Source organism: Triticum aestivum, chromosome 3A (genome assembly GCF_018294505.1).
Source record: "Triticum aestivum cultivar Chinese Spring chromosome 3A, IWGSC CS RefSeq v2.1, whole genome shotgun sequence".
Classification (NCBI taxonomy): domain Eukaryota; kingdom Viridiplantae; phylum Streptophyta; class Magnoliopsida; order Poales; family Poaceae; genus Triticum; species Triticum aestivum.
In genome coordinates, this window is record NC_057800.1 from 332,562,854 (window position 1) to 332,707,032 (window position 144,179).

The window sequence follows — 144,179 nt, forward strand, 5'->3', positions numbered from 1 at the left end:
AAGCTGAAATGAATAATCCTGAATTGATGGCCTCCAGATAAACAAACTGAAATGACTCCTGAATTACTCCGGATGGGTGAAACTAATTCTGACAATCGAAAATGATTATGAGAGGATGGCAACAATCTCGAATGACGAATCATGAAGAGAATGGAGCAAGGTTGAAAGAAGAATGTTCTTTGGTCTTCAAAATATGAGAATGACAATGAGAAACACCATCAAGAATGGTTTAGGCACTCCGGAAGAATCAAAACGAAGAGGTTGAACCAACGATGAAAAGAATTTGAAAGATCTTGGAGAAAACATTTGACTGATGATAAATCATTCTTACGTCAAACTTCGAAAGGAATTTGAGAATACCTCCGGGAAAATAAGAAGAGTCAGGTAAGATCCTGGGAAAAGACCTGTGGGTTAGGGCCCACTCAAAAGAAAACACCGTTGAACGATTACTTGAAAAGAGAGATTGCACCGGTTGAATTAAATGACTTGAGTGAGATAACAACCTCGAAGATCTTGAATGAATGCAGAGTGGAAAACACGAATCTTCGAGATATCTTGGGCACTCCGGAACAATTAAATAGCGAGAAGTGAATGAATATGAGGTGCGTCGGCATGAGAAGGTATTTGAAACAAGATAAAAAAGGATATGATCAACACCAAAGCTTGATTTGAATTCATCAGATAAAAGAGAATGAAGAATGATGAACTAGAAGCTCCGTTAGCATCTTCCTGAGAATCACCGGATAAGAACATTGCCAGAAAAGAATGGAGAGACTTCATATGAATAAAAGGATACTTGATTAAGAATTCTGAGTCCTCGAAGAAAAACAAGGGTGGGAGGGCGGGAAAAACAAAGGCAACTTGCGATGGATGAAACGAACACCGTTGAGAAAGCTGAGATTGAATCTTGCGGATATTGAAAAGATCGGATCCACTTGAAGAGAGAAAAAAACACACCGGGTGAAAATGATTGACATGACACTCTTGATGATCAAGAAGGATTGGTATTCACATCGGAGTATGAGAACACCATTTGGGGAAGGTATGGGATCAACATTTGACTTTGAAGCAACTCGAATACCACAACTCAAAACCAAAAACAAAGGGTTGGCTTGCAGAATAAGCCAGAACAAACATATGATAGAGATTTCGTCCGAAGTTTTTATGGTGGGGCCTACACGGGAACGATCGTACAACACCATCATGTACATGGCAGTTCACATGACATACGAAGCATCCCCGAGTCGGCATAGCCAAGGAATCTTTAAGACACAATGAGACCACTGTAAAACCAACCGTGAATAGGCGGACCACTAGACGTCGAACCCCAATTTCAAATCATACATCTGTCGGAAAGAAATCCTAAGAGCTACTTGAATTCCCACCTATGAAACTCCCGAACCTTTCCGGTTATGCAATCAGGTGTTGGGGATACAGGGGAAGCATAATATCTCACCCAAATCTAGCAATTCCTACATCCAGCTGTATCCATCCTTCAACACATAACCGAGAAAAACTTCGGAAACCATCTACCTCAACCTTCGAAAAACATCCGTTATACAAGTTATGGCGATACTCCCGAACTCCCGCCCCAGTACTGGGTGGCGTCGAGGTTATCTCACCAACAATTGCATAAAAGAGATTTTCGATGTCGGCGAAACTAAACTCACGTATTCCAGAACTGCAATGATAAAATTGTGACGACAACACCTCGGAGCTCAACTCCTCGGGAGATTGCCACAAAACCCCTGACAGGAGGCACCAAGACAATGTTCTCGTCACAAAACCATCGAAACGATTCCAAGATACCCGCGTGATCCTAAAATTTTTTTAGTGAAATTTGAGAAGAGAAGAGTCAAAACTCTACGTCAGGATGCCTTAACAGAGCGATGAGGAGACTGGGGAGTAAAAAGAATTCCTAAACTCTCCGATATATAATTCCTAAATGACTCAAAACATTTTTCTAGACACAACTCGGCCGCTAAAAACGATCAAGCAATGGGGGCTCCTAAGGTCGGGGAAGGCTCTGATTACCAACTTGTAACGCCCTTGATGCAGCTATATCTCCCACATGTCGAAGCACGACTTAGAGGCATAACTGCATTGAAAGCAATGTCGCAAGTGAGGTAATCTTCACAACAACCCATGTAATGCAATAAGGGGAAAAGGATACATAGTTGGCTTACAATCGCAACTTCACACAATTACATGAATAAAGCATTACATCAACCAGATACAATCAGGGCCCGTCTACGGAGCCAAAATAAAAGAAGACTACCCCAAATGCTACACAGATCCCCGATCGACCCCAACTGGGCTCCACTACTGAACAACTAGAACGAAACAACACAAAGGGTAAGATCTTCATCGAGCTCCTCATTGAGCTTGGTTGCGTCATCTGCACGGTTCAACGGCACCTGCAAGCTGGTTTTGGAAGTATGTGTGAGTCACGGAGACTCAACAATCTCGCACCCTCGCGATCAAGACTATTTAAGCTTATAGGTAAGGTAAAAGGTATGAGGTGGAGCTGCAGCAAGCGACTAGCATATCTGGTGGCTAACCTGTTCGCAAAAGAGAGCGAGAAGAGGAGGCAAAGCACGGTCGTGAAACTATGATCAAGAAGTGATCCTAGAATAACCTACGTCAAGCATAACTCCAACACCGTGTTCACTTCCCGGACTCCGCCGAAAAGAGACCATCACGGTTACACACGCGGTTGATGCATTTCAATTAAGGTCAACTTCAGGTTTTCTACAACCGGACATTAAGAAATTCCCATCTGCCCATAACCACGGGCACGGCTTTCGAAAGTTCAAAACCCTGCAGGGGTGTCCCAACTTAGCCCATGACAAGCTCTCACGGTCAACGAAGGAATAGACCTTCTCCCGAGACATTCCGATCAGACTCGGTATCTCGGTTCTACAAGACATCCTCGACAATGGTAAAACAAGTCCAGCAAGACCGCCCGATGCGCCGACATCCTGATGGGAGCTGCACATATCTCGTTCTCAGGGCAACACCGGTGAACACTACGTACAGCTAAAACCAGCCCTCAAGTTTCCTCGAGGTGGCGCCGCAAGTGGCTCTATTTCGGACCAACACTTAGACAAGCACTGGCCCGGGGGGGTTAAAATAAAGATGACCCTTGGGCTGGCCTAACCCAAGGGAAAAAAGGCTAGGTGGCAAATGGTAAAACCAATGTTGGGCCTTGCTGGTGGAGTTTTATTCAAAGCGAATTGTCAAGGGGTTCCCATTATAACCCAACCGCGTAAGGAACGCAAAAATCCGGGAACATAACACCGATATGACGGAAACTAGGGCGGCAAGAGTGGAACAAAACACCAGGCATAAGGCCGAGCCTTCCACCCTTTACCAAGTATATAGATGCATTAATTAGATAAGAGGTATTGTGATATCCCAACAAGTAAACATGTTCCAACAAGGAACAACATCTCCATGTTCCAACAAGGAACAAACTTCAATCTTCACCGGCAACTAACAACGCTATAAGAGGGGCTGAGCAAAGCGGTAACATAGCCAAATAACGGTTTGCTAGGACAAGGTGGGTTAGAGGCTTGGTTCAACAATATGGGAGGCATGATAAGCAAGTGTTAGGTATCGCAGCATAGGCATAGCAAAAGAGCAAGCTGTTGGGGAACGTAGTAATTTCAAAATTTTCCTACGCACACGCAAGATCATGGTGATGCATAGCAAGGAGAGGGGAGAGTGTGATCTACGTACCCTTGTAGACCGACAGCGGAAGTGTTAGCACAACGCGGTTGATGTAGTTGTACGTCATCACGGCCCGACCGATCAAGCACCGAAACGGCGCCTCCGAGTTCTAGCACACGTTCAGCTCGATGATGATCCCCGGACTCTGATCCAGCAAAGTGTCGGGGAAAAGTTCCGTCAGCATGACGGCGTGGTGACGATCTTGATGTACTACCGTCGCAGGGCTTCGCCTAAGCACCGCTACAATATTATCGAGGATTATGGTGGAAGGGGGCACCGCACACGGCTAAGAATATGATCACGTGGATCAACTTGTGTCTAGAGGTGCCCCCCTGCCCCCGTATATAAAGGAGCAAGGGAGGAGGAGGCCGGCCCTAGGAGGGGGCGCGCCAAGTGTGGAGTCCTATTAGGACTCCCTAGTCCTAGTAGGATTCCACCTCCCATATGGAATAGGAAAAGAGGAAGGGAAAAGGAGAAGGAAGGAAGGGGGCGCCCCCCTTCCCTAGTCCAATTTTGACCAGACCAAGGGAGGGGTGCGGCCACCCTTGAGGCCCTTTTTCTTCTTTCCCGTATGGCCCAATAAGGCCCAATACGTATTCCCGTAACTCTCCGGTACTTCGAAAAATACCCGAATCACTCGGAACCTTTCCGATGTCCGAATATAGTCGTCCAATATATCGATCTTTATGTCTCGACCATTTCGAGACTCCTCGTCATGTCCCTGATCTCATCCGGGACTACGAACTCCTTCGGTACATCAAAACTCATAAACTCATAATATAACTTCCATCGAAACCTTAAGCGTGCGGACCCTACGGGTTCGACAACAATGTAGACATGACCGAGACACATCTCCAGTCAATAACCAATAGCGGAACCTGGATGCTCATATTGGCTCCCACATATTCTACGAAGATCTTTATCGGTCAGACCGCATAACAACATACGTTGTTCCCTTTGTCATCGGTATGTTACTTGCCCGAGATTTGATCGTCGGTATCTTAATACCTAGTTCAATCTCGTTACCGGCAAGTCTCTTTACTCGTTCCGTAATACATCATCTCACAACTAACTCATTAGTTGCAATGCTTGCAAGGCTTATGTGATGTGCATTATCGAGAGGGCCCAGAGATACCTCTCCAACAATCGGAGTGACAAATCCTAATCTCGAAATACGCCAACCCAACATGTACCTTTGGAGACACCTGTAGAGCTCCTTTATAATCACCCAGTTACATTGTGACGTAGCACAAAAAGTGTTCCTCCGGCAAATGGGAGTTGCATAATCTCATAGTCATAGGAACATGTATAAGTCATGAAGAAAGCAATAACAACATACTAAACGATCGGGTGCTAAGCTAATGGAATGGGTCATGTCAATCACATCATTCTCCTAATGATGTGATCCCGTTAATCAAATAACAACTCTTTTGTTTATGGTTAGGAAACATAACCATCTTCGATTAACGAGCTAGTCAAGTAGAGGCATACTAGTGACACTCTGTTTGTCTATGTATTCACACATGTATTATGTTTCCGGTTAATACAATTCTAGCATGAATAATAAACATTTATCATGATATCAGGAAATAAATAATAACTTTATTATTCCCTCTAGGGCATATTTCCTTCAGTATCCCACTTGCACTAGAGTCAATAATCTAGTTCACATCGCTATGTGATTCAACACTAAGAGTTCACATCACCATGTGATTAACACCCATAGTTCACATCGTCATGTGACCTATACCCAAAGGGTTTACTAGATTCAATAATCTAGTTCACATTATTTATGTGATTAACACCTAAGAGTACTAAGGTGTGATCATGTTTTGCTTGTGAGATAATTTTAGTCAACGGGTCTGTCACATACAGATCCGTAAGTATTTTGCGAATTCTATGTCTACAATGCTCTGCACGGAGCTACTCTAGCTAATTGCTCCCACTTTCAATATGTATCTAGATCGAGACTTAGAGTCATCCAGATCTGTGTCAAAACATGCATCGACGTAACTTTTTACGACGAACCTTTTGTCACCTCCATAATCGAGAAATATTTCCTTATTCCACTAAGGATAATTTTGACCAATGTCCAGTGATCTACTCTTAGATCACTATTGTACTCCCTTGCTTAACACAGTGTAGGGTATACAATAGATCTGCTACACATCATGGCATACTTTATAGAACCTATGGCTGAGGTGTAGCGACCAGACCTCAAACAGTCTGATCTTTGTGCTCCGGTGTCATCCCTGGATCAGTAATGCTGACACCACACAGTACTCGGAGGATTTATAGCAGAGTAGCAATCACACACTTATTACATCGAGTGTCTCAAAAGAGAACTTATTACAATAAATATGGCTTAAGGCCATCTAATAATAATAACAGTGGAAGGCTTGGAAGATAAGTGAGTCCATCAACTCCAACGGCATCACTGAGTATAGAACCATGACCTAAAACTCCTTAATCGTCGTCTGAAAAGTCTGCAACATTAACGTTGCAACCCGAAAACGGGTCAGCACATGGAATATGCTGGCAAGGTAACACATAGAGAGTAATGGAATGCAATAGCTATACTATATGCTTATTTGGCTGGTGGAAAGCTCTATGGTTACAGTTTTGCATAAAGCCAAATTTTCCCTACTTCAAAAGGAATAAGTTTAATTACTATCATGGTGGTTGTTAAACATTGAGAATGGTTGACAGCATTCTCAATCCCAATTAAGCATCATCATTAACCCAACAACATTAATTTTAGAGTAACATGTTGAGATTCACATGATAATCCAGATACTAGATACTCAAGATGTCCATAACCGGGGACACGGCTAATCATGATTAGTTTGTTACACTCTGCAGAGGTTTGTGCACTTTTCCCCACAAGACTCGATCGCCTCCGTTGGATTTCTCGCACTACATGGTGTTTGAGAAACGGATGACCAAGACACAGTCTTTCAGAAGCGCTAGCACCTTACGATGGATAGACCGGTACACCTACTTTCCCCTACATCTGCTAGTCTACCCTGTAAGAGTTCGCACGACTTAATCAACTATGCCAGAGCCCATAATGGCTTGTGGCTGCACACGGAAGTTTCTAGTTTGAAAAATCTCATGATCCCTTTGAGTCTGGGTGGCGGTCCAAAAGAAAACAGGCATGTCCTGGAATACCCAGGTGCCTCAATCCACCCAGATGTGTATTTAAGTTGCCACCTTAGATAAACCATTAATTATCAATCTCACATCTGTCATGGATTTCACTCACCCAATCCACGTCTACTAGCATAGCATGGCATAATAAGCAAACGTAGAAGTAACTCCCAAAGGTTTGATAATAAACAAGTAATAGGTAATACCGGTGATAGAGGCAAAGGTGTCCCGTCTTTCGATGAGATGATGGATATCGCTTTGTTGGAAGTCGACTTTGACGATCCGACTACGAACGTGCGAGGACGTCGCGCCTTAGCAATCGCTAAACCAACTCCGAGAGGTTATTGACCACGCCGGAGCACGATCAACCTGACCACGAGGGTCTGTTTCCTGCGAGCAAACGAAGAACAAGCAAGAAACTGAGATTGCAATCTGGATATTGCGAATATAAGATGAAAGCTTTATTGATCAAGGTGGGGTTCTGTGACGCCTTTGTCTGGTCGTTGAACACAAACGAAGTACGCGAAGTTGCAGCTATGGCGAACTTTTAATCTAAACAAAACCCAAAGTCTAATCGATGCCCTAAGGGCTGTATATATGGAGGAAGAGGGGGGAATTTCGTGGCCCTTGGTGGAGGGGTCCGAAATCAACCCTATCTCTTGTTTCCCCACACATACGGACTCTAAAAATAGCCTATACTTATGTATTTCGAAATTACATGGGCCTGGCCCAATAATAAGGTGACGCAGCACCTAAAATAGCCTCGGGACGAAATTTAGGAAGTGGCATCTTGTATATTTCGTCCAAGGCTTCATGCACCCATTATGGTGGCTTCAAAGTCCTGAAATCATCACTTATAACTCCGTTCTTGTTCCCCTTGCGCATGCCATCATCTCCATGCTTGTTCTTGCTCCAATGTTCATCCTTCTCCAAGCTAGGCCCTTCATTTGTAAGCAAAACAAATGTATCCAATTTAGGCAGCATCATATTCTCATGAACATTAGAATCATTACCAAGAAACGAAAGTACCTGGTAATTTAGTTGGCGTGCACGAGCTCTAGTAATTGGTCCAGTATGTATAGCAGCAGGGGCTGTGGGTGTAACAATTGTATTGATGTCCTCATCATCCTCCCCTTCTTGAAATGAAGTCGTCCTCGACGGAAGTTCATCTTCCTCACCCAAATAAGGCTTCAAATCTGCAATGTTAAAAGTGGGACTAACCCCAAAATCTGCAGGCAGCTCAAGTTTATATGCATTATCATTTATTTTCTCTAACACCTTAAAGGGACCATCAGCACGTGGCATTAGCTTTGATTTGCGCAAATCAGGAAATCTATCCTTACGCAAATGTAACCAAACAAGATCTCCAGGTGCAAACACAACATGTTTTCTACCCTTATCTCCAGCAAGTTTATATTTAGCATTCATACGCTCAATGTTTTCCTTAGTTAACTCATGCATTTTTAAATTAATTCAGCATGTTGTTTAGCATCAAAATTAACCTTCTCCGAAGATGGAAGAGGCAACAAATCAATAGGTGCACGAGGTAGGAAACCATACACAACTTCAAAAGGGCACATCTTAGTAGTAGAATGCAATGAACGATTATAAGCAAATTCAATATGAGGCAAGCATTCCTCCCACATTTTCTTATTATTCTTCAAAACAGCCCTAAGCATAGTAGACAATGTTCTATTGACTACTTCAGTTTGTCCATCAGTTTGGGGGTGACAAGTAGTACTAAAAAGCAGTTTAGTCCCCAACTTAGCCCATAAACATCTCCAAAAGTGGCTAAGAAATTTAGTATCACGATCTGAAACAATAGTATTTGGCACACCATGCAAGCGAATAATTTCACGAAAGAACAAATCAGCAACATTAACAGCATCATCGCTTTTATGACATGGTATAAAGTGTGCCATTTTCGAGAATCTATCCATGACAACAAATATGCTATCCCTCCCCTTCTTTGTTCGAGGTAAACCTAAAACAAAGTCCATAGATATATCCTCCCAAGGAACACTAGGTACAGGCAAAGGCATATATAAACCATGAGGATTGAGTCGTGACTTAGCTTTTTGACATGTAGTGCATCGAGCAATAAAACGCTCAACATCCCGTCTCATCTTTGGCCAAAAGAAATGTGTAGCAAGTACGTCCTCCGTCTTCTTCACGCCAAAATGTCCCATTAATCCTCCTCCATGCGCTTCCTGCAACAACAAAAGACGAACGGAGCTAGCTGGAATGCATAGCTTGTTAGCACGAAACACAAATCCATCATTAACGACAAACTTGTTCCACATTCTTCCTTCTTTACAATTCTGCATTACATCTTTAAAATCAGCATCATGCACATATTGATCTTTGATGGTCTCCAAACCAAATATTTTGAAGTCAAGTTGTGAAAGCATAGTATAGCGACGAGACAATGCATCAGCAATAACATTTTCTTTTCCCTTCTTGTGTTTAATGACATAAGGGAAAGTCTCAATGAATTCAACCCATTTAGCATGTCTACGATTCAGTTTAGCTTGACTTTTAATATGTTTCAAAGATTCATGATCAGAATGTATAACAAATTCTTTGGGCCATAAATAATGTTGCCATGTTTCTAAAGTCCGAACAAGAGCATATAATTCTTTATCATAAGTAGAATAATTCAGACTAGGCCCACTCAATTTTTCAGAAAAGTATGCAACAGGTTTGCCATCTTGTAATAACACACCTCCTAATCCAATTCCACTAGCATCACATTCAAGCTCAAAAGTCTTATTAAAATCAGGAAGTTGGAGTAAAGGAGCATGTGTCAACTTATCTTTCAATACCGTGAAGGCTTCTTCCTGTGCGGTACCCCAAACAAAAGGCACATCCTTCTTTGTAAGCTCGTTGAGAGGTGCAGCAATGGTGCTGAAATCTCTCACAAAACGCCTATAGAATCCAGCGAGGCCAAGAAAACTCCTCACTTGTGTGACCGTTTTGGGCTCCGGCCAACTCTCAATAGCTTCAATCTTGTCTTTGTCAACTTCAATTCCCTGTGGAGTAACAACATAGCCAAGAAAAGATACTCGGTCGGTGCAAAAGGTGCACTTCCCAAGGTTACCAAACAAACGTGCATCACGTAGAGCAATAAAAACAGCACGTAAATGTTCCAAATGTTCTTCCAAAGATCTGCTATAAATCAGTATATCATCAAAATAGACTACCACAAATCGTCCAATGAAAACACGTAAAACTTCGTTCATTAGTCTCATGAAAGTACTAGGCGCATTAGTTAACCCAAAAGGCATGACTAACCACTCATATAATCCAAACTTAGTTTTAAATGCTGTTTTCCATTCATCTCCCAATTTCATACGAATTTGATGGTATCCACTACGCAAATCAACTTTGGAGAATATTGTAGAGCCACTCAATTCATCAAGCATATCATCTAGCCTAGGAATAGGATGACGATAACGAATAGTAATATTATTAATGCCTCTACAATCAACACACATACGTGATGTACCATCCTTTTTCGGCACTAGAATAATAGGAACAGCACAAGGACTAAGGGATTCGCGTATATAACCTTTGTCGAGAAGCTCTTGTACTTGACGCATAATCTCCTTCGTCTCCTCTGGATTGGTACGGTATGGTGCACGGTTTGGCAGTGAAGCACCGGGAATTAAGTCAATCTGATGCTCAATCCCTCGAATAGGCGGTAATCCCGGTGGCACGTCTTGTGGAAAGACGTCAGCGAACTCCTGCAAAATGTTAGTGACAGCAGGAGGCAAAGAGGAAGGCACGTCCTCGAATGAAAATAATGCCTCTTTGCACACAAAAGCATAGCAAACAGATTTGCTGAAATCTAGCTCATCAATATCAGATTTGGTGGCAAATAAACATGCACTTTTCAATTTAATTTCAGAAGCAACACTAGATGGTTTATTATTAGGCTTCATTTGTTGCTCAAATTCTTTTGCCACAATCTGATTTTCACTCTTATTCGTCTCCTGTTTTGCTTTATTAGCTCTATTAATATCATCTTTCAAAATGGAATCAGGAGTCATAGGAAGCAAAGTAATATTTTTATCCTTATGAACAAGAGTATAGTGATTGTTTCTACCATGGTGTACAGAATTTTTATCAAATTGCCAAGGTCTACCAAGTAATAAGGAACATGCTTGCATAGGTACCACATCACAATCAACATAATCAGCATATGTAGAGATACTAAAATGCACACGAACAGTACGTGTTACCTTAACCTTGCCGCTGTTGTTGAACCATTGGATGTAGTAAGGATGTGGATGTGGTCTTGTGGTGAGAGAAAGCTTCTCCACCATCTCCATGCTAGCCAAGTTGTTGCAGCTCCCTCCGTCTATTATGACGCGCACAGAACGTTCCTTCACAACTCCCTTGGTATGGAACAAATTGTGCCTCTGATTTTGCTCAGCTTGTGTGACCTGCACACTCAAAACACGTTGAGCAACTAAACATTCATACCTGTCAGCGTCTTCAGGAGCCATGTATTGCGTCTCATGATCAGAATCATCTCCACCATGTTCTTCACGTGTAATAAATGCCAATGTCTCCTCATCATAGTCACTAGCGGACTCATATCCACCATCCGCGGTAGCAATCATCACACGCGGAGATTTGCATTCCCTCGCATAATGACCTCCTCCCTTACAACGACGACAAATAATATCACTTGTGTGCCCTGTTGATGCCATGGAAGAAGAAGAACGCTGTGCAGGCCCCGCAGGTGCGCTCTTGGCAGATAATGGTGGTTGTGCCTGTTTTCTTGTATCACGGCTGGAGGTGGCACCGGATGGAGGTGCTGGTGCAGTTGAAGTAGAAGATGCACGTGGTGTCCATGATGAAGGTCGGCCTGCAGAAAAGTTAGTTCGCCCCAATGCTTGTCGATCCTGCACTTCACGTTCAGCTTTACAAGCAAGATGGAATAAACGAGTGATATTAGTATACTCCTTATAGTCTAGAATGGTCTGAATCTCTCTATTTAATCCACCCAGAAAACGTGCAAGCATAGCTTCATTCTCCTCAACAATACCACATCTAATCATGCCAGTTTGTAATTCCTGATAATATTCTTCTACAGAATTTTTTCCTTGTCTTAAACGCTGCAATTTTTTAAGCAATTCACGTTGATAATATGGTGGAACCCAACGCGTACGCATAGCAGTTTTCAAAGCAGCCCAAGTAGTTGGAATAGGATATAATCTACAATGTTCAGACCACCATACACATGCAAAACTAGTGAAAGCACAAACAGCAGCAGCAACTCGTCTCTCCTCAGGATATTGTAAACATGTAAATCGTTGTTCAGTTTCTAACTCCCGAGTAAGATATATATCAGGAACATATCTACCCTCAAATGGTGGAATATTCAATTTCAGTTTAGGAATATGGACATCATCGCGTACCTGAGGTGGTGGTGCAGGCCTACCATTACGAATATATACCTGAGGTCGACCTGCTGGTGGTGGTACAGGTGGCTGCACGTAGTGTTGATTTTGATCAACCTCATCCTCATAATCTCCCACATAATCATCCTCCTCCACATCAGCAGCAGGAGCCACAGAAGTATCAACAGCAGCACCAACAGTTTGGCCAAACGCAAGAGGAACACGGCTTGCTCGGCGGAGGTCTGCTTCGCGACGTGGAGGTAGTTGTTGTTGTTGTTGTTGGAGAGGTGCGTTAGGTACAGCGGGTGGTGGTGGTGGAAGACGCGCGAGCAATTCATTAAACTTGTTACCGAGCTTTGTTTCGAACGTCTTCTCAAGGCCAGTGATCTTCTCCATGGCCTCTTCAAAATTGTTCAGCACATCTTGCACCTGTTCAGTCATCATTTGCTGAAACTTATCATGAAGCACCTTGTTCGATAAATTCTCCCAGTCAATCTCGTCGGCTTGTGATCCTGGCATGGTTAGCAGCAATAGAAACACACAAGAATATGATCCTACAGACTACGAACAAGTGGTGGTGGTGGGTGTCACAAATCCGTCAAGCAAATCACAAATTCTTACCAGTTCTTACCCAGCAGCAGGCGGTGATCGGCAACCGTTGTAGTCAAAAACTCTCAAAGCTTGGATAGAGCGATTACCAGGGAGAGTCAAACGCACGACGTAGATGTATGTGGAGCTGGGAAGGCTTATAATATGGTAGCAAAAAGGGTCAGCAATAATCAATTCAGAGATGCAAAGTTGAATAAACGCTCAACGACGGTACTGTGCTGGTCCTAGGCTAGACTGTGCTAGAGATGCGAGCCTAGAACACTAACAAAATCACGGCGCGGCACGTAAACAAGGGAAAAGCACACTCTGGATTTTTTTTTCGCTCTTTTTTTTTTGCGAAAAATCACTATAATGGCGAGTGTCTCAAAACTCTTCTTAGCTCAAACTGACAGGATGGGCACGAAATTTTTTCGACCAATTTTTTTTTTTTGACTGCCCGGACCCAAAAACTGGAAACGGGTCAAAAAAAACTTCCTATAATGGCACCTGTCTCAAAACACTCAGAAACACCTAAAAATAGGATAGCCAGAAATTTTTTCGAAAAATGCGTTTTCGAAAAATTTTGGGCCTAAACGGAGCGTGGCTACCCGACTCTTTTTTTTTTCCGAAACCTACTCCTGCAAGGAAACACGAATCGGAAACTAGATGGATCTCGAAAACAACCCTAATAAGCAAGGAACTCGGATTGGTGGTGGATATATGGTGGTGGTATATGGCAGCGGTGGTGGTAGCGGTGGTAGTATATGGATATGGATCGGTGGTGGTATATGGACACAGATTGGTGGTGGTATATGGATACGGATTCGGAGCGGTGGCGGATAAGCGGTGGTGGTAGATGGCAGGGGCGTTGATGATGGTGCGGCGGCGGCGTGACAACTTATGACCAGAACTCGAAACTCTAAAAGACTAGACTCTAAGACCAGCAACTAGACACGACGATGCAACCGCAAATTCAACAAAGCAAAACCCTAAAAAGATTATGCAAAGGCTCAGATTGGTTCGGATATGATGAACTAACCCTGATTTTTTGTTTTGTGGCTTTTTCGTGGACTATAGGTATGAAGAACAGACTCGATCTAAACTACGAAAAACTGTAAAATCTCACCGAGCAACCTGGAAATCTGATACCACTTGATAGAGGCAAAGGTGTCCCATCTTTCGATGAGATGATGGATATCGCTTTGTTGGAAGTCGACTTTGACGATCCGACTACGAACGTGCGAGGACGTCGCGCCTTAGCAATCGCTAAACCAACTCCGAGAGGTTATTGACCACGCCGGAGCACGATCAACCTGACCACGAGGGTCTGTTTCCTGCGAGCAAACGAAGAACAAGCAAGAAACTGAGATTGCAATCTGGATATTGCGAATATAAGATGAAAGCTTTATTGATCAAGGTGGGGTTCTGTGACGCCTTTGTCTGGTCGTTGAACACAAACGAAGTACGCGAAGTTGCAGCTATGGCGAACTTTTAATCTAAACAAAACCCAAAGTCTAAACGATGCCCTAAGGGCTGTATATATGGAGGAAGAGGGGGGAATTTCGTGGCCCTTGGTGGAGGGGTCCGAAATCAACCCTATCTCTTGTTTCCCCACACATACGGACTCTAAAAATAGCCTATACTTATGTATTTCGAAATTACATGGGCCTGGCCCAATAATAAGGTGACGCAGCACCTAAAATAGCCTCGAGACGAAATTTAGGAAGTGGCATCTTGTATATTTCGTCCAAGGCTTCATGCACCCATTATGGTGGCTTCAAAGTCCTGAAATCATCACTTATAACTCCGTTCTTGTTCCCCTTGCGCATGCCATCATCTCCATGCTTGTTCTTGCTCCAATGTTCATCCTTCTCCAAGCTAGGCCCTTCATTTGTAAGCAAAACAAATGTATCCAATTTAGCCAGCATCATATTCTCATGAACATTAGAATCATTACCAAGAAACGAAAGTACCTGGTAATTTAGTTGGCGTGCACGAGCTCTAGTAATTGGTCCAGTATGTATAGCAGCAGGGGCTGTGGGTGTAACAATTGTATTGATGTCCTCATCAACCGGGATACATACTTGATCCTTCTCCCTTCTGGGGTGGTAAGCAAAATTGACTTACTAGCACAACCGATGTTTCCTCCATACATCGATAGCCAATCCATACCAAGAATCACATCCAGACCTTGGGATTCCAGAATAATTAAATCTGTTGGGAAAACATGCCATCCTATACTTAATGGCACTTGAAAGCATCCTTGACTGGCCATGTACTCAGCTCCTGGTGAGCTTACTAGCATAGGTGTTTTGAGAACCCTAGTGGGTAGGCTATACTTTTCCACAAATCCCCTTGATATGTATGAATGCGATGCACTAGTATAAAAAAGAACGAGTGCAGTAAATGACTTAACCAAAAACTTACCTATTACTGCATCGGGCTAAGCTTCAACCTCCTCCACATTAACGTGGTTCACCCGTCCCCTGTTGAAAGGGTTCGGCTTCTTTCTAGAGCTTCCATTGCCGTTTTGGCCTTCAGGACATTCATTGGCATAATGTCCGGTCTTGGAACACTTGAAACAGGTGACTTGACTCAGATCTCTCTTGGCAGGGGTTGATGGGGTGCTGCAGTTCTGGCCATTGCTTCCTCCATTCCCATTACCATTCTTGGTGCCATTGTGATTGTGCGAGCTACCTACTCCATGGGTATGCTGAAAATGTCCTCCCGGTCTAGGGGTAAAACATGGCTTCTGCTGAGCTCCTAAATTATACTTTCCTTGTCCATACTTCCTCTTGCGGTTCTCAATTTGCTGCTGCTTCCCTTCAATCATAAGAGCACGGTCTACCAACTCCTGGTAGTTGTTAAAGGTGGCTACCATCACTGCATACTCAACTCATCATTCAGTCCTTCCAGGAACTTCTCCTGCTTAGCTACATCCGTAGCAACGTCATCTGGGGCATAACGTGCTAGCTTACTAAACTCCTCCACATACTGGCCAACTGTCCATCCTCCTTGGCGCAAGTTACGAAACTCACGCTTCTTCATGGCCATAGCTCTTGCTGAAACATGGGTAGTACGGAAAGCCTACTGAAACTGGTCCCATGTGACAGTGTCGACTGGAAAGGTGGCTGTAAAATTCTCCCACCATGATGCCGCGGGTCCTTCTAACTGATGTGCGGCAAACTTAACCTTCTTCGCATCTGTGCATCCTACTGTGGTCAACTCCCTAGCTGTCTTGCGGAGCCAATCATCTGCTACTATCGGCTCGGTGCTACTAGAAAACACCGGCGGATTCAGCCTAAGAAAACAGGCTAAGTGGTCAACAGGTGGTGGTGGTGGTGATGGTGGTGGGTTGTTGTTGTTGTTCCCCTGATTCTGATTTTGGACTAGCAACTGCATCAAGTTGTTCTGCTGCTGGATCAACTGGGTGAGCTCCAGCGGAAAGGCAAATCCGGGGTCACGTCTTGGAGGCATCTGAGGGTTTAGAAAAGATGAGATATAAGAATAGAGGGGGTCTAAAGAGAAAACACTACCCATATGCACATGAGGAAAAAGCAAACAATTCACTTCATTCAAGCAAGCAAAGGCATACAATCGATCTAACTATCGCTAGGTGCTCGGACTACTATATTTACATGGTGGACTACTACTACTGATGAGGTGGTCTACTAGAAATATTCTACAGTTGTAGACTCCATGATATCTGCTCCTGCTTCATCAACATAGTCATCATCGCTACTATCTGCTTCCGAGTCGGTGTCGTCGATGATGATGTAGTCTTCCGGGCTAATCTCCTTGGGTTCTTCGTCTTCATCTACTGGTGTCGGGCCTCCCATAAATACTGCTAGCTTCATAGTTAGGTCGGCATTCTTCTCCACCAATACTTCAATTTCTTCTTCATAATCTTCGCGTGTAGCCTTGAGTTCTTCCTTCAGTTCCTTGATTCTAGTCTTAGTCTTCTTCAGGTCTATCATGTCGGCACACATCTGATTCTCCTGTCGTCGAATGTGCTGGTTTAACTCCTGGATAAAAGCTGCGATTGATCTATCCTTCCTGGTGTTAATCATCTCCCAGTGTTCATCTCGGCGCCCGCAGATCTGGTAGATAGTATCCTTGAGATCCTTGTGGTAGACTTCTCCAATGCGTCCCATGGCGATGTGAGCTGCCATACTCTTTCCTAGACTCCAAGTTGGTGCATCAAAAGAAAACTCTATGGGCTCAGTGACTGGCATGAACGTCCTTCCTGGAACTTGAACTTGAATCATCCAGCGCTCTTCTTCAGGTAAAGTGGCGTTGTAGGTTCCCGTGAAGCTTGGTACTCCTATGTTCAGGTATCTAGTGACTTCCTTCAAGTGGCGTCCAAAGGGTGTATCTTCATCCGGTTGGGTGAACTTGTTCCTTACATCCGCCATCCTAAAGAGTAGAAAAGATGAGAGGTCAGAAGAGAAGAGAGTGAGTAGTGATCTAGGTCTTTAGCTTAGTGGTCGTGTCCTACAGTCAGCGTGTGCTCTGATACCATCTCTGTAGCGACCAGACCTCAAACAGTCTGATCTCTGTGCTCCGGTGTCATCCCTGGATCAGTAATGCTGACACCACACAGTACTCGGAGGATTTATAGCAGAGTAGCAATCACACACTTATTACATCGAGTGTCTCAAAAGAGAACTTATTACAATAAATATGGCTTAAGGCCATCTAATAATAATAACAGCGGAAGGCTTGGAAGATAAGTGAGTCCATCAACTCCAACGGCATCACTGAGTATAGAACCACGACCTAAAACTCCTTAATCGTCGTCTGAAAAGTCTGCAACATTAACGTTGCAGCCCGAAAACGGGTCAGCACATGGAATATGCTGGCAAGGTAACACATAGAGAGTAATGGAATGCAACAGCTATACTATATGCATATTTGGCTGGTGGAAAGCTCTATGGTTACAGTTTTGCATAAAGCCAATTTTTCCCTACTTCAAAAGGAATAAATTTAATTACTATCATGGTGGTTGTTAAACATTGAGAATGGTTGACAGCATTCTCAATCCCAATTAAGCATCATCATTAACCCAACAACATTAATTTTAGAGTAACATGTTGAGATTCACATGATAATCCAGATACTAGATACTCAAGATGTCCATAACCGGGGACACGGCTAATCATGATTAGTTTGTTACACTCTGCAGAGGTTTGCGCACTTTTCCCCACAAGACTCGATCGCCTCCGTTGGATTTCTCGCACTACATGGTGTTTGAGAAACGGATGACCGAGACACAGTCTTTCAGAAGCGCTAGCACCTTACGATGGATAGACCGGTACACCTACTTTCCCCTACATCTGCTAGTCTACCCTGTAAGAGTTCGCACGACTTAATCAACTATGCCAGAGCCCATAATGGCTTGTGGCTGCACACGGAAGTTTCTAGTTTGAAAAATCTCATGATCCCTTTGAGCCTGGGTGGCGGTCCAAAAGAAAACAGGCATGTCCTGGAATACCCAGGTGCCTCAATCCACCCAGATGTGTATTTAAGTTGCCACCTTAGATAAACCATTAATTATCAATCTCACATCTGTCATGGATTTCACTCACCCAATCCACGTCTACTAGCATAGCATGGCATAATAAGCAAACGTAGAAGTAACTCCCAAAGGTTTGATAATAAACAGGTAATAGGTACTACCTCATCTACTTCCCATCCCACAGTTTAATTAGATCCTAATCATGCAATGTGTGAAGATTGATCTAATGCAAAAAAACTGGGTTGTAGAAAAGGTATGATCAAAGTGTTACTTGCCTTGCTGATGATCCGTGAAACCTAACGATTCGAAGTAACAGGCGGCACACTCAGGGTATTCTATCGCAGGCAAACAAACAAGCATACAATAAGTACTCATCTAATGCACAGGTAAAACTCAAATAAGAGATCTAACCAGAAGGTTCAACTTAAGAACTCCGGTTGGCAAAAGGAATCAAATCGAACGAAGCAAAGAAAGTCAAACGGCGAAAGAAAACAACTTCGTTCTAGTAATTTGAACCTAAGTCAAATTTTACAGTAGCAAAAACTTGTTTAAGTTGATTATTCGGATAGAGGGTTTCGAGACGAAACTCCAGGCGCTTGAATCGCCTAATTCCGATAAACGAGCAAAAAGAAAAACTAAAATGAAAATCGGATCAGAAATCACGATCAGAAAATAACCGCGGAAAATCCGACGAAAAAGAAAAACGACGAACGGATTTTTTTTTTAAAAAAACAGCACGGAATTCGAGGTGCGGCGAACCTCGGGCGACGTGCGGCTCCGGCGGATCGGCGGCGGGGCAGCGGCGGCAGCGGGGCTGGGGCTGGGCGCGGCTAGGGTTTCAAGGCGGCTGGGCCTTCAGGCTGGCTTGCCCCGGCTTATAAAGGCCCCGGCCAGGCGGAGTCCTGGCCGAGTACGGCCCATAGTCGGTTCCGTTTTTTTTCGCTCGGAAGAAAAATAAAAAGAAATACTAAACGGACTCCAAAAATCCCAAAATAAATTTTCCCGGGCTTCTAAAACCAGGCCGGACAAAGTGAACATTTATTTGGGCCCTAAATGCAATTTTGAAAAACGCGCATTTTTCCTAATTTAAATAAAAACAACAAAAAAACTCCGAAATAAAACTATTTGATTTTTTTTATTAAATCCTCAATATTTCTATATTTTGGGAAAGTCATTTTATTCCCTCTCTCATATTTTTGTAATAGAAATAATTGATGGTAAAATAAATAAAATCAAATGATCCTATTCTCAAAATTTGAGAAAAACTCAAATATGAAAATAACGAAATCCCCAACTCTGTCCGTGGGTCCTTGAGTTGCTTAGAATTTTCTAGGATCAAAACCCAAAGCAAATAAAATATGATATGCATGATGAATCTAATGTATAACATTCCAAATTGAAAATTTGGGATGTTACATGAGGCATAGGGAACGACTTTCATTCTCTTTCTATCTTCTGCCGTGGTCGGGCTTTGAGTCTTACTCAATTTCATACCTTGTAACACAGCCAAGAACTCTTTCTTTGACTGTTCCATTTTTGAACTACTTCAAAATATTGTCAAGGTATGTACTCATTGAAAAAACTTATCAAGCGTCTTGATCTATCTCTATAGATTTTGATGCTTAATATGTAAGCAGCTTCACCGAGGTCTTTCTTTGAAAAACTTCTTTAAAACACTCCTTTATGCTTTGCAGAATAATTCTACATTATTTCCGATCAACAATATGTCATTCACATATACTTATCAGAAATGCTGTAGTGCTCCCACTCACTTCCTTGTAAATACAGGCTTCACCGCAAGTCTGTATAAAACTATATGCTTTGATCATACTATCAAAGCGTTTATTCCAACTCCAAGAGGCTTGCACCAGTCCATAAATGGATCGCTCGAGCTTGCACACTTTGTTAGCTCCTTTTGGATCGACAAAATCTTCCGGCTGCATCATATACAACTCTTCTTCCAGAAATCCATTCAGGAATGCAATTTTGACATCCATTTGCTGGATTTCATAAAATGCGGCAATTGCTAACATGATTCGGACAGACTTAAGCATAGATACGAGTGAGAAACTCTCATCATAGTCAACACCTTGAACTTGTTGAAAACCTTTTTGCGACAATTCTAGCTTTGTAGATAGTAACACTACTATCAGCGTCCGTCTTCCTCTTGAAGATCCATTTAATCTCAATGGCTCGCCGATCATTGGGAAAGTCAATCAAAGTCCATACTTTGTTCTCATACATGGATCTCATCTCAGATTTCATGGCCTCAAGCCATTTCGCGGAATCTAGGCTCATCATCGCTTCCTCATAGTTCACAAGTTCGTCATGGTCTAGTAACATGACTTTCAGAACAGGATTACCATACCACTTTGGTGCGGATCTCACTCTGGTTTACCTACGAGATTCGGTATTAACTTGATCTGAAGTTACATGATCATCATCATTATTCTTCCTCACTAATTGGTGTAGTAGTCATGGGAACAGATTTCTTGTGATGAACTACTTTTCAATAAGGGAGAAGGTACAATTACCTTATCAAGTTTTCTACTTTCCTCCTACTCACTTCTTTCGATAGAAACTCCTTCTCTAGAAAGTTTCCGAATTTAGCAACAAAAAGTCTTGCCTTCGGATCTATGATAGAAGGTGTATCCAATAGTTTCCTTTGGATATCCTATGAAGACATATTTCTTCGATTTGGGTTTGAGCTTATCAGGATGAAACTTTTTCATATAAGCATCACAATCCCAAACTTTAAGAAATGACAACTTTGGTTTCTTGCCAAACCATAGTTCAGATTGTGTCGTCTCAACGGACTTAGATGGTGCCCTTTTAAACGTGAATGCAGTTGTCTTTAATGCATGACCCCAAAACGATAGTGGTAGATCGGTAAGAGACATCATAGATCGCACCATATCTAATAAAGTACGGTTATGATGTTCGGACACACCATTATGCTGTGGTATTCCAGGTAGCGTGAGTAGTGAAACTATTTCACATTGTTTTAACTGAAGGCCAGACTCATAACTCAAATATTTTACCTCTGTGATCATATCGTAGAAACTTTTATTTTCTTGTTACGATGATTCTCCACTTCACTCTGAAATTCTTTGAATTTTTCAAATATTTCAGACTTGTGTTTCATTAAGTAGATATACCCATATCTGCTCAAATCATCTGTGAAGGTCAGAAAATAATGATACCCGCCACGAGCCTTAACACTCATCGGATCTCATACATCAGTATGTATTATTTCCAATAAGTCAGTTGCTCGCTCCATAGTTCCGGAGGACGGCGTTTTAGTCATCTTGCCCATGAGGCATGGTTCGCAAGCATCAACTGATTCATAATCAAGTGATTCCAAAAACCCATTAGCATGGAGTTTCTTCATGCGCTTTACACCAATATGACCTAAACGGCAGTGCCACAAATAAGTTGCACTATCATTATTAACTTTGCATCTTTTGGTTTCAATATTATTATTATGTGTATCACTACGATCAAGATCCAACGAACTATTTTCATTGGGTGTGTAACCATATAAGGTTTTATTCATGTAAACAGAACAACAATTTATTCTCTTACTTAAATGAATAACCGTATTACAATAAACATGATTAAATCATATTCATGCTCAACGCAAACACCAAATAACACTTATTCAGGTTCAACACTAATCCCGAAAGTATAGGGAGTGTGCGATGATGATCATATCAATCTTGGAACCACTTCCAACACACATCGTCACTTCACCCTTAACTAGTCTCTGTTTATTCTGCAACTCCCGTTTCGAGTTACTAATCTTAGCAACTGAACTAGTATCAAATACTGAGGGATTGCTATAAACACTAGTAAAGTACACATCAATAACATGTATATCAAATATACTTATGTTCACTTTGCCATCCTTCTTATCTGCCAATCACTTGGGGTAGTTCCGCTTCCAGTGACCAGTCCCTTTGCAGTAGAAACACTTAGTCTCAGGCTTAGGACCAGACTTGGGCTTCTTCACTTGAGCAGCAACTTGCTTGCTGTTCTTCTTGAAGTTCCCCTTCTTCCCTCTGCCCTTTTCTTGAAACTAGTGGTCTTGTCTACCATCAACACTTGATGTTTTTCTCGATTTCTACCTTCGTCAATTTCCGCATTACGAAGAGCTTGGGAATCGTTTTCGTTATCCCTTGCATATCATAGTTCATCACGAAGTTCTAGTAACTTGGTGATGGTGACTAGAGAATTCTGTCAATCACTATCTTATCTAGAAGATTAACTCCCACTTGCTTCAAGCGATTGTAGTACACAGACAATCTGAGCACATGCTCACTAGTTGAGCGATTCTCCTCCATCTTTTAGCTATAGAACTTGTTGGAGACTTCATATCTCTCAACTCGGGTATTTGCTTGAAATATTAACTTCAACTCCTGGAACATCTCATATGCTCCATGACGTTCAAAACGTCTTTGAAGTCCCGATTCTAAGCCATTAAGCATGGTGCACTAAACTATCAAGTAGTCATCATATTGAGCTAGCCAAACGTTCATAACATCTGCATCTGCTCCTGCAATAGGTCCATCACCTAGCGGTGCATCAAGGACATAATTCTTCTGTGCAGCAATGAGGATAAACCTCAGATCACGGATCCAATCCGCATCATTGCTACTAACATCTTTCAACACAATTTTCTCTAGGACCATATCAAAATAAATACAGGGAAGCAACAACGCGAGCTATTGATCTACAACATAATTTGCAAAATACTACCAGGACTAAGTTCATGATAAATTTAAGTTCAATTAATCATATTACTTAAGAACTCCCACTTAGATAGACATCCCTCTAATCCTCTAAGTGATTACGTGATCCAAATCAACTAAACCATGTCCGATCATCACGTGAGATGGAGTAGTTTCATTGGTGAACATCGCTATGTTGATCATATCTGCTATATGATTCACGCTCGACCTTTCGGTCTCCGTGTTCCGAGGCCATATCTGTATATGCTTGGCTCGTCAAGTATAACCTGAGTATTCTGCGTGTGCAACTGTTTTGCACCCGTTGTATTTGAATGTAGAGCCTATCACACCCGATCATCACGTGGTGTCTCAGCATGAAGAACTTTCGCAACGGTGCATACTCAGGGAGAACACTTCTTGATAATTAGTGAGAGATCATCTTATAATGCTACTGTCAATCAAAGCAAGATAAGATGCATAAAAGATAAACATCACATGCAATCAATATAAGTGATATGATATGGCCACCATCATCTTGTGCTTGTGATCTCCATCTTCGAAGCACCGTCATGATCACCATCGTCACCGGCGCGACACCTTGATCTCCATCGTAGCATCGTTGTCGTCTCGTCAATCTTATGCTTCCATGACTATCGCTATCGCTTAGTGATAAAGTAAAGCATTACAGCGTGATTGCATTGCATACAATAAAGCGACAACCATATGGCTCCTGCCAGTTGCCGATCACTCGGTTACAAAACATGATCATCTCATACAATAAAATTTAGCATCATGTCTTAACCATATCACATCACAACATGCCCTGCAAAAACAAGTTAGACGTCCTCTACTTTGTTGTTGCAAGTTTTACGTGGCTGCTACGGGCTTAAGCAAGAACCAATCTTACCTACGCATCAAAACCACAACGATAGTTTGTCAAGTTGGTGCTGTTTTAACCTTCGCAAGGACCGGGCGTAGCCACACTCGGTTCAACTAAAGTTGGAGAAAATGTCACCCACTAGCCACCTTTGTGCAAAGCACGTCGGGAGAACCGGTCTCGCATAAGCGTACGCGTAATGTCGGTCCGGGCCGCTTCGTCCAACAATACCGCCGAACCAAAGTATGACATGCTGGTAAGCAGTATGACTTATATCGCCCACAACTCACTTGTGTTCTACTCGTGCATATAACATCAACACATAAAACCTAGGCTCGGATGCCACTATTGGGGAACGTAGTAATTTCAAAAAATTTCCTACGCACATGCAAGATCATGGTGATGCATAGCAACGAGAGGGGAGAGTGTGATCTACGTACCCTTGTAGACCGACAACGGAAGCGTTAGCACAACACGGTTGATGTAGTCGTACGTCTTCACGGCCCGACCGATCAAGCACCGAAACTACGGCGCCTCCGAGTTCTAGCACACGTTCAGCTCGATGACGATCCCCGGACTCCAATCCAGCAAAGTGTCGGGGAAGAGTTCCGTCAGCACGACGGCGTCGTGATGATCTTGATGTACTACCGTCGCAGGGCTTCGCCTAAGCACCGCTACAATATTATCGAGGATTATGGTGAAAGGGGGCACTGCACACGGCTAAGAATATGATCACGTGGATCAACTTGTGTCTAGAGGTGCCCCCCTGCCCCCGTATATAAAGGAGCTAGGGAGGAGGAGGTCGGCCCTAGGAGGGGGCGCGCCAAGTGTGGAGTCCTACTAGGACTCCCTAGTCCTAGTAGGATTCCACCTCCCATATGGAGTAGGAAAAGAGGAAGGGAAAAGGAGAAGGAAGGAAGGGGGCGCCCCCCTTCCCTAGTCCAATTCGGACCAGACCAAGGGGAGGGGTGCGGCCACCCTTGAGGCCCTTTTTCTTCTTTCCCGTATGGCCCAATAAGGCCCAATACATATTCCCGTAACTCTCCGGTACTCCGAAAAATACCCGAATCACTCGGAACCTTTCTGATGTCCGAATATAGTCGTCCGATATATCGATCTTTACATCTCGACCATTTCGAGACTCCTCGTCATGTCCCCGATCTCATCCGGGACTCCGAACTCCTTTGGTACATCAAAACTCATAAACTCATAATATAACTGTCATCGAAACCGTAAGCGTGCGGACCCTACGGGTTCGAGAACAATGTAGACATGACCGAGACACATCTCTAGTCAATAACCAATAGCGGAACCTGGATGCTCATATTGGCTCCCACATATTCTACGAAGATCTTTATCGGTCAGACCGCATAACAACATACGTTGTTCCCTTTGTCATCGGTATGTTACTTGCCCGAGATTCGATCGTCGGTATCTTAATACCTAGTTCAATCTCGTTACTGGCAAGTCTCTTTACTCGTTCCGTAATACATCATCTCACAACTAACTCATTAGTTGCAATGCTTGCAAGGCTTATGTGATGTGCATTACCGAGAGGGCCCAAAGATACCTCTCCGACAATCGGAGTGACAAATCGTAATCTCGAAATATGCCAACCCAACATGTACCTTTGGAGACACCTGTAGAGCTCCTTTATAATCACCCAGTTATGTTGTGACGTTTGGTAGCACACAAAGTGTTCCTCCGACAAACGGGAGTTGCATAATCTCATAGTCATAGGAACATGTATAAGTCATGAAGAAAGCAATAGCAACATACTAAACGATCGGGTGCTAAGCTAATGGAATGGGTCATGTCAATCACATCATTCTCCTAATGATGTGATCCCGTTAATCAAATAACAACTCTTTTGTTTATGGTTAGGAAACATAACCATCTTCGATTAACGAGCTAGTCAAGTAGAGGCATACTAGTGACACTTTGTTTGTCTATGTATTCACACATGTATTATGTTTCCAGTTAATACAATTCTAGCATGAACAAACATTTGTCATGATATAAGGAAATAAATAATAACTTTATTATTGCCTCTAGGGCATATTTCCTTCACGAGCAACTAGCAAGCAAAGATAGAAGTGATTTCGAGGGTATGGTCATCTTGCCTGAGATCCCGCAAGGAAGAAGAACGAGTCCATGAAGAAGACAAACGGACGTAGCCAACGTATCCTCACAACGCGACGTTACCGGATCTAACCCAAAGAAGCAACACCGGAAAGAAGCAAACAACATAGTAAACAACCACGACATGAACATGGCAGGATGCACAATCAAGTATGATGCATGTCCGGTTTAATGATACATGGCATGGCATGGCAAAGAGCAACAAACCACACTACAAATTAAGTGGAGCTGAATATGCAACGGAGTTGCATATTGAAGAAAACACCACATGACTTATTTAGTTCTCTCTCGTTTATTTACCCAACAAGATTAAATGTTGATTAACATGGCAAGAGGGTGAAGCATAATAAAACTACCTATCTAGTCAAGTTTAAATGAGGCCAGAAGCAACGAACAACAATTTCGATAAATCCCCAAATGCATTAGTAATTTAGCAACAACAATTTAACATTTTAATTGTTGTTATCATGATGCGGATGACATGAGCAAGTTTTATGCAATTTTTATTAAAAGTTTACAAGAGCATTTTGAAGCATTTGTCACCATGGTGGAAAGAAAAGGGGTGCCATGGCGGCAAAACGGGAATGGTGCCATGGTAACGAATCCGAAAATGATGCCACGGCAACAAGTCGGTACCAGTGGCTCACGGCGATGTCGGTGCAAAAGAAGCAAGTGTGCGGATGTGTATAAAGATGGTGGGGCGCTCCCGGATTACCGGGTGTCCCATGTGTCGGCGGCATGGCAACCAAGGGTCGTGCACGTAACAAATGGGCACGCTGCAAACACGGGGTTCATCTCGTATCACATAACATGCATTCGGTCCACGAACGGTCGTGTTGATGGTTATACCTTTCGAAGCGTGCCTTATCGGAACGGATCAAGTTCATAGAGGGAAGTAGGCATTCTCGCGACAGCGGTAGTTGTTCTTGACGTCGGGCGTCGGGGTACTTGGCGTTCTTTGGTCGTAGGTGCTTGACGTTTTGCTATCCGGGTCTTTGGCGACGGTCGTTGTTCACGTTCTTAGTCGCACAAGTTTTCTGTAGATGTTCGGGATCGCGGCGAGGAACTTGAGATCCACGGGGTCTTGGAGGGTCGACGGTAGTGATACACACGTCGTCGTGGGAGTAGTGGTTCACGCCACGGTAGTCGAACTTGACGAACCTGAACTCTTCGAGGGTCGTCGTGGTAGTTGACGATATCCAGGACGATTTTGTGATCTGCCGGTCTCGATGAACTGTAGGGGTACTTCATCTCGGGTTTTGCAACGATAGTGGAACTTGATGCATCCAATGCCTTCGGGCATAGAGGTACTTGCGAAAACCGAGATGGTCTTGATGATCCGGCGAGACGACGTGGTTCGGGGCGGTCTTGGACTTGCGGCATTGGAAAGAAACATGACGAGGTGCAACCGCTTGTACAAGGGGAAGGGCACAGCCCATGCGTCGGGCAAGCGATCCATCGAGGCGCTTCAGGTGCGCCAGGCTCGCTCGCTCGTTCTCGAGCAGAACGGCAAAAGCAGGCGGTGCTAGGTACTCACGGTGGCAGCGCTGGGACTCCGGTGGCATGGATAGATGGCGGGGAAGGGCGGATCCTGTCTGTGGGCGTCAGGGCTGGCCGGAGATGGGTGAGGACGGCGACGAACTTGGGGCGGAGGAGGCAAGAAGGCGCGGCGGCCTGGACTCGGGCAGGAGGCCGAGCGTTGCAGGCGCGTGATGAACAAGCGAGAACGGTGGAAACGAGGTCAGGCTCGGGAGGAGGGAGGCCATGTCCGAGGGTGGCGGTGCGGAGCAGAGGTACGGTATGGAGGAGGAAGGGCCGGCATGGTCCTGGTGGAGCTCGGCGGCGGTGGCGTAGGCTTGCCGACGCTGGGAACAAGGTGCGGGAGAGGAGAGGCCAGCGAGGAAGCCCGAGAGCAGGGGCATGGCGATGCGTGAGCTCTTCTCTGGTGCGTGAGGTGGGAGACGAGGGAGAAAAACGAGCGGAGGAGATGGGAAGAGAGGTCGAGGGGACCGGGCTCCTGGCACTGGCTGCGTGCGCGAGCGGCGGCCTGGAGGGAGACAAGGGCTATGGACGAGGAAGATCCCAGGGGTCTGAGAGAGGCTAGGGTTAGAGGGGTGCGGGCCAAGAAGGGGCAAAAGAGGCCGGCTGGCCTAGGTGGGCCGCGGGGGAGGGCCTATTGCCCGACTTGGATGGGGAAGGTTGGGCCGATGAGAGGCCCAGTTGGGCTGGACTCCCTTCTCCCTCTCCCTAATTAATTTCTTTAACCGAAAAGAATTAGAGAGAAAGGAAAAAGAAGGGGTTTTAGGGAAAAGAATTTGAGCATGAGGACAATTTTCCTGGACTCATAAAAATAAGCATGATCACAGAAAAATAGAAGTGGCAAGATGGGATGAATTAAATTCAAACGCATTTGGATTTAATTCAAATGGTTTGGATAGGAAGTGAGGGTTGGGAAAGTCCAAAAATGTTGAGATTTTTGATGGGGCTCCGATAAACAAAGAAAGAAATATTGACAAGGTTTGGAGGTCAACTCGAAGCAGAAAAGGCATGGGATTTGTTTGCGCGTGTGTTATGTTTAAAACCAAATTAATGAAATATTTAATATAGCTCCCTAATGTATTGGGAGGATATGTTATATAGAGAAATCACCAGGTGAGTTCCCTCAATTTAAATAGATCAAAGATCTATGCATTTTATTTAGTTGAGTTTTTTTTAAAAATGAAATGGCATGATGACATGATGCAATGCTCAAGATGCAAAGATGAATGCAACAGACAAAAGAAATCACCTGACGAAACTCGAAAAACATGGAAGGCATCTGAAGCTCCGGTCTTGAGGCGTCACAGCTTTTAAGCAAGAACCATAGCATCATACAACATTAAGATTGTCATACTAGATCATCTTGGATCATTTCATCGAAACACCTTGCATAGAGCATACTCGGGATAGAAGTCGTTGCATTTTTTGCTTAGTAGGTGGTGCACAAGTCTTGTATCCGCCTATTGTGCAGTCGTGCTAGCATCCCTCTAGTGTTGTGCAACATGAGCATTTTTGTGGATTCCACATTTTGGCTCACCCTTGGTTGCACAACCCCACTTATCTTTTTGCGTGTGTGTTTCCGTGTACCTTATATTGCTTGGTCTACTTGTTGCATTGCAATCTTCCGAGTCTATTCCAACATTATTGAAGCCACTTACAATTGCATCAAATTTTGTGCCACCATCCTAACCAAGCTCCACCATAAGCTTTTACTTGTGTAGGTGTGAGCAACCGACAAGAGTTAGTACCAATTGTGCTATTTCCTTGTTCCACATTGGAGTGATCATTGATCCACCTTCAACTTCGGTCAATGTACATTTGGTATACGTTCTTCTCTTTCTACCACTCACATTTTTCTCTTGGAATGTTGGATGGGCCAAGTACCTCTACCAACCCACTCTTCATTGAGCACGACAACGACATGAACTCCTACGTCACCAAGAGCCACCTCTTTGGTGCACAACGTGCTTTGCATCAAGAGCAACAAGCAATGAGTGAACCCATCGACAACCTCGTAGACGACTTGCGACTCTTCGAGAAATGCACAAGGGACTACTTCGACCACAAGCTCGACGGTCAGAAAGCAAGAGAACAACCTAAGAATGGCTGAGATTCACGCTTTGATGCTCAACCGCTCTTCTTCCACTTCGTCCTCATCAAGATGGAGCCGCTCAAGTCTACAATCCGACTTCACCCTCTCCGGCTCAAGTACACCGACATCGAACACTCTTCAACGTGCCGCGTGCAATGATCGTCAAGCAAGCCTCAATCCTCTACGCGACACCAACTCTCAAGAGCACCGACAACCTCAAACCCAAGCGGCTTTCGCGCTAGCACGAGATCGGCAACGACAATGCCAACATGAAGAGGAAGAGCGAGCGCGTCTACACCAAGTTGCACAAGATTCCGAGGCACAACGTGAAGACCAACAACTCCGTGAAGCTCAAGCACTTGAGGCGCAACAAGCCCCCCAGGATTCAAGTCGAGCCGTAGCCAACCGAGGCCGACAAGCTCGTGAACATGAAGAAGCACTTCGTGAAGAAGCTCACGAACGAAGATTTCAACCTCGCGTGCATTGTAAAGTTCCTCAAGTTCCTCCTTGAGCTCGACAAGCCCCTCCACAAGCTCCTCAAGGACATCAAGCTCACCAAGAGCATGAAGACAATGGAAATCCTCCACGATAAGAGCAACATGAGGTCGACAACCCTCCTCGCCAAGAGCAAAACGAGTTTGACAATCATCAACAACATGGGCGTCATCATCACCGACCCCAACATAATGAAGAGCAACGCTATGGCAAGCTAAAGTTCACCATGCCCAAGTTCAATGGAAGCAACTATCCCGAAGAACATCTTTCATGGGCATCGAAGGTCGACAAAATCTTCCGTTTGCACAACTATGAAGAAGAGAAGAAGATCGCGATGGCATCCCTTGAGTTCCAAGACTATGTCCTCATTTGGTGGGAACAAGTCATCGAGCGCCGCGAGGCAAGAGGTGAACCACCCATCACTACTTGGTCGCAAATGAAGGATGTCATTAGAGCACGCTTTGTGCCTACCTACTACAACCGCGACCTCTTCAAGAAACTCCAACTACTTAAGCAAGGAACCAAGAGCGTTAAAGAGTACTACAAGGAGATGGAGATTTCCATGATGAGAGCCAACTTCACGGAAGATGATGAGCAAACAATGGCACATTTCTTGAATGGACTCAACCATCCTATCAAGAAGATCGCCGACTTCCAACCATACTCGAACCTCATCGAGCTAGTGCATCAAGCTACCAAAGCGGAACGTCAAGTGCAAGACGATTACAAGTATGCCAAGTTCTCATCCAAGCCATAGAGTTTCTCCAACAGCCAAGCCTCAACGACTCCAAGACCATCTACCAAGCCTTCTACAAGCAACGTCGACAAGTTGAATTCCAAGAAAGCTTCATCAACTCCAAGTCATTCTTCTACACCGAGCAACTTCAAGCCGAGAGCTTCATCATCATCAACCCCAACCGATGAGGCCGTCAAGACAAGTTCCTTCAAATGCTTCACATGCGGAGGCCGATGCCACATGTCCTATGAGTGCACCAACAAGCGGACCATGATCCTCAACGACGACGGCGCCTATGACTCAATGAGTGAAGGAGAAATGGAATCCCTTGAGCAAGTGGCCATACACCGGCAAGTGAACAATGAAGAGGAACAAGTCTTTTGCGATGAAGATTCATGTCCTGCTCTTGTTGTCTCCAAGGTCTTGACTCTTCAACATCACCAAGAAGAAGACCAAAGATGCCATATCTTTCATACCAAGGCCGACATCAATGGAAGATCTGTCAAGGTCATCATCGATGGAGGGAGTTGTCATAACCTCGCATGTGAAGAACTTTGCTCCGTGCTCCAATTGCCCAAGACGAAGCACCCACATCCCTACAAAGTTCAATGGCTTAGCGACTCCGGCACTATCCAAGTCGAGCATCGAGTACAAGTCTCCTTCAAAATTGGCGCCTACGAAGACACTTTGGAGTGTGACATCATTCCAATGACCATTTGCCACCTTCTTCTTGGACGCCCATGGCAATTTGATCGAGGTGTCATCCACAATGGCCGAACGAACCAATACATCTTCAAGATGAAAGGAAAGGAGTACGTACATCGCCCAATGTCTCCAAGCCAAGTGATCGCCAACAAGCAAGCCACCCGTCGTGGAGAGAATAGCAAGAGAGAGAACCACAAAAAAGAGAGTGAGCACCACAAGCCCAAATCGAGTGCCTCCATGATGAGCAAAAAGAAAAACTTAGTCCTATTTGCCACCAAAAGTGAGATAAGAGGAGTGTGTGAGAACCCATCTAGTGTCCTACACTATGTCCTTTTGTGCAAGGACAATGCAACACAAGCTAACACCTCTCACGCTCTACCTTTAGTGTTGTCTTCTCTTTTGCAGGAATTTCAAGATGTTTTCCCTGACGAGCTACCTCCGGGAGTACCTCTAGTATGAGGCATTGAGCAGCGCATCGACCTCATCCCCAGAGCACCTCTTTCGAACAAAGCTCCCTACTGTGTCAACCCTGAAGAAACCAAAGAAATACAAAGGCAAGTAAAGCATCAAATAGACCATGGACATGTGCGTGAAAGTTTGAGTCCTTGTGTCATTCTGGTCATTCTTGTGCTAAAACGAGATGGTAGCTTTTGCATGTGCTACGATTGTAGACCTATCAATGCTATCACCGTTCGTTATATGTATCCCATTCCACGCCTTGATGATATGCTTGATGAACTTAATGGTGCCACTATATTCTCCAAGATTGATCATAAAGTGGTTACTATCAAATCCGCATACAAGAGGGTGATGAATGGAAAACCGCTTTCAAAACCAAGTGTGGGTTATATGAGTGGTTAGTTGTAACACCCCGGATATAACTTTCCCTATTTGTACTCCAACTCTTGCCGTTTCTGGCGTTAAGTTATATTTATTTCCTCGGGTTTGGGTTTTGTCTCTGTGTGTTGTTATCGTTGTCATGTATCTCATATCATGTCATCATGTGCATTGCATTTGCATACGTGCTCGTCTCAGGCATTCGAGCATTTTTCCCGTTGTCCATTTTGCATTCCGGCGCTTCGTTCTCCTCGGGTGTTCATTTCTAGCCTTCTTTCGTGTGTGGGGATTAAACATTTCCGGATTGGACCGAGACTTGCCAAGCGGCCTTGGTTTACTACCGGTAGACCGCCTGTCAAGTTTCGTATCATTTGGACTTCGTTTGATACTCCAACGGTTAACCGAGGGACCGAAAAGGCCTCGTGTGTGTTGCAGCCCAACACCCCTCCAATTTGGCCCAAAACCCACCTAACTCTGCTACATCATCTAGAGCATTCGATCATGATCGCTTGGCCGAAAACCGCACCTCATTTGGACTATCCTAGCTCCCTCTATGCCTATATATACACCCCCTCCAAATCCGGATCTTTCTCCCCCCCGAAACCCTAAAAAAATCATCATCGTCGCCGCCGGACAGCTTCCCCCACCGACGGACGTGTCCGTTGCACCTCGCTGCCGCCATGTGGCGCCTCCCTATTGGCCGCCGCCCGTGCCCACTTCGCCGCACCGCGCGGGCCCGCTCGGCCCGTGGCCGGCCCCCGCGGCCCAGCGCGCCGCCGCCCGCCTCCTCTCCCGTCCGCCGCCTCGCGCCGCCTCCCTCACCTGCCGCGCCGCCCCGCTCCGCCCGAGCCGCCGGCCGCCGCCTCACCCGCCGCGCCGCCTCGCCGACGCCGGCCGCCACCTCCTCCGCCTCGCCCGCCGCCTCCCCGACGCCGGCCGCCGCCTCCGCCGCCTCGCCGCGTCCACGCCACCTCGCCGCCCTCCGCCGTCCTTCTCCGTCGACCCCGTCCACCATCGCCTCGCCGGAGTGCGTGCCCCGGTCAACCTCGATCCGTGCGCCGATCTGGATCCGGATCCGTGAGCAGTAAACCCTAGGGGTAAAAATTTCGTCTAAGTCCCAGAACTGCAGATCCAAGTGCCTCTGTTCGTAGCTCCGTAACTTTGCATCTGTAGCTCCGATTCATGCATATAGCATATCAAAATGTTCACCTCAGAGAGTACATCATTTCATTCCATTGCATCATTTTCATTTGAGCTCATCTTGATGCCCGAAATGCTGTTAGAAGAGGGCTACTTGAGTTAATTGCCAGATCTGTTACTCCGTTTAGCACTTTTGTCTTTTTTGCCATGATTAATGTGTGCATGATATGCCCGTGAGTTCTATTTATGTTTTGTTAAGGGTTTTGTCATCTTTCCAGAGGTGCAACCCATGTATTTTTAGGATGTGTGTGGTGACTTGTGCAAGCTTGCAAAGTGGTGCACTTGCTAATTCTGTTTTCAGGGACTTAGTGATTTCACTGTCCTGGAGCTGTTTATCTCATGTTGCCATATGTTCATGTTGTTTCCTAGTGATCCGTGCCTCTTTTGAGGATGATCAATAAGGGAGTTTTGTTAATATTGTAGTGCTCTATCTATCCATGTCTTTGTTTGCATTTATGGAGTATCCTAGCTTGAGTCAATCGAGCTCTACTTTTGCTACTTTGTGAATCTGGGCAGATTGTCAACTTGTTTGCAATTTTGCCCGTGATGTTGTAGTTGATCCATGCATGCTATGCTATTGTTCTTGCCATGTCTAGCTTGAATTTTCTGCCTTCTTGATGGGTGTATGCTTGTCTTGCCATGACTTGCTCTGTAGTGAGTGCATCGAGCTCGTATACATGCCTACTTGAGTTATATTTCAGCATGTGCCAGTTTTTCACGAAGTCTGAAACTGATTATGCTTTTGCTATGTTCACATGCTTGCAATTGTATTTTCTGATCCCTTTTAGCTCAAGGTCACTAAGGGACTTTTGTTAAGCTCTTTGAGTAGCTCCATGTCATGCTTTACTTTGCCATGTTCAGGTCCTATAGCATGTAGTTTTGTTGCTCCGAAGAGGGCTACCTGATCTGAAATTCCAGACAAGTATTGATTTCACTAAGTCTGAGATCTGTTTGCCATTTGCATTTTTGCCATGCTTGTTTGAACATGTTAATGGATGATTTGGCCGTAGCTCAGTGCTAGACTTTTGTTAAGCATCTTGTGTGCATCCCTGCGATGTATTTTTTTGTCATGTTTGAGTGCTGTAGCATGTTCATTTCTTTGCATTTAGATGCCTACTTGCTGTAAATCGCAGACCAGTGTCATTTTTGAATCGCTTGCCATTTCCAAACCGTAACTCCGATTCCGGCGTTCTTTATATCGTTTTCAAGCGATTTCATCTCATCTTTCCAGTGGCACACTTGGATTTCCAAGTTGAGGCCAGGTTCACGCATTTCCTGTCATATCTTGCATTTTGCATCCCGCATCGCATCCCGCATAGCATATCATCTTTGCATTGTGTTGTTTGAGTTTGCACGTGGTTGATTGTGTCCTTTTTGCTTGTTTGTCCTGTTTGGGTAGAGCCGGGAGACGAGTTTGCTAACGAGGAGCCTGTTGAGTTTGCTTTCGAGGATCCAGTCAACTCTGACAACTGTGCAGGCAAGATGATCATACCCTCGAAATCACTACTATCTTTACTATGCTAGTTTGCTCGCTCTTTTGCTATGCCATTGCTACGATGCCTACCACTTGCTTGCAAGCCTCCCAAATTGCCATGTCAAACCTCTAACCCACCAATGTCCTAGCAAACTGTTGATTGGCTACGTTACCGCTTTGCTTAGCCCCTCTTATAGCGTTGCTAGTTGCAGGTGAAGATTGGAGGCCGTTCCTTGTTGGAACATATATTTTACTTGTTGGGGATATCATTATATTGCTATGTTATCTTAATGCATCTATATACTTGGTAAAGGGTGGAAGGCTCGGCCTCTCGCCTAGTGTTTTGTTCCACTCTTGCCGCCCTAGTTTCCGTCATATCGGTGTTATGTTCCCGGATTTTGCGTTCCTTACGCGGTTGGGTTATAATGGGAACCCCTTGATAGTTCGCCTTGATTAAAGCTTTTCCAGCAATGCCCAACATTGGTCTTACCATTCTCCACCTAGCCTTTTCTTTCCCTTGGGTTCTGTAGACTCAAGGGTCATCTTATTTTAACCCCCCCGGGCCAGTGCTCCTTTGAGTGTTGGTCCCACCGAGCGATGTCCGGGGCTATCAGGGGAAACTCTGGGCTGGCCTACCCGACGTCTGGCTCATCTGAGTGTGCCCTGAGAAAGAGATATGTGCAGCTCCTATCGGGATTTGTTGGCACATTCGGGCGGTGTTGCTGGACTTGTTTTAACCTGTCGAAGTGTCTTGAATTACCGAGATACCGAGTCTGATCGAAACGTCTTGGGAGGAGGTCTATTCCTTCGTTGACCGTGAGAGCTTGTCATGGGCTAAGTTGGGACTCCCCTGCAGGGATTTGAACTTTCAAAAACCGTGCCCGCGGTTATGGGCAGATGGGAATTTGTTAATGTCCGGTTGTAGATAACTTGAACCTTAACTTAATTAAAATGAATCAACTGAGTGTGTTACCGTGTGATGAGGACATGACTACCTTGGATATGACCAAAAATATTGCATATATGCATATTTGTCAGGTGATTTCTAGTGTAAACTATTCAATAATCTATTTATGTTATCCAGAACAAAAATACTTCACACACTTTTGTGTTTTGTCTAATTGCAGGTGTATGGGACATTTGTACAATCCACATATGAAGATAAGGAAGAAAGAGATGTTTATTTGCTGTCCAAAAAGTTCTCTCACGTCACTTTTGGCCCAAGAGAAGATAGAGTCCAAGTCTCTCACGTTCTGGATTCAGATTCGGACTGCACAGACATACCTGACTCAAAACGCACACAAGTTTTTCATACGGACTCCGAATTGGGTGATTCTTTTTTTGTTGGAAACTAGATTTCGTGCACTTTCCAACCCAATTGGAATCACCTTCAAATTCGTCCCGAGCGTTGAGTTGTGGACGAAACAATCTGATGCTGCAGCAGAATCCGAGTCAAACTACAAGTCCAAAGGTGTTACATCACCTCCACTTGGGCCCATTGGCCTTGTACGACCTAGATTTAGTTTTAGGCTGCCTTGGGACGTCCTCCCACCTCCTTGGCCGCCACCCCTTGCTCCTATATAAGTAGATCCATCTAGTAGCTTTTCCTTAGGATTTGTTTAGTTAAAAGTTAGCCATTGCAACTTCGTGTACTTCGTTTGTGTCCAACGACCAGACCAAGACCGCTTACGGATCCTCACCTTTATCAAAACTTCATATATACTCGCAATATTCAGATTGCTTTTATCATATTCTTGCTTGTTCTTCGATTGCTTGCAGGAATAGACCTTCGTGGTCAGGTTGATTGTGCTCCAGCGTGGTCAATAACCTTTCGGAGTTGGTTTAGCGATTGCTAAGGCGCAACGTCGTGCACGTTTGTAGTCGGATCGTCAAAGTCATCTTCACCAAATCGATAGTTATCATCTCATCGAAAGATCGGGACACCCCCGCCTCTATCAAGTGGTATCAGTTTTCAGGTTGCTCGGTGAGAATTTCCAGTTTTCCTAGATTAGATTTATTTTCTTACCTATTGTCCAAGAAAAAGCCACACAAAAAAAGTTAGATCTGTTCATCCTTTATTCAAGCCAGTCTGAGCCTTTGCAATTTTCTATTCATTGCTGCATAGTTGAATTATCGGTTGCATCGTCGTGTCAGTTGCTGGTTTTAGCGTCTAGTTCCTTTAGAGTTTCGAGTTCTATTCACATTAGTCACGCCGCCGCTGCATCATTATCCCTTCCGCTGTCCACCATTCCATCTATTAATTTCCACCATATGCTACGCACTGTTCATTGTCATAATCATAGTTGAGGTCATTCACATCTTCGCCTGATCCAATCTGCATCTTATCTAGTTTGTCTTGGAAAGAAAAAAAAGAAGATAGAGAAAAAAAGAGAAAAAAGGAAAAAAAAGAAAAAGAGAGAGAAGAAAAAGAAAAAAAAAGGGTGAGAAAAAAAAGAGAGAAGAAAAAAAAAATTGGATCTATCTAGAATCAATCTCGTACCTGAATTCGGATTGGAATCTGTTTTGTGCACTGTTCAGTAAAACAGGTGTATCTTCCTCATACGAAGTCCGTTTTGGCTCCGTGAGTACTCAAATTGAAGCTAACGACGAGCCGCATCTAAATAATTGCAGAAGCTAGTTCAATATTTGACACCTCAAAATCGGCTTCTAAATAGGTTTTTTTGCCCTCCGAAGTTCATGAACACAGCTTGTTCCAATTTTTCAGGCCAGTTTTAGAATTCTTTGACTCCTCATATCAACTCGGAATTGAGTGATTCTTTTTGCATTGGAAAGCTTGAGTTAGTAGCATTCTTTGAAAGAATTTATCAGAAAATTGTCTCAAACTTTTCAAGAGGAAAGTTGGAGAGAGAGTTGTTGTATATCCTGCTTGGCAGTTGTTTTTCATCATTATCTTCACTGCCGTTGTGATCTTCACTTATATCTTGCTATCAAGAGCTACTTAGTATCCTTCATTGATGCTAGTTGTGCTACGTCGTGACCTCATTAGTGTTCTAGGCTCGCGTCTCTAGTCCGGTCTAGCCTAGGACCAGCACAGTACCGTCGTTGAGCGTTTATTCAACATTGCATCTTTGAATTGATTATTGCTAATCTTTTGCTACCATATATAGCCCACCCAGCTCCACATATTTCTACACCGTGTATACGTACGCTCCCCTGGCAATCGCTTTACTCAATATTCGGAGTTACTTGACACCGCTGGTTGCCGATCACCGCCTGCTGCATGGTAAGAACTTGTAAGACATTGATATTTGCTTTACTGTGAGCGTTTTACCACCACATCCTAGTAGTTATAGGAACATTATTTTTGGGTTTTGTTTCCTGTTCTACTAATCATGATAGGATCCAGTGTCAATTCATGGGCTTTGTCGATCGCGGGAGACGTGCCACCACCTTTGCAAATACCACAACCGTCACGAGAGGTGCACAAACATCCAAATGCACATGATCAGGTTAATGTATCTATACCACCATTTAATGGCCGTTTTAAACCTGCTTTATATATTGAATGGGAGTTCGACATAAAAAATATATTTGCTTCCCATAATTTCAATGAACATAAAAAGGTTAAGGTTGCGGTTGGTTCTTTCACTGGTTATGCTTTGGTTTGGTGGAGTGAATATTGTCGGTTACACCCTGATTATATACCTACTACTTGGGATGATTTGAAACTTGCCATGCGACATACTTTCGTCCCTGCTTATTATACTCGTGACATGATTAAGAAGTTGCAACACTTAAAACAAGGTAGTGAAACTGTAACAAAATATTATGATGATTTACAAACTACCTTGTTGCATTCCTCTTTAGAAGAAAGTGAAGATGATTTTATGGTTAGATTTTGGGGAGGATTAAACCGTGATATTCAAGAGATACTAATTCATGAAGAGTGTTATCCTATGGACCATTTGTTTCATCTTGCTTGCAAAGCTGAACAGGAAATAAAACGACGTGTTGGCCACGAGGAGAACAAGCGCACGGTGCACATTCCAAGAGTTGATATGATTGTTCCTTCAACTACTAGGCATACTATGACAACCACATCCGTTGTTGTCAGGACTACATCACCTCCACCATGTGACACATCGCCCCCGAGAGTGGCTACATCATCTGAGTTGATCATAAGAGGTAATGACAAAGGTACTGATCTTCCATCTCTACATGAGAATGATGAATGCCTTGTCAATTTGAATGCACCATCTGATGAGCTACCCACTACTTTGATCACACCACCTATTTTAGAGGACTACGTTGATAATTTGACTTTGCCTTGTGATCAAACAACTGAAATACCAACAATTTTGAGTGCACCCATTGAATTAACTATTGATGCAAAAGAACCAATGTTTAATCATTTTGATATGACCTCTAATCTTGGTGATGATTCTGTGTTGAATGACTTATTGCATGTTTTGATATGACCTCTAATCATTTTGATATTGGAGGTCATATCAAAATGATTAAACATTGGTTCTTTTGCATCAATAGTTAATTCAATGGGTGCACTCAAAATTGTTGGTATTTCAGTTGTTTGATCACATGGCAAAGTCAAATTATCAACGTAGTCCTCTAAAATAGGTGGTGTGATCAAAGTAGTGGGTAGCTCATCAGATGGTGCATTCAAATTGACAAGGCATTCATCATTCTCATGTAGAGATGGAAGATCAGTACCTTTGTCATTACCTCTTATGATCAACTCAGATGATGTAGCCACTCTCGGGGGCGATGTGTCACATGGTGGAGGTGATGTAGTCCTGACAACAACGGATGTGGTTGTCATAGTATGCCTAGTAGTTGAAGGAACAATCATATCAACTCTTGGAATGTGCACCGTGCGCTTGTTCTCCTCGTGGCCAACACGTCGTTTTATTTCCTGTTCAGCTTTGCAAGCAAGATGAAACAAATGGTCCATAGGATAACACTCTTCATGAATTAGTATCTCTTGAATATCACGGTTTAATCCTCCCCAAAATCTATCCATAAAATCATCTTCACTTTCTTCTAAAGAGGAATGCAACAAGGTAGTTTGTAAATCATCATAATATTTTGTTACAGTTTCACTACCTTGTTTTAAGTGTTGCAACTTCTTAATCATGTCACGAGTATAATAAGCAGGGACGAAAGTATGTCGCATGGCAAGTTTCAAATCATCCCAAGTAGTAGGTATATAATCAGGGTGTAACCGACAATATTCACTCCACCAAACCAAAGCATAACCAGTGAAAGAACCAACCGCAACCTTAACCTTTTTATGTTCATTGAAATTATGGGAAGCAAATATATTTTTTATGTCGAACTCCCATTCAATATATAAAGCAGGTTTAAAACGGCCATTAAATGGTGGTATAGATACATTAACCTGATCATGTGCATTTGGATGTTTGTGCACCTCTCGTGACGGTTGTGGTATTTGCAAAGGTGGTGGCACGTCTCCCGCGATCGACAAAGCCCATGAATTGACTCTGGATCCTGTCATGATTAGTAGAACAAGAAACAAAACCCAAAAATAATGTTCCTATAACTACTAGGATGTGGTGGTAAAACGCTCACAGTAAAGCAAATATCAATGTCTTACAAGTTCTTACCATGCAGCAGGCGGTGATCGGCAACCAGCGGTGTCAAGTAACTCCGAATATTGAGTAAAGCGATTGCCAGGGGAGCGTACGTATACACGGTGTAGAAATATGTGGAGCTGGGTTGGCTATATATGGTAGCAAAAGATTAGCAATAATCAATTCAAAGATGCAATGTTGAATAAACGCTCAACGACGGTACTATGCTGGTCCTAGGCTAGACCGGACTAGAGACGCGAGCCTAGAACACTAATAAGGTCACGGCGTAGCACAACTAGCACCAATGAAGGATACTAAGTAGCTCTTGACAGCAAGATATAAGTGAAGATCACAACGGCAGTGAAGATAATGATGAAAAACAACTGCCAAGCAGGATATACAACAACTCTCTCTCCAACTTTCCTCTTGAAAAGTTTGAGACAATTTTCTGATAAATTCTTTCAAAGAATGCTACTAACTCAAGCTTTCCAATGCAAAAAGAATCACTCAATTCCGAGTTGATATGAGGAGTCAAAGAATTCTAAAACTGGCCTGAAAAATTGGAACAAGCTGTGTTCACGAACTTCGGAGGGCAAAAAGACCTATTTAGAAGCCGATTTTGAGGTGTCAAATATTGAATAAGCTTCTGCAACTATTTAGATGCGGCTCGTCGCTATCTTCAATTTGAGTACTCACGGAGCCAAAACGGACTTCGTATGAGGAAGATACACCTGTTTTACTGAACAGTGCGCAAAACAGATTCCAATCCGAATTCAGGTACGAGATTGATTCTAGATAGATCCAATTTTTTTTCTTCTCTCTCCTTTTTTTTTCTCTGACTTTTTTTTCCTTTTTTTCTCTCTTTTTTTTCTCTCTTTTTTTCTCCCTCTTTCCAAAACAAACTAGATAAGATGTAGATTGGATCAAGTGAAGATGTGAACGATCTCAACTATTATTATGACAATGAATGGTGGGTAGCACGTGGTGAAAATTGATGGATGGGTGGTGGACAGCGGAAGAGATAATGATGCAGCGGTGGCGTGACTAATGTGAACAGAACTCAAAACTCTAAACGAACTAGACACTAAGACCAGCAACTCGACACGACGATGCAATCGATAATTCAACTATGCAATCAATGAAAAGAAAATTGCAAAGGCTCAGACTGGCTTGGACCAAGGATGAATAGATCTAACTCTTTTTTGTGGCTTTTTCTTGGACAATAGGTAAGAAAGTAAATCTAATCTAGGAAAACTGGAAATTCTCACCGAGCAACCTGAAAACTGATACCACTTGATAGAGTCAGGGTGTCCCGATCTTTCAATGAGATGATAACTATCGATTTGGTGGAGACGACTTTGACGATCCGACTACAAACGTGCACGACGTTGCGCCTTAGCAATCGCTAAACCAACTCCGAGAGGTTATTGACCACGCCGGAGCACAATCAACCTGACCACGAAGGTCTATTCCTGCAAGCAATCGAAGAACAAGCAAGAATATGATAAAAGCAATCTGAATATTGCGAGTATATATGAAGTATTGATAAAGGTGGGGATCCGTAAGCGGTCTTGGTCTGGTCGTTGGACACAAACGAAGTACACGAAGTTGCAATGGCTAACTTTTAACTAAACAAATCCCAAGGAAAAGCTACTAGATGGATCTACTTATATAGGAGCAAGGGGTGGCGGCCAAGGAGGTGGGAGGACGTCCCAAGGCAGCCTAAAACTAAATCTAGGTCGTACAAGGCCAATGGGCCCAAGTGGAGGTGATGTAACACCTTTGGACTTGTAGTTTGACTCGGATTCTGCTGCAGCATCAGATTGTTTCATCCACAACTCAACGCTCCGGATGAATTTGAAGGTGATTCCAATTGGGTTGGAAAGAGGACGAAATCTAGTTTCCAACAAAAAAAGAATCACCCAATTCGGAGTCCGTATGAAAAACTTATGTGCGTTTTGAGTCAGGTATGTCTGTGCAGTCCGAATCTGAATCCAGAACGTGAGAGACTTGGACTCTATCTTCTCTTGGGCCAAAAGTGACGTGAGAGAACTTTTTGGACAGCAAATAAACATCTCTTTCTTCCTTATCTTCATATGTGGATTGTACAAATGTCCCATACACCTGCAATTAGACAAAACACAAAAGTGTGTGAAGTATTTTTGTTCTGGATAACATAAATAGATTATTGAATACTTTGCACTAGAAATCACCTGACAAATATGCATATATGCAATATTTTTGGTCATATCCAAGGTAGTCACGTCCTCATCAGATGGAAGAGGCAACAAATCAATAGGTGCCCGAGGTAGGAAACCATAGACAATTTCAAAAGGGCACATCTTAGTAGTAGAATGCAATGAACGATTATAAGCAAATTCAATATGAGGCAAGCATTTTCCCACATTTTCTTGTTATTCTTCAAAACAGCCCTAAGCATAGTAGACAATGTTCTATTGACTACTTCAGTTTGTCCATCAGTTTGGGGGTGACAAGTAGTACTAAAAAGCAGCTTAGTCCCCAACTTAGCCCATAAACATCTCCAAAAGTGGCTAAGAAATTTAGTATCACGATCTGAAACAATAGTATTTGGCACACCATGTAAGCGAATAATTTCACGAAAGAACAAATCAGCAACATTAACAACATCATCGCTTTTATGACATGGTATAAAGTGTGCCATTTTCGAGAACCTATCCACAACAACAAATATGCTATCCCTCCCCTTCTTTGTTCGAGGTAAACCTAAAACAAAGTCCATAGATATATCCTCCCAAGGAACACTAGGTACAGGCAAAGGCATATATAAACCATGAGAATTGAGTCGTGACTCAGCTCTTTGACATGTAGTGCAGCGAGCAACAAAACGCTCAACATCCCGTCTCATCTTTGGCCAAAAGAAATGTGTAGCAAGTATATCCTCCGTCTTCTTGACGCCAAAGTGTCCCATTAATCCTCCTCCATGCGCCTCCTGCAACAACAAAAGACGAACGGAGCTAGCTGGAATGCATAGCTTGTTAGCACGAAACACAAATCCATCGTTAAGAACGAACTTGTTCCAAGTTCTCCCTTCCTTACAATTCTGCAATACATCTTTAAATTCAGCATCATGAACATATTGATCTTTGATGGTCTCCAAACCAAATATTTTAAAGTCAAGTTGTGAAAGCATAGTATAACGACGAGACAAGGCATCAACAATAACATTTTCTTTACCCTTCTTGTGTTTAATGACATAAGGGAAAGTCTCAATGAATTCAACCCATTTAGCATGTCTACGGTTCAGTTTTGCTTGACTTTTAATGTGTTTCAAAGATTCATGATCAGAATGTATAACAAATTCCTTGGGCCATAAATAATGTTGCCATGTTTCTAAGGTCCGAACAAGAGCATATAATTCTTTATCATAAGTAGAATAGTTCAGACTAGGCCCACTCAATTTTTCAGAAAAGTATGCAACATGTTTTCCATCTTGTAATAACACACCTCCTAATCCAATTCCACTAGCATCACATTCAAGCTCAAAAGTCTTATTGAAATTAGGAAGTTGGAGTAAAGGAGCATGTGTCAACTTATCTTTCAATACCGTGAAGGCTTCTTCCTGTGCGATACCCCAAACAAAAGGCACATCCTTCTTTGTAAGCTCGTTGAGAGGTGCAGCAATGGTGCTGAAATCTCTCACAAAATGCCTATAAAAACCAGCGGGGCCAAGGAAACTCCTCACTTGTGTGACCGTTTTGGGCTGCGGCCAACTCTCAATAGCTTCAATCTTGGCTTTATCAACTTCAATTCCCTGTGGAGTAACAACATAGCCAAGAAAAGATACTCGGTCGGTGCAAAAGGTGCACTTTCCAAGGTTTCCAAACAAACGTGCATCACGTAGAGCAATAAAAACAGCACGTAAATGTTCCAAGTGTTCCTCCAAAGATTTGCTATAAATCAATATGTCATCAAAGTAAACTACCACAAATCGTCCAATGAAAGCACGTAAAACTTCGTTCATTAACCTCATGAAAGTACTAGGTGCATTAGTTAACCCAAAAGGCATGACTAACCACTCATATAATCCAAACTTAGTTTTAAATGCTGTTTTCCATTCATCCCCCAATTTCATACGAATTTGATGGTATCCACTACGCAAATCAACTTTGGAGAATATTGTAGAGCCACTCAATTCATCAAGCATATCATCTAGCCTAGGAATAGGATGACGATAACGAATAGTAATATTATTTATGCCTCTACAATCAACGCACATACGCGACGTACCATCCTTTTTCGGCACTAAAATGATAGGAATAGCACAAGGACTAAGGGATTCGCATATATAACCTTTGTCGAGCAATTCTTGTACTTGACGCATAATCTCCTTCGTCTCCTCTAGATTGGTACGGTATGGTGCACGGTTGGGTAGCGAAGCACCGGGAATTAAGTCAATTTGATGCTCAATCCCTCGAATAGGTGGTAATCCCGGTGGCACGTCTTGTGGAAAGACGTCAACGAACTCCTGCAAAATGTTAGTGACAGCAGGGGGCAAAGAGGAAGGCACGTCCTTGAATGAAAATAATGCCTCTTTGCACACAAAGGCATAGCAAACAGATTTGCTGAAATCTAGCTCATCAATATCAGATTTGGTGGCAAGTAAACATGCACTTTTCAATTTAATTTCAGAAACAACAGTAGATGGTTTATTATTAGACTTCATTTGGTGCTCAAATTATTTTGCCACAATCTGATTTTCACTCTTATTTGTCTCCTGTTTTGCTTTATTAGCTCTATTAATATCATCTTTCAAAATGGAATCAGGAGTCATAGGAAGCAAAGTAATATTTTTATCGTTATGAACAAGAGTATACTTCTCCACCATCTCCATGCTAGCCAAGTTATTGCAGCTCCCTCCATCTATGATCACGCGAACAGAACGTTCCTTCACAACTCCCTTTGTATGGAACAAATTATGCCTCTGATTTTGCTCAGCTTGTGTAACCTGCACACTCAAAACACGTTGAGCAACTAAACATTCATACCTGTCAGCATCTTCAGGAGCCATGTATTGCGTCTCATGATCAGAATCGTCTCCACCGTGTTCGTCACGTGTAATAAGAGCCAAAGTCTCCTCATCATAGTCACTAGCAGACTCATACCCACCATCCTCAGTAACAATCATCACACGCTTAGATGGGCATTCTCTCGCATAATGACCTCCACCCTTGCAACATCGACAAATAATATCATGTGTTTGCCCTGTTGATGCCATGGATGAAGAAGAGCTCTTTGCAGGCCCAGAAGGTATGCTCTTGGCAGATAGTGGTGATTGTGCCTGCTTTATTGTATCACGGTTGGAGGTGGCAGCCGACGGAGGCGCCGGTGTAGCAGAACGTGTGGAAGTAGATGATGCACGTGCTGTCCATGATGAAGGTCGACCTGCAGAAAAGTTAGTCCGCGCCAATGCCTGTCGATTCTGCACTTCACGTTCAGCTTTACAAGCAAGATGGAATAAACGAGTGATATTAGTATACTCCTTATACTCTAGAATCGTCTGAATATCTCTATTTAATCCACCCATAAAACGTGCAAGCATAGCTTCATTCTCCTCAACAATACCACATCTAATCATGCCAGTTTGTAATTCCTGATAATATTCTTCTACATAATTTTTTCCCTGTCTTAAGCGCTGCAATTTTTGAAGTAATTCACGTTGATAATATGGTGGAACCCAACGAGTACGCATAGCAGTTTTCAAAGCAGCCCAAGCAGCCGGAATAGGAAATAATCTACAATGCTCAGACCACCAAACACATGCAAAACTAGTGAATGCACAAACACCAGCAGGAACACGTCTCTCCTCGGGATATTGTAAACATGTAAATCGTTGTTCAGTTTCTAACTCCCAAGTAAGATATATATCAGGAACATATCTACCCTCAGATGGTGGAATATTCAATTTTAGTTTAGGGAGATGGTCATGATCTCGTACCTGAGGGTGAGCCCTACCATTGCCATTATTTGCATGTGGACGACCTGGTGGTTGCTGTGCTGGTGGTGGCACGTAGTTCTGATTTTGATCAACCTCATCCCCATAATCTCCCACATAATCATCCTCCTCCACATCAGCAGTAGGAGCCACAGAAGTATCAACAGCAGCACCAGCAGTTTGGCCCGACTGAAGAGGGACACGGCTCGCTCGGCGGAGGGCTGTTTCCCAACGTGGAGGTAGTCGGTGTTGTTGTTGTTGTTGCAGAGGTGCGGCAGGAGCAGCCAATGGTGGTGGTGGAAAATGCGAAAGCAATTCAGCAAACTTGTTATCAAGCTTTGTTTCAAACGTCTTCTCCATGCCATCTATCTTCTCCATGGCCTCTTCAAATCTGTTTATCACATCTTGCACCTGTACACTCATCATTTGCTGAAACGTATCATGAAGCTCCTTGTTCGTCAAGTTCTCCCAGTCAGTCTCGTCGGATTGTGATCCTGGCATGGTTAGCAGCAATAGAGACACACAAGAATATGATCCTACAGACTACTAACAAGTGGTGGTGGTGGCGGGTGTCACAAATCCGTCAAGCAAATCTCAAATTCTTACCAGTTCTTACCCAGCAGCAGGCGGTGATCGGCAACCGTTATAGTCAAAACTCTCAAAAGCTTGGATAGAGCGATTGCCAGGGAGAGTTAAACGCACGACGTAGATGTATGTGGAGCTGGGAAGGCTTATAGTATGGTAGCAAAAAGGGTCAGCAATAATCAATTCAGAGATGCAAAGTTGAATAAACGCTCAACGACGGTACTGTGCTGGTCCTAGGCTAGACCGTGCTAGAGACGCGAGCCTAGAACACTAACAAAATCACGGTGCTGCACGTAAATAAGGGAAAAGCACACTCTGGAACTATTTTTTTTCGCTCTTTTTTTTGCGCTCCTCTTTTTTTTGCGAAAAATCACTATAATGGCGACTGTCTCAAAACTCTTCCCTCGTCAAACTGATAGGATGGGCACGAATATTTTTTTTCACTTTTTTTTCGGAAATCAGGGCAGCGACGACGAAAAAGTGCGACAAAAAATCACTATGATGGCACGTGGCTCAAAAGACTCAGAAAAGCCTAACAATAGGATAGGGGAAAAAATTTGCCCGTGAAAATTTTGGCCTAAAAACTACCCGGGGGTCTCCAGACTCTTTTTTTTTCCGAGACCTACGCAGGCAAGGAAACACGAATCGGAATTTAGATTGATCTCAAGAACAAACCGAATATGAGAAGAACTCGGATTGGTGGTGGATATATGGTTGTGGTATATGGCAGCGGTGGTGGTATATGGTAGCGGTGGTGGTATATGGATACAGATTGGTGGTGGTATATGGATACGGATTGGTGGTGGTATATGGATATGGATTCAGAGCGGTGGCGGATAAGCAAAAGTGGTAGATGGGCGATGATGATGGTGCGGCGGCGGCGTGACAACTTATGACCAGAACTCGAAACTCTAAAAGACTAGACTCTAAGACCAGCAACTTGACACGACGATGCAACCGCAAATTCAACAAAGCAAAAACTCTAAAAAGATTATGCAAAGGCTCAGATTGGTTCGGATATGATGAACTAACCCTAAAATTTTTTTGTGGCTTTTTCGTGGACTGTAGGTATGAAGAACAGACTCGATCTAATCTATGAAAAACTGTAAAATCTCACCGAGCAACCTGGAAATCTGATACCACTTGATAAAGGCAAGGGTCCCGATCTTTTGATGAGATGATAACTATTGTTTTCTGTGGGAGTCGACTTTGACGATCCGACTACGAACGTGCGAGACGTCGCGCCTTAGCAATCGCTAAACCAACTTCCGAGGGTTATTGACCACGCCGGAGCACGATCAACCTGACCACGAGGGTCTGTTTCCTGTGAGCAAACGAAGAACAAGCAAGAAACTGAGATTGCAATCTGGATATTGCGAATATAAGATGAAAGCTTTATTGATCAAGGTGGGGTTCTGTGATGTCTTGGTCTGGTCGTTGGACACAAACGAAGTACGCGAAGTTGCAGCTATGGCGAACTTTTGATCTAAACAAGACCCAAAGTCTAAACGACGCCCTAAGGGCTGTATATATGGAGGAAGAGGGGGGAATTTCGTGGCCCTTGACGGTGGGGTCCGAAACCAACCCTAACTCTTGTTTCCCCACACATACGAACTCTAAAAATAGCCTATACTTAAGTATTTCGAAATTACATGGGCCTGGCCCATTAATAAGGTGACGCAGCACCTAGAATAGCCTATGGACGAATATTATGAAGTGGCATCTTGTATATTTCGTCCAAAGCTTCATGCACTCCTTATGGTGGCTTTAAAGTCCTAAAATCATCACTTGTAACTCCGTTCTTGATCCCCTTGCGCATGCCATCAACTCCATGTGTGTTCTTGCTCCAATGTTCATCCTTCTCCAAGCTAGGCCCTTCATTTGTAAGCAAAACAAACGTATCCAATTTAGGCAGCATCATAATCTCATGAACATTAGAATCATTACCAAGAAACGAAAGTACCTGGTAATTTAATTGGCGTGCGCGAGCTCTAGTAATTGGTCCAGTATATGTAACAGTAGGGGCTGTGGGTGTAAGAATGGTATTGATGTCCTCATCATGTTTCCTCTCGTGCTTCCCCTCATGTTTTTCCCTCGTGTTCTTCGTGTTCTTCGTGGGATCCGCTCCTTTCATGAAAGATCGGCCATATAGGGTTCCACCCTACATCATTAGTCCTCCTCCATGAGATTCCTGCAGAAGCAACAAACGAAGAGAAGACTCGGGGATGCAAAGCTTGTTAGCTCTCATAAGATATCCATCTTTGATGTAATAGCGTTCCCAAGAGGTATGCGTCGAACATTTGGTATAAGGAGTAGCAAAATTAGGATCGTGCTCAAAAGAGTCTTTTATGTTCTCAAAGCCAATGACATCCAATTCAACTTGAGTAACAAGCATGCATATGCGGGAAAGGGCATCCGCCACAATATTTTCCTTACCTTTATTATACTTGATGACATAAGGAAAAGACTCTATAAATTCACTCCATTTAGCGTGATGCTTGTTCAACTTGGTTTGGCCCTTAAGGTACTTGAGCGTTTCATGATCGGTATGAATGACGAATTCATGAGGGCGAAGATAGTGTTCCCATTCATGCAAAACTCGCACTAAAGCATATAGCTATTTGTCATAGATGGAGTAATTGAGTTGCGCTCCGGAGAGTTTCTCACTAAAGTAAGCTATGGGGTGCTTCTCTTGCGTTAGCATACCTCCTATTCCATTACCACTGGCATTGCAATGAATATCAAAGGGTTTGTCAAAGTTGGGTAAAGCAAGCACGGGAGCATGAGTAAGAAAATTATTAAGCTCATTGAAAGCGGTATCTTGGGATGGTTCCTAAACAAAAGGCGCATTTTTCTTGCTCAAAGCATGCAAAGGAGAAGCGATGGTGTTAAAGTCTTTCACGAATATATGGTAGAAACTGGCTAAACCAAGGAAACTACGCACTTGTTGCAAGTTGGTTGGTTGGTGCCAAGTTTTAATAGCATTGATCTTGGACTCATCTACATGAACACCCTTAGAAGGTACAACCAAACCCAAGAAAACACCCTTAGAAGATACAACGCTGAAAAGGCACTTTTCCATGTTAGCAAAGAGATGCTCGTTTCGAAGAGTTTGCAAAATGGTTCGAACATGGGTGACATGATCTTGAAGATATTTTCTATAAACAAGGATATCATCGAAGTAGACCACAACAAACACACCATTGTAAGGGCGAAAGACATGATTCATAAGACGCATAAAGGTACCCAGTGCTTCCGATAGACCCATAGGGATGACTAACCACTCATACAACCCAAACTTGGTTTTGAAAGCGGTTTTCCATTCATCACCCTCTTGTATGCGGATTTTATAGTAACCACTCTTAAGATCAATTTTTGAAAATATAGTGGCACCACTAAGTTCATCAAGCATATCATCAAGGCATGGAATGGGATACCTATAGCAGACGGTGATAGAATTGATAGGTCTACAATCCGAGCATGTGCGAAAGATACTGTCTCATTTTGGCACAAGAATGACCGGGATGGCACAAGGGCTCAAACTTTCACGCACATGTCCATGGTCTATGAGATGTTTTACTTGCCTTTGGATTTCTTTGGTTTCTTTGGGGTTGACGCGGTAGGGAGCTTTGTTCGGAAGAGGTGCTCCGGGTATGAGGTCGATGCGGTGCTCGATGCCTCGTAGTGGAGGTAGTCCTGGAGGTAGCTCGTTGGGGAAAACATCTTGCAATTCCTGCAAAAGAGAAGATAACACTAAAGGTAGAGCGTGAGAGGTGTTAGCTTGTGTTGCATTGTCCTTGCACAAAAGGACATAGTGTAGGACACTAGATGGGTTCTCACACACTCCTCTTATCTCACTTTTGGTGGCAAATAGGACTAAGTTCTTCTTGTCACTCATCATGGAAGCACTCGATTTGGGCTTGTGGCGCTCACTCTCTTTTTGGTGGCTCGCTCTCTCACTATTCTCTCCACGATGGGTGGCTTGCTTGTCGGCGATCACTTGGCTTGGAGACATGGGGCGAAGTATGTACTCCTTTCCTTTCATCTTGAAGCTGTAGTGGTTCGTTCGGCCGTTGTGGATGACACCTCTATCAAATTGCCATGGGCGTCCAAGAAGAAGGTGGCAAACGGTCATTGGAATGACGTTGCACTCCAAAGTGTCTTCATAGGCACCAATTCTGAAGGAGACTTGTACTCGATGATCGACTTGGATAGTGCCGGAGTCACTAAGACATTGAACTTTGTAGGGATGTGGGTTCTTCGTCTTGGGAAATTGGAGCTTGGAGCAAAGTTCTTCACTTGCGAGGTTATGACAACTCCCTCCATCGATGATGACCTTGACGGATCGTCCATTGATGCCGGCCTTGGTATGAAATATATGGCATCTTTGGCTTCTTCTTGGTGATGTTGAAGTGTCAAGACATTGGAGACAATGAGAGCGGGAGTTGAGTCTTCATCACAAAAGACTTGTTTCGTGTCTTCTTTGTTCACTTGCCGGTGTATGGCCACTTGCTCAAGGGCTTCCATTTCTCCTTCACTCAATGAGTCATAAGTGTCGTTGTCGTTGAGGATCATGGTTCGCTTGTTGGTACACTCATAGGACTTGTGGCCTCGGCCTCCGCATGTGAAGAATTTTAAGGAACTTGTCTCGATGGTCTCATCGGTCGGGGTAGATGATGATGAAGCTCTCGGCTTGAAGTTGCTCGTTGTAGGAGGATGACTTGTGGTTGAAGAAGATTTCTTGTGGCCCGACTTGTCGACGTTCGTTGTAGAAGGCTTGGTAGACGGTGTTGGAGTCGTTGAAGCTTGGGTGTTGGAGAAGCCGTATGACTTCGATGAGAATTTGGCATACTTGTAATCATCTTGCACTTGATGTTCCGCTTTGGTAGCTTGATGCATTAGCTCGATGAGGTTCGAGTATGGTTGGAAGTCGGCGATCTTCTTGATGGGATGATTGAGTCCATTCAAGAAACGTGCCATAGTTTGCTAATCATCTTCCGTGACATTGGCTCTTATCATGGCAGTCTCCATCTCCTTGTAGTACTCTTCAACGCTCTTGGTGAAGGAAATATGCCCTAGAGGCAATAATAAAGTTATTATTTATTTCCTTATATCATGATAAATGTTTATTGTTCATTCTAGAATTGTATTAACCGGAAACATAATACATGCGTGAATACATAGACAAACAGGTTGTCACTAGTATGCCTCTAGTTGACTAGCTCGTTGATCAAAGATGGTTATGTTTCCTAACCATGGACATAAGTTGTCATTTGATTAACGGGGTCACATCATTAGGAGAATGATGTGATTGACATGACCCATTCCGTTAGCTTAGCACCCGATCGTTTAGTATGTTGCTATTGCTTTCTTCATGACTTATACATGTTCCTTTGACTATGAGATTATGCAACTCCCGTTTACTAGAGGAACACTTTGTGTGCTACCAAACGTCACAACGTAACTAGGTGATTATAAAGGTGCCCTACAGGTGTCTCCAAAGGTATTTCGAGATTAGGATTTGTCACTCCGATTGTCGGAGAGGTATCTCTGGGCCCTCTCGGTAATGCACATCACTTAAGCCTTGCAAGCCTTGCAACTAATGAGTTAGTTGCGGAATTATGTATTATGGAACGAGTAAAGAGACTTGCCGGTAACGAGATTGAACTAGGTATTGAGATACCAACGATCGAATCTCGGGCAAGTAACATGCCGATGACAAAGGGAACAACGTATGTTGTTATGCGGTTTAACTGATAAAAATCTTCGTAGAATATGTAGGAGCCAATACGAGCATCCAGGTTCCGCTATTGGTTATTGACCGGAGACATTTCTCGGTCATGTCTACATAGGTCTCGAACCCGTAGGGTCCGCACGCTTAACGTTACGATGACAGTTACATTATGAGTTTATATGTTTTGATGTACCAAAGGTTGTTCAGAGTCCCGGATGTCATCACGAACATGACGAGGAGTCTCTAAATGGTCGAGACATGAAGATTGATATATTGGAAGCCTATGTTTGGATATCGGAAGTGTTCCGGGTGAAATTGGGATTTTACCGGAGTATCGGGAGGTTACCGGAACCCCCCAGGAGGTAAATGGGCCTTAGTGGGCCTTTACGGAGAAGAGGAGAGGTGGCCAGGGCTGGGCCGCGTGCCCCTCCCTCCTAGTCCGAATAGGACAAGGAGAGGGGGGCGGTGCCCCCCCCCTTTCCTTCTCTCCCTCCTCTTTCCCCCTCCCGAATCCTGTTTCAACTAGGAAAAGGGGGGAGTCCTACTCCCGGTGGGAGTAGGGCTCCTCCTGGTGCGCCCTCTCCCTGGCCGGCCGTACCCCCCTTGCTCCTTTATATATGGGGGCAAGGGGGCACCCCATAGACACAACAATTGATCAAGTTGATCTTTTAGCCGTGTGCGGTGCCCGCCTCCACCATAGTCCACCTCGATAATACTGTAGCGGTGCTTAGGCGAAGCCCTGCGTTGGTAGAACATCAACGTCGTCACCACGCCGTCGTGCTGATGAAACTTGCCCTCAACACTCGGCTGGATCGGAGTTCGAGGGACGTATTCAGGCTGAACGTGTGCTGAACTTGGAGGTGCCGTGCATTCGGTACTTGATCGGTCGGATCGTGAAGACGTACGACTACATCAACCGCGTTGTGCTAACGCTTCCGCTTTCGGTCTACGAGGGTACGTGGACAACACTCTCCCCTCTCATTGCTGTGCATCACCATGATCTTGCGTGTGCGTAGGAAATTTTATGAAATTACTACGTTCCCCAACACTTGGTTCCTTGCTTGAGTAGTTGGAGTTTCCTGAAGAGGTCACGGTTGTAGTAGGTAGGCACAAAGCGTACTCGCATGACATCCTACATTTGCGTCCAAGTAGTGATGGGTGGTTCACCTCTTGCCTCACGGCGCTCGATGACTTGTTCCCACCAAATGAGGACATAGTCTTGGAACTCAAGGGATGCCATCGCAATCTTCTTCTCTTCTTCATAGTTGTGCAAGCGGAAGATTTTGTCGACCTTCAATGCCCATGAAAGGTGCTCTTTGGGGTCGTTGCTTCCATTGAAATTCGGCATAGTGAACTTTAGCTTGCTGTAACGTTGCTCTACATTGTGTTGGGGTCGGGGATGATGACGCCCATGTTGTTGGTGATTATCAAGCTCGTGTTGCTCTTGGCGAGGAGGGTTGTTAACCTCGTGTTGCTCTTGTCGTGGAGGATTCCCATTGCCTTCATGCTCTTGGCGAGCTTGTGGAGGTACTTGTCGAGCTTGACGTTGCACACGAGCTTGAAATCTTCGTTCGTGAGCTTCTTCGCGAAGTGCTTCTTCATGTTCACGAGCTTGTCGCCCTTGGTTGGCACGGCTCGACTTGAATCTCGGAGGGAACGTTGCGACTCAAGTGCTTGAGCTTCACCAAGTTGTTGTTCTTGGCGTTGTGCCTCGGCATCTTGTGCATCTTGGTGTAGACGCGCTTGCTCTTCCTCTTCATGTTGGCGTTGTCATTGCCGTTCTCGTGCTAGCGCAAAAGCTGCTTAGGTTTGACGTTGTCGGTGCTCTTGAGAGTCGGTGTCGCGTAGAGGATTGAGGCTTGCTTGATGATCGTTGCGCGCGGCACGTCGAAGAGTGTTCGATGTCGGTGTACTTGAGCCGGAGAGGGTGAAGTCGGAGTATCGACTTGAGCAGCTCCGTCTTGATGAGGACGAAGTGGAAGAAGAGAGGTTGAGCAACAAAGCACGAATCTCGTCCATTCTTGCGTCGTTCTCTTGCTTGTGATCATCGAGCTTGTGGTTGAAGTAGTCCCTTGTACATTGCTCGAAGAGTTGCAAGTCGGCGGCGAGCTTGTCGATGTGTTCACTCACGTGCACCAAAGAGGTGGCTCTTGGTTACATAGGAGTTCATGTCGTCATCATGCTCAATGACGAGTGGGTTGGTAGATGTACTTGGCCTATCCATCATTCCAAGAGAAAAATTTGAGTGGTAGAAAGAGAAGAACGTATACCAAATGTACCTTGACTGAAGTTGAAAGTGGATCAATGACCACTCCAATGTGGACAAGGAAATAGCACAATTGGTACCAATTCTTGTCGGTTTCTCACACCTTGATAGAGGCAAAGGTGTCCCGTCTTTCGATGAGATGATGAATATCGCTTTGGTGGAAGTCGACTTTGACGATCCGACTACGAACGTGTGAGGACGTCGCGCCTTAGCAATCGCTAAACCAACTCCAAGAGGTTATTGACCACGCCGGAGCACGATCAACCTGACCACGAGGGTCTGTTTCCTGCGAGCAAACGAAGAACAAGCAAGAAACTAAGAGTGCAATCTGGATATTGCGAATATAAGATGAAAGCTTTATTGATCAAGGTGGGGTTCTGTGACGCCTTTGTCTGGTTGTTGAACACAAACGAAGTACGCGAAGTTGCAGCTATGGCGAACTTTTAATCTAAACAAAACCCCAAAGTCTAAACGATGCCCTAAGGGCTGTATATATGGAGGAAGAGGGGGGAATTTCGTGGCCCTTGGTGGAGGGGTCCGAAATCAACCCTATCTCTTGTTTCCCCACACATACGGACTCTAAAAATAGCCTATACTTATGTATTTCGAAATTACATGGGCCTGGCCCAATAATAAGGTGACGCAGCACCTAAAATAGCCTCGGGACGAAATTTATGAAGTGGCATCTTGTATATTTCGTCCAAGGCTTCATGCACCCATTATGGTGGCTTCAAAGTCCTGAAATCATCACTTGTAACTCCGTTCTTGTTCCCCTTGCGCATGCCATCATCTCCATGCTTGTTCTTGCTCCAATGTTCATCCTTCTCCAAGCTAGGCCCTTCATTTGTAAGCAAAACAAATGTATCCAATTTAGGCAGCATCATATTCTCATGAACATTAGAATCATTACCAAGAAACGAAAGTACCTGGTAATTTAGTTGGCGTGCACGAGCTCTAGTAATTGGTCCAGTATGTATAGCAGCAGGGGCTGTGGGTGTAACAATTGTATTGATGTCCTCATCATCCTCCCCTTCTTGAAATGAAGTCGTCCTCGACGGAAGTTCATCTTCCTCACCCAAATAAGGCTTCAAATCTGCAATGTTAAAAGTGGGACTAACCCCAAAATCTGCAGGCAGCTCAAGTTTATATGCATTATCATTTATTTTCTCTAACACCTTAAAGGGACCATCAGCACGTGGCATTAACTTTGATTTGCGCAAATCAGGAAATCTATCCTTACGCAAATGTAACCAAACAAGATCTCCAGGTGCAAAAACAACATGTTTTCTACCCTTATCTCCATCAAGTTTATATTTAGCATTCATGTGCTCAATGTTTTCCTTAGTTAACTCATGCATTTTTAAAATCAATTCAGCACGTTGTTTAGCATCAAAATTAACCTTCTCCGAAGATGGAAGAGGCAACAAATAAATAGGTGCATGAGGTAGGAAACCATACATAATTTCAAAAGGGCACATCTTAGTAGTAGAATGCAATGAACGATTATAAGCAAATTGAATATGAGGCACGCATTCTTCCCACATTTTCTTGTTATTCTTCAAAACAGCCCTAAGGATAGTAGACAATGTTCTATTGACTACTTCAGTTTGTCCATCAGTTTGGGGGTGACAAGTAGTACTAAAAAGCAGTTTAGTCCCCAACTTAGCCCATAAACATCTCCAAAAGTGGCTAAGAAATTTAGTATCACGATCTGAGACAATAGTATTTGGCACACCATGCAAGTGAATAATTTCACGAAAGAACAAATTAGCAACATTAATAGCATCATCGCTTTTATGACATGGTATAAAGTGTGCCATTTTCGAGAACCTATCCACGACAACAAATATGCTATCCCTCCCCTTCTTTGTTCGAGGTAAACCTAAAACAAAGTCCATAGATATATCCTCCCAATGAACACTAGGTAGAGGCAAAGGCATATATAAACCATGAGGATTGATTCGTGACTTAGCTTTTTGACATGTAGTGCAGCGAGCAACAAAACACTCAACATCTTGTCTCATCTTTGGCCAAAAGAAATGTGTAGCAAGTACGTCCTCCGTCTTCTTGACACCAAAGTGTCCCATTAATCCTCATCCATGCGCCAATTGCAACAACAAAAGACGAACGGAGCTAGCTGGAATGCATAGCTTGTTAGCACGAAACAAAAATCCATCGTTAAGAACAAACTTGTTCCATGTTCTCCCTTCCTTACAATTCTGCAATACATCTTTAAATTTAGCATCATGCACATATTGATCTTTGATGGTCTCCAAACCAAATATTTTAAAGTCAAGTTGTAAAAGCATAGTATAACGACGAGACAATGCATCAGCAATAACATTTTCTTTACCCTTCTTGTGTTTAATGACATAAGGGAAAGTCTTAATGAATTCAACCCATTTAGCATGTCTACGGTTCAGTTTTTCTTGACTTTTAATGTGTTTCAAAGATTCATGATCAGAATGTATAACAAATTTCTTTGGCCATAAATAATATTTCCATGTTTCTAAGGTCCGAACAAGAGCATATAAATCTTTATAATAAGTAGAATAGTTCAGACTAGGCCCACTAGATTTTTCAGAAAAATATGCAACAGGTTTGCCATCTTGTAATAACACACCTCCTAATCCAATTCCACTAGCATCACATTCAAGCTCAAAAGTCTTATTAAAATCAGGAAGTTGGAGTGAAGGAGCATGTGTCAACTTATCTTTCAATACCGTGAAGGCTTCTTCCTGTGCGGTACCCCAAACAAAAGCCACATCCTTCTTTGTAAGCTCGTTGAGAGGTGCAGCAATGGTGCTGAAATCTCTCACAAAACGCCTATAAAAACCAGCGAGGCCAACGAAGCTCGTCACTTGTGTGACCGTTTTGGGCTGCGGCCAACTCTCAATAGCTTCAATCTTGGCTTTATATACTTCAATTCCGTGTGGCGTAACAACAGAGCCAAGAAAATATACTCGGTCGATGCAAAAGGTGCATTTTCCAAGGTTACCAAACAAACATGCATCACGTAGAGCAATAAAAAAGCACGTAAATGTTCCAAATGTTCCTCCAAAGATTTGCTATAAATCAATATGTCATCAAAGTAAACTACCACAAAACGTCTGATGAAAGCACGTAAAACTTCGTTCATTAACCTCATGAAAGTACTCGGTGCATTAGTTAACCCAAACGGCATGACTAACCACTCATATAATCCAAACTTAGTTTTAAATGCTGTTTTCCATTCATCTCCCAATTTCATACAAATTTGATGGTATCCACTACGCAAATCAACTTTGGAGAATATTGTAGAGCCACTCAATTCATCAAGCATATCATCTAGCCTAGGAATAGGATGACGATAACGAATAGTAATATTATTAATGCCTCTACAATCAACGCACATACACGACGTACCATCCTTTATCGGCACTAAAATGATAGGAACAGCACAAGGACTATGGGATTCGCGTATATAACCTTTGTCGAGCAGTTTTTGTACATGACGCATAATCTCCTTCGCCTCGACTGGATTGGTACGGTATGGTGCACGATTGGGTAATGATGCACCGGGAATTAAGTAAATTTGATGCTCAATCCCTCGAATAGGTGGTAATCCTGGTGGCACGTCTTGTGGAAAGACATCAGCGAACTCCTACAAAATGTTAGTGATAGCAGGAGGCAAAGAGGAAGGCACATCCTCGAATGAAAATAATGCCTCTTTGCACAAAAAAGCATAGCAAACAGATTTGCTAAAATCTAGATCATGAATATCAGATTTGGTGGCAAGTAAACATGCACTTTTCAATTTAATTTCAGAAGCAACAGTAGATGGTATATTATTAGGCTTCATTCGTTTCTCAAATTCTTTTGCCACAATCTGATTTTCACTCTTATTTTTCTCCTGTTTTGCTTTATTAGCTCTATTAATATCATCTTCCAAAATGGAATCAGGAGTCATAGGAAGCAAAGTAATATTTTCATCCTTATGAACAAGAGTATATTGATTGTTTCTACCATGGTGTATGGATTTTTTATCAAATTGCCATGGTCTACCAAGTAATAAGGAACATGCTTGCATAGGTAACACATCACAATCAACATAATCAGCATATGTAGAGATACTAAAATGCACACGAACTGTATGTGTTACCTTAACCTTGCCACTGTTGTTGAACCATTCGATGTAGTAAGGATATGGATGTGGTCTTGTGGTGAGAGATAGCTTCTCCACCATCTCCAAGCTAGCCAAGTTATTGCAGCTCCCAACATCTATCATGACACGAACAGAACGTTCCTTCACAACTCCCTTTGTATGGAACAAATTATGCCTCTGATTTTGCTCAGCTTGTGTAACCTACACACTCAAAACACGTTGAGCAACTAAACATTCATACCTGTCAGCATCTTCAGCAGCCATGTATTCCGTCTCATGATCAGAATCCTCTCCTCCGTGTTCTTCATGTGTAATAAGAGCCAAAGTCTCCTCATCATAGTCACTAGCGGACTCATACCCACCATCCTCGGTAACAATCATCACACGCTAAGATTGGCATTCTCTCGCAAAATGTCCTCTTCCCTTACAACGACAACAAATAATATCACTTGTGTGCCCTGTTGATGCCATGGAAGAAGAAGAGCTCTGCACAGGTCCGGCATGTGTGCTCTTGGCAGATAGTGATGGTTGTGCCTGCTTTATTGTATCTTGGCTGGAGGTGGCACCTGATGGAGGTGCTGGTGGAGTGGAAGTAGAGGATGCACGTGGTGTCCATGATGAAGATCGACCTGCAGAAAAGTTAGTTCGCGCCAATGCCTGTCGATCCGGCACTTCACGTTCAGCTTTACAAGCAAGATGGAATGAACGAGTGATATTAGTATACTCCTTATACTCTAGAATGGTCTGAATCTCTCTATTTAATCCACCCATAAAACGTGCAAGCATAGCTTAATTCTCCTCAACAATACCACATCTAATCATGCTAGTGTGTAATTCCTGATAATATTCTTCTACAGAATTTTTTCCTTGTCTTAAACGCTGCAATTTTTGAAGTAATTCATGTTGATAATATGGTGGAACCTAACGAGTACGCATATCAGTTTTCAAAGCAGCCCAAGTAGCTGGAAGATGATATAATCTACAATGTTCAGACCACCAAACACATGCAAAGCTAGTGAAAGCACAAACAGCAGGAGGAACGCGTCTCTCCTCAGGATATTGTAAACATGTAAATCATTGTTCAGTTTCTAACTCCCAAGTAAGATATATATCAGGAACATATCTACCCTCAAATGGTGAAATATTCAATTTTAGTTTAGGAAGATGGTCATGTACCTCAGGTGGTGGTGCAGCCCTACCGTTGCGATGATATGCATGAGGACGACCTAGTGGTGCTGGTGGTTGCACGTAGTTCTGATTTTGGTCAACCTCATCCTCGTAATGGTCGTCCACCTCCGCAGTAGCAGTAGGAGTGACAGAAGCAGCAACAGTAGGTACAGCAGCACCAGAATTTTGACCAGGCTCAATGGGAATGCGTTGTGCTCATCCCACTTGATTTGGAAGACGATGTTGTTGTTGTAGAGGTGCGACAGGTGCAGTGGGCGGTGGAAGGCGCGTGAGCAATTCATTAAACTTGTGATCGAGCTTTGTTTCGAACGCCTTCTCAATGCCACCTATCTTCTCCATGGCCTCTTCAAATCTATTTAGCACATCTTCCACCTGCCCACTCATCATTTGCTGAAACTTATCATGTAACTCTTTGTTTGTCATGTTCTCCCAGTCAGTCTCATCGGCTTGTGATCCTGCCATGGTTAGCAGCAATAGAAACACACAAGAATATGATCCTACAGACTACTAGTAAGTGGTGGACAATCACAAATCTGTCAAGCAAATCTCAAATTCTTACCAGTTCTTACCCAGCAGCAGGCGGTGAGTGGCAACCATCATAGTCAAAACTCTCAAAGCTTGGATACAGCGATTACCAGAGAGAGTCAAACGCACGACGTAGATGTATGTGGAGCTAGGAAGGCTTATAATATGGTAGAAAAAAGGGTCAGCAATAATCAATTCAGAGATGCAAAGTTGAATAAACGCTCAACGACGGTACTGTGCTGGTCCTAGGCTAGACCGTGCTAGAGACGCAAGCCTAGAACACTAACAAAATCACGGCGCTGCACATAAACAAGGGAGGAGCATGCTCTGAATTTTTTTGTTCTTTTTTTCACTTTTTTGCACTTTTTTCCTCTTTTTTTGCTCTGCAACATTTTTTTTCGAAAAAGTCTACAAATGGTCTAAAAACTGCCTAGCCAGAATTTTTTTTGAATTTGGAACTATTTTTCTTCTGCGGGTAGCACGGAATCTCAGGAGTCCTATTCTATCGCGACTCGAAGTATCGCGTGATCCGGAAATCAAGAACAATGCAACAATTACTAGACTCGGACTAGGACAGGTGGCGGAGATGAATCTGGTGGAATCTCGGACGGGTGGCAGCGATGAATCTGGTGGAAATCGGACTGGTGGCGGATATATGTTGCAGGTGGACTCGGATTGGCGTGATGGCGGCGGATATGTGGTGGCATATATGGACTCGGATTGATGGTGAATATGTGGTGGTGAATATGGCTGCGACGATGAAGTTGGTGTGGTGGTGGTATATGGCAGCAGCGATGATGATGATGCAGTGGTGATATATGGCAGCGGCGACGTGACAACCTGTGAACAGAACTCGAAACTCTAAAGGACTAGACGCTAAGACCAGCAACTTGACACAATGATGCAACCAAAAATTCAACAAAGCAAATACAGAAAAGATTATGCAAAGGCTCAGATTGGTTCGGATAGGATGAACTAACCCTAATTTTGTTTTTGGCTTTTTCGTGGACTATAGGTACGAAGAACAGACTCGATCTAAACTACGAAAAACTGTAAAATCTCACCGAGCAACCTGGAAATCTGATACCACTTGATAGAGGCAAAGGTATCCCGATGTTTCGATGAGATGGTGGCTATCGTTTCTGTGGGAGTCGACCTTGACGATCCGACTACGAACGTGCGAGACGTCGCGCCTTAGCAATCGCTAAACCAACTTCCGAGGGGTTATTGACCACGCCGGAGCACGATCAACCTGACCACGAGGGTCTGTTTCCTGGGAGCAAACGAAGAACAAGCAAGAAACTGAGAATGCAATCTGGATATTGTGAATACAAGATGAAAGCTTTATTGATCAAGGTGGGGTTCTGTGATGTCTTGGTCTGGTCGTTGGACACAAACGAACTACACGAAGTTGCAGCTATAGCGAACTTTTAATCTAAAAAAACCCAAAGTCTAAACGATGCCCTAAGGGCTGTATATATGGAGGAGAGAGGGGGAATTACGTGGCCCTTGGTGGAGGGGTCCGAAACCAACCCTAACTCTTGTTTCCCCACACATACAGACTCTAAAAATAGCCTATACTTAAGTACATTGAAAATACATGGGCCTGGCCCAATAATAAGGTGACGTGGCACCTAGAATAGCCTCTGGACGAAATTTATGAAGTGGCATCTTGTATATTTCGTCCCATGCTTCATGCACTCATTATGGTGGCTTCAGAGTCCTGGAATCATCACTTGTAACTCCGTTCTTGTTCCCCTTGCGCATGCCATCATCTGGATGCTTGAACTTGCTCCAAGGTTCATCTTTCTTGTCCAAGCTAGGCCCTTCATTTGTAAGCAAAACAAATGTATCCAATTTAGGCAGCATCATATTCTCATGAACATTAGAATCGTTACCAAGAAATGAAAGTACCTGATAATTCAATTGGTGTGCCCGAGCTCTAGTAATTGGTCCAGTATGTATAGCAGCAGGGGCTGTGGGTGTAACAATGGTATTGATGTCCTCATCAGGTGGTCTTGAATCCAAAGAGATCTTCTCCGAAGAGGGGCCGCGGTCTCTCTCGTGGAGTAGATCCGATGTGTATGAGCAATGCTCTATCTCTAATATGAGCTAAACCAATGCTAACCCTAAAACGTAGGTAGGAGAAGAGTATAGATAGTCTAGGTGGGCGAAGGGGTACACGGTCCTCGGGCCCTTACACTGTGCGCAGACAGGGGAGGCCGGACGTCCGGGTGTTGGGCCGGATGTCCGGGCGTTCGTGGAAGGCCGGATGTCCGGGCTGGTGGGGGTTTCCTTCTGTTCCCTATCGCAGCTTGTCCGGATATCCAGGCGAGAGGCCGGATTTCTGGGTCGGGGCCAGATGTCCGGGGCATGTAGATCTCCAGCGGCTGGGAGGTTGCTATAGTGGATGCCTCTAGCGGCCGGATGTCCGAGCTTGGGGCCGGGTGTCCGGGTCCTGGAGATGCCTTCTTCTCCTTTCGGCGTTCCTCTTCATCCGTGGACTTAGCGGCTTGTACGTCTTCACGTGCATCTTTGGGAGGGTCCTCTTGGTACCTGATCATGCACAACATCTCGGACTTAGGTAGTAGCCATGTCTCGAGGGGATCATAAGCAATATCACTAAGGAGATAAGTCACCTCGGTCTCGAGAGCTCTAGCTCTAGCTCAAGTCATAGGTCCTCTTGGCACTTCGTGAGACGATGGTAGATCCATGGGGATGACCATAGGATGCTCCGCATCACGAGAGGTTATTGACCACACCGGAGCACAATCAACCTGACCATGAAGGTCTGTTTCCTGCAAGCAAATGAAGAACATGCAAGAAAGTGAGATTGCAATCTGGATATTGCGAATATAAGAGGAAAGTTCTATTGATCAAGGTGAGGTTCTGTGACGCCTTTGTCTGGTCGTTGAACACAAACGAAGTACGCGAAGTTGCAGCTGTGGCGAACTTTAATCTAAAAAAACCCAAAGTCTAAACGATGCCCTAAGGGCTGTATATATGGAGGAGAGAGGGGGGAATTTCGTGGCCCTTCGAGGAGGGTTCGGAAACCATCCCTAACTCTTGTTTCCCCACACATACGGACTCTGAAAACAGCATATACTTATGTATTTCGAAAATACATGGGCCTGGCCCAATAATAAGGTGATGCAGCACCTAGAATAGCCTCAGGGCAAAATTGATGATGTGGCATATTGTATATTTTGTCCAAGGCTTCATGCACTCCTTATGGTAGCTTCAAAGTCCTAAAATCATAACTTGTAACTCCATTCTTGATCCCCTTGCGCATGCCATCATCTCCATGCTTGGTCTTGCTCCAGTGTTCATCCCTCTTATCCATGCCAGGCCCTTCATTTGTAACCAAAACAAATGTATCCAATTTAGGCAGCATCATATTCTCATGAAAGTATCTGATAATTTAATTGGCATGCGCGAGCTCTAGTAATTGGTCCACTATGTATAGCAGCAGGGGCTGTGGGTGTAACAATGGTATTGATGTCCTCATCAATCGTGGAGACTTGGACATATTACTTGTGATGCATGGTTGTTTGAATGAGCTTATTATCTTTGGTTGTTCCCACATCATATGCCTCCATACTATGAAATGCTCCCTTGTCCTTTCTTATGATGAGCATGATGCATACACTTGTTGGGTATCTTACCACACGAATGATAGGTTTTGCACTTCTGCTAACCTCATTTGTTTTTCCGAGTGTTTGTCATGTTCTTTCATTTTGGAGGACTCACAAGGCGATACCGTCACAAGACAACTTGGTCATGTAAAAGGTGCGCAACACCAACATTTTTGACATTTTCATAAAGGTGAACTCCTTCCCTTTGAGCCATCCTGAAATACGCATATTGGATGGGTCATTCTTTCATTGTTGTTTCCTTCTTCTTGTCTACATGATACACATATTGGAGGGAGGACCGACATTGGAGATGGACCCTATGGACCTTCACCTTGAGGAGTGCCACAACATCGAGCTTTGGTACAACACCACATATAACAAATTTGCATCTTATGCATGGATTGACTCACATTATGATTGCCTTGTTGCATCTTGTATTCCCATGTCATCCATGATATATGAGCTTGTGCATTTCCTTGGCAAATTTGTTGTGATCTTCCTTGATGGCATATTCATACATCATGATCATATTGCCTACAATCAATTGCATGATAACATAACCATATTGAGGATCCATTGCCATATTCATGCTATTGATAAACTGTCTCACTATGACATCATTTTGCACCATGGTTGCATTGGTCATATTCACAATACATTTGTGTGCACAATGAATGCTTTTGCTTGCATGAACGCTATACATCTCATTCCATATCATCTTGCTAAGCTTCATGTGCTTTGTCAAGAACAATCTTGCCTCAGAAACTCATACTTCCTTGATGGACACTTTTTGTGTGCTAACCATTTTATTTCCAAGTGTCGATTGTGTTTGCTCTTTTTGCATGTATACCACTCCGGAGACACCTTGGAGTACTTGGATTATGCCATGTCTTCAACTTCGTCCAACTACAAGTCCATCCACGACAACCGTTTCCATGGTGATGAGGATCACGATCCGAGGTCGGATCTTTCCCAAGGGGGGAGATGATGTGGAGCATCCTATTGTCATCCCCATGTACACTATGACAAGACCTCGAATATACGCCATTGGACACAAGGTGAACTCGCTCCTCTCCGAACTATCACTTTTCACATGTGAGACATGGCTACCACCTCAAACGTATATGCTTTGCATGATCAAGAACCAAGAGGAACAACATGAAGCAGCTAGGAGCATCCGAGGAGAAGACGAGGAAGGAAAGCAAGAGAGGGAGCTGATCGGAAGCTTCAGCCACCGGACGACCGGACGATGCCGGACATCCAACACCTGGACACTCATCCAGCAAGAAGGGCCAGCCGACGGAAGCTATAGCGGCCAGACGACCGATAAGTACCAGACGTCCGACACACTCCGGCGACTGGGCGTCCGACCGTCTCCGGAAATCCGGCGCCACTTCAATCGAGCCAAAACGCTGGACGTCCGACAAGTACCGAACGACCGGATCCTCGTGAGCCACCGGACGTCCGGTACCTATCGGACGATCAACGCCTGTCTGTGTGCAGAGTATCGGGCCGAGGCCCATGCATCCCCCACTTACCCCTTCGTGGCCATAGACTATATATACTCCTCCACCTCCTCCATTTGAGGGTTAGCAAAGGATTAGCTCATTTAGAGATAGAGCTTTGCTCATCCATACGGATCTACTCCATGAGAGAGACCGCGCGCCTCTACGGAGAAGAACCACCTTGGATTCAAGACCTCCTCACGGAGAAGACCTCAAGACCTCCTCACGGAGAAGAATCGGTTACCCTTTGTATCGTCCTTTGTTGATCGTGGATCTTGTATCTCCTCTCGTGTTTCGAGGATCTAGCATATGTGCGACTACATCTTGTTTGTTTGAGTGTTTCTCTCGTGTTTTCGAGGATCTAGCATATGTGTGACTACATCTCGTTGGTTTGAGTGTTTCTCTCGTGTTTTCCCTCGTGTTTCCCCTCGTGTTCTTCATGTTCCTTATTGGGGTCCGCTCCTTACGTGAAAGATCGGCCACCTAGGGTTCCACCCTACATCAAGTTTCCTTGGCCTTGCTGGTTTCTATAGGCGTTTTGTGAGAGATTTTAGCACCATTGCTGCACCTCTCAATGAGCTTACAAAGAAGGATGTGCCTTTTGTTTGGGGTACTGCACAGGAAGAAGCCTTCACTGTTTTGAAAGATAAGTTGACACATGCTCCTTTACTCCAACTTCCTGAATTTAATAAGACTTTTGAGCTTGAATGTGATGCTAGTGGAATTGGATTAGAAGGTGTGTTATTACAAGATGGCAAACCTATTGCATACTTTTCTCAAAAGTTGAGTGGGCCTAGTATGAACTATTCTACTTATGATAATGAATTATATGCTCTTGTTCGGACCTTAGAAACATGGCAACACTATTTTTGGCTCAAGGAATTTGTTATACATTCTGATCATGAATCTTTGAAACGCATTAAAAGTCAAGCAAAACTAAACCGTAGACATGCTAAATGGGTTGAATTCATTGAGACTTTCCCTTATGTCATTAAACACAAGAAGGTTAAAGAAAATGTTATTGCTGATGCGTTGTCTCGTCGTTATACTATTCTTTCACAACTTGACTTTAAAATATTTGGTTGGAGACTATCAAAGATCAATATGTGCATGATGCTGCATTTAAAGATGAATTGCAGAATTTTAAGGATAGGAGAACTTGGAACAAGTTCATTGTTAACGATGGATTTGTGTTTCGTACTAACAAGCTATGCATTCCAGCTAGCTCCGTTCGTCTTTTGTTGTTGCAGGAGGCGCATGGAGGAGGATTAATAGGACACTTTGGCGTGAAGAAGACGGAGGATATACTTGCGACACATTTCTTTTGGCCAAAGATGAGTCGGGATGTTGAGCGTTTTGTTGCTCGCTGCACTACATGTCAAAAAGCTAAGTCACAACTCAATCCTCATGGTTTATATATGCCTTTGCCTGTACCTAGTGTTCGTTGGGAGGATATATCTATGGACTGTGTTTTATGTTTACCTCGAACAAAGAAGGGGAGGGATAGCATATTTGTTGTTGTGGATACGTTCTCAAAAATGGCACACTTTATACCATGTCATAAAAGCGATGATGCTATTAATGTTGTTGATTTGTTCTTTCGTGAAATTATTCGCTTGCACGGTGTGCCATATACTATTGTTTCAGATCGTGATACTAAATTTCTTAGCCACTTTTCGAGATGTCTATGGGCTAAGTTGGGGACTAAACTGCTTTTTAGTACTACATGTCATCCCCAAACTAAGGGACAAACTGAAGTAGTGAATAGAACATTGTCTACCATGCTTAGGGCTGTTATGAAGAATAACAAGAAAATGTGGGAAGAATGCTTGCCTCATATTGGATTTGCTTATAATCGGTAGCTGCATTCTACTACTAAGATGATGTAGGGTGGAACCCTATACGTCCGATCTTTCATGAAAGGAGCGGATCTCGCGAAGAACACGAAGAACACGAGGGGGAAAACGAGGGGAATCACAAGGGGAAACATGAGAGAAAAACTAAAACCAACAAGATATGGTCACACATATGGTAGATCCTTGAAACACAAAGAGATACAAGATCTGAATCCAACAAAGGACGATACATAGGGTAACCGGTTCTTCTCCGTGAGGAGGTCTTGATGGTCTTCTCCGCGAGGAGGTTTTGAATCCAAGAGGATCTTCTCCGAAGAGGGGCCGCGGTCTCTCTCGTGGAGTAGACCCATATGGATGAGTGAAGCTCTATCTCTCAAATGAGCTATCACAACGCTAACCCTTACTAGGACGAGGTGGAGGAGTATATATAGTCTAGGTACCTGAGGGGTAAGTGGGGGATACATGGGCCTCGGGCCCGATCTATGTGCACACACAGGCGCCGGTCGCCCAATAGGTACCAGACATCCGGTGGCTCGTGAGGGTCCAGTCGTCCGGTACTTGTCGGACGTCCGGCGTTTTGGCTCGGTTGAGGTGTCACCGGATTTCCGGAGACAGTCAGACGTCTTGTCACTGGAGTGTGTCGGACATCCGGTACTTGTCGGTCGTCCGGCCACTGTAGCCTCCATTGGCTGGACTTCTTGCTGGATGAGTGCCCAGGCGTTGGACGTCCGGTCGTCCGGTGGCTGAAGCTTCCGAGCAGCTCCTTCTCTTGCTCCTCGCGCTTGGTGTCCTCGTCGTCTTGTCCATGGGCTCCCTCTTGGTTCCTAGTCATGCATAGCACACATGTTTGAGGTAGTAGCCATGTCTCACATGTGGAAAGTGACGATTCGGAGAGGTGCGAGTTCACCTTGTGTCTAATGGCGTATACTTGAGGTCTCGTCTTATGTTCTCTTGGGGCTTGGAGAGTAGTCGGAGTGTACATGGGGATGAACGTGGGATGCTTCGCATCATCTCCCTCCTGGGAAAGATCCGACCTCGGATCGTGATCCTCAGCACCATGGAAACGATTGTCGTGGACGGACTTGTAGTTGGACGGAGTTGAAGGCATGGCGCAATCCAAGTACTCCAAGGTGTCACCGAAGTGGTATACATGCAAGAAAATCAAACACAAATGACACTCGGAAATACAATGGTTAGCGCACACAAAGTGTCCATCAAGTAAGAATGAGTCCGTGAGGCAAGATTGTTCGTGACAAAGCACATGAAGCTTAGCAAGATGATATGGAATTAAATGTAAAGCATTCATGGGAGCAAAAGCATTCATTGTGCACACAAATGTATTGTGAATGTGATCAATGCAACCATTTTGCAAAATAATGTCATAATGGGACAGTCTATCAAACATGGTAATTTGTGCTCAATGTGACTATGTGATCATGCACTTGATGGTGGGCAATAAGATCATGATGTAAGAATACGCCATCAAGGAAGATGACAACAAATTTGCTAAGAAAATGCACAAGCTCATATATCATGGATGACATGGGGATACAAGATGCAACAAGGCAATCATAATGTGAGTCAATCCATGCATAAGATGCAAATTTGTCATGTGTATGATATGTCCATCGAGCATGACATGTGTGAGCACAATCAACAAAAATGGAGGTGTTGGTGTACCAATGCTCGATGTCGTGGCAGGAGTGGAGGTTCGAAGGTGAATCCAATAAGTCCGAGTGCTCCTCAACTTGAAGGTCCATAGAGCCAATCTCCCATGTCGCTCCTCCATTCGCGAGATGTATCATGTAGACAACAAGAAGGAGACAACACTGAAAGAGTGACCCATCCAATTTGCATAATTGAGGATGGCTCAAAGGGAAGGAGTTCACCTTTAGGAGATTCTCACAAATGTTGGTGTTGCACATCGTGTATGCCTTCACATGACCAAATTGTATCATGGCGGTATCGCCTTGTGAATCCTTCAGAATGAAAGAACATGACAAACACTCGAAAAAACAAATGAGGCTAGCGGAGATGCAAAACCTATCATTCGTGTGGTAAAATATCCAACAACTATATGCATCATGCTCATCATAAGAAAGGACAAGGGAGCATTTCATAGTACAGAGGCATATGATGAGAGAACAACCAAATGCAATAAGCTCGATGAAACAAGCATGCATCAAAAGTAAGATGTCCAAGTCTCCACGATCAATAAGCATAGATGCAACAATTGGAGGCAAGCAACAATGATCAAGACAAATCAAGTGAGAGGCATGAACATATATGTCATCAACCCAAGAAAGCAAGTAAGAATGGAACATGGGTGATGCAACAAAGCAAGTAATCGAAGTGATCAAGTGGTGCAAGCTAGTAGTGCAAAGATGCAACATACTAGAGGTAATCATGTCAAGCATGTCATGGGTGCAAATAGTGTGCATGAATAATACACATGACATAGCGCAAGCAGGAAAGCAAGCTATGAGCAAAATATCATCAATGTATTGGTGAGAGGCCATATGTAAATAGCAAAGGGACATCATGACTCTCCCAACACAACAAGCAACAATAGCATGAGGCACATGGTAAACATGGCAATAGCAACAAGGATCTCCACCAAGCAAGCAAGGGTCACAATTGCATGGAAAATACATAGAAATAGGCATAACATGCAAAGTGAACATGGTATGATGGGCATAAATGAACAAGTAGTATATAGCCCATAGCCGTGTGAGAACCAAGTAGAAGAGATGCGCGTAGCCCTTGCGCAAAAGGAATGCTGGTAAGGATAGTCCATGGGATCCCAAGTCATATTTGCTCTCAAGAGCTCATTTCGTCAAATCTTGGGATTGAGAGGTTGACGAGCATACGTGAGTACCTACACATAACAAAGACGAAGGGAAAATTGTGTGTGCATGGTATATGTACACATCATCCATCATGATGCACACGTGCATGTGTTGGTTAGCACAAAATATCCAATGCTCAAATAAAAGAGATGCGTGATATAGAAACATGTCATCCATTATGAGAGGATTGTTATTATGTATAGCATAATGTAGACTCAAATTATGTAATGCATCACAAGAAATATGTAGAGCATTGTTATTCATGGAATGCATACGGTGCAAGCAATTATGAGAATCATGCAATGTATGGAATGCATCAAAATCTCCTAATATGTATGAGGAAACTATGGGGGTCTCCTCATGAGCATTAATGGAAACATCACACGGAGAATATTGACAACATCCAAAACAATGCATATTTGGAACATTGTGATCATGGCATGGCATAGTAGATGAATTGCGCAAATCATGTAAAGGAAGCATAGCAATATCATCACATGAAAAACAAAAGCCAATGACCATCATTTTGTCATCTATGCCATAAGTGCAAATGTGATTTATTTTAATGGGGCATGCATAGTTACTATGTTGAGATTGAAATGATGCAATATGGGAGATCTCACTCATAGCATATGACAAGTTTAATGGATTGTCAAACATGATGTGACCAAAAGAATTTTCACATGATATCCTATGGAGCATAGCATCACAACTAGGCAAATCAACATGCTCATCATCATATTCATCATAAATTGGTAAGTCATGACATGAAGAATTCACACTAGCATGAAGCATGGGAATAGGTGGATCAACATCATTGAAGCAATCATTGGTGAGATAGTCCACTAGTGGGACAAGAGAAGAACCATCACCTATGTTACCTTTGGAGCATCCCTCATGTGTTGTAGGTGAGGTGTCGAAGACCGAGTCGTGGTCATCTTCATCTTGATGGAACCATGTGGGGGTGCATCATCGTCCACCATGGCCATCGTCGTCTCCATTGGAGGTATGGACTCATCGAAGATAGGCGTGTCATCATGTAGGAGACCTAGCACCAAAGAAGAAAACACACTAGGAGTAGACGTTAAGTCATTAGAAATCAAAGTGGCCTCACATGCTGTTTCACCTACCTCAATCACTAAGTGTTGTGGCTCACTCACTCCCTCTTGGATTCTCTCACTCGTATGGTTGGTGGAGTCACTCAAATGGCTCTCAACCTCACATAGGATGTGTGGCATGCTCTCAAGTGTGGGGCTAGTGGTGGTCACACTCATCCTCTCATAGGAAATGCTCTCAATGTCATGTATGGTGGAGTCACTCATGTCACTCATGTGGTGGTGGCTCTCCTCACATGGTAATTGGGACATCTCATCATATGTGGGTGTCAGAGAGATGTAGGCGCAAATGTCTCCATGCTCAATCATGTCGTAGTCGTAGCCGTGGATGAAGGCCGAAGATGGCACATCATCACTCTCCTCTAAGACCAAAGATAAGGTCTCATGCGCGGTCTCGTAGCTGGACTCAGAGTATGAGTCCAATAGGGCTGTCGTCTTCATATTGTTTAAGAGGTTCGTCTCCATAACCGAAGGGAATGTCCCATGCTCGGCCATCTTCCTTGGGGAGCTTCCGCAGATGGAAGTGCCGCCCTCGCTCGTAGGTGGTCGCATTGTACTTGCTGATGTCGATGTATGCTAAGTCATGGGAAGTAGGCGAAGATGTCGTATGTCCAAAGGAGAAGATGCCTTGGTAGCACTTGGGAAAGACGCCAAAGTGGTTGTTATAGCCGTAGCTCCGTCTTGGTGGTGCTCGTCTCGTGGTCTTCTCTTATGCTCATTAAGGTTGGCCTTGGTGTGAAGTAGGACTTGTTGGGACTTGTGCATTTGCGCTTGGTGAGCATCGTCATGATGATGTTGGCGTTGTCGCACTTGAGCTCGTAGTAGATGTCGTTCGTCGTCGTCATGCACATGTTGCTTGGAGGTGACTTGCCCTTCATGACGATGTGTATCACGAACGTGATGGTGGTAGCCATGGAGATGTGGACATGGACGAATTGCGCTTGTATCATTTTTGCGCTCTGAAGACTTGTGACTTGAATGTCGCCGCCTTGAGTATGATGAAGGGGAAGAATGGTTGATCAACAAGGCTCGAATCTCCTCCATACTTGATGAGGACATCAATACAATTGTTACACCCACAGCCCCTGCTGCTATACATACTGGACCAATTACTAGAGCTCATGCACGCCAACTAAATTACCAGGTACTTTCATTTCTTTGTAATGATTCTAATGTTCATGAGAATATGATGCTGCCTAAATTGGATACATTTGTTTTGCTTACAAATGAAGGGCCTAGCTTGGAGAAGGATGAACATTGAAGCAAGAACAAGCATGGAGATGATGGCATGCGCAAGGGAAACAAGAACGGAGTTACAAGTGATGATTTCAGGACTTTGAAGCCACCATAATGGGTGCATGAAGCCTTGGACGAAATATACAAGATGCCACTTCATAAATTTCATCCCGAGGCTATTTTAGGTGCTGCGTCACCTTATTATTGGGCCAGGCCCATGTAATTTCGAAATACATAAGTATAGGCTATTTTTAGAGTACGTATGTGTGGGGAAACAAGAGATAGGGTTGATTTCGGACCCCTCCACCAAGGGCCACGAAATTCCCCCCCCCCTCTTCCTCCATATATACAGCCCTTAGGGCATCGTTTAGACTTCGGGTTTTGTTTAGATTAAAAGTTCGCCATAGCTGCAACTTCGCGTACTTCGTTTGTGTTCAGCGACCAGACAAAGGCGTCACAGAACCCCACCTTGATCAATAAAGCTTTCATCTTATATTCGCAATATCCAGATTGCAATCTTAGTTTCTTGCTTGTTCTGCGTTTGCTCGCAGGAAACAGACCCTCGTGGTCAGGTTGATCGTGCTCCGGCGTGGTCAATAACCTCTCGGAGTTGGTTTAGCGATTGCTAATGCGCGACGTCCTCGCACGTTCGTAGTCGGATCGTCAAAGTCGACTGCCACCAAAGCGATATCCATCATCTCATCCAAAGACGGGACACCTTTGCCTCTATCAAGTGGTATCAGAGTTCCAGGTTGCTCAGTGAGATTTTACAGTTTTTCATAGTTTAGATCGAGTCTGTTCTTCATACCTACAGTCCACGAAAAAGCCAAAAAAAATTAGGGTTAGTTCATCATATCCGAACCAATCTGAGCCTTTGCATAATCTTTTTAGGGTTTTGCTTTGTTGAATTTGCGGTTGCATCGTCGTGTCTAGTTGCTCGTCTTAGCGTTAGTCTTTTAGAGTTTCGAGTTCTGGTCATAAGTTGTCACGCCGCCACCGCACCATCATCATTGCCCCTGTCACCTACCACCACCGCTCCGAATCCGTATCCATATACCACCACCAATCCGTATCCATATACCACCACCGATCCATATCCATATATTACCACCGCTGCCATATACCACCACCGCTGCCATATACCACCACCATATATCCACCACCAATCCGAGTTCCTTGCATATTAGGTGTGTTTTTGAGATCCATCTAGATTCCGATTCGTGTTTCCTTGCCGGAGTAGGTTTCGGAAAAAAAAAGAGTCCGGAAACCACCCTCCGTTTAGGCCCAAAATTTTTCGAAAACGCATTTTTCGAAAAAATTTCTGGCTATCCTATTTTTAGGTGTTTCTGAGTGTTTTGAGACAGGTGCCATTATAGGAAGTTTTTTTGACCCGTTTCCAGTTTTTGGGTCCGGGCAGTCGAAAAAACAAAAAAAAAATTGGTCGAAAAAATTTCGTGCCCATCCTGTCAGTTTGACCTAGGAAGAGTTTTGAGACACTCGCCATTATAGTGATTTTTCGCAAAAAAGCAGCGCAAAAAAAAGAGCGCAAAAAAAACAAAAAAAGAGCGCAAAAAATTCCAGAGTGTGCTTTTTCCTTGTTTACGTGCAGCGCCGTGATTTTGTTAGTGTTCTAGGCTCGGGTCTCTAGCACGGTCTAGCCTAGGACCAGCACAGTACCGTCGTTGAGCGTTTATTCAACTTTGCATCTCTGAATTGATTATTGCTGACCCTTTTTGCTACCATATTATAAGCCTTCCCAGCTCCACATACATCTACGTCGTGCGTTTGACTCTCCCTGGTAATCGCTCTATCCAAGCTTTGAGAGTTTTGACTACAACGGTTGCCGATCACCGCCTGCTGCTGGGTAAGAACTGGTAAGAGTTTGAGTTTTGCTTGACGGGTTTGTGATACACCACCACCACTTCTTAGTAGTCTGTAGGATCATACTCTTGTGTGTTTCTATTTGCTGCTAACTATGGTAGGATCACAAGCCGATGAGACTGATTGGGAGAACCTGACGAACAAACAGCTACACGATAAATTTCAGCAAATAATGAGTGGACAGGTGCAAGATGTGCTAAACAGATTTGACGAGGCCATGGAGAATGATAGAGGCAAAGGTGTCCCGTCTTTCGATGAGATGATGGATATCGCTTTGGTGGAAGTCGACTTTGACGATCCGACTACGAACGTGCGAGGACGTCGCGCCTTAGCAATCGCTAAACCAACTCCGAGAGGTTATTGACCACGCCGGAGCACGATCAACCTGACCACGAGGGTCTGTTTCCTGCGAGCAAACGAAGAACAAGCAAGAAACTAAGATTGCAATCTGGATATTGCGAATATAAGATGAAAGCTTTATTGATCAAGGTGGGGTTCTGTGACGCCTTTGTCTGGTCGTTGAACACAAACGAAGTACGCGAAGTTGCAGCTATGGCGAACTTTTAATCTAAACAAAACCCAAAGTCTAAACGATGCCCTAAGGGCTGTATATATGGAGGAAGAGGGGGGGAATTTCGTGGCCCTTGGTGGAGGGGTCCGAAATCAACCCTATCTCTTGTTTCCCCACACATACGGACTCTAAAAATAGCCTATACTTATGTATTTCGAAATTACATGGGCCTGGCCCAATAATAAGGTGACGCAGCACCTAAAATAGCCTCGGGACGAAATTTATGAAGTGGCATCTTGTATATTTCGTCCAAGGCTTCATGCACCCATTATGGTGGCTTCAAAGTCCTGAAATCATCACCTGTAACTCCGTTCTTGTTCCCCTTGCGCATGCCATCATCTCCATGCTTGTTCTTGCTCCAATGTTCATCCTTCTCCAAGCTAGGCCCTTCATTTGTAAGCAAAACAAATGTATCCAATTTAGGCAGCATCATATTCTCATGAACATTAGAATCATTACCAAGAAACGAAAGTACCTGGTAATTTAGTTGGCGTGCACGAGCTCTAGTAATTGGTCCAGTATGTATAGCAGCAGGGGTTGTGGGTGTAACAATTGTATTGATGTCCTCATCATCCTCCCCTTCTTGAAATGAAGTCGTCCTCGACGGAAGTTCATCTTCCTCACCCAAATAAGGTTTCAAATCTGCAATGTTAAAAGTGGGACTAACCCCAAAATCTGCAGGCAGCTCAAGTTTATATGCATTATCATTTATTTTCTCTAACACCTTAAAGGGACCATCAGCACGTGGCATTAGCTTTGATTTGCGCAAATCAGGAAATCTATCCTTACGCAAATGTAACCAAACAAGATCTCCAGGTGCAAACACAACATGTTTTCTACCCTTATCTCCAGCAAGTTTATATTTAGCATTCATACGCTCAATGTTTTCCTTAGTTAACTCATGCATTTTTAAAATCAATTCAGCACGTTGTTTAGCATCAAAATTAACCTTCTCCGAAGATGGAAGAGGCAACAAATCAATAGGTGCACGAGGTAGGAAACCATACACAACTTCAAAAGGGCACATCTTAGTAGTAGAATGCAATGAACGATTATAAGCAAATTCAATATGAGGCAAGCATTCCTCCCACATTTTCTTATTATTCTTCAAAACAGCCCTAAGCATAGTAGACAACGTTCTATTGGCTACTTCAGTTTGTCCATCAGTTTGGGGGTGACAAGTAGTACTAAAAAGCAGTTTAGTCCCCAACTTAGCCCATAAACATCTCCAAAAGTGGCTAAGAAATTTAGTATCACGATCTGAAACAATAGTATTTGGCACACCATGCAAGCGAATAATTTCACGAAAGAACAAATCAGCAACATTAACAGCATCATCACTTTTATGACATGGTATAAAGTGTGCCATTTTCGAGAATCTATCCACGACAACAAATATGCTATCCCTCCCCTTCTTTGTTCGAGGTAAACCTAAAACAAAGTCCATAGATATATCCTCCCAAGGAACACTAGGTACAGGCAAAGGCATATATAAACCATGAGGATTGAGTCGTGACTTAGCTTTTTGACATGTAGTGCAGTGAGCAATAAAACGCTCAACATCCCGTCTCATCTTTGGCCAAAAGAAATGTGTAGCAAGTACGTCCTCCGTCTTCTTCATGCCAAAGTGTCCCATTAATCCTCCTCCATGCGCCTCCTGCAACAACAAAAGACGAACGGAGCTAGCTGGAATGCATAGCTTGTTAGCACGAAACACAAATCCATCGTTAACAACAAACTTGTTCCACATTCTTCCTTCTTTACAATTCTGCATTACATCTTTAAAATCAGCATCATGCACATATTGATCTTTGATGGTCTCCAAACCAAATATTTTGAAGTCAAGTTGTGAAAGCATAGTATAGCGACGAGACAATGCATCAGCAATAACATTTTCTTTTCCCTTCTTGTGTTTAATGACATAAGGGAAAGTCTCAATGAATTCAACCCATTTAGCATGTCTATGATTCAGTTTAGCTTGACTTTTAATATGTTTCAAAGATTCATGATCAGAATGTATAACAAATTCTTTGGGCCATAAATAATGTTGCCATGTTTCTAAAGTCCGAACAAGAGCATATAATTCTTTATCATAAGTAGAATAATTCAGACTAGGCCCACTCAATTTTTCAGAAAAGTATGCAACAGGTTTGTCATCTTGTAATAACACACCTCCTAATCCAATTCCACTAGCATCACATTCAAGCTCAAAAGTCTTATTAAAATCAGGAAGTTGGAGTAAAGGAGCATGTGTCAACTTATCTTTCAATACCGTGAAGGCTTCTTCCTGTGCAGTACCCCAAAGAAAAGGCACATCTTTCTTTGTAAGCTCATTGAGAGGTGCAGCAATGGTGCTGAAATCTCTCACAAAACGCCGATAGAATCCAGCGAGGCCAAGAAAACTCCTCACTTGTGTGACCGTTTTGGGCTGCGGCCAACTCTCAATAGCTTCAATCTTGGCTTTATCAACTTCAATTCCCTGTGGAGTAACAACATAGCCAAGAAAAGATACTCGGTCGGTGCAAAAGGTGCACTTCCAAGGTTACCAAACAAACGTGCATCACGTAGAGCAATAAAAACAACACGTAAATGTTCCAAATGTTCTTCCAAAGATCTGCTATAAATCAATATGTCATCAAAGTAAACTACCACAAATCTTCCAATGAAAGCACGTAAAACTTCGTTCATTAATCTCATGAAAGTACTAGGTGCATTAGTTAACCCAAAAGGCATGACTAACCACTCATATAATCCAAACTTAGTTTTAAATGCTGTTTTCCATTCATCTCCCAATTTCATACGAATTTGATGGTAGCCACTACGCAAATCAACTTTGGAGAATATTGTAGAGCCACTCAATTCATCAAGCATATCATCTAGCCTAGGAATAGGATGACGATAACGAATAGTAATATTATTAATGCCTCTACAATCAACACACATACGTGATGTACCATCCTTTTTCGGCACTAGAATAATAGGAACAGCACAAGGACTAAGGGATTCGCGTATATAACCTTTGTCGAGAAGCTCTTATACTTGACGCATAATCTCCTTCGTCTCCTCTGGATTGGTACGGTATGGTGCATGGTTTGGCAGTGAAGCACCGGGAATTAAGTCAATCTGATGCTCAATCCCTCGAATAGGCGGTAATCCCGGTGGCACGTCTTGTGGAAAAACGTCAGCGAACTCCTGCAAAATGTTAGTGACAGCAGGAGGCAAAGAGGAAGGCACGTCCTCGAATGAAAATAATGCCTCTTTGCACACAAAAGCATAGCAAACAGATTTGCTGAAATCTAGCTCATCAATATCAGATTTGGTGGCAAATAAACATGCACTTTTCAATTTAATTTCAGAAGCAACACTAGATGGTTTATTATTAGGCTTCATTTGTTGCTCAAATTCTTTTGCCACAATCTGATTTTCACTCTTATTCTTCTCCTGTTGTGCTTTATTAGCTCTATTAATATCATCTTTCAAAATGGAATCAGGAGTCATAGGAAGCAAAGTAATATTTTTATCCTTATGAACAAGAGTATAGTGATTGTTTCTACCATGGTGTACAGAATTTTTATCAAATTGCCATGGTCTACCAAGTAATAAGGAACATGCTTGCATAGGTACCACATCACAATCAACATAATCAGCATATGTAGAGATACTAAAATGCACACGAACAGTACGTGTTACCTTAACCTTGCCGCTGTTGTTGAACCATTGGATGTAGTAAGGATGTGGATGTGGTCTTGTGGTGAGAGAAAGCTTCTCCACCATCTCCATGCTAGCCAAGTTGTTGCAGCTCCCTCCGTCTATTATGACGCGCACAGAACGTTCCTTCACAACTCCCTTGGTATGGAACAAATTGTGCCTCTGATTTTGCTCAGCTTGTGTGACCTGCACACTCAAAACACGTTGAGCAACTAAACATTCATACCTGTCAGCGTCTTCAGGAGCCATGTATTGCGTCTCATGATCAGAATCATCTCCACCATGTTCTTCACGTGTAATAAGAGCCAATGTCTCCTCATCATAGTCACTAGCAGACTCATATCCACCATCCGCGGTAGCAATCATCACACGCGGAGATTTGTATTCCCTCGCATAATGACCTCCTCCCTTACAACGACGACAAATAATATCACTTGTGTGCCCTGTTGATGCCATGGAAGAAGAAGAACGCTGTGCAGGACCCGCAGGTGCGCTCTTGGAAGATAATGGTGGTTGTGCCTGTTTTCTTGTATCACGGTTGGAGGTGGCACCGAATGGAGGTGCTGGTGCTGTTGAAGTAGAAGATGCACGTGGTGTCCATGATGAAGGTCGGCCTGCAGAAAAGTTAGTTCGCCCCAATGCTTGTCGATCCTGCACTTCACGTTCAGCTTTACAAGCAAGATGGAATAAACGAGTGATATTAGTATACTCCTTATAGTCTAGAATGGTCTGAATCTCTCTATTTAATCCACCCAGAAAACGTGCAAGCATAGCTTCATTCTCCTCAACAATACCACATCTAATCATGCCAGTTTGTAATTCCTGATAATATTCTTCTACGGAATTTTTCCCTTGTCTTAAACGCTGCAATTTTTGAAGCAATTCACGTTGATAATATGGTGGAACCCAACGCGTACGCATAGCAGTTTTCAAAGCAGCCCAAGTAGTTGGAATAGGATATAATCTACAATGTTCAGACCACCATACACATGCAAAACTAGTGAAAGCACAAACGGCAGCAGCAACTCGTCTCTCCTCAGGATATTGTAAACATGTAAATCGTTGTTCAGTTTCTAACTCCCAAGTAAGATATATATCAGGAACATATCTACCCTCAAATGGTGGAATATTCAATTTCAGTTTTGGAATATGGACATCATCTCGTACCTGAGGTGGTGGTGCAGGCCTACCATTACGAATATATACCTGAGGTCGACCTGCTGGTGGTGGTGCTGGTGGCTGCTCGTAGATCTGATTTTGATCAACCTCATCCTCATAATCACCCGCATACTCATCATCCTCCTGGGTACCAGCAGGAGCAGTAGCAGGAGCCAAAGAAGCACCAACAGCAGTAGCAGCGGCACCAGAAGTTTGTCCTGTCTCAATAGGAACACGCTGTGCTCGTCCATACTGATTCGGAAGGGGGCGTAGTTGTTGTTGTTGCAGAGGTGCGACAGGTGCAGCCGGTGGTGGAAGACGCGCAAGCAGTTCATTAAATTTGTTATCGAGCTTTGTTTCGAACGTGTTCTCAAGGCCAGTGATCTTCTCCATGGCCTCTTCAAAATTGTTCAGCACATCTTGTACCTGTTCAGTCATCATTTGCTGAAACTTATCATGAAGCTCCTTGTTCGATAAGTTCTCCCAGTCAATCTCGTCGGCTTGTGATCCTGGCATGGTTAGCAGCAATAGAAACACACAAGAATATGATCCTACAGACTACTAAGAAGTGGTGGTGGTGTATCACAAATCCGTCAAGCAAATCTCAAATTCTTACCAGTTCTTACCCAGCAGCAGGCGGTGATCGGCAACCGTTGTAGTAAAAAACTCTCAAAGCGTGGATAGAGCGATTACCAGGGAGAGTCGAACACACGACGTAGATGTATGTGGAGCTGGGAAGGCTTATAGTATGGTAGCAAAAAGGGTCAGCAATAATCAATTCAGAGATGCAAAGTTGAATAAACGCTCAACGACGGTACTGTGCTGGTCCTAGGCTAGACTGTGCTAGAGACGCGAGCCTAGAACACCAACAAAATCACGTCGCGGCACGTAAACAAGGGAAAAGCACACTCTGAATTTTTTTTTCGCTCTTTTTTTTTGTTGCGCTCTTTTTTTTGCGCTGTTTTTTTTTGCGAAAAATCACTATAATGGCGAGTGTCTCAAAACTCTTCTTAGCTCAAACTGACAGGATGGGCACGAAATTTTTTCGACCAATTTTTTTTTTGACTGCCCGGACGCAAAAACTGGAAACGGGTCAAAAAAAACTTCCTATAATGGCACCTGTCTCAAAACACTCAGAAACACCTAAAAATAGGATAGCCAGAAATTTTTTCGAAAAATGCGTTTTCGAAAATTTTTGGGCCTAAACGGAGCGTGGCTACCCGACTCTTTTTTTTTTCCGACACCTACTCCGGCAAGGAAACACGAATCGGAAACTAGATGGATCTCGAAAACAACCCTAATAAGCAAGGAACTCGAATTGGTGGTGGATATATGGTGGTGGTATATGGCAGCGGTGGTGGTAGCGGTGGTAGTATATGGATATGGATCGGTGGTGGTATATGGACACGGATTGGTGGTGGTATATGGATACGGATTCGGAGCGGTGGTGGTAGATGGCAGGGGCGATGATGATGGTGCGGCGGCGGCGTGACAACTTATGACCAGAACTCGAAACTCTAAAAGACTAGACTCTAAGACCAGCAACTAGACACGACGATGCAACCGCAAATTCAACAAAGCAAAACCCTAAAAAGATTATGCAAAGGCTCAGATTGGTTCGGATATGATGAACTAACCCTAATTTTTTTGGCTTTTTCGTGGACTGTAGGTATGAAGAACAGACTCGACCTAAACTACGAAAAACTGTAAAATCTCACCGAGCAACCTGGAAATCTGATACCACTTGATAGAGGCAAAGGTGTCCCGTCTTTCGATGAGATGATGGATATCGCTTTGGTGGAAGTCGACTTTGACGATCCGACTACGAACGTGCGAGGACGTCGCGCCTTAGCAATCGCTAAACCAACTCCGAGAGGTTATTGACCACGCCGGAGCACGATCAACCTGACCACGAGGGTCTGTTTCGTGCGAGCAAACGAAGAACAAGCAAGAAACTAAGATTGCAATCTGGATATTGCGAATATAAGATGAAAGCTTTATTGATCAAGGTGGGGTTCTGTGACGCCTTTGTCTGGTCGTTGAACACAAACGAAGTACGCGAAGTTGCAGCTATGGCGAACTTTTAATCTAAACAAAACCCAAAGTCTAAACGATGCCCTAAGGGCTGTATATATGGAGGAAGAGGGGGGGAATTTCGTGGCCCTTGGTGGAGGGGTCCGAAATCAACCCTATCTCTTGTTTCCCCACACATACGGACTCTAAAAATAGCCTATACTTATGTATTTCGAAATTACATGGGCCTGGCCCAATAATAAGGTGACGCAGCACCTAAAATAGCCTCGGGGTGAAATTTATGAAGTGGCATCTTGTATATTTCGTCCAAGGCTTCATGCACCCATTATGGTGGCTTCAAAGTCCTGAAATCATCACCTGTAACTCCGTTCTTGTTCCCCTTGCGCATGCCATCATCTCCATGCTTGTTCTTGCTCCAATGTTCATCCTTCTCCAAGCTAGGCCCTTCATTTGTAAGCAAAACAAATGTATCCAATTTAGGCAGCATCATATTCTCATGAACATTAGAATCATTACCAAGAAACGAAAGTACCTGGTAATTTAGTTGGCGTGCACGAGCTCTAGTAATTGGTCCAGTATGTATAGCAGCAGGGGTTGTGGGTGTAACAATTGTATTGATGTCCTCATCAGAGAAGATAGATGGCATGGAGAAGACGTTCGAAACAAAGCTTGATAGCAAGTTTAATGAATTGCTCGCGCGTTTACCACCACCACTGCCGGCTGCACCTATCGCACCTCTGCAACACCAACAACAACGCATCCTTCCGAATCAGTATGGACGAGCGAAGCGTGTTCCTATTGAGGATGGCCAAACTTCAGGTGCTGCTGTTCCTGTTATTGATGCTTCTTTGGCTCCTGCTACTGCTGCTGCTGGTACCCAGGAGGATGATGAGTATGCAGGCGATTATGTGGATGAGGTTGATCAAAATCAGAACTACGTGCACCCACCAGCACCACCACCAGCAGGTCAACCTCAGGTATATATTCGTAATGGTAGGCCTGCACCACCACCTCAGGTACGAGATGATGTGCATATTCCTAAACTGAAATTGAATATTCCACCATTTGAGGGTAGATATGGTCCTGATATATATCTTACTTGGGAGTTAGAAACTGAACAACATTTTACATGTTTACAATATCCCGAGGAGAGACGGGTTTCTACTGCTGTTTGTGCTTTCACTAGTTTTGCATGTGTATGGTGGTCTGAACATTGTAGATTATATCCTATTCCAACTACTTGGGCTGCTTTGAAAACTGCTATGCGTACGCGTTGGGTTCCACCATATTATCAACGTGAATTGCTTCAAAAATTGCAGCGTTTAAGACAAGGGAAAAATTCTGTAGAAGAATATTATCAGGAATTACAAACTGGCATGATTAGATGTGGTATTATTGAGGAGAATGAAGCTATGCTTGCACGTTTTCTGGGTGGATCAAATAGAGAGATTCAGACCATTCTAGACTATAAGGAGTATACTAATATCACTCGTTTATTCCATCTTGCTTGTAAAGCTGAACGTGAAGTGCAGGATCGACAAGCATTGGCGCGATCTAACATTTCTGCAGGCCGACCTTCATCATGGACACCGCGTGCATCTTCTACTTCAACTGCACCAGCACCTCAATCAGGTGCCTCCTCCAATCGTGATACAAGAAAACAGGCACAACCACCATTATCTGCCAAGAGCGCACCTGCTGGGCCTGCACAGAGTTCTTCTTCTTCCATGGCATCAACGGGGCACACAAGTGATATTATTTGTCGTCGTTGTAAGGGAGGAGGTCATTATGCGAGAGAATGCAAATCTCCGCGTGTGATGATTGCTACCGCAGATGGTGGATATGAGTCCGCTAGTGACTATGATGAGGAGACTTTGGCTCTTATTACACGTGAAGAACATGGTGGAGATGATTCTGATCATGAGACGCAATACATGGCTCCTGAAGACGCTGACAGGTATAAATGTTTAGTTGCTCAACGTGTTTTGAGTGTGCAGGTCACACAAGCTGAGCAAAATCAGAGGCACAATTTGTTCCATACCAAGGGAGTTGTGAAGGAACGTTTTGTGCGCGTCATAATAGACGGAGGGAGCTGCAACAACTTGGCTAGCATGGAGATGGTGGAGAAGCTTTCTCTCACCACAAGACCACATCCACATCCTTACTACATCCAATGGTTCAACAACAGCGGCAAGGTTAAGGTAACACATACTGTTCGTGTGCATTTTAGTATCTCTACATATGCTGATTATGTTGATTGTGATGTGGTACCTATGCAAGCATGTTACTTATTACTTGGTAGACCATGGCAATTTGATGAAAACTCTGTACACCATGGTAGAAACAATCACTATACTCTTGTTCATAAGGATAAAAATATTACTTTGCTTCCTATGACTCCTGATTCCATTTTGAAAGATGATATTAATAGAGCTAATAAAGCAAAACAGGAGAAGAATAAGAGTGAAAATCAGATTGTGGCAAAAGAATTTGAGCAACAAATGAAGCCTAATAATAAACCATCTAGTGTTGCTTCTGAAATTAAATTGAAAAGTGCATGTTTATTTGCCACCAAATCTGATATTGATGAGCTAGATTTCAGCAAATCTGTTTGCTATGCTTTTGTGTGCAAAGAGGCATTATTTTCATTCGAGGACGTGCCTTCCTCTTTGCCTCCTGCTGCCACTAACATTTTGCAGGAGTTCGCTGACGTCTTTCCACAAGACGTGCCACCGGGATTACCGCCTATTCGAGGGATTGAGCATCAGATTGACTTAATTCCCGGTGCTTCACTGCCAAACCATGCACCATACCGTACCAATCCAGAGGAGACGAAGGAGATTATGCGTCAAGTACAAGAGCTTCTCGACAAAGGTTATATACGCGAATCCCTTAGTCCTTGTGTTGTTCCTATTATTCTAGTGCCGAAAAAGGATGGTACATCACGTATGTGTGTTGATTGTAGAGGCATTAATAATATTACTATTCGTTATCATCATCCTATTCCTAGGCTCGATGATATGCTTGATGAATTGAGTGGCTCTACAATATTCTCCAACGTTGATTTGCGTAGTGGATACCATCAAATTCGTATGAAATTGGGAGATGTATGGAAAACAGCATTTAAAACTAAGTTTGGATTATATGAGTGGTTAGTCATGCCCTTTGGGTTAACTAATGCACCTAGTACTTTCATGAGATTAATGAACGAAGTTTTACGTGCTTCCCTTGGACGATTTGTGGTAGTTTACTTTGATGACATATTGATTTATAGCAGATTTTTGGAAGAACATTTGGAACATTTACGTGCTGTTTTTATTGCTCTACGTGATGCACGTTTGTTTGGTAACCTTGGGAAGTGCACCTTTTGCACCGACCGAGTATCTTTTCTTGGCTATGTTGTTACTCCACAGGGAATATGATGAGGACATCAATACAATTGTTACACCCCCAGCCCCTGATGCTATACATACTGGACCAATTACTAGAGCTCATGCACGCCAACTAAATTACCAGGTCCTTTCGTTTCTTGGTAATGATTCTAATGTTCATGAGAATATGATGCTGCCTAAATTGGATACATTTGTTTTGCTTACAAATGAAGGGCCTAGCTTGGAGAAGGATGAACATTGGAGCAAGAACAAGCATGGAGATGATGGCATGCGCAAGGGGAACAAAAACGGAGTTACAAGTGATGATTTCAGGACTTTGAAGCCACCATAATGGGTGCATGAAGCCTTGGACGAAATATACAAGATGCCACTTCATAAATTTCGTCCCGAGGCTATTTTAGGTGCTGCGTCACCTTATTATTGGGCCAGGCCCATGTAATTTCGAAATACATAAGTATAGGCTATTTTTAGAGTACGTATGTGTGGGGAAACAAGAGATAGGGTTGATTTCGGACCCCTCCACCAAGGGCCACGAAATTCCCCCCCCCCTCTTCCTCCATATATACAGCCCTTAGGGCATCGTTAGACTTCGGGTTTTGTTTAGATTAAAAGTTCGCCATAGCTGCAACTTCGCGTACTTCGTTTGTGTTCAACGACCAGACAAAGGCGTCACAGAACCCCACCTTGATCAATAAAGCTTTCATCTTATATTCGCAATATCCAGATTGCAATCTCAGTTTCTTGCTTGTTCTTCGTTTGCTCGCAGGAAACAGACCCTCGTGGTCAGGTTGATCGTGTTCCGGCATGGTCAATAACCTCTCGGAGTTGGTTTAGCGATTGCTAAGGCGCGACGTCCTCGCACGTTCGTAGTCGAATCGTCAAAGTCGATTACCACCAAAGCGATATCCATCATCTCATCGAAAGACGGGACACCTTTGCCTCTATCAAGTGGTATCAGATTTCCAGTTTGCTCGGTGAGATTTTACAGTTTTTCGTAGTTTAGATCGAGTCTGTTCTTCATACCTACAGTCCACGAAAAAGCCAAAAAAAATTAGGGTTAGTTCATCATATCCGAACCAATCTGAGCCTTTGCATAATCTTTTTAGGGTTTTGCTTTGTTGAATTTGCGGTTGCATCGTCGTGTCTAGTTGCTGGTCTTAGCGTTAGTCTTTTGGAGTTTCGAGTTCTGGTCATAAGTTGTCACGCCGCCACCGCACCATCATCATCGCCCCTGTCACCTACCACCACCACTCCGAATCTGTTTCCATATACCACCACCAATCCGTATCCATATACCACCACCGATCCATATCCATATATTACCACCGCTGCCATATACCACCACCGCTGCCATATACCACCACCATATATCCACCACCAATCCGACTTCCTTGCATATTAGGTGTGTTTTTGAGATCCATCTAGATTCCGATTCGTGTTTCCTTGCCGGAGTAGGTTTCGGAAAAAAAAAGAGTCCGGAAACCACCCTCCGTTTAGGCCCAAAATTTTTTGAAAACGCATTTTTCGAAAAAAATTCTGGCTATCCTATTTTTAGGTGTTTCTGAGTGTTTTGAGACAGGTGCCATTATAGGAAGTTTTTTTTTGACCCGTTTCCAGTTTTTGGGTCCGGGCAGTCGAAAAAACGAAAAAAAAAATTTGGTCGAAAAAATTTCGTGCCCATCTTGTCAGTTTGACCTAGGAAGAGTTTTGAGACACTCGCCATTATAGTGATTTTTCGCAAAAAAAAGCAGCGCAAAAAAAAGAGCAAAAAAAAAATTCCAGAGTGTGCTTTTTCCTTGTTTACGTGCAGCGCCGTGATTTTGTTAGTGTTCTAGGCTCGCGTCTCTAGCACGGTCTAGCCTAGGACCAGCACAGTACCGTCGTTGAGCGTTTATTCAACTTTGCATCTCTGAATTGATTATTGCTGACCCTTTTTGCTACCATATTATAAGCCTTCCCAGCTCCACATACATCTACGTCGTGCGTTTGACTCTCCCTGGTAATCGCTCTATCCAAGCTTTGAGAGTTTTGACTACAACGGTTGCCGATCACCGCCTGCTGCTGGGTAAGAACTGGTAAGAATTTGAGTTTTGCTTGACAGGTTTGTGATACACCACCACCACTTCTTAGTAGTCTGTAGGATCATATTCTTGTGTGTTTCTATTTGCTGCTAACCATGGTAGGATCACAAGCCGATGAGACTGATTGGGAGAACCTGACGAACAAACAGCTACATGATAAATTTCAGCAAATGATGAGTGGACAGGTGCAAGATGTGCTAAACAGATTTGACGAGGCCATGGAGAAGATAGATGGCATGGAGAAGACGTTTGAAACAATGCTTGATAGCAAGTTTAATGAATTGCTCGCGCGTTTACCACCGCCGCCGCCGGCTGCACCTATCGCACCTCTGCAACACCAACAACAACGCATCCTTCCGATTCAGTATGGACGAGCGAAGCGTGTTCCTATTGAGGATGGCCAAACTTCTGGTGCTGCTGTTCCTGTTATTGATGCTTCTTTGGCTCCTGCTACTGCTGCTGCTGGTACCCAAGAGGATGATGAGTATGCGGGCGATTATGAGGATGAGGTTGATAAAAATCAGAACTACGTGCACCCACCAGCACCACCACCAGCAGGTCGACCTCAGGTATATATTCGTAATGGTAGGCCTGCACCACCACCTCAGGTACGAGATGATGTGCATATTCCTAAACTGAAATTGAATATTCCACCATTTGAGGGTAGATATGTTCCTGATATATATCTTACTTGGGAGTTAGAAACTGAGCAACGTTTTACATGTTTACAATATCCCGAGGAGAGACGGGTTGCTGCTGCTGTTTGTGCTTTCACTAGTTTTGCATGTGTACGGTGGTCTGAACATTGTAGATTATATCCTATTCCAACTACTTGGGCTGCTTTGAAAACTGCTATGCGTACGCGTTGGGTTCCACCATATTATCAACGTGAATTGCTTCAAAAATTGCAGCGTTTAAGACAAGGGAAAAATTATGTAGAAGAATATTATCAGGAATTACAAACTGGCATGATTAGATGTGGTATTGTTGAGGAGAATGAAGCTATGCTTGCACGTTTTTTGGGTGGATTAAATAGAGAGATTCAGACCATTCTAGACTATAAGGAGTATACTAATATCACTCGTTTATTCCATCTTGCTTGTAAAGCTAAACGTGAAGTGCAGGATCGACAAGCATTGGTGCGATCTAACTTTTCTGCAGGCCGACCTTCATCATGGACACCGCGTGCATCTTCTACTTCAACTGCACCAGCACCTCAGTCAGGTGCCTCCTCCAGTCGTGATACAAGAAAACAGGCACAACCACCATTATCTGCCAAGAGCGCACCTGCTGGGCCTGCACAGAGTTCTTCTTCTTCCATGGCATCAACAGGGCACACAAGTGATATTATTTGTCGTCGTTGTAAGGGAGGAGGTCATTATGCGAGAGAATGCAAATCTCCGCGTGTGATGATTGCTACCGCAGATGGTGGATATGAGTCCGCTAGTGACTATGATGAGGAGACTTTGACTCTTATTACACGTGAAGAACATGGTGGAGATGATTCTGATCATGAGACGCAATACGTGGCTCCTGAAGACGCTGACAGGTATGAATGTTTAGTTGCTCAACGTGTTTTGAGTGTGCAGGTCACACAAGCTGAGCAAAATCAGAGGCACAATTTGTTCCATACCAAGGGAGTTGTGAAGGAACGTTCTGTGCGCGTCATAATAGACGGAGGGAGCTGCAACAACTTGGCTAGCATGGAGATGGTGGAGAAGCTTTCTCTCACCACAAGACCACATCCACATCCTTACTACATCCAATGGTTGTTCAACAACAACGGCAAGGTTAAGGTAACACGTACTGTTCGTGTGCATTTTAGTATCTCCACATATGCTGATTATGTTGATTGTGATGTGGTACCTATGCAAGCATGTTACTTATTACTTGGTAGACCATGGCAATTTGATAAAAACTCTGTACACCATGGTAGAAACAATCACTATACTCTTGTTCATAAGGATAAAAATATTACTTTGCTTCCTATGACTCCTGATTCCATTTTGAAAGATGATATTAATAGAGCTAATAAAGCAAAACAGGAGAAGAATAAGAGTGAAAATCAGATTGTGGCAAAAGAATTTGAGCAACAAATGAAGCCTAATAATAAACCATCTAGTGTTGCTTCTGAAATTAAATTGAAAAGTGCATGTTTATTTGCCACCAAATCTGATATTGATGAGCTAGATTTCAGCAAATCTGTATCCTATGCTTTTGTGTGCAAAGAGGCATTATTTTCATTCGAGGACGTGCCTTCCTCTTTGCCTCCTGCTGTCACTAACATTCTGCAGGAGTTCGCTAACGTCTTTCCACAAGACGTGCCACCAGGATTACCGCCTATTCGAGGGATTGAGCATCAGATTGACTTAATTCCCGGTGCTTCACTGCCAAACCGTGCACCATACCGTACCAATCCAGAGGAGACGAAGGAGATTATGCGTCAAGTACAAGAGCTTCTCGACAAAGGTTATATACGCGAATCCCTTAGTCCTTGTGCTGTTCCTATTATTCTAGTGCCGAAAAAGGATGGTACACCACGTATGTGTGTTGATTGTAGAGGCATTAATAATATTACTATTCGTTATCGTCATCCTATTCCTAGGCTCGATGATATGCTTGATGAATTGAGTGGCTCTACAATATTCTCCAAAGTTGAGTTGCGTAGTGGATACCATCAAATTCGTATGAAATTGGGAGATGAATGTAAAACAGCATTTAAAACTAAGTTTGGATTATATGAGTGGTTAGTCATGCCTTTTGGGTTAATTAATGCACCTAGTACTTTCATGAGATTAATGAACGAAGTTTTACGTGCTTTCATTGGACGATTTGTGGTAGTTTACTTTGATGACATATTGATTTATAGCAGATCTTTGGAAGAACATTTGGAACATTTATGATAGAGGCGGAGGTGTCCCGTCTTTCAATGAGATGATGGATTTCGCTTTGGTGGAAGTCGACTTTGACGATCCGACTACGAACGTGCGAGGACGTCGCGCCTTAGCAATCGCTAAACCAATTCCGAGAGGTTATTGACCACGCCGGAGCACGATCAACCTGACCACGAGGGTCTGTTTCCTGCGAGCAAACGAAGAACAAGCAAGAAACTGAGATTGCAATCTGGATATTGCGAATATAAGATGAAAGCTTTATTGATCAAGGTGGGGTTCTGTGACGCCTTTGTCTGGTCGTTGAACACAAACGAAGTACGCGAAGTTGCAGCTATGGCGAACTTTTAATCTAAACAAAACCCAAAGTCTAAACGATGCCCTAAGGGCTGTATATATATGGAGGAAGAGGGGGGAATTTCGTGGCCCTTGGTGGAGGGGTCCGAAATCAACCCTATCTCTTGTTTCCCCACACATACGGACTCTAAAAATAGCCTATACTTATGTATTTCGAAATTACATGGGCCTGGCCCAATAATAAGGTGACGCAGCACCTAAAATAGCCTCGGGACGAAATTTATGAAGTGGCATCTTGTATATTTCGTCCAAGGCTTCATGCACCCATTATGGTGGCTTCAAAGTCCTGAAATCATCACTTGTAACTCCGTTCTTGTTCCCCTTGCGCATGCCATCATCTCCATGCTTGTTCTTGCTCCAATGTTCATCCTTCTCCAAGCTAGGCCCTTCATTTGTAAGCAAAACAAATGTATCCAATTTAGGCAGCATCATATTCTCATGAACATTAGAATCATTACCAAGAAACGAAAGTACCTGGTAATTTAGTTGGCGTGCACGAGCTCTAGTAATTGGTCCAGTATGTATAGCAGCAGGGGCTGTGGGTGTAACAATTGTATTGATGTCCTCATCATCCTCCCCTTCTTGAAATGAAGTCGTCCTCGACGGAAGTTCATCTTCCTCACCCAAATAAGGCTTCAAATCTGCAATGTTAAAAGTGGGACTAACCCCAAAATCTGCAGGCAGCTCAAGTTTATATGCATTATCATTTATTTTCTCTAACACCTTAAAGGGACCATCAGCACGTGGCATTAACTTTGATTTGCGCAAATCAGGAAATCTATCCTTACGCAAATGTAACCAAACAAGATCTCCAGGTGCAAACACAACATGTTTTCTACCCTTATCTCCAGCAAGTTTATATTTAGCATTCATACGCTCAATGTTTTCCTTAGTTAACTCATGCATTTTTAAAATCAATTCAGCACGTTGTTTAGCATCAAAATTAACCTTCTCCGAAGATGGAAGAGGCAACAAATCAATAGGTGCACGAGGTAGGAAACCATACACAACTTCAAAAGGGCACATCTTAGTAGTAGAATGCAATGAACGATTATAAGCAAATTCAATATGAGGCAAGCATTCCTCCCACATTTTCTTATTATTCTTCAAAACAGCCCTAAGCATAGTAGACAACGTTCTATTGACTACTTCAGTTTGTCCATCAGTTTGGGGGTGACAAGTAGTACTAAAAAGCAGTTTAGTCCCCAACTTAGCCCATAAACATCTCCAAAAGTGGCTAAGAAATTTAGTATCACGATCTGAAACAATAGTATTTGGCACACCATGCAAGCGAATAATTTCACGAAAGAACAAATCAGCAACATTAACAGCATCATCGCTTTTATGACATGGTATAAAGTGTGCCATTTTCGAGAATCTATCCACGACAACAAATATGCTATCCCTCCCCTTCTTTGTTCGAGGTAAACCTAAAACAAAGTCCATAGATATATCCTCCCAAGGAACACTAGGTACAGGCAAAGGCATATATAAACCATGAGGATTGAGTCGTGACTTAGCTTTTTGACATGTAGTGCAGCGAGCAATAAAACGCTCAACATCCCGTCTCATCTTTGGCCAAAAGAAATGTGTAGCAAGTACGTCCTCCGTCTTCTTCACGCCAAAGTGTCCCATTAATCCTCCTCCATGCGCCTCCTGCAACAACAAAAGACGAACGGAGCTAGCTGGAATGCATAGCTTGTTAGCACGAAACACAAATCCATCGTTAACGACAAACTTGTTCCACATTCTTCCTTCTTTACAATTCTGCATTACATCTTTAAAATCAGCATCATGCACATATTGATCTTTGATGGTCTCCAAACCAAATATTTTGAAGTCAAGTTGTGAAAGCATAGTATAGCGACGAGACAATGCATCAGCAATAACATTTTCTTTTCCCTTCTTGTGTTTAATGACATAAGGGAAAGTCTCAATGAATTCAACCCATTTAGCATGTCTACGATTCAGTTTAGCTTGACTTTTAATATGTTTCAAAGATTCATGATCAGAATGTATAACAAATTCTTTGGGCCATAAATAATGTTGCCATGTTTCTAAAGTCCGAACAAGAGCATATAATTCTTTATCATAAGTAGAATAATTCAGACTAGGCCCACTCAATTTTTCAGAAAAGTATGCAACAGGTTTGCCATCTTGTAATAACACACCTCCTAATCCAATTCCACTAGCATCACATTCAAGCTCAAAAGTCTTATTAAAATCAGGAAGTTGGAGTAAAGGAGCATGTGTCAACTTATCTTTCAATACGGAGAAGGCTTCTTCCTGTGCGGTACCCCAAAGAAAAGGCACATCTTTCTTTGTAAGCTCATTGAGAGGTGCAGCAATGGTGCTGAAATCTCTCACAAAACGCCTATAGAATCCAGCGAGGCCAAGAAAACTCCTCACGTGTGTGACCGTTTTGGGCTGCGGCCAACTCTCAATAGCTTCAATCTTGGCTTTATCAACTTCAATTCCCTGTGGAGTAACAACATAGCCAAGAAAAGATACTCGGTCGGTGCAAAAGGTGCACTTCCCAAGGTTACCAAACAAACGTGCATCACGTAGAGCAATAAAAACAGCACGTAAATGTTCCAAATGTTCTTCCAAAGATCTGCTATAAATCAATATGTCATCAAAGTAAACTACCACAAATCGTCCAATGAAAGCACGTAAAACTTCGTTCATTAATCTCATGAAAGTACTAGGTGCATTAGTTAACCCAAAAGGCATGACTAACCACTCATATAATCCAAACTTAGTTTTAAATGTGTTTTCCATTCATCTCCCAATTTCATACGAATTTGATGGTAGCCACTACGCAAATCAACTTTGGAGAATATTGTAGAGCCACTCAATTCATCAAGCATATCATCTAGCCTAGGAATAGGATGACGATAACGAATAGTAATATTATTAATGCCTCTACAATCAACACACATACGTGATGTACCATCCTTTTTCGGCACTAGAATAATAGGAACAGCACAAGGACTAAGGGATTCGCGTATATAACCTTTGTCGAGAAGCTCTTGTACTTGACGCATAATCTCCTTCGTCTCCTCTGGATTGGTACGGTATGGTGCACGGTTTGGCAGTGAAGCACCGGGAATTAAGTCAATCTGATGCTCAATCCCTCGAATAGGCGGTAATCCCGGTGGCACGTCTTGTGGAAAGACGTCAGCGAACTCCTGCAAAATGTTAGTGACAGCAGGAGGCAAAGAGGAAGGCACGTCCTCGAATGAAAATAATGCCTCTTTGCACACAAAAGCATAGCAAACAGATTTGCTGAAATCTAGCTCATCAATATCAGATTTGGTGGCAAATAAACATGCACTTTTCAATTTAATTTCAGAAGCAACACTAGATGGTTTATTATTAGGCTTCATCTGTTGCTCAAATTCTTTTGCCACAATCTGATTTTCACTCTTATTCTTCTCCTGTTTTGCTTTATTAGCTCTATTAATATCATCTTTCAAAATGGAATCAGGAGTCATAGGAAGCAAAGTAATATTTTTATCCTTATGAACAAGAGTATAGTGATTGTTTCTACCATGGTGTACAGAATTTTTATCAAATTGCCATGGTCTACCAAGTAATAAGGAACATGCTTGCATAGGTACCACATCACAATCAACATAATCAGCATATGTAGAGATACTAAAATGCACACGAACAGTACGTGTTACCTTAACCTTGCCGCTGTTGTTGAACCATTGGATGTAGTAAGGATGTGGATGTGGTCTTGTGGTGAGAGAAAGCTTCTCCACCATCTCCATGCTAGCCAAGTTGTTGCAGCTCCCTCCGTCTATGATGACGTGCACAGAACGTTCCTTCACAACTCCCTTGGTATGGAACAAATTGTGCCTCTGATTTTGCTCAGCTTGTGTGACCTGCACACTCAAAACACGTTGAGCAACTAAACATTCATACCTGTCAGCGTCTTCAGGAGCCATGTATTGCGTCTCATGATCAGAATCATCTCCACCATGTTCTTCACGTGTAATAAGAGCCAAAGTCTCCTCATCATAGTCACTAGCGGATTCATATCCACCATCCGCGGTAGCAATCATCACACGCAGAGATTTGCATTCTCTCGCATAATGACCTCCTCCCTTACAACGACGACAAATAATATCACTTTTGGGCCCTGTTGATGCCATGGAAGAAGAAGAACTCCGTGCAGGCTCAGCAGGTGCGCTCTTGGCAGATAATGGTGGTTGTGCCTGTTTTCTTGTATCACGACTGGAGGAGGCACCTAATTGAGGTGCTGGTGCAGTTGAAGTAGAAGATGCACGCGGTGTCCATGATGAAGGTCGGCCTGCAGAAAAGTTAGTTCGCGCCAATGCTTGTCGATCCTGCACTTCACGTTCAGCTTTACAAGCAAGATGGAATAAACGAGTGATATTAGTATACTCCTTATAGTCTAGAATGGTCTGAATCTCTCTATTTAATCCACCCAGAAAACGTGCAAGCATAGCTTCATTCTCCTCAACAATACCACATCTAATCATGCCAGTTTGTAATTCCTGATAATATTCTTCTACAGAATTTTTTCCTTGTCTTAAGCGCTGTAATTTTTGAAGCAATTCACGTTGATAATATGGTGGAACCCAACGAGTACGCATAGCAGTTTTCAAAGCAGCCCAAGTAGCGGGAATAGGATATAATCTACAATGTTCAGACCACCATACACATGCAAAACTAGTGAAAGCACAAACAGCAGCAGCAACCCGTCTCTCCTCGGGATATTGTAAACATGTAAAACGTTGTTCAGTTTCTAACTCCCAAGTAAGATATATATCAGGAACATATCTACCCTCAAATGGTGGAATATTCAATTTCAGTTTAGGAATATGGACATCATCTCGTACCTGAGGTGGTGGTGCAGGCCTACCATTACGAATATATACCTAAGGTCGACCTGGTGGTGGTGGTGCTGGTGGCTGCACGTAGTTCGGATTTTGATCAACCTCATCCTCATAATCTCCCACATAATCATCATCCTCCTGGGTACCAGCAGCAGCAGTAGCAGGAGCCAAAGAAGCACCAACAGCAGTAGCAGCGGCACCAGAATGTTGTCCTGGCTCAATAGGAACACGCTGTGCTCGTCCATACTGATTCGGAAGGGGGCGTAGTTGTTGTTGTTGCAGAGGTTCGACAGGTGCAGCCGGTGGTGGAAGACGCGCAAGCAGTTCATTAAATCTGTTATCGAGCTTTGTTTCGAACGTCTTCTCAAGGCCAGTAATCTTCTCCATGGCCTCTTCAAAATTATTCAGCACATCTTGCACCTGTTCAGTCATCATGTGCTGAAACTTATCATAAAGCTCCTTGTTCGATAAATTCTCCCAGTCAATCTCGTCGGCTTGTGATCCTGGCATGGTTAGCAGCAATAGAAACACACAAGAATATGATCCTACAGACTACGAACAAGTGGTGGTGGTGGGTGTCACAAATCCGTCAAGCAAACGTCAAATTCTTACCAGTTCTTACCCAGCAGAAGATGGTGATCGGCAACCATTGTAGTCAAAACTCTCAAAGCTTGGATAGATCGATTACCAGGGAGAGTCAAACGCACGACGTAGATGTATGTGGAGCTGGGAAGGCTTATAATATGGTAGCAAAAAGGGTCAGCAATAATCAATTCAGAGATGCAAAGTTGAATAAACGCTCAACGACGGTACTGTGCTGGTCCTAGGCTAGACTGTGCTAGAGACGCGAGCCTAGAACACCAACAAAATCACGGCGCCGCACGTAAACAAGGGAAAAGCACACTCTGAATATATTTTTTTCGCTCTTTTTTTTTGCGCTCTTTTTTTTTGCGCTGCTTTTTTTGCGAAAAATCACTATAATGGCGAGTGTCTCAAAACTCTTCCTAGCTCAAACGGACAGGATGGGCACGAAATTTTTTCGACCAATTTTTTTTTTCGAATGCCCGGACCCAAAAACTGGAAACGGGTCAAAAAAAACTTCCTATAATGGCACCTGTCTCAAAACACTCAGAAACACCTAAAAATAGGATAGCCAGAATTTTTTTCGAAAAATGCGTTTTCGAAAAATTTTGGGCCTAAACGGAGCTGTGGGTGTAACAATTGTATTGATGTCCTCATCAATTTATGTGCTGTTTTTATTGCTCTACGTGATGCACGTTTGTTTGGTAACCTTGGGAAGTGCACCTTTTGCACCGACCGAGTATCTTTTCTTGGCTATGTTGTTACTCCACAGGGAATTGAAGTTGATAAAGCCAAGATTGAAGCTATTGAGAGTTGGCCGCAGCCCAAAATGGTCACACAAGTGAGGAGTTTTCTTGGCCTCGCTGGATTCTATAGGCGTTTTGTGAGAGATTTCAGCACCATTGCTGCACCTCTCAATGAGCTTACAAAGAAAGATGTGCCTTTTCTTTGGGGTACCGCATAGGAAGAAGCCTTCTCGGTATTGAAAGATAAGTTGACACATGCTCCTTTACTCCAACTTCCTAATTTTAATAAGACTTTTGAGCTTGAATGTGATGCTAGTGGAATTGGATTAGGCGGTGTGTTATTACAAGATGGCAAACCCGTTGCATACTTTTCTGAAAAATTGAGTGGGCCTAGTCTGAATTATTCTACTTATGATAAAGAATTATATGCTCTTGTTCGGACTTTAGAAACATGGCAACATTATTTATGGCCCAAAGAATTTGTTATACATTCTGATCATGAATCTTTGAAACATATTAAAAGTCAAGCTAAACTGAATCGTAGACATGCTAAATGGGTTGAATTCATTGAGACTTTTCCTTATGTCATTAAACACAAGAAGGGAAAAGAAAATGTTATTGCTGATGCATTGTCTCGCCGCTATACTATGCTTTCACAACTTGACTTCAAAATATTTGGTTTGGAGACCATCAAAGATCAATATGTGCATGATGCTGATTTGAAAGATGTAATGCAGAATTGTAAAGAAGGAAGAGTGTGGAACAAGTTCGTCGTTAACGATGGATTTGCGTTTCGTGCTAACAAGCTATGCATTCCAGCTAGCTCCGTTCATCTTTTGTTGTTGCAGGAGGCGCATGGAGGAGGATTAATGGGACACTTTGGCGTGAAGAAGACGGAGGACGTACTTGCTACACATTTCTTTTGGCCAAAGATGAGACGGGACGTTGAGCGTTTTATTGCTCGCTGCACTACATGTCAAAAAGCTAAGTCACGACTCAATCCTCATGGTTTATATATTCCTTTGCATGTACCTAGTGTTCCTTGGGAGGATATATCTATGGACTTTGTTTTAGGTTTACCTCGAACAAAGAAGGGGAGGGATAGCATATTTGTTGTCGTGGATAGATTCTCGAAAATGGCACACTTTATACCATGTCATAAAAGCGATGATGCTGTTAATGTTGCTGATTTGTTCTTTCGTGAAATTATTCGCTTGCATGGTGTGCCAAATACTATTGTTACAGATCGTGATACTAAATTTCTTAGCCACTTTTGGAGATGTTTATGGGCTAAGTTGGGGACTAAACTGCTTTTTAGTACTACTTGTCACCCCCAAACTGATGGACAAACTGAAGTAGTCAATAGAACGTTGTCTACTCTGCTTAGGGCTGTTTTGAAGAATAATAAGAAAATGTGGGAGGAATGCTTGCCTCATATTGAATTTGCTTATAATAATTCATTGCATTCTACTACTAAGATGTGCCCTTTTGAAGTTGTGTATGGTTTCCTACCTCGTGCACCTATTGATTTGTTGCCTCTTCCATCTTCGGAGAAGGTTAATTTTGATGCTAAACAACATGCTGAATTGATTTTAAAAATGCATGAGTTAACTAAGGAAAACATTGAGCGTATGAATGCTAAATATAAACTTGCTGGAGATAAGGGTAGAAAACATGTTGTGTTTGCACCTGGAGATCTTGTTTGGTTACATTTGCATAAGGATAGATTTCCTGATTTGTGCAAATCAAAGTTAATGCCACGTGCTGATGGTGCCTTTAAGGTGTTAGAGAAAATAAATGATAATGCATATAAACTTGAGCTGCCTGCAGATTTTGGGGTTAGTCCCACTTTTAACATTGCAGATTTGAAGCCTTATTTGGGTGAGGAAGACGAACTTCCGTCGAGGACGACTTCATTTCAAGAAGGGGAGGATGATGAGGACATCAATACAATTGTTACACCCACAGCCCCTGCTGCTATACATACTAGACCAATTACTAGAGCTCGTGCACGCCAACTAAATTACCAGGTACTTTCGTTTCTTGGTAATGATTCTAATGTTCATGAGAATATGATGCTGCCTAAATTGGATACATTTGTTTTGCGTACAAATGAAGGGCCTAGCTTGGAGAAGGAAGAACATTGGAGCAAGAACAAGCATGGAGATGATGGCATGCGCAAGGGGAACAAGAACGGAGTTACAAGTGATGATTTCAGGACTTTGAAGCCACCATAATGGGTGCATGAAGCCTTGGACGAAATATACAAGATGCCACTTCATAAATTTCGTCCTGAGGCTATTTTAGGTGCTGCGTCACCTTATTATTGGGCCAGGCCCATGTAATTTGGAAATACATAAGTATAGGCTATTTTTAGAGTACGTATGTGTGGGGAAACAAGAGATAGGGTTGATTTCGGACCCCTCCACCAAGGGCCACGAAATTCCCCCCTCTTCCTCCATATATACAGCCCTTAGGGCATCGTTTAGACTTCGGGTTTTGTTTAGATTAAAAGTTCGCCATAGCTGCAACTTCGCGTACTTCGTTTGTGTTCAACGAACAGACAAAGGCGTCACAGAACCCCACCTTGATCAATAAAGCTTTCATCTTATATTCGCAATATCCAGATTGCAATCTCAGTTTCTTGCTTGTTCTTCGTTTGCTCGCAGGAAACAGACCCTCGTGGTCAGGTTGATCGTGCTCCGGCGTGGTCAATAACCTCTCGGAGTTGGTTTAGCGATTGCTAAGGCGCGACGTCCTCGCATGTTCGTAGTCGGATCGTCAAAGTCGACTGCCACCAAAGCGATATCCATCATCTCATCGAAAGACGGGACACCTTTGCCTCTATCAATACTTGCATCTTACTCCTCCTTTTGCGCGGAAATCTTGTTGTCGATGTAGTCCCTTTTCCTTGCTTCAGAGTGACGAATGTCAATGGAGAGGTTCTCGATGCGCTCTCGCAATCTTGATTGTGCGCCTTGCATTTGTCATTGTAGATCGAGGATTGACGCTTTGGTGATGTAGTTGTTCACGTCGTCGTTGTTGTCGAAGACCGGAGAGAAAATGCCTTGCCTATCCATCACAATACTCGAGAAAATATGAGTGGAGAAAGGAGAAGAACTATACCAAATGTACCTTGACCAATGTTGAAGATGGATCAATGATCACTCAATGATGTAACAAGGAAATATCACAATTGGTACCAATTCTTGTCGGTTTCTCACACATATACAAATAAGGCTTATGGTGGAGCTCGGTGAGGATAGTGGCACAAAAATTTAATGCAAAATGTTAGCAAGAGTCAATAATGTTGAAAGAGATTCACAAATTCACAACTGAAACAAGTAGACCAATAGCAATGCATGGCACAAGAAAACGCACATAAGGATAGATAAATGGGGTCGTGCAACCAAGGATGGGCACAAAATGTGGAATCCACGAAAAACGCTCGTGTTGCACAACTCAAGAGAGATGCTAGCACGATTGCTCTATAGGTGGATACGACACTTGTGCACAACTTATAAGATGCAAAATGTATCAACTTCCTATCACAAGTATGTTATGTATGATGTTCCGGTGGTATGATCCAAGATGATCGGATATGACAATCTTATATGCAATGAGGTATGATGCTATGGCACTTGCTTAAAAGCTCTTTGTTCACTCTTTTTTTGCTTAAAAGCTTTATTCCTTTTTTGTATATGGCCACAATGAGAAATGCACAAACCAAGATAGCAATTGGGTATATACGGGAACAAACTTGTGGCCCAAGGGATGATATGATAGCAATATGATGTGGTATGGTATGTATGCAATGGAAGGTGCAGACCACTAATGTGCACAAGTAATGTTGCCGGCAATACTCAAAGGCTAGTCTCGATAGGCAAGTGATGCAAAATGGGCTAGGGGTTATCAATGCAATGGCAAGGGAATATACAATGGAGGGATACCACGATACCAAGATGATATGGAGCTTACCATCCATGTAGATGATTAGTGGTGGTGATCTTGATGGAGATACCAAGATGATGGAGACTCGTCCCTAAGTTGCCGAAACACCTTAGGAAATGGAAAAACCGTGAACTCAAAATATCAAATGTCAAATGGTGGTAGCGGGATGAGGTGGTGGTTGCGGAAGCTCAATGGGATTGCGGAAATGGAGGGTAGGGTGTTGGACTATACACGGTGTCGGAGTTGGAAGCATGGTCCCTAAGTAGCCGAAACACCTTAGGAGACACAACTCACAACACAAACAAAATTGGGTTAAATTGGTGTGGCGGAAGTGTATGGTGGTAAGTCTATGCGATAGTGGTGGTGGTGGTTGATGAAGAAGCAACCGTCTCTAAGTAGCCTAAACACCTTAGGAGACTCAAATCACAACTCAAATAACCATTAAAGGAAGGGGAACAAAATTGGTTAGGTTGCGAAAGTCGGTGGTCGTGTAGCGGATGATGTGGTGGAAGCCTTAGGCAAAGATGCCAAAGTTCCAAAACTTTGATCGAGTCAAATGATGTTGGTGGTATTTTTGTGGGAAGGGGGATGTCAAGAGCTTCAAAACAAGCTAAAGAATGTCAAAATCGGAGTTCGGATGAATTAGTTATGGCTGAAACAAGAATCAACCGAAGTCTGTAACTACAGGTTACAGACGTCCGTAAAAGGACGGATGTCCGGTCGTCGGACGTCCGATCGAGCTCGGAAATCCGTAAATTCTGTTCTGTTGGCTGGTTCCGGTCGTCCGGTAAGTTGCGGACATCCGGTCGTTCGGGAGGCTCCGGACGTCCGTAAAAACGCCGGTCGTCTGATGGGCCGCGGTCAACGCGAAATTTCAGATCCGGGACGTGATTTTGGGCGGAAATTGAGGATTTTGGGGTCAAAATTGATGGGATTTCATGGGTGAAAGATGCGGAAACATGGGGAAATGTTAGATCTACTCGAAACCAAGCAAATCCATGGATCAAAATCAACAAAATATCATCAAATAAACAAATCATAAAAAATTGGGGTTATTTTTAGTGGGGATTTTCGAAATTGGGGAAGAACACAACAAAATTAGGCTAGAAAACAACGAGAGGAGGCTCCGAAATCGTGATCAACGTGGCTCACGATATCAAGATGATGTAGGGTGGAACCCTATACGACCGATATTTCACGAAAGGAGCGGATCCCGCGAAGAACACGAGGGGGGAGACGAGGGGAATCACGAGGGGAAAAACGAGAGAAACACTAAAACCAACAAGATATGGTCACACATATGCTAGATCCTCGAAACACAAAGAGATACAAGATCCGAATCCAACAAAGGATGATACATAGGGTAACCGGTTCTTCTTCGTGAGGAAGTCTTGATGGTCTTCTCCGCGAGGAGGTCTTCAATCCAAGAGGATCTTCTCCGAAGAGGGGCTGCGGTCTCTCTCGTGGAGTAGATCCGTATGGATGAGCGATGTTTGAGGTAGTAGCCGTATGGATGGGATTCTTGGTCATGCATAGCACACATGTTTGAGGTAGTAGCCATGTCTCACATGTGGAAAGTGACGATTCAGAGAGGAGCAAGTTCACCTCATGTCTAATGGTGTATACTTGAGGTCTCGTCTTATGTTCTCTTGGGGCTTGGAGAGTAGTCAGAGTGTACATGGGGATGAACGTAGGATGCTCCGCATCATAAGATGTGCCCTTTTGAAACTGTGTATGGTTTTCTACCTCGTGCACCTATTGATTTGTTACCTCTTCCATCTTCGGAGAAGGTTAATTTTGATGATAAACAACATGCTGAATTGTTCTTAAAAATGCATGAGTTAACTAAGGAAAATATTGAGCGCATGAATGCAAAATATAAACTTGTTGGAGATAAGGGTAGAAAACGTGTTGTCTTGGCACCTAGAGATCTTGTTTGGTTACATTTGCGTAAGGATAGGTTTCCTAATTTGCGCAAGTCAAAGCTAATGCCACGTGCTGATGGTCCTTTTAAGGTGTTAGAAAAAATAAATGATAATGCATATAAACATGAGTTGCCTGCAGATTTTGGGGTTAGTCCCACTTTTCACATTGAAGATTTGAAGCCTTACTTGGGTGAGGAAGATGAGCTTCCATCGAGGACGACTTCAATTCAAGAAGGGGAGGATGATGAGGACATCACTAACAAAGTTACATCCACATCCCTTGCTGATACATATACAAGACCAATTACTAGAGCTCGCACATGCCAATTAAATTACCACGTACTTCGGTTTCTTGGTAATGATTCTAATGTTCATGAGAATATGATGCTGCCTAAATTGGATACATTTGTCTTGCTTACAAATGAAGGGCCTAGCTTGGACAAGAAGGATGATCATCGGAGCAAGATCAAGCATGGAGATGATGGCATGCGCAAGGGGAACAAGAACGGAGTTACAAGTGATGATTTCAGGACTTTGAAGCAACCATAATTAGTGCGTGAAGCCTTGGACGAAATATACAAGATGCCACTTCATAAATTTCGTCCAGAGGTTATATAGGTGTTGAGTCACCTTATTATTGGGTCAGGCCCATGTAATTTCGAAATACTTGAGTATAGGCTGTCTTTAGAGTCCTTATGTGTGGGGAAACAAGAGTTAGGGTTGGTTTCGGACCCCTCCTCCAAGGGCCACGAAATCCTGATAGAGGCAAAGGTGTCCCGTCTTTCGATGAGATGATGGATATCGCTTTGGTGGAAGTCGACTTTGACGATCCGACTACGTACGTGCGAGGACGTCGTGCCTTAGCAATCGCTAAACCAACTCCAAGAGGTTATTGACCACGCCGGAGCATGATCAACCTGACCACGAGGGTCTGTTTCCTGCAAGCAAACGAAGAACAAGCAAGAAACTAAGATTGCAATCTGGATATTGCGAATATAAGATGAAAGCTTTATTGATCAAGGTGGGGTTCTGTGACGCCTTTGTCTGGTCGTTGAACACAAACGAAGTACGCGAAGTTGCAGCTATGGTGAACTTTAATCTAAACAAAACCCAAAGTCTAAACGGTTCCCTAAGGGCTGTATATATGGAGGAAGAGAGGGGGAATTTCGTGGCCCTTGGTGGAGGGGTCCGAAATCAACCCTATCTCTGGTTTCCCCATACATACGGACTCTAAAAATAGCCTATACTTATGTATTTCGAAATTACATGGGCCTGGCCCAATAAAAAGGTGACGCAACACCTATAATAGCCTCGGGACGAAATTTATGAAGTGGCATCTTGTATATTTCGTCCAAGGCTTCATGCACCCATTATGGTGGCTTCAAAGTCCTAAAATCATAACTTGTAACTCCGTTCTTGTTCCCCTTGCGCATAGCATCATCTCCATGCTTGTTCTTGCTCCAATGTTCATCCTTCTCCAAGCTAGGCCCTTCATTTGTAAGCAAAACAAATGTATCCAATTTAGGCAGCATCATATTCTCATGAACATTAGAATCATCACCAAGAAACGAAAGTACCTGATAATTTAATTGGCGTGCGCGAGCTCTAGTAATTGGTCCCGTATATGTAGCAGTAGGGGTTGTGGGTGTAACAATGGTATTGATGTCCTCATCATCCTCCCCTTCTTGAAATTAAGTCGTCCTCGACGGAAGTTCATCTTCCTCACCCAAATAAGGCTTCAAATCTGCAATGTTAAAAGTGGGACTAACCCCAAAATTTGCAGGCAGCTCAAGTTTATATGCATTATCATTTATTTTCTCTAACACCTTAAAGGGACCATCAGCACATGGCATTAGCTTTGATTTGCGAAAATCAGGAAATCTATCCTTACGCAAATGTAACCAAACAAGATCTCCAGGTGCAAACACAACATGTTTTCTACCCTTATCTCCAGCAAGTTTATATTTAGCATTCATACGCTCAATGTTTTCCTTAGTTAACTCATGCATTTTTAAAATCAATTCAGCACGTTGTTTAGCATCAAAATTAACCTTCTCCGAAGATGGAAGAGGCAACAAATCAATAGGTGCACGAGGTAGGAAACCATACACAACTTCAAAAGGGCACATCTTAGTAGTGGAATGCAATGAACGATTATAAGCAAATTCAATATGAGGCAAGCATTCCTCCCACATTTTCTTATTATTCTTCAAAACAGCCCTAAGCATAGTAGACAACGTTCTATTGACTACTTCAGTTTGTCCATCAGTTTGGGGGTGACAAGTAGTACTAAAAAGCAGTTTAGTCCCCAACTTAGCCCATAAACATCTCCAAAAGTGGCTAAGAAATTTAGTATCACGATCTGAAACAATAGTATTCGGCACACCATGCAAGCGAATAATTTCACGAAAGAACAAATCAGCAACATTAACAACATCATCGCTTTTATGACATGGTATAAAGTGTGCCATTTTCGAGAATCTATCCACGACAATAAATATGCTATCCCTCCCCTTCTTTGTTCGAGGTAAACATAAAACAAAGTCCATAGATATATCCTCCCAAGGAACACTAGGTACAGGCAAAGGCATATATAAACCATGAGGATTGAGTCGTGACTTAGCTTTTTGACATGTAGTGCATCGAGCAATAAAACGCTCAACATCCCGTCTCATCTTTGGCCAAAAGAAATGTGTAGCAAGTACGTCCTCCGTCTTTTTCATGCCAAAGTGTCCCATTAATCCTCCTCCATGCGCCTCCTGCAACAACAAAAGACGAACGGAGCTAGCTGGAATGCATAGCTTGTTAGCACGAAACACAAATCCATCGTTAACGACAAACTTGTTCCACATTCTACCTTCTTTACAATTCTGCATTACATCTGTAAAATCAGCATCATGCACATATTGATCTTTGATGGTCTCCAAACCAAATATTTTGAAGTCAAGTTGTGAAAGCATAGTATAGCGACGAGACAATGCATCAGCAATAACATTTTCTTTTCCCTTCTGGTGTTTAATGACATAAGGGAAAGTCCCAATGAATTCAACCCATTTAGCATGTCTACGATTCAGTTTAGCTTGACTTTTAATATGTTTCAAAGATTCATGATCAGAATGTATAACAAATTCTTTGGGCCATAAATAATGTTGCCATGTTTCTAAAGTCCGAACAAGAGCATATAATTATTATCATAAGTAGAATAATTCAGACTAGGCCCACTCAATTTTTCAGAAAATTATGCAACAGGTTTGTCATCTTGTAATAACACACCGCCTAATCCAATTCCACTAGCATCACATTCAAGCTCAAAAGTCTTATTAAAATCAGGAAGTTGGAGTAAAGGAGCATGTGTCAACTTATCTTTCAATACCGAGAAGGCTTCTTCCTGTGCGGTACCCCAAAGAAAAGGCACATCTTTCTTTGTAAGCTCATTGAGAGGTGCAGCAATGGTGCTGAAATCTCTCACAAAACGCCTATAGAATCCAGCGAGGCCAAGAAAACTCCTCACTTGTGTGACCGTTTTGGGCTGCGGCCAACTCTCAATAGCTTCAATCTTGGCTTTATCAACTTCAATTCCCTGTGGAGTAACAACATAGCCAAGAAAAGATACTCGGTCGGTGCAAAAGGTGCACTTCCCAAGGTTACCAAACAAACGTGCATCACGTAGAGCAATAAAAACAGCACGTAAATGTTCCAAATGTTCTTCCAAAGATCTGCTATAAATCAATACGTCATCAAAGTAAACTACCACAAATCTTCCAATGAAAGCACGTAAAACTTCGTTCATTAATCTCATGAAAGTACTAGGTGCATTAGTTAACCCAAAAGGCATGACTAACCACTCATATAATCCAAACTTAGTTTTAAATGCTGTTTTCCATTCATCTCCCAATTTCATACGAATTTGATGGTATCCACTACGGAAATCAACTTTGGAGAATATTGTAGAGCCACTCAATTCATCAAGCATATCATCTAGCCTAGGAATAGGATGACGATAATGAATAGTAATATTATTAATGCCTCTACAATCAACACACATACGTGATGTACCATCCTTTTTCGGCACTAGAATAATAGGAACAGCACAAGGACTAAGGGATTCGCGTATGTAACCTTTGTCGAGAAGCTCTTGTACTTGACGCATAATCTCCTTCGTCTCCTCTGGATTGGTACGGTATGGTGCACGGTTTGGCAGTGAAGCACCGGGAATTAAGTCAATCTGATGCTCAATCCCTCGAATAGGCGGTAATCCCGGTGGCACGTCTTGTGGAAAGACGTCAGCGAACTCCTGCAAAATGTTAGTGACAGCAGGAGGCAAAGAGGAAGGCATGTCCTCGAATGAAAATAATGCCTCTTTGCACACAAAAGCATAGCAAACAGATTTGCTGAAATCTAGCTCACCAATATCAGATTTGGTGGCAAATAAACATGCACTTTTCAATTTAATTTCAGAAGCAACACTAGATGGTTTATTATTAGGCTTCATTTGTTGCTCAAATTCTTTTGCCACAATCTGATTTTCACTCTTATTCTTCTCCTGTTTTGCTTTATTAGCTCTATTAATATCATCTTTCAAAATGGAATCAGGAGTTATAGGAAGCAAAGTAATATTTTTATCCTTATGAACAAGAGTATAGTGATTGTTTCTACCATGATGTACAGAATTTTTATCAAATTGCCATGGTCTACCAAGTAATAAGGAACATGCTTGCATAGGTACCACATCACAATCAACATAATCAGCATATGTAGAGATACTAAAATGCACACGAACAGTACGTGTTACCTTAACCGTGCCGCTGTTGTTGAACCATTGGATGTAGTTAGGATGTGGATGTGGTCTTGTGGTGAGAGAAAGCTTCTCCACCATCTCCATGCTAGCCAAGTTGTTGCAGCTCCCTCCGTCTATGATGACGCGCACAGAATGTTCCTTCACAACTCCCTTGGTATGGAACAAATTGTGCCTCTGATTTTGCTCAGCTTGTGTGACCTGCACACTCAAAACACGTTGAGCAACTAAACATTCATACATGTCAGCGTCTTCAGGAGCCATGTATTGCGTCTCATGATCAGAATCATCTCCACCATGTTCTTCACGTGTAATAAGAGCCAAAGTCTCCTCATCATAGTCACTAGCGGACTCATATCCACCATCCGCTGTAGCAATCATCACACGCGGAGATTTGCATTCTCTCGCATAATGACCTCCTCCCTTACAACGACGACAAATAATATCACGTGTATGCCCTGTTGATGCTATGGAAGAAGAAGAACGATGTGTAGGCCCCGCAGGTGCGCTCTTGGCAGATAATGGTGGTTGTGCCTGTTTTCTTGTATCACGGCTGGAGGTGGCACCTGATGGAGGTGCTGGTGCAGTTGAAATAGAAGATGCATGTGATGTCCATGATGAAGGTCGGCCTGCAGAAAAGTTAGTTCGCGCCAATGCTTGTCGATCCTGCACTTCACGTTCAGCTTTACAAGCAAGATGGGATAAACGAGTGATATTAGTATACTCCTTATAGTCTAGAATGGTCTGAATCTCTCTATTTAATCCAGCCAGAAAATGTGCAAGCATAGCTTCATTCTCCTCAACAATACCACATCTAATCATGCCAGTTTGTAATTCCTGATAATATTCTTCTACGGAATTTTTTCCTTGTCTTAAGCGCTGTAATTTTTGAAGCAATTCACGTTGATAATATGGTGGAACCCAACGAGTACGCATAGCAGTTTTCAAAGCAGCCCAAGTAGTTGGAATAGGATATAATCTACAATGTTCAGACCACCATACACATGCAAAACTAGTGAAAGCACAAACAGCAGCAGCAACCCGTCTCTCCTCGGGATATTGTAAACATGTAAAACGTTGTTCAGTTTCTAACTCCCAAGTAAGATATATATCAGGAACATATCTACCCTCAAATGGTGGAATATTCAATTTCAGTTTAGGAATATGGACATCATCTCGTACCTGAGGTGGAGGTGCAGGCCTACCATTACGAATATATACCTGAGGTCGACCTGCTGGTGGTGGTGCAGGTGGCTCCATGTAGTGCTGATTTTGATCAACCTCATCCTCATAATCGCCCGCATACTCATCATCCTCATGGGTACCAGCAGCAGCAATAGCAGGAGCTAAAGAAGCATCAACAACATGAACAACAGCACCAGAAGTTTGGCCATCCTCAATAGGAACACGCTTCGCTCATCCATACTGATTCGGAAGGATGCGTTGTTGTTGTTGGAGAGGTGCATTAGGTGCAGCGGGTGGTGGTGGTGGAAGACGCGCGAGCAATTCATTAAACTTGTTATCGAGCTTTGTTTCGAACGTCTTCTCCATGCCATCTATCTTCTCCATGGCCTCTTCAAATCTGTTTAGCACATCTTGCACCTGTCCACTCATCATTTGCTGAAATTTATCATGTAGTTGTTTGTTCGTCAGGTTCTCCCAACCAGTCTCATCGGCTTGTGATCCTACCATGGTTAGCAGCAAATACAAACACACAAGAATATGATCCTACAGACTACTAAGAAGTGGTGGTGGGTGTCACAAATCCGTCAAGCAAATCTCAAATTCTTACTAGTTCTTACCCAGCAGCAGGCGGTGATCGGCAACCGTTATCGTCAAAAACTCTCAAAGCTTGGATAGAGCGATTACCAGGGAGAGTCAAACGCACGACGTAGATGTAGGTGGAGCTGGGAAGGCTTATAATATGGTAGCAAAAAGGGTCAGCAATAATCAATTCAGAGATGCAAAGTTAAATAAACGCTCAACGGCGGTACTGTGCTGGTCCTAGGCTAGACTGTGCTAGAGACGCGAGCCTAGAACACCAACAAAATCACGACGCGGCATGTAAACAAGGGAAAAGCACACTCTGGATTTTTTTTCGCTCTTTTTTTTGCGCTGCTTTTTTTTGCGCTGTTTTTTTTTGCGAAAAATCACTATAATGGCGAGTGTCTTAAAACTCTTCCCAGGTCAAACTGACAGGATGGGCACGAAATCTTTTTGTTGACAATTTTTTTTTCGACTGCCCGGACCCAAAAACTGGAAACGGGTCAAAAAAAATTTCTATAACGGCGACTGTCTCAAAATGCTTAGAAACACCTAAAAATAGGATAGCCAGAATTTTTTTCGACAAGTGCGTTTTTGAAAAATTTTGGGCCTAAACGGAGGGTGGTTTCCGGACTCTTTTTTTTCCGAAACCTACTCCGGCAAGGAAACACGAATCGGAATCTAGATGGATCTCGAAGACAAACCTAATATGACAAGAACTCGGATTGGTGGTGGATATATGGTGGTAGATGGCAGCGATGGTGGTATATGACAGCGGTGGTGGTATATGGATACGGATTCGAAGCGGTGGCGAATAAACGGTGGTGGTAGATGGCAGGGGCGATGATGATGGTGCGGCGGCAGCGTGACAACTTATGACCAGAACTCGAAACTCTAAAAGAATAGACTCTAAGACCAGCAACTAGACACGACGATGCAACCGCAAATTCAACAAAGCAAAACCATAAAAAGATTATGCAAAGGCTCAGATTGGTTCGGATATGATGAACTAACCCTAATTTTTTTTGTGGCTTTTTCGTGGACTGTAGGTATGAAGAACAGAATCGATCTAAACTACGAAAAACTGTAAAATCTCACCGAGCAACCTGGAAATCTGATACCACTTGATAGAGGCAAAGGTGTCCCGTCTTTCGATGAGATGATGGATATCGCTTTGGTGGAAGTCGACTTTGACGATCTGACTACGTACGTGCGAGGACATCGCGCCTTAGCAATCGCTAAACCAACTCCGAGAGGTTATTGACCACGCCGGAGCACAATCAACCTGACCACGAGGGTCTGTTTCCTGCAAGCAAACGAAGAACAAGCAAGAAATTAAGATTGCAATCTGGATATTGCGAATATAAGATGAAAGCTTTATTGATCAAGGTGGGGTTATGTGACGCCTTTGTCTGGTCGTTGAACACAAACGAAGTACGCGAAGTTGCAGCTATGGCGAACTTTAATCTAAACAAAACCCAAAGTCTAAACGGTGCCCTAAGGGCTGTATATATGGAGGAAGAGAGGGGGAATTTCGTGGCCCTTGGTGGAGGGGTCCGAAATCAACCCTATCTCTGGTTTCCCCACACATACGGACTCTAAAAATAGCCTATACTTATGTATTTCGAAATTACATGGGCCTGGCCCAATAAAAAGGTGACGCAGCACCTATAATAGCCTCGGGACGAAATTTATGAAGTGGCATCTTGTATATTTCGTCCAAGGCTTCATGCACCCATTATGGTGGCTTCAAAGTCCTAAAATCATCACTTGTAACTCCGTTCTTGTTCCCCTTGCGCATAGCATCATCTCCATGCTTGTTCTTGCTCCAATGTTCATCCTTCTCCAAGCTAGGCCCTTCATTTGTAAGCAAAACAAATGTATCCAATTTAGGCAGCATCATATTCTCATGAACATTAGAATCATTACCAATAAATGAAAGTACCTGATAATTTAATTGGCGTGCGCGAGCTCTAGTAATTGGTCCCGTATATGTAGCAGTAGGGGCTGTGGGTGTAACAATGGTATTGATGTCCTCATCAAACCCCCCCCCTCTTCCTCCATATATACAGCCCTTAGGGCATCATTTAGACTTTGGGTTTTGTTTAGATTAAAGTTTGCCATAGCTGCAACTTCGCGTACTTCGTTTGTGTTCAACGACCAAAGAAAGGCGTCACAGAACCCCACCCTGATCAATAAAGCTTTCCTCTTATATTCGCAATATCTAGATTGCAATCTTAGTTTCTTGCTTGTTCTTCATTAGCCTATAGGAAAAGACCTTCGTGATTAGGTTGATCATGCTCCGGCGTGGTCAATAACCTCTCGGAGTTGGTTTAGCGATTGCTAAGGCGCGACATCCTTGCACGTTCGTAGTCGGTTCGTCAAAGTCGACTTCCTCCAAAATGATAGCCACCATCTCATCGAAAGACGGGACACCTTTGCCTCTATCATATTCTCAGAAGATTTTTCTACCTCACATTCACTAGAAGCATGCAAAATCTTATCATTTTTTATTTTTCTTTTTAGATGGACTAGGTGCATCAAAATTAATTCTTTGGGAGTCTGGTTCAATTCTTTTAGGGTGACCTTTAGGATAAAGTGGCTCCTGAGTCATTTTACCTCCTCTAGTCATTACTCTAACAGCATGATCATTCATATTACTATTCATTTCATTAAGCAGATCCTTTTGTGACTTAGCTACTTCGTCTATTTGAGTGTGGAGCATAGAAGCATGTTTACCAACACTTTTACATCATTTATGATTCTAAACAACAAGTCACTCAAGCGATCAATCGTATATGCATTACGTTTCAATTGCTTCATAACATAAGCAATTAAAGTGATCTTGCTTGATAATGTAGCTGTCAAATTCATACAAGCATTGACTAGGGAATTTATCATAAGGAATATCACCTTCATCAAAATTTATAATAGAATTTACCGCTACTACCTATGTCGGGGGTGTCAAGTCCATCTATTTCTTCAATAGGCGGTAAATTCTTAACATCTTCATCTTTAATACATTTTTCTTCCATAGATTTCTTTGCCTCTTTCATATCTTTAGGACTGAGAAATAGAATACCCCTGCTCTTCAGAGTTGTTTTAGGTGGTGGTTCAGGAAATGTCCAATCATTATCATTCCTCAATATATTATTCAATAGATCTTCAGCTTGTTCAGTAGTTCATTCCATGAAAACACAACCAACACAACTATCTCGGTAGTCCCTAGAAGCATCGGTTAGTCCACCATAAAAGATATCACACTATAGGAATCAGGCACTTTGATGCAGAGCATCCCATGGTCATCCCCACGGACCTATCTACGTCTCCTATGACACCACTTGGACCAATGACAAGGGCCCGAGCAAAGGCTATCGAAGAGAAGGTGAACTCGCTCCTCTCCGAAATACCACTTTCTATACATGAGACAAGGCTACTACCTCAAGCGGAAACACTATGTGTGATCAGGTACTTGGAGGAAGGCCACGGAGCAGCTACATCCAACGGACAAGGCGGAGAGGACACCAAGGTGGATGGACAAGAAATAGAGCTGCCAAAGAAGCTCCAGCAACGGGATGACCGGTCGGGACCGGACGTCCGACACCTGAAGCCCCAGCCTACCCAAGTCCCAGCCAACACAAGCAACAACGAGCGGACGTCCGTCCTGGACCGGACGACCGGCCACACCTCCCAGCGAGCAGACGACCGGCACCACCACACCCGAGCCAAACCAACGGATGTCCGAAGCGACCGGACGACCGACCGTCTCCGGAAATCCAGTGCCACCTCCACCGAGCCAAGCTAGCGGGAGTCCGGCAACTTCCGGACGTCCGGACGCCCGTGAGCCATCGAACGACCGGTACCCAACGGATGTCCGGTACCTGTCTGCGCACAGTTTCGGGCCCGAGGCCCATGTACCCCTTCACTTCTCCCCCATTTACACTAAGACTATAAATAGACCTCCTCCTCCCAGTTAGGGTTAGCATTGTGTTAGCTCATATGCGAGATAGAGCTTCGCTCATCCATCCGGATCTACTCCACGAGAGAGACCGTCACCTCTTCGGAGAAGATCCACTTCGATTCAAGACCCCTAACGGGAAGACCTTCAAGACCGCCTCACGGAGAAGAATGTGCTACTTTTATCGTCCCTTGTTGATCGTGGATCGTGTATCTCTTTTGTGTTCCGAGGATCTAGCATATGTGTGACCGAATCTTGTTGGTTTGAGTGTTTTCTCATGTGTTTTCCCTCGTTCCGCTCTCGTGCTGTTTGTATGATGAGGACATGACTACCATGGATACGACCAAAAATATTGCATACATGCATATTTGTCAGGTGATTTCTAATGCAAACTATTCAATAGTCTATTTATGTTATCCAGAACAAAAATACTTCACACACTTTTGTGTTTTGTCTAATTGCAGGTGTATGGGACATTTGTACAATCCACATATGAAGATAAGGGAAAAGGAGATGTTTAGGTTGTGTTCAAAAAGTCCTCTCACGTCACTTTTGGGCCAAGAGAAGATAGAGTCCAAGTCTCTCACGTTCTGGATTCAGATTCGGACGGCACAGACATACCTGACTCAAAACGCCAACAACTTTTTCATACGGACTCCGAATTGGGTGATTCTTTTTTTGTTGGAAACTAGATTTCGTGCTCTTTCCATCCCAATTGGATTCACCTTCAAATTCGTCCGGAGCGTTGAGTTACGGACGAAACAATCTGACGTTGCAGCAGAATCCGAGTCAAACTACAAGCCCAAAGGTGTTGCATCACCTCCACTTGGGCCCATGAGCCTTGTACGACCTAGGGTTAGTTTTAGGCTGCCTTGGGACGTCCTCCCACCTCCTTGGCCGCCACCCCTTGCTCCTATATAAGTAGATCCATCTAGTAGCTTTTTCCTGGGGATTTGTTTAGTTAAAAGTTAGCCATTGCAACTTCGTGTACTTCGTTTGTGTCCAACGACCAGACCAAGACCGCTTCCGGATCCCCACCATTATCAATACTTCATATATATTTGCAATATTCAGATTGCTTTATCATATTCTTGCTCGTTCTTCGATTGCTTGCAGGAATAGACCTTCGTGGTCAGGCTGACCGTGCTTCCAGCATCGTCAGTAACCTCAGGAGATTGGTTTAGCGATTGCTAAGGCGCAACGTCGTGCACGTTTGTAGTCGGATCGTCAAAGTCGTCTCGACCAAATCGATAGTTATCATCTCATCAAAAGATCGGGACACCCTCGCCTTTATCAAGTGGTATCAGTTTTCAGGTTGCTTGGTGAGAATTTCCAGTTTTCCTAGATTAGATTTATTTTCTTACCTATTGTCCAAGAAAAATCCACAAAAAAGAGTTAGATCTATTCATCCTTTGTCCAAGCCAGTCTGAGCCTTTGCAATTTTCTTTTCATTGCTTGCATAGTTGAATTATCGGTTGCATCGTCGTGTCGAGTTGCTGGTCTTAGTGTCTAGGTCGTTTAGAGTTTCGAGTTCTGTTCACATTAGTCACGTCGCCGCTGCATCATTATCCCTTCCGCTGTCCACCACCCATCCATCAATTTCCTCCACGTGCTACCCACCGTTCATTGTCATAATCATAGTTGAGATCGTTCCCATCTTCGCTTGATCCAATCTACATCTTATCTAGTTTGTTTTGAAAAGAGGGAGAGAGAAAAAAAGATAGAGAAAAAAACGATAGAAAAAAAAGTAAAAAAAAGTCAGAGAAAAAAAAGAAAGGAAAAGAAAAAAAAGTGTGAGAAAAAAAAGAGGAGAAAAAAAACAAAATTCGGATCTATCTAGACTCAATCTCGTAGTTGAATTCGGATTGGAATCTGTTTTGTGCACTGTTCAGTAAAACAGGCATAACTTCCTCATATGAAGTCTGTTTTGGCTCCGCGAGTACTCAAATGAAAGCTAGCAACGAGCCGCATCTAAATAGTTGCAGAAGCTAGTTCAGTATTTGGCACCTCAACATCAGCTTCTAAATAGGTCTACTGCTATTGTGATCTTCACTTATATCTTGCTGTCCAGAGCTACTTCATATCCTTTATTGATGCTAGTTGTGCTACGACGTGACCTCATTAGTGTTCTAGGCTCGCGTCTCTAGTTTGGTCTAGCCTAGGACCAGCACAGTACCGTCGTTGAGCGTTTATTCAACATTGCATCTCTGAATTGATTATTGCTAATCTTTTGCTACCATATATAGCCAACCCAGCTCCACATATTTCTACACCGTGTATACGTACGTTCCCCTGGCAATCGTTTTACACAATCTTCGGAGTTATTTGACACCGCTGGTTGCCTGTCACCACCTGCCGCATGGTAAGAACTTGTAAGATATTGATATTTGCTTTACTGTGAGCACTTTACAACCACATCCTAGTAGTTCATAGGAACATTATTCTCGAATTTTGGTTCTTGTTTCTACTAATCATGATAGGTTCCAGAGATAGAAGTTCTTGGATGACGGACACATCTTCACCATCACGAGAGTTGGGACAACACACACAAGCATATGGTCAGGTTATCTCTTTACCATCATTTGAGGGTAGATTTAATCCTGTTATTTATCTAGCTTGGGAGCTTGAAGTAGAACAAGTTTTTAGTCACCATGATTTTTCTGAACTTGAGAGAGTACGAGCTACCATTAGAGCATTTACTGGTTTTGCTTCTGTTTGGTGGAGTGTACATTGTAAGAAAAACATTGATAACCAACCCACAACTTGGAAAGTTTTGAAAGCTGTAATGAGACAACAATTTTTTCCTCCTTACTATCGTCGTGAATTGCGTCGCAAATTGGAGTAACTAAAACAAGGCAGTAACACTGTTCATGCTTACTACCAAGAGTTCAAATCTTATATGCATCATTGTGACATAGAAGAATCTGAGGATGATACAATGAATAGATTTTTTGGTGGTTTGAACCATGATATTGAAGCAAGATTTCAGTATATTCCTCGTTGCATTACTGGTATGTATGTCCGTGCTTGTACCTTTGAGAGACAAATACAGGAGGATGCATTGGTGATGAGGACATGACTACCTTGGATATGACCAAAAATATTGCATATATGCATATTTGTCAGGTGATTTCTAGTGCAAACTATTCAATAATCTATTTATGTTATCCAGAACAAAAATACTTCACACACTTTTGTGTTTTGTCTAATTGCAGATGTATGGGACATTTGTACAATACACATATGAAGATAAGGAAGAAAGAGATGTTTATTTGCTGTCCAAAAAGTTCTCTCACGTCACTTTTGGCCCAAGAGAAGATAGAGTCCAAGTCTCTCACGTTCTGGATTCAGATTCGGACTGCACAGACACACCTGACTCAAAACGCACACAAGTTTTTCATACGGACTCCGAATTGGGTGATTCTTTTTTTGTTGGAAACTAGATTTCGTGCACTTTCCAACCCAATTGGAATCACCTTCAAATTCGTCCGGAGCGTTGAGTTGTGGACGAAACAATCTGATGCTGCAGCAGAATCCGAGTCAAACTACAAGTCCAAAGGTGTTACATCACCTCCACTTGGGCCCATTGGCCTTGTACGACCTAGATTTAGTTTTAGGCTGCCTTGGGACGTCCTCCCACCTCCTTGGCCGCCACCCCTTGCTCCTATATAAGTAGATCCATCTAGTAGCTTTTCCTTGGGATTTGTTTAGTTAAAAGTTAGCCATTGCAACTTCGTGTACTTCGTTTGTGTCCAACGACCAGACCAAGACCGCTTACGGATCCCCACCATTATCAATACTTCATATATATTCGCAATATTCAGATTGCTTTATCATATTCTTGCTCGTTCTTCGATTGCTTGCAGGAATAGACCTTCGTGGTCAGGTTGATCGTGCTTCCAGCGTGGTCAATAACCTCTCGGAGTTGGTTTAGCGATTGCTAAGGCGCAACGTCGTGCACGTTTGTAGTCGGATCGTCAAAGTCGTCTCCACCAAATCGATAGTTATCATCTCATCGAAAGATCGGGACACCCTCGCCTCTATCAAGTGGTATCAGTTTTCAGGTTGCTCGGTGAGAATTTCCAGTTTTCCTAGATTAGATTTATTTTCTTACCTATTGTCCAAGAAAAAGCCACAAAAAAGAGTTAGATCTATTCATCCTTGGTCCAAGCCAATCTGAGCCTTTGCAATTTTCTTTTCATTGCTTGCATAGTTGAATTATCGGTTGCATCGTCGTGTCGAGTTGCTGGTCTTAGTGTCTAGGTCGTTTAGAGTTTCGAGTTCTGTTCACATTAGTCACGCCACCGCTGCATCATTATCTCTTCCGCTGTCCACCACCCATCCATCAATTTCCACCACGTGCTACCCACCATTCATTGTCATAATAATAGTTGAAATCTAGTTTGTTTTGGAAAGAGGGAGAAAAAAGAGAGAAAAAAAGGAGAGAAAAAAAGTCAGAGAAAAAAAGGACAAAAAAAGAAAAAAAAGCGTGAAAAAAAAAGAGAGAAGAAAAAAAATTGGATCTATCTAGAATCAATCTCGTACCTGAATTCGGATTGGAATCTGTTTTGCGCACTGTTCAGTAAAACAGGTGTATCTTCCTCATACGAAGTCCGTTTTGGCTCCGTGAGTACTCAAATTGAAGATAGCGACGAGCCGCATCTAAATAGTTGCAGAAGTTAATTCAATATTTGACACCTCAAAATCGGCTTCTAAATAGGTCTTTTTGCCCTCTGAAGTTCGTGAACACAGCTTGTTCCAATTTTTCAGGCCAGTTTTAGAATTCTTTGACTCCTCATATCAACTCGGAATTGAGTGATTCTTTTTGCATTGGAAAGCTTGAGTTAGTAGCATTCTTTGAAAGAATTTATCAGAAAATTGTCTCAAACTTTTCAAGAGGAAAGTTGGAGAGAGAGTTGTTGTATATCCTGCTTGGCAGTTGTTTTTCATCATTATCTTCACTGCCGTTGTGATCTTCACTTATATCTTGCTGTCAAGAGCTACTTAGTATCCTTCATTGATGCTAGTTGTGCTACGCCGTGACCTCATTAGTGTTCTAGGCTCGCGTCTCTAGTCCGGTCTAGCCTAGGACCAGCACAGTACCGTCGTTGAGCGTTTATTCAACATTGCATCTTTGAATTGATTATTGCTAATCTTTTGCTACCATATATAGCCAACCCAGCTCCACATATTTCTACACCGTGTATACGTACGCTCCCCTGGCAATCGCTTTACTCAATATTCGGAGTTACTTGACACCGCTGGTTGCCGATCACCGCCTGCTGCATGGTAAGAACTTGTAAGACATTGATATTTGCTTTACTGTGAGCGTTTTACCACCACATCCTAGTAGTTATAGGAACATTATTTTTGGGTTTTGTTTCTTGTTCTACTAATCATGACAGGATCCAGAGTCAATTCATGGGCTTTGTCGATCGCGGGAGACGTGCCACCACCTTTGCAAATACCACAACCGTCACGAGAGGTGCACAAACATCCAAATGCACATGATCAGGTTAATGTATCTATACCACCATTTAATGGCCGTTTTAAACCTGCTTTATATATTGAATGGGAGTTCGACATAAAAAATATATTTGCTTCCCATAATTTCAATGAACATAAAAAGGTTAAGGTTGCGGTTGGTTCTTTCACTGGTTATGCTTTGGTTTGGTGGAGTGAATATTGTCGGTTACACCCTGATTATATACCTACTACTTGGGATGATTTGAAACTTGCCATGCGACATACTTTCGTCCCTGCTTATTATACTCGTGACATGATTAAGAAGTTGCAACACTTAAAACAAGGTAGTGAAACTGTAACAAAATATTATGATGATTTACAAACTACCTTGTTGCATTCCTCTTTAGAAGAAAGTGAAGATGATTTTATGGATAGATTTTGGGGAGGATTAAACCGTGATATTCAAGAGATACTAATTCATGAAGAGTGTTATCCTATGGACCATTTGTTTCATCTTGCTTGCAAAGCTGAACAGGAAATAAAACGACGTGTTGGCCACGAGGAGAACAAGCGCACGGTGCACATTCCAAGAGTTGATATGATTGTTCCTTCAACTACTAGGCATACTATGACAACCACATCCGTTGTTGTCAGGACTACATCACCTCCACCATGTGACACATCGCCCCCGAGAGTGGCTACATCATCTGAGTTGATCATAAGAGGTAATGACAAAGGTACTGATCTTCCATCTCTACATGAGAATGATGAATGCCTTGTCAATTTGAATGCACCATCTGATGAGCTACCCACTACTTTGATCACACCACCTATTTTAGAGGACTACGTTGATAATTTGACTTTGCCATGTGATCAAACAACTGAAATACCAACAATTTTGAGTGCACCCATTGAATTAACTATTGATGCAAAAGAACCAATGTTTAATCATTTTGATATGACCTCTAATCTTGGTGATGATTCTGTGTTGAATGACTTATTGCATGTTTGCTTATTTAAGCATGTTGTAGCATGTAAATTTGATGCAAGTAAGGTTTATTCACCAATGTTGGGATGGTTTAATGATGAACATTGTCAATCTTTTGAAATGAATAAGAGCTTCACTTATATGTGCAAACTGAGTTGCAATATTTTCATGCCTTCTACTTCTTGTGCTAATTTTTTGGCTTTAGATTTTATGAACTATGCAAGTTACTCATCTATTCATGTGTCATATATGCAAAAATCAAGGGAAGTAAAAATGGATGACATATACATATACAACATGTACACCTTGTCTCTTTTGTTAGCCACATTTCAGATTAAGCAACGCCGAGGACGGCTTTATTTTCAAGAAGGGGAGGATGATGAGGACATGACTACCTTGGATATGACCAAAAATATTGCATATATGCATATTTGTCAGGTGATTTCTAGTGCAAACTATTCAATAATCTATTTATGTTATCCAGAACAAAAATACTTCACACACTTTTGTGTTTTGTCTAATTGCAGGTGTATGGGACATTTGTACAATCCACATATGAAGATAAGGAAGAAAGAGATGTTTATTTGCTGTCCAAAAAGTTCTCTCACGTCACTTTTGGCCCAAGAGAAGATAGAGTCCAAGTCTCTCACGTTCTGGATTCAGATTCGGACTGCACAGACACACCTGACTCAAAACGCACACAAGTTTTTCATACGGACTCCGAATTGGGTGATTCTTTTTTTGTTGGAAACTAGATTTCGTGCACTTTCCAACCCAATTGGAATCACCTTCAAATTCGTCCGGAGCGTTGAGTTGTGGACGAAACAATCTGATGCTGCAGCAGAATCCGAGTCAAACTACAAGTCCAAAGGTGTTACATCACCTCCACTTGGGCCCATTGGCCTTGTACGACCTAGATTTAGTTTTAGGCTGCCTTGGGACGTCCTCCCACCTCCTTGGCCGCCACCCCTTGCTCCTAAATAAGTAGATCCATCTAGTAGCTTTTCCTTGGGATTTGTTTAGTTAAAAGTTAGCCATTGCAACTTCGTGTACTTCGTTTGTGTCCAACGACCAGACCAAGACCGCTTACGGATCCCCACCATTATCAATACTTCATATATATTCGCAATATTCAGATTGCTTTATCATATTCTTGCTCGTTCTTCGATTGCTTGCAGGAATAGACCTTCGTGGTCAGGCTGACCGTGCTTCCAGCATCGTCAGTAACCTCTCGGAGTTGGTTTAGCGATTGCTAAGGCGCAACGTCGTGAACGTTTGTAGTCGGATCGTCAAAGTCGTCTCCACCAAATCGATAGTTATCATCTCATCGAAAGATCGGGACACCCTCGCCTCTATCAATTGGGTGACTACAACAACTACTATTCCAGTTCATGCTCACCACCGCCGGTTGGTTACTCCACTATTGCACCTACTAGAGCAGCCCCACCTCGGATTGTGAGCGCGATATCATCTCAAGAGTATGGTACATTGTCAACATCCGTACCTACATCAGCTACATCTCTGCGAGGTAACAGTAAAGGTCTTGATGATATAACTTCACATGAGAATGAAGCATGCCTAGTTAACTTGAATGCATCATGTGTTGAGTCACCTGTTGATTTGAGCACACCAACTATTTTAGAGACTCTTTTTACTGTCATGAATGCGTCACGTGATCAAACAACTGAAATATCAACAATTTTGAGTGCACCCATTGAATTAACTGTTGATGCAAAAGAACCAATGTTTAATCATTTTGATATGACCTCTAATCTTGATGATGATTCTGTGTCCAATGACTTATTGCATGTTTGCTTATTTAAGCATGTTGTAGCATGTAAATTTGATGCAAGTAAGGTTTATTCATCGAAGTTAGGATGGTTTAATGATGAACATTGCCAATCTTTTGAAGTGAATAAGAGCTTCACTTATATGTGCAAACTGAGTTGCAATATTTTCATGCCTTCTACTTCTTGTGATAATTTTTTGGCTTTATATTTTATGAACAATGAAAGTTACTCATGTATACATGTGACATATGTGCAAAAATCAAGTGAAATTAAAATGGATGACATATACATATACAACATGTACACCTTGTCTCTTTTGTTAGCCACATTTCAGATTAAGCAATGCCGAGGACGGCTTTGTTTTCAAAAAAGGGAGGATGATGAGGACATGACTACCTTGGATACGACCAAAAATATTGCATACATGCATATTTGTCAGGTGATTTCTAATGCAAACTATTCAATAGTCTATTTATGTTATCCAGAACAAAAATACTTCACACACTTTTGTGGTTTGTCTAATTGCAGGTGTATGGGACATTTATACAATCCACATATGAAGATAAGGGAAAAGGAGATGTTTAGGTTGTGTTCAAAAAGTCCTCTCACGTCACTTTTGGGCCAAGAGAAGATAGAGTCCAAGTCTCTCATGTTCTGGATTCAGATTCGGACTGCACAGACATACCTGACTCAAAACGCCAACAACTTTTTCATACGAACTCCGAATTGGGTGATTCTTTTTTTGTTGGAAACTAGATTTCGTGCTCTTTCCATCCCAATTGGATTCACCTTCGAATTCGTCCGGAGCGTTGAGTTACGGACGAAACAATCTGACGTTGCAGCAGAATCCGAGTCAAACTACAAGCCCAAAGGTGTTGCATCACCTCCACTTGGGCCCATGAGCCTTGTACGACCTAGGGTTAGTTTTAGGCTGCCTTGGGACGTCCTCCCACCTCCTTGGCCGCCACCCCTTGCTCCTATATAAGTAGATCCATCTAGTAGCTTTTTCCTGGGGGATTTGTTTAGTTAAAAGTTAGCCATTGCAACTTCGTGTACTTTGTTTGTGTCCAACGACCAGACCAAGACCGCTTCCGGATCCCCACCATTATCAATACTTCATATATATTTGCAATATTCAGATTGCTTTATCTTATTCTTGCTCGTTCTTCGATTGCTTGCAGGAATAGAGCTTCGTGGTCAGGCTGACCGTGCTTCCAGCATCGTAGTAACCTCAGGATATTGGTTTAGCGATTGCTAAGGCGCAACGTCGTGCACGTTTGTAGTCGGATCGTCAAAGTCGTCTCCACCAAATCGATAGTTATCATCTTATCGAAAGATCAGGACACCCTCGCCTCTATCATCGTAGAATCCACTCCAATTGTGAAATATCAGCCCGAGGGTTTCCACCCTACATCATCTTGGTATCATGAGCCACGTTGATCACGGATTTGGAGCCCCTACTCCTTGTTTTCTAGCTTGATTTTGTTGTGTTATTTCCCAATTTCGTAAATCCCCACCAAAAAAGCCCCAATTTTTTTTGTGATTTGTTGGTGTGATGAAATTTTGTTGGATTTGATCCATGGATTTGCTTTGCCGCGAGTGGATCTAGCTTTCCCACACCATCTCCACCATTTCCATCCACAAAATTGCTCGGATTTGACAAATTTTGCCACCTCCACCACGAACCCTAGCTGTTCATCCCGTGCCCGAAATCGCCCAGGCACCGGACGTCCGCCAGCCACCAAACATCCGACCACCGGTCGTCCAACATCCACCGGACGTCCGAGCTTACCTAACGAAACTGAAAATTTCAGTTCGGCCACCACCACCTCTCCACCTCCACCCCCGCATACGCACTCCAATACCCATTCCACTTCCAGATACACACCCGGATACCACCACCGCTTTCCACAACCACCATTGCTTACTCGCTTCGCACTCCGACACAATTTTTACACATTTTGCTTTGAGGATTTGAGTTGCGGTTTCCGTTTCCTAACGAGTTTCGGCTACTTAGGGATGGTTCGACATCAACATCACCGCCGATCATCTTCGCCACGGATTCCTCATCGACAACAACCACTCCACCATTTTGACACCATACCGTATGCAAGAACGGTAACCACCTCTTGGTATCATGATATCCCATCATTATACATTCTTGCCATTACATTGATAACCACCATAGCCCAATTTTGCGTATATTACCTACTGAGACTAGCCTTTGAGTATTGCCGGCAACGTTACTTGTGCACATTAGTGGTCATACTTTCTATAGCATACATACCACATCATCGGGGTGCATATCTTCGTATCATCTCTTGTTTCACAAGGTTGTCATCGCATAAACAATTGCTATCTTGGTTCATCAAACATTGCATGAGAAAAGAGCTCAAAAGAAACAGGAGCCAAACAAGCTTTTAAGCAAAAGGGAAAGATAAGCAAAGAGGTTTTAAGAAAGAACCATAGCATCATATTACATTAAGATTGTCATACTCGATCTTCTCGGATCATATCATCGGAATACCATACATAGAGCATACCTGGGATAGAAGTCGCTACATTTTCTTCTTAGTAGGTTGTGCACAAGTCTTCATATCCGCTTATTGTATAATCATGCTAGCGTCTCTCTAGTGTTGTGCAACAAGAGCATTTTCCATGGATTCCACATTTTGCCTCATTCTTTGGTAGCATGACCCATTTATCTTTATGTGTGTGCTTTTCCGTGTACCATATCTTGCTATTGGTCTACTTGTTGCATTTGCAAATTTTTGAATCTTTTCCAACACTATTGAGGCTCACTAACAATTGCATCAAATGTTGTGCCACCATCCTAACCGAGCTCCACTATAAGCTTTTACTTGTGTAGGTGTGAGAAACTGACAAGAATTGGTACCAATTGTGCTATTTCCCTGTTCCACATTTTAGTGATCATTGCTCCATCTTCAACATCGGCCAAGGTACATTTGGTATACATTCTTCCCTTTCTCTGACTCACATATTTGCTTGGAATGATGGATGGACCAAGTACTTCTACCAACCCACTCTTCATCGAGCAAGACAACGACATGTCCTCCTACGTTACAAAGAGCCACCTCTTTGGTGCACAACGAGCTTTGCATCAAGAGCATCAAGCAATGGGCGAACACATCGACATCGTCAAAACCAAGATACTTTAGCGCAAGCACAAGAACGGCAACGCCAACAAGAATAGGAAGAGCGAGCGCGACAACACCAAGATGCACAAGACACAGAGGCACAACGACAAGAACAACAACGGCGAGAAGCTCGAGCACTTGAGGCACAACGTGCACTCCACGACACAAATCGCGTCGTTGCCTAATGCAACCGCCTTACGCGCGAACAAGATGAAGCACTTTGCGATGAAGTTCAAGAGAGGATTTATCATTCACGAGTGCATCGTCAAGTTCCTCAAGCTCCTCCGCAAGCTCGACAACTGATGAGGACATCAATACAATTATTACACCCACAGCCCCTGCAGCTATAAATACTGGACCAATTACTAGAGCTCACGCACGCCAACTAAATTACCAGGTACTTTCGTTTCTTGGTAATGATTCTAATGTTCATGAGAATATGATGCTGCCTAAATTGGATACATCTGTTTTGCTTACAAATGAAGGGCCTAGCTTGGAGAAGGATGAACATTGGATTAAGAACAAGCATGGAGATGATGGCATGCGCAAGGGGAACAAGAACGGAGTTACAAGTGATGATTTCAGGACTTTGAAGCCACCATAATGGGTGCATGAAGCCTTGGACGAAATATACAAGATGCCACTTCATAAATTTCGTCCCGAGGCTATTATAGGTGCTGCATCACCTTATTATTGGGCCAGGCCCATGTAATTTCGAAATACATAAGTATAGGCTATTTTTAGAGTCCGTATGTGTGGGGAAACAAGAGATAGGGTTGATTTCGGACCCCTCCACCAAGGGTCACGAAATTCCCCCCTCTTCCTCCATATATACAGCCCTTAGGGCATTGTTTAGACTTTGGGTTTTGTTTAGATTAAAAGTTCGCCATAGCTGCAACTTCGCGTACTTCGTTTGTGTTCAACGACCAGACAAAGGCGTCACAGAACCCCACCTTGATCAATAAAGCTTTCATCTTATATTCGCAATATTCAGATTGCAATCTCAGTTTCTTGCTTGTTCTTCGTTTGCTCGCAGGAAACATACCCTCGTGGTCAGGTTGATCGTGCTCCGGTGTGGTCAATAACCTCTCGGAGTTGGTTTAGCGATTGCTAAGGCGCGACGTCCTCGCACGTTCGTAGTCGGATCGTCAAAGTCGACTGCCACCAAAGCGATATCCATCATCTCATCGAAAGACGGGACACCTTTGCCTCTATCAAGTGGTATCAGATTTCCTGGTTGCTCGGTGAGATTTTACAGTTTTTCGTAGTTTAGATCGAGTCTGTTCTTCATACCTACAGTCCACGAAAAAGCCACAAAAAAATTAGGGTCAGTTCATCATATCGGAACCAATCTGAGCCTTTGCATAATCTTTTTAGGGTTTTGCTTTGTTGAATTTGCGGTTGCATCGTCGTGTCTAGTTGCTGGTCTTAGAGTCTAGTCTTTTAGAGTTTCGAGTTCTGGTCATAAGTTGTCACGCCACTGCCGCACCATCATCATCGCCCCTGCCATCTACCACCGCCGCTTATCGGCCACCGCTTCGAATCCATATCCATATATCACCACCGCTGTCATATACCACCACCGCTGCCATCTACTACGATATATCCACCACCAATCCGAGTTCTTGTCATATTAGGTTTGTTTTCGAGATCCATCTAGATTCCGATTCGTGTTTCCTTGCCGGAGTAGGTTTCAGAAAAAAAAAGAGTCCGGAAACCACCCTCCGTTTAGGCCCAAAATTTTTCGAAAACGCATTTTTCGAAAAAATTTCTGGCTATCCTATTTTTAGGTGTTTCTGAGTGTTTTGAGACAGGTGCCAGTATAGGAAGTTTTTTTTTGACCCGTTTCCAGTTTTTGGGTCCGGGCAGTTGAAAAAAAAATTGGTCGAAAAAATTTCGTGCCCATCCTGTCAGTTTGACCTAGGAAGAGTTTTGAGACACTCGCCATTATAGTGATTTTTCGCAAAAAGAAGGAAAAAAAGCAGCGCAAAAAAAAACAGCGCAAAAAAAAGAGCGGAAAAAAAATCCAAAGTGTGCTTTTCCCTTGTTTACGTGTCGCGCCGTGATTTTGTTGGTGTTCTACGCTCGCGTCTCTAGCACAGTCTAGCCTAGGACCAGCACAGTACCGTCGTTGAGCGTTTATTCAACTTTGCATCTCTGAATTGATTATTGCTGACCCTTTTTGCTACCATATTATAAGCCTTCCCAGCTCCACATACATCTACGTCGTGCATTTGACTCTCCCTGGTAATCGCTCTATCCAAGCTTTGAGAGTTTTTTACTACAACGGTTGCCGATCACCGCCTGCTGCTGGGTAAGAACTGGTAAGAATTTGAGATTTGCTTGACGGATTTGTGACACCCACCACCACCTCTTGTTAGTAGTCAGTAGGATCATATTCTTGTGTGTTTCTATTGCTGCTAACCATGCCAGGATCACAAGCCGACGAGACTGATTGGGAGAACATGACGAATAAGGATTTGCATGATAAATTTCAGCAAATGATGAGTGGACAGGTGCAAGATGTGCTAAACAGATTTGAAGAGGCCATGGAGAAGATAGATGGCATGGAGAAGACGTTCGAAACAAAGCTCGATAACAAGTTTAATGAATTGCTCGAGCGTCTTCCACCACCACCACCCGCTGCACCTAACGCACCTCTCCAACAACAACAACAACGACTACCTCCACGTCGCGAAACAGATCTCCGCCGAGCGAGCCGTGTTCCTCTTGCGTTTGGCCAAACTGTTGGTGCTGCTGTTGATACTTCTGTGGCTCCTGCTGCTGATGCGGAGGAGGATGATTATGTGGGAGATTACAAGGATGAGGTTGCTCAAAATCAGAACTACGTGCAACCACCTGCACCACAACCACCAGGTCGTCCACATGCAAATAATCACAATGGTAGGGCTTTCCCTCAGGTACGAGATCATGACCATCTTCCTAAACTGAAATTGAATATTCCACCTTTCGAGGGTAGATATGTTCCTGATATATATCTTACTTGGGAGTTAGAAACTGAACAACGATTTACATGTTTACAATATCCCGAGGAGAGACGGGTTGCCGCTGCTGTTTGTGCTTTCACTAGTTTTGCATGTGTATGGTGGTCTGAACATTGTAGATTATATCCTATTCCAACTACTTGGGCTGCTTTGAAAACTGCTATGCGTACTCGTTGGGTTCCACCATATTATCAACGTGAATTGCTTCAGAAATTACAGCGCTTAAGACAAGGAAAAAATTCTGTAGAAGAATATTATCAGGAATTACAAACTGGCATGATTAGATGTGGTATTGTTGAGGAGAATGAAGCTATGCTTGCACGTTTTCTGGGTGGATTAAATAGAGAGATTCAGACCATTCTAGACTATAAGGAGTATACTAATATCACTCGTTTATTCCATCTTGCTTGTAAAGCTGAACGTGAAGTGCAGGATCGACAAGCATTGGCGCGAACTAACTTTTCTGCAGGCCGACCTTCATCATGGACACCGCGTGCATCTTCTACTTCAACTGCACCAGCACCTCAATCAGGTGTCTCCTCCAGTCGTGATACAAGAAAACAGGCACAACCACCATTATCTGCCAAGAGCGCACCTGCTGGGCCTGCACAGAGTTCTGCTTCTTCCATGGCATCAACAGGGCACACAAGTGATATTATTTGTCGTCGTTGTAAGGGAGGAGGTCATTATGCGAGAGAATGCAAATCTCCGCGTGTGATGATTGCTACCGCGGATGGTGGATATGAGTCTGCTAGTGACTATGATGAGGAGACTTTGGCTCTTATTACACGTGAAGAACATGGTGGAGATGATTCTGATCATGAGACGCAATACATGGCTCCTGAAGACGCTGACAGGTATGAATGTTTAGTTGCTCAACGTGTTTTGAGTGTGCAGGTCACACAAGCTGAGCAAAATCAGAGGCACAATTTGTTCCATACCAAGGGAGTTGTGAAAGAACGTTCTGTGCGCGTCATCATAGATGGAGGGAGCTGCAACAACTTGGCTAGCATGGAGATGGTGGAGAAGCTTTCTCTCACCACAAGACCACATCCACATCCTTACTACATCCAATGGTTCAACAACAGCGGCAAGGTTAAGGTAACACGTACTGTTCGTGTGCATTTTAGTATCTCTACATATGCTGATTATGTTGATTGTGATGTGGTACCTATGCAAGCATGTTCCTTATTACTTGGTAGACCATGGCAATTTGATAAAAATTCTGTACACCATGGTAGAAACAATCACTATACTCTTGTTCATAAGGATAAAAATATTACTTTGCTTCCTATGACTCCTGATTCAATTTTGAAAGATGACATTAATAGAGCTAATAAAGCAAAACAGGAGACGAATAAGAGTGAAAATCAGATTGTGGCAAAAGAATTTGAGCAACAAATGAAGCCTAATAATAAACCATCTAGTGTTGCTTCTGAAATTAAATTGAAAAGTGCATGTTTATTTTCCACCAAATCTGATATTGATGAGCTAGATTTCAGCAAATCTGTTTGCTATGCTTTTGTGTGCAAAGAGGCATTATTTTCATTCGAGGACGTGCCTTCCTCTTTGCCTCCTGCTGTCACTAACATTTTGCAGGAGTTCGCTGACGTCTTTCCAGAAGACGTGCCACCGAGATTACCGCCTATTCGAGGGATTGAGCATCAGATTGACTTAATTCCCGGTGCTTCACTGCCAAACCGTGCACCATACCGTACCAATCCAGAGGAGACGAAGGAGATTATGCGTCAAGTACAAGAGCTTCTCGACAAAGGTTATATACGCAAATCCCTTAGTGATAGAGGCGAGGGTCCCGATCTTTCGATGAGATGATAACTATCGATTTGGTGGAGACGACTTTGACGATCCGACTACAAACGTGCACGACGTTGCGCCTTAGCAATCGCTAAACCAATCTCCTGAGGTTACTGACGATGCTGGAAGCACGGTCAGCCTGACCACGAAGGTCTATTCCTGCAAGCAATCGAAGAACGAGCAAGAATATGATAAAGCAATCTGAATATTGCAAATATATATGAAGTATTGATAATGGTGGGGATCCGGAAGCGGTCTTGGTCTGGTCGTTGGACACAAACGAAGTACACGAAGTTGCAATGGCTAACTTTTAACTAAACAAATCCCCCAAGGAAAAGCTACTAGATGGATCTACTTATATAGGAGCAAGGGGTGGCGGCCAAGGAGGTGGGAGGACGTCCCAAGGCAGCCTAAAACTAAATCTAGGTCGTACAAGGCCAATGGGCCCAAGTGGAGGTGATGTAACACCTTTGGACTTGTAGTTTGACTCGGATTCTGCTGCAGCATCAGATTGTTTCGTCCACAACTCAACGCTCCGGACGAATTTGAAGGTGATTCCAATTGGGTTGGAAAGTGCACGAAATCTAGTTTCCAACAAAAAAAGAATCACCCAATTCGGAGTCCGTATGAAAAACTTGTGTGCGTTTTGAGTCAGGTGTGTCTGTGCAGTCCGAATCTGAATCCAGAACGTGAGAGACTTGGACTCTATCTTCTCTTGGGCCAAAAGTGACGTGAGAGAACTTTTTGGACAGCAAATAAACATCTCTTTCTTCCTTATCTTCATATGTGGATTGTACAAATGTCCCATACACCTGCAATTAGACAAAACACAAAAGTGTGTGAAGTATTTTTGTTCTGGATAACATAAATAGATTATTGAATAGTTTGCACTAGAAATCACCTGACAAATATGCATATATGCAATATTTTTGGTCATATCCAAGGTAGTCATGTCCTCATCATCCTCCCCTTCTTGAAAATAAAGCCGTCCTCGGCGTTGCTTAATCTGAAATGTGGCTAACAAAAGAGACAAGGTGTACATGTTGTATATGTATATGTCATCCATTTTTACTTCCCTTGATTTTTGCATATATGACACATGAATAGATGAGTAACTTGCATAGTTCATAAAATCTAAAGCCAAAAAATTAGCACAAGAAGTAGAAGGCATGAAAATATTGCAACTCAGTTTGCACATATAAGTGAAGCTCTTATTCATTTCAAAAGATTGACAATGTTCATCATTAAACCATCCCAACATTGGTGAATAAACCTTACTTGCATCAAATTTACATGCTACAACATGCTTAAATAAGCAAACATGCAATAAGTCATTCAACACAGAATCATCACCAAGATTAGAGGTCATATCAAAATGATTAAACATTGGTTCTTTTGCATCAATAGTTAATTCAATGGGTGCACTCAAAATTGTTGGTATTTCAGTTGTTTGATCACATGGCAAAGTCAAATTATCAACGTAGTCCTCTAAAATAGGTGGTGTGATCAAAGTAGTGGGTAGCTCATCAGATGGTGCATTCAAATTGACAAGGCATTCATCATTCTCATGTAGAGATGGAAGATCAGTACCTTTGTCATTACCTCTTATGATCAACTCAGATGATGTAGCCACTCTCGGGGGCGATGTGTCACATGGTGGAGGTGATGTAGTCCTGACAACAACGGATGTGGTTGTCATAGTATGCCTAGTAGTTGAAGGAACAATCATATCAACTCTTGGAATGTGCACCGTGCGCTTGTTCTCCTCGTGGCCAACACGTCGTTTTATTTCCTGTTCAGCTTTGCAAGCAAGATGAAACAAATGGTCCATAGGATAACACTCTTCATGAATTAGTATCTCTTGAATATCACGGTTTAATCCTCCCCAAAATCTATCCATAAAATCATCTTCACTTTCTTCTAAAGAGGAATGCAACAAGGTAGTTTGTAAATCATCATAATATTTTGTTACAGTTTCACTACCTTGTTTTAAGTGTTGCAACTTCTTAATCATGTCACGAGTATAATAAGCAGGGACGAAAGTATGTCGCATGGCAAGTTTCAAATCATCCCAAGTAGTAGGTATATAATCAGGGTGTAACCGACAATATTCACTCCACCAAACCAAAGCATAACCAGTGAAAGAACCAACCGCAACCTTAACCTTTTTATGTTCATCGAAATTATGGGAAGCAAATATATTTTTTATGTCGAACTCCCATTCAATATATAAAGCAGGTTTAAAACGGCCATTAAATGGTGGTATAGATACATTAACCTGATCATGTGCATTTGGATGTTTGTGCACCTCTCGTGACGGTTGTGGTATTTGCAAAGGTGGTGGCACGTCTCCCGCGATCGACAAAGCCCATGAATTGACTCTGGATCCTGTCATGATTAGTAGAACAAGAAACAAAACCCAAAAATAATGTTCCTATAACTACTAGGATGTGGTGGTAAAACGCTCACAGTAAAGCAAATATCAATGTCTTACAAGTTCTTACCATGCAGCAGGCGGTGATCGGCAACCAGCGGTGTCAAGTAACTCCGAATATTGAGTAAAGCGATTGCCAGGGGAGCGTACGTATACACGGTGTAGAAATATGTGGAGCTGGGTTGGCTATATATGGTAGCAAAAGATTAGCAATAATCAATTCAAAGATGCAATGTTGAATAAACGCTCAACGACGGTACTGTGCTGGTCCTAGGCTAGACCGGACTAGAGACGCGAGCCTAGAACACTAATGAGGTCACGGCGTAGCACAACTAGCATCAATGAAGGATACTAAGTAGCTCTTGACAGCAAGATATAAGTGAAGATCACAACGGCAGTGAAGATAATGATGAAAAACAACTGCCAAGCAGGATATACAACAACTCTCTCTCCAACTTTCCTCTTGAAAAGTTTGAGACAATTTTCTGATAAATTCTTTCAAAGAATGCTACTAACTCAAGCTTTCCAATGCAAAAAGAATCACTCAATTCCGAGTTGATATGAGGAGTCAAAGAATTCTAAAACTGGCCTGAAAAATTGGAACAAGCTGTGTTCACGAACTTCGGAGGGCAAAAAGACCTATTTAGAAGCCGATTTTGAGGTGTCAAATATTGAACTAGCTTCTGCAACTATTTAGATGCGGCTCGTCGCTATCTTCAATTTGAGTACTCACGGAGCCAAAACGGACTTCGTATGAGGAAGATACACCTGTTTTACTGAACAGTGCGCAAAACAGATTCCAATCCGAATTCAGGTACGAGATTGATTCTAGATAGATCCAATTTTTTTCTTCTCTCTTTTTTTCTCACGCTTTTTTTTTTCTTCTCTCTCTTTTTCTTTCCTTTTTTCTCTTTTTTTTCTCTATCTTTTTTTTCTCCCTCTTTCCAAGACAAACTAGATAAGATGCAGATTGGATCAGGCGAAGATGTGAATGACCTCAACTATGATTATGACAATGAACAGTGCATAGCACGTGGTGGAAATTAATAGATGGGATGGTGGACAGCGGAAGGGATAATGATGCAGCGGCGGCGTGACTAATGTGAACAGAACTCGAAACTCTAAAGGAACTAGACACTAAGACCAGCAACTGACACGACGATGCAACCGATAATTCAACTATGCAAGCAATGAATAGAAAATTGCAAAGGCTCAGACTGGCTTGGATAAAGGATGAACAGATCTAACTTTTTTTGTGGCTTTTTCTTGGACAATAGGTAAGAAAATAAATCTAATCTAGGAAAACTGGAAATTCTCACCGAGCAACCTGAAAACTGATACCACTTGATAGAGGCGAGGGTCCCGATCTTTCGATGAGATGATAACTATCGATTTGGTGGAGACGACTTTGACGATCCGACTACAAACGTGCACGACGTTGCGCCTTAGCAATCGCTAAACCAATCTCCTGAGGTTACTGACGATGCTGGAAGCACGGTCAGCCTGACCACGAAGGTCTATTCCTGCAAGCAATCGAAGAACGAGCAAGAATATGATAAAGCAATCTGAATATTGCAAATATATATGAAGTATTGATAATGGTGGGGATCCGGAAGCGGTCTTGGTCTGGTCGTTGGACACAAACGAAGTACACGAAGTTGCAATGGCTAACTTTTAACTAAACAAATCCCAAGGAAAAGCTACTAGATGGATCTACTTATATAGGAGCAAGGGGTGGCGGCCAAGGAGGTGGGAGGACGTCCCAAGGCAGCCTAAAACTAAATCTAGGTCGTACAAGGCCAATGGGCCCAAGTGGAGGTGATGTAACACCTTTGGACTTGTAGTTTGACTCGGATTCTGCTGCAGCATCAGATTGTTTCGTCCACAACTCAAAGCTCCGGACGAATTTGAAGGTGATTCCAATTGGGTGGGAAAGTGCACGAAATCTACTTCCAACAAAAAAAGAATCACCCAATTCGGAGTCCGTATGAAAAACTTGTGTGCGTTTTGAGTCAGGTGTGTCTGTGCAGTCCGAATCTGAATCCAGAACGTGAGAGACTTGGACTCTATCTTCTCTTGGACCAAAAGTGACGTGAGAGAACTTTTTGGACAGCAAATAAACATCTCTTTCTTCCTTATCTTCATATGTGGATTATACAAATGTCCCATACACCTGCAATTAGACAAAACACAAAAGTGTGTGAAGTATTTTTGTTCTGGATAACATAAATAGATTATTGAATAGTTTGCACTAGAAATCACCTGACAAATATGCATATATGCAATATTTTTGGTCATATCCAAGGTAGTCATGTCCTCATCACTTAGTCCTTGTGCTGTTCCTATTATTCTAGTGCCGAAAAAGGATGGTACATCACGTATGTGTGTTGATTGTAGAGGCATTAATAATATTACTATTCGTTATCGTCATCCTATTCCTAGGCTAGATGATATGCTTGATGAATTGAGTGGCTCTACAATATTCTCCAAAGTTGATTTGCGTAGTGGATACCATCAAATTCGTATGAAATTGGGAGATGAATGGAAAACAGCATTCAAAACTAATTTTGGATTATATGAGTGGTTAGTCATGCCTTTTGGGTTAACTAATGCACCTAGTACTTTCATGAGATTAATGAACGAAGTTTTACGTGCTTTCATTGGACGATTTGTGGTAGTTTACTTTGATGACATATTGATTTATAGCAGATCTTTGGAAGAACATTTGGAACATTTACGTGCTGTTTTTATTGGTCTACGTGATGCACGTTTGTTTGGTAACCTTGGGAAGTGCACCTTTTGCACCGACCGAGTATCTTTTCTTGGCTATGTTGTTACTCCACAGGGAAATTAAGTTGATAAAGCCAAGATTGAAGCTATTGAGAGTTGGCCGCAGCCCAAAACGGTCACACAAGTGAGGAGTTTTCTTGGCCTCGCTGGATTCTATAGGCGTTTTGTGAGAGATTTCAGCACCATTGCTGCACCTCTCAATGAGCTTACAAAGAAAGATGTGCCTTTTCTTTGGGGTACCGCACAGGAAGAAGCCTTCTCGGTATTGAAAGATAAGTTGACACATGCTCCTTTACTCCAACTTCCTGATTTTAATAAGACTTTTGAGCTTGAATGTGATGCTAGTGGAATTGGATTAGGCGGTGTGTTATTACAAGATGGCAAACCTGTTGCATACTTTTCTGAAAAATTGAGTGGGCCTAGTCTGAATTATTCTACTTATGATAAAGAATTATATGCTCTTGTTCGGACTTTAGAAACATGGCAACATTATTTATGGCCCAAAGAATTTGTTATACATTCTGATCATGAATCTTTGAAACATATTAAAAGTCAAGCTAAACTGAATCGTAGACATGCTAAATGGGTTGAATTCATTGAGACTTTTCCTTATGTCATTAAACACAAGAAGGGAAAAGAAAATGTTATTGCTGATGCATTGTCTCGCCGCTATACTATGCTTTCACAACTTGACTTCAAAATATTTGGTTTGGAGACCATCAAAGATCAATATGTGCATGATGCTGATTTTAAAGATGTAATGCAGAATTGTAAAGAAGGAAGAATGTGGAACAAGTTCGTCGTTAACGATGGATTTGTGTTTCGTGCTAACAAGCTATGCATTCCAGCTAGCTCCGTTCGTCTTTTGTTGTTGCAGGAGGCGCATGGAGGAGGATTAATGGGACACTTTGGCGTGAAGAAGACGGAGGACGTACTTGCTACACATTTCTTTTGGCCAAAGATGAGACGGGATGTTGAGCGTTTTATTGCTCGCTGCACTACATGTCAAAAAGCTAAGTCACGACTCAATCCTCATGGTTTATATATGCCTTTGCCTGTACCTAGTGTTCCTTGGGAGGATATATCTATGGACTTTGTTTTAGGTTTACCTCGAACAAAGAAGGGGAGGGATAGCATATTTGTTGTCGTGGATAGATTCTCGAAAATGGCACACTTTATACCATGTCATAAAAGCGATGATGCTGTTAATGTTGCTGATTTGTTCTTTCGTGAAATTATTCGCTTGCATGGTGTGCCAAATACTATTGTTTCAGATCGTGATACTAAATTTCTTAGCCACTTTTGGAGATGTTTATGGGCTAAGTTGGGGACTAAACTGCTTTTTAGTACTACTTGTCACCCCCAAACTGATGGACAAACTGAAGTAGTCAATAGAACGTTGTCTACTATGCTTAGGGCTGTTTTGAAGAATAATAAGAAAATGTGGGAGGAATGCTTGCCTCATATTGAATTTGCTTATAATCGTTCATTGCATTCTACTACTAAGATGTGCCCTTTTGAAGTTGTGTATGGTTTCCTACCTCGTGCACCTATTGATTTGTTGCCTCTTCCATCTTCGGAGAAGGTTAATTTTGATGCTAAACAACGTGCTGAATTGATTTTAAAAATGCATGAGTTAACTAAGGAAAACATTGAGCGTATGAATGCTAAATATAAACTTGCTGGAGATAAGGGTAGAAAACATGTTGTGTTTGCACCTGGAGATCTTGTTTGGTTACATTTGCGTAAGGATAGATTTCCTGATTTGCGCAAATCAAAGTTAATGCCACGTGCTGATGGTCCCTTTAAGGTGTTAGAGAAAATAAATGATAATGCATATAAACTTGAGCTGCCTGCAGATTTTGGGGTTAGTCCCACTTTTAACATTGCAGATTTGAAGCCTTATTTGGGTGAGGAAGATGAACTTCCGTCGAGGACGACTTCATTTCAAGAAGGGGAGGATGATGAGGACATCAATACAATTGTTACACCCACAGCCCCTGCTGCTATACATACTGGACCAATTACTAGAGCTCGCGCACGCCAACTAAATTACCAGGTACTTTCGTTTCTTGGTAATGATTCTAATGTTCATGAGAATATGATGCTGCCTAAATTGGATACATTTGTTTTGCTTACAAATGAAGGGCCTAGCTTGGAGAAGGATGAACATTGGAGCAAGAACAAGCATGGAGATGATGGCATGCGCAAGGGGAACAAGAACGGAGTTACAAGTGATGATTTCAGGACTTTGAAGCCACCATAATGGGTGCATGAAGCCTTGGACGAAATATACAAGATGCCACTTCATAAATTTCGTCCCGAGGCTATTATAGGTGCTGCGTCACCTTATTATTGGGCCAGGCCCATGTAATTTCGAAATACATAAGTATAGGCTATTTTTAGAGTCCGTATGTGTGGGGAAACAAGAGATAGGGTTGATTTCGGACCCCTCCACCAAGGGCCACGAAATTCCCCCCTCTTCCTCCATATATACAGCCCTTAGGGCATCGTTTAGACTTTGGGTTTTGTTTAGATTAAAAGTTCGCCATAGCTGCAACTTCGCGTACTTCGTTTGTGTTCAACGACCAAACAAAGGCGTCACAGAACCCCACCTTGATCAATAAAGCTTTCATCTTATATTCGCAATATCCAGATTGCAATCTCAGTTTCTTGCTTGTTCTTCGTTTGCTCGCAGGAAACAGACCCTCGTGGTCAGGTTGATCGTGCTCCGGCATGGTCAATAACCTCTCGGAGTTGGTTTAGCGATTGCTAAGGCGCGACGTCCTCGCACGTTCGTAGTCGGATCGTCAAAGTTGACTACCACCAAAGCGATATCCATCATCTCATCAAAAGACGGGACACCTTTGCCTCTATCAACAACCTCCTCCGGAAGCTTGATAAGGACCTCAAGTTCACCAAGAGCATGAAGACAATGGAAATCCTCCAAGACAAGAGCAAGTTGAGGGAGACAATCCTCCGCGTCAAGCACGTCATCAACCCTGACCCCAACACAATGAAGAGCAATGCTACAACAAGCTAAAGTTCACCATGCCCAAGTTCAAAGGAAGCAATGATCCCGAAGAATACCTTTCATGGGCATTGAAGGTTGAAAAAAATCTTCCGCTTGCACAACTATGAGGAAGAGAAGAAGATCGTGATGGCATCCCTTGAGTTCCAAGACTATGTCCTCATTTGGTGGGACAAGTCATTGAGTGCTGAGAGGAAAGAGGTGAACCAACCATCACAACTTAGGCGCAAATGAAGGATGTCATGAGAGCATGTTTCATGCAAACCTACTACAACCGCGACCTCTTGAAGAAACTCCTACTTCTCAAACAAGGAACCAAGAGCGTTGAAGAATACTACAAGGAAATGGAGATTGCCATGGTAAGAGCCAATGTCATGGAAGATGCTGAGCAAACTATGGCATGTTTCTTGAATGGACTCAATCACCCTATCAAGAAGATCGCCGACTTCCAACCATACTCGAACCTCATTGAGCTAGTGCATCAAGTACCAAGGTGGAACGTCAAGTGCAAGATGACTTCAAGTATGCCAAGTTCTCATCCAAGTCCTGTGGTTTCTCCAACACCCAAGCTTGAACGACTCCAACACCTTCTACCTCAACCAAGCCATCTACAAGCAATGGCGACAAGTCAAGTTACAAGAAAACTTTGACAACCTCCAGTCGTCCTCCGACTACAAGCAACTTCAAGGCGAAAGCTTCTTCATCATCTACCCCAAACGATGAGACCATCAAGACAAGTTCCTTCAAATGCTTTACATGCGGCGGCCGAGGCCACAAGTCCTTCGAGTGTACAAACAAGCGCACCATGATCTTCAACGACAATGGTACATACGACTCCATGAGTGAAGGAGAAATGGAAGCCCTTGAGCAAGTGGCCATGCACCGGCAAGTGAACGAAGATGAAGATGATCAAGTCTTTTGTGACGAAGATCTGAGCCCCGCTCTTGTTGTCTCCAAGGTCTTGACACTTCAACATCAACAAGAAGAAGACCAAAGATGCCATATCTTCCACAACAAGCCCGGCTTCAATGGAAGGTCCGTCAAGGTCATCATCGATGGAGGGAGTTGTCATAACTTGGCAAGTGAAGAACTTTTCTCCAAACTCCAATTGATCAAGATGAAGCACCCACATCCCTACAAGGTTAAATTGCTAAGCGACTCCGGCACTATCCATGTCGAGCATTTGCCACCTCCTCCTTGGACGACCATGGAAATTTGACCGAGGTGTCTTTCACGATGGGCGTACAAATCATAATAGCTTCAAGATGAAAGGAAAGGAGTACGTTATACGACCTATGTCTCCAAGCCAAGTGATCGTCGACAAGCAAGCCACCAATCGTGGAGGGAATAGCGAGAGAGAGAACCACCAAAAAGAGAGTGAGCGCCACAAGCCCAAAATGAGTGCTTCCACGATGAGCAACAAGAAAAACCTAGTCCTATTTGCCACCAAACATGAGATGAGAGAAGTGTGTGAGAACCCATCAAGTGTCATGCTCTATGCCCTTTTGTGCAAGGATGAGGCACCAAAAACTAACAATTCTCACAATCTACCTTCACTGTTATCTTCTCTTTTGCAGGAATTGCAAGATGTATTCATCGATGAGCTACTCCGGGTCTACCTCCTCTACGAGGCATCAAGCACCGAATCGGCCTTATCCCCGGAGCACCACTTCCTAACAAGGCTCCCTACCGCGTCAACCTCGAGGAAACCAAGGAGATACAATGGCAAGTACAACAACTCATCGACAACGACCATGTACGAGGAAGCTTGAGCCCTTGTGCCGTACCGGTAATCCTTGTTCCCAAGAAAGATGGTACATTTTGCATGTGTTCCGATTGTCGTCCTACCAATGCTATTAATGTGCATTATTGTTACCCTATTCCACGCCTAGATGATATGCTAAATGAGCTTAGCAGAGCCACCATTTTCTCTAAGATTGATCTTAAGAGTGGCTACTATCAAATACGCATCCAAGAAGGCGATGAATGGAAAACCGCATTTAAGACCAAATTTGGCTTATATGAATGGCTTGTTATGCCAATGGGTTTATCCGAAGCACCCGGTACTTTCATGCGAGTCATGCTTTTTGTTCTTTGACCCTATATTGGTGTATTTTAACGATATCTTGTTTTTAGCAAATCTCTCAAAGATCATGTCACCCATCTTAAAACCATGTTGCAAACTCTTAGAAAAGAGTGCCTTTATGCTAATATGGACAAATTCCTTTTTGGTGTTGATAAGCTTGTTTTCTTCGGTTTCGTTGTGTCTTCTAAGGGTGTTCATGTAGATGAATCTAAGATCAATGCTATTAAAACTTGTCCCCGACCAACCAACTTCCAACAAGTGCGTAGTTTTCTTGGTTTAGCCGGTTTCTATCGTAGATTTGTGAAGGATTTTAGCACCATTGCTTCACCTTTGCATGCTTCAAGTAAGAACAATGCATCATTTTTTTGGGGACCATCCCAAGATACCGCATTCGATAAGCTTAAGAATTTGCTTACACATGCTCATTTGCTTGCTTTACCCAACTTCGGTAAACCATTTGAGATTCATTGCGATGCTAGCGGTTATGGCATAGGAGGTGTGTTAATGCAAGAGAAGCTCCCTATAGCTTTCTTTAGTGAAAAACTCTCCGGAGCGCAACTCAATTATCCCATCTATGACAAAGAGCTATATGCTTTAGTGAGAGTCTTGCATGTTTGGGAGCATTATCTCCGTCCTCATGAGTTCATTCTTCACACCGATCATGAAACACTTAATTATCTTAAGGGTCAAACTAAGTTGAACAAGCGTCATGCTAAATGGAGTGAATTCATTGAGTCATTTCCTTATGTCATCAAGTATATTAAATGTAAGGAAAATGTTCTAGCAGATGCTCTTTCCCGTAGATGCATGCTTGTTACCCAACTTGAATTGAATGTCATAGGCTTTGATCACATAAAAGACTTGTATGCGCATGATCCTACTTTTGCTACTCCTTACGCTAATGTTTGACGCATACGTCTTGGGAATGCTATTACATCAAAGATGATTATCTTATGAGAGCTAACAAACTTTGCATCCCCGAGTCTTCTCTTTGTTTGTTACTTTTGCAAGAATCTCATGGAGGAGGATTAATGGGACACTTTGGATGCGACAAGACATTTTCTACGCTCTCCAAGAACTATTTTTGGCCCAAGATGTTCCGCGACGTCTCATGCTTCACCAACCGATGCTCTACATGTTGCAAAGCTAAGTCTAAAGCCCAATCCCATGGCCTTTATATGCCCCTTCCAATTCCATATCACCCTTGGGAGGATATTAGCATGGATTTTGTGCTTGGTTTACCTATAACTAGAAGTGGAAAGGATTTCGTGTTTGTTGTTGTGGACCAATTCTCTAAAATGGCACATTTCATACCATGCAGCAAGATAAGGGATGCTTCACATGTTGCAAATCGTTTTTGTAGAGAAATCCTGCGCCTACATGGAGTGCCAAAGACGATTGTCTCGAACCGCGACGTCAAGTTCTTGAGTTACTTTTGGAAGACCTTATGCGCCAACCTCGGAATCAAGCTCTTGTTCGCTTCGGCATACCATCCCCAAACCGACGGCCAAACGGAAGTGACGAACCGAACACTCTCCACTCTACTCCACATATTGATCAAGAGGAACATCAAGGAGTGGGAATAATGCGGAGCATCCCAAAGTCATCCCCATGGATCTACCTACATCTCCTACGACACCACTTGGACCAATGACAAGGGCCCGAGCAAAGGCTATCGAAGATAAAGTGAACTCACTCCTCTCCTAACTACCACTTCCTATACATGAGACGTGGCTACTAACTCAAGCGGAAACACTATGTTTGATCAGGTACTTGAAGGAAAGCCATGGAGCAGCTACATCCAACGGACAAGACGGCGAGGACACCAAGGTTGATGGACAAGAAATAGAGCTGCCAAAGAAGCTCCAGCCAACGGACTACCGGTCGGGACCGGACGACCGACTCCACCTCCCAGCGAGCAGACATTTGGCCTACACCGGACGACCGGCACCACCACACCCGAACCAAACCAGCGGATGTCGGAAGCGACCGGACGACCGACCGTCTCCGGAAATCTGGTGCCACCTCCATCGAGCCAAGTTAGCAGAAGTCCGGCGACTTCCGGACGTCCGGACGCCCGTGAGCCACCGGACGACCGGTACCCAATGGACGTCTGGTACCCATCTATGCACAGTTTCGGGCCCGAGGCCCATGTACCCCTTCACTTCGCACCCATTTGCACTAAGACTACAAATAGACCTCCTCCTCCTAGTTAGGATTAGGGTTGTGTTAGCTCATATGTGAGATAGAGCTTCACTTATCCATCCGGATCTACTCCACGAGGGAGACCGTCACCTCTTCGGAGAAGATCCACTTGGATTTAAGACCCCTAATGGTAAGACCTTCATGACCTCCTCACGGAGAAGAACGTGCTACTTGTATCGTCCCTTTGTCGGTGTACAAAAAGAGGGGTACACTTTTTGTACCCCTATAACTGTGCGCGGGCAGTCTGAGCCACGAGCACCACCACACTAGGCAAGGCAAGGGAGGTGATCCAAGGTAAGGCCGAAGCTCAGGAGAAGCAGAACGACGCCAAGAACAAGACCACAAAGAGCAAAGGGGATGAAGCGGACCCCTCCCCCCGGCAAGATCTGATAGAGGCGAGGGTGTCCCGATCTTTCGATGAGATGATAACTATCGATTTGGTGGAGATGACTTTGACGATCCGACTACAAACGTGCACGACGTTGCGCCTTAGCAATCGCTAAACCAATCTCCTGAGGTTACTGACGATGCCGGAAGCACGGTCAGCCTAACCACGAAGGTCTATTCCTGCAAGCAATCGAAGAACGAGCAAGAATATGATAAAGCAATCTGAATATTGCAAATATATATGAGGTATTGATAATGGTGGGGATCCGGAAGCGGTCTTGGTCTGGTCGTTGGACACAAACGAAGTACACGAAGTTGCAATGGCTAACTTTTAACTAAACAAATCCCCCAGTCTAAACGAAGCCTTAAGGGCTATATATATAGGGAAAAGAGAGGGGATTTTGTCCACCCTTGGCAAGGTGGGACTAAAACACCTCCTAAGTCGTTTCCACTATAATATGGACTCTAAAAATAGATTACATGGGCCTGGCCTAAAATAAGGTGGGGCGACACCAATAATAAGCTATGGAGGAAATTTATGAAAGGCCATCTTGTATATTTCGTCCATCTTCTTGTATGTCATCATGGTGGCTTCAAAGTCCGGAAATCTCCACTTGAACCTCCGTTCTTGTTCTCTTTGCACGCACCTTCATCTCCGTGCTTGACCATGCTCCAATGTTCATCCTTCTTGTCCGTGCTAGGCCCTTCAATTGCAAGCAACACAAATGTATCTAAGTTAGGCAGCATCATATTCTCATGAACACTAGAAACATTACCAAGAAACGAAAGTACCTGATAATTTAATTGGCGTATCTGAGCTCTAGCAACTGTTCCAAGAGGTAAAACAACAGGGGATATGGGTGTAACTGTGGTAGCCATGTCCTCATCATCCCCCCCTTCTTGAAAACAAAGCCGTCCTCGGCGTTGCTTAATCTGAAATATGGCTAACAA